The 144,179-nt window shown below is 42.3% G+C and overlaps 1 protein-coding gene and 1 pseudogene across 3 annotated transcripts; both read left to right on the forward strand.

Annotated features, from left to right (window-relative positions):
* Positions 1–14,000: 14,000 nt before the first annotated feature.
* On the forward strand, positions 14,001–42,911 carry TMEM168 (transmembrane protein 168). 3 transcript variants are annotated; one of them, XM_070946985.1, is made up of 6 exons: positions 14,001–14,046; positions 16,682–16,780; positions 23,182–23,245; positions 27,425–27,567; positions 29,729–30,003; positions 42,126–42,911. In XM_070946985.1, the coding sequence occupies exons 2-6, from the start codon at positions 16,752–16,754 to the stop codon at positions 42,671–42,673; spliced, it is 1,059 nt and encodes a 352-aa protein (XP_070803086.1). In that variant the 5' UTR covers positions 14,001–14,046; positions 16,682–16,751; the 3' UTR covers positions 42,674–42,911. The 3 variants fall into 3 exon arrangements, with proteins under 3 accessions (XP_070803086.1, XP_070803087.1, XP_070803085.1); XM_070946986.1 differs by lacking the exons at positions 16,682–16,780; positions 23,182–23,245 and adding an exon at positions 17,907–17,946 and having other exon boundaries at positions 14,040–14,046; XM_070946984.1 differs by lacking the exons at positions 14,001–14,046; positions 23,182–23,245 and having other exon boundaries at positions 16,737–17,946.
* A 23,941-nt stretch (positions 42,912–66,852) lies between these two features.
* LOC139319435 (large ribosomal subunit protein P1 pseudogene) lies at positions 66,853–67,333 on the forward strand (annotated as a pseudogene).
* The last annotated feature ends 76,846 nt before the right edge of the window (positions 67,334–144,179 follow it).

Below are 144,179 nucleotides of genomic sequence, written 5' to 3' on the forward strand. Positions count from 1 at the left end.
ATTGTTTATCACTTTTAAGCACCGGAATCATTTGAAACAAAAAAAGAAATCTTGGCAAAATGTTCATCTTAACTGCTGCTATTCTTCCAAGTAGAGACAGCTGCAGTTTTTTCCAAGTCTCCATGTCTTTCTGCACCTCTCGCCACAACACCTCATAGTTATTTTGAAACAATTTCATGTTTAATTCTGCAACCTGAACTCCTAGATATTTTACCTTAGGTACAGTCTCAAAACCTGCCCTCCTTTCAAGCTCATGTTTACGATCTTGTGTCATGTTTTTAGCTATCATTTTAGTCTTTTTTGGATTCAGTCTAAAACCTGAAACTTTACCATAGTCTTGTATAATGTCCTTCATCAGGATTATTGATTCCATTGGTTGTGATAGGGTAACAACCAGATCATCTGCAAATGCCTTTATTCTGTAATCCTCTTGCCTAATCATTATACCTTTCAAGATATTAGAGTCCCGTATTGTATTTAGCAAGACTTCTAGTGTTAGAATAAATAAAAGTGGGGACAACGGACATCAAGACAGGGATGTCAGACCTGTGTGTCTTTCATACCAACAGGATGGTGTTACGTTTGGACCCTTCTTTCCTACCGAAGGTTAACTCATGGTTTCACAGGGCCCAGGAGCTGGTGCTCCCAAATTTTTGTCCCACCCCAGTGAATGCGCTGGAACGTAAATGGTACACATTAGACATGTGGAGAACACTCCAGATTTATATAAAGCGGACTTCTTCCTTCAGGAAGATGGAGTCTTTCTTTGTTTCATTTCAGCCGGCGTCCTTAGGGGCCAGGGACTCTTCTTCGACCCTGGGCTGCTGGATTCGGGCGTGTATTGCCAAAACTTATGAAATGCAGGCCCTTCCAGTGCCCAAGAGTATGATTGCACACTCCACTAGGAGTGCGGCCACAAATGCGGCATCGGCTAAGCAGGCCTTCCTGGAGGAGGTTTGCCGTGCCGCTACCTGGGCCTCACCATCCCCTTTTATTAGGCACTATAAACTTGATGTCTATGCCTCTGCAGAGGCGTCCTTTGGGAGGCGAGTCCTCCAACGGGTGCACACTGATGAGGGGATCTAGGGCCGGGCTCCTGCCCACCTGTAAGGACAGCACCGCTTTGGTATGTCCCATTCCTGGATGCTGCCACCACTACAATGGAGAAGGAACGTTGGTCTTACCTGATACGATCCTTCTCGTTGAGTGGTGGCAGCATCCACCCCCACTCTGCTTAGGAGTCAGCCTCGGTCTGCTGGGGGGTGGTTGTATGTTGTTGCTTGACTGCTTGTTGATTTGTTCCTGACCATGACACGTTGAAGCTGTCACAGTTCCTTTGTCAGAAGCTGGGGACCGTTGGTGTAGGGGTGTCCTCACAGCTTTGACAGTCTCAGTCCTACTGGCTAGAAGACGAGGACAACCCATTCCTGGATGCTGCCACCACTCAACAAGAAGGATCATATCAGGTAAGACCAACGTTCCATCCCATCTGGGTTTTGAGCCAGAGGCCAATGCATGAAGTAGGCAATCATGGTAGGCAGCTCTGCCATGCATAGATTCCAGGTTACTAGTTAGAAGCTGTTGGAAGAAATATCCATCTGGATTCAGTTCCAAGTGGGGAGAAAAACACTGGAAACATGGAGGCTGATTGGAAAGATGGTTTATTGATGGACAGGACCACATGAGTTTGAGGTCCTGGGCAGCTGAACACATGGAGTTGAGAGAGAATGTATTTATATCCTCTCTTGGGCCTTGCTCTTGAGCTTCCTGTTCCTGTGGCAAGGACATGTATTTTATTGGTTGCTGTCAGACTCCCATGGGGCTATGCAGGGATTATAGCTAATTTTGTAAGTTTTCTGAGTCAAGCTTGGTTGAAACTTGGGCTGATGCAATTCCTATTGTAGCTGAATGGCTTTGCCCTGAAGGATAATCCCATCATCCTGGAGCTGAAGGCCTTTTGTCTTGTAGATAGGCTGGCCCAGTCCTGCTGGGCTATTAAGAAAGGTGGGGGCTGCTTTCCAAGGGAAAGCAGCCCCTATCTTTTTTAAGGAAATATAATATTCTGCCTTTTATATTATTTCGCAAAATATTTCATTCTTCTAGGAGAGGTGGGTGCTAACTTTCTACAAAGCTTTGTAGGGCATCTCTATTCCTACCACAACAAGAGCTCTATGGTTCGGTGTTCCAGGCAATCTATTTCATCCATTCACTTTCCTTGTGTTGGGGAATAAAAACAGCCTTAACCAAAAACCCTATTTGTTATTGTGCCCATTCTAGCGTGAATCAATTTTTTTCCAGTGAGGTGCCAATAGATTCCAGGCATGGATGACTCTTGTCTTATAGCTCTTTAGGCTGAGTTCAAACTGAAGACAAAGAAGCTGCTAGCTGGACTGTGATGATCGCAGCGTCGCTGGAGAGAGAGGTTTGGCTTCAGAGCGTAATAAAGGCTCCTCTTTGCAGTCAGTGCCATTTTGGGGTTGTTGGAAGCTGCGGCAGCTGTAATTTTTTTTTTATTGAAAAGTTTTATAAGAAATACAAACAATTTTCTCCCCCCACCCTTTCCCCTTCCCCACATAATAGAAATTGTACGTTTTCTTATACATAAGAAATCCTACATATACATGTTTCCCTTAAAGAAAGCATTAAAATAAGACATTTTAATTACATTCGGAGTTGCTCTTCTTCTCTTTCTCCCCTCATTCCACAACAAACCTTCTTCTTCTCCTCCTTTCTTTCCCTTCCCTCCCTCCTCTCCTACTTTCTCCTGCTTCTTCTCCCACCTCATCCTACTTCCTTTCCCTTTTCCCCTCTTCTCTCTTCTTTCCCCCCTTCTCGCCTTCACTCCTACTCCCGTCCCCTTCCCTTCCCTCTCTCCTTTCTTCCATTCCTCACCCTCCCTCTCCTCTTCCTACCCCCTCCTCCTCTCTCCTTTCTAACTTCTTTGCTGTGAAATATTTTCCTCCTTTAGTGTCTGAGCAACCTATATTCTACTCATAGAATATACTTTCTTCTGCTACATTTCTCTATTGACCACTTTCCCACCCCCATCCCTTATCCCACCCTCCCCACCCAACCCTGACTTCCCAGAGCAAAAACAGGGTATAGCATCTAACAAACATATGCTAAAATAAACTAACAAATTATAAAGTTCAAAACTCCCACATGTTCTTTAACTCCCTTGCTCCAATTCATCAACTTCCCTTTTATATATTCTAAATTAAGTTCATTCTTCCTACTTATAAAATTTTTTTTCCTTGATGTATAATCCAATACTTTAGCAGTCTTACAAACAGTAAAAATCATGAATAAATTCCATTTCTATACCCTCGAACATCATTCTTTTTAAACATTACTCCCTAGTGAAATTCTGAGTTTAACATTAATCCTCTTCCTTCAAAGAGAAAAAGAAAGAGAAAAAGAAAAAAAAAAAGAAAGAAAAATTTTTCATTTTAAAATCTTACACATTTTATCTCATATATCTTTTAAAATAATATAGTCTTATGTTAAGCATTTTAAAAATCTCTTGGTACCTTTGCAACACTTGTTTACCAAATATAAATTTCAGAATCTACAGGAGGATGTCTTTCAAATTTTCAATTAACCATCTTAATACCTCTAACTTTTTAGAGAGCAGCCCTTTACTATCCAAAACTAATTATCATTTTGCAATAAAATTCTGAATTTAACATTAATCCTCTTCGCTTCAAGGGATTAGGCATCTTAAAAGCTTATACAATTTATCTCATATATATTTTAAAATAATATAACCTTATGTTAAACATTTTATAAATCTCTTAATACCATTAAAACACATATTTGTCCGATGCCAATTTCAAAATCCACAGGAAGATTTCTTTCTTAATCTTCTGTTCTTCTCTTCTTTCTATATTTTTTCCAATCCTTTTTTTTTTATAAATTCTTTCAGCAGCACCCCCAATTTTATTTTTGAAACTTTTAAAATGGTGATTTGAGGTTGATGTTTCTGAAATACTCGCTCTCTTCTTGAGGTCGCGTTTTCTAACTTGAAGTCCCCAGTTCGTCTCTTCTTGCTTGTATAATCATTCAGTCCATTTCTTTGTCCATATAGCCAAAATTTGTTGCCATAAAGATTGTCAGCTTGCAATAAAGAAACTATTTGTTGCTTTTCTGTCATTTGAATGGAAACGTCCACCAAAATCTTTGTTTCAACTGTGCCAGCCAGTCTCTTAATCCTGTCCATCTCCTGATCTTCCAAAAACAAATTCTTCTGAATAATTTCCTGCTGTCCCTCTAACAACTGCTTATATTTTCCCAGGCTGTTTTTTTGAAAAAGCCCTTTCAATTGTATTCAACAGGGCTGAAGTAAAAGAGTCTAAAAGTTCTTGAAAAGCCTGGACTGTCACGGCTTGGGAATTTGCTGATTCACCAGCCCTGTTGTCAGCCATATTTCAGCCACTTTGTATTCATCCAGCTATCAGGACAACAATTCAACTCTTTTCCACACAGTATAAAAACCAGATTTTAGTTAAAGTCAGTACCAAATTCTTTTCCTCAATACCAAATTCTTTCCATGGACGCTTCCACTTTAAAACTTTCTCTTAGGGTGTAATCCAGTAGCTGTATCACTGTTGCAAACTTTAACAACCCTTAACAAGCACTTTCCCTGATAGTTTCCTCCTCCCGCCCTCAGGCGCCATTTTCTGCATTTTAAAATGGAGTTAAAGTGCAAGTTTTCCTTTTGTTTTCTCCTGATTTGCTCTGTCTGCAATCAAAGTAAAGATGTTAAAAGTCCCCCCGTTGATTTTCAGCAGATTTTGGTCACAGCTTCTAGCTCCGCTTTTGCGGAGTCGTCCCTGGTCTGGAGCAGCTTGACAGGCTTCTATAGGGAGCCCACACCCTTTGTGCCCCAGGATTTCTCCTAGCGCACTTGGGGGGCTCTACCTCCGCCTGTCGACTCTTCTCTCTCCCCTTTGCCCGGGAAGAGGGTTCCAAGCCTCCAGACAGCTGTTTTTCGGCTGTTCTGGGGCTTTTACGGAACCAGGGATCGGGCACTCGTAAAAGAGCGTCTTCAAAGCTTGTGGAGCCAAGCGGAAGTCCCGGCAGCTGTAATTTTTTGATGCAAAATCGGAAGAAGCCTAGGAGGCACCATTTTACTGTTGGAGTAGTGTGAAGAGCTACTTGGGTTCGAGCCTGCTACTCAGGAGGACTGCTCCAGTGGCAGAACAGTATTCTCAGGCCGCAGAGCTTAGCAGGAGCGCAGGGCACTTTGGTATAGTGCTTACCAGCTGGAAGCACACAGAAGAAGGGGCTCTCTCGGCTGCCTGCCCAGAAGGGAGTGCAGAGCTGGAGTAGCTGGTGGCCCAAACAACATGGAGAGTTTCTTAGGCTGCCTGCCCCGTTGGGAGGTAGACCGGGACCTCCCACTCCTAGTAGTACCTGTAGACTGGCTGGGAGCAATGGTCAACTGGAGTAGTAAGATAACTGAGCCTGCTGTGGCCATTGTTCTTTGTTTTTTATTTTTTAAAAAAGGAAGAGACTGCTGTGGGGAGACAAGCTAGTAGATCAGATCTTACGTCACTGTCTGCAGCTTTTCTCAGTGTGCACAGAGAGATGACTGAGAGAGCTCAGTCGAGCAGAGCTACCAGTCATGGCTCCAGATATGTATTCTCTAGATCCAAGAGTGGGAGCAAGGGAGCTGCAGCCAAGATAAAGGCCAAGGCTGTCACTAACAAGAAGCCATCTAAGGCTCAGAAGGCAGAACAAAGACTTCAGAGGGCCTTAGAGAAATAGGTGACAAAAGGAACAAAAGCAGAAAAGAGAATGCAGCTAAGCCCCCTAGTGGACAAGGACATTGTTGCAGGTCCTTCTTACAGCCAGATATCAGAGCCAGACAATGTCAGCGCAACAGGAGGCTCAAATGTCCAGGAAGAGCCGGGTTCAGTGCTGATGGCAGATCCTGGTCCATCAACAAGCGGCATGTGGCCTCCACAGTTCCTGTCACCTTTGCCACAAGAGAGGGCGATTGCAAGTCATAGAAGGCATCTGCCAGGGGCCACTTTCACTCCTTCCGCCAGGTGGGGGAGAGTGACACAGGAATGCCACATAGTCAGCAATGGATTTCTGAGGCAGTTAAGCAAGGATTTGAGGCTGGCAGGCAGCATTTTCAGCAACCAGGACTGGTGGAGCCCGAGCTGCAGGTGCAGGGGAGATCTTTTTTTAAAAATTTTTTTTATGACAAACAAATATTTAATACATCAGTCATCCCTTCCCTGTGACATCTCAGTGTTATTTTCCTCAGTTCTTCTTTTTCTTCTTCCAAAGGTTTCTTCTATCTTGATCTTCATCCAACCATTATAACAATTCATTAATAAACAATAATAATTATGAATGATGATACCACAGATCAATTTGGTATAACAAAAAGGGTTAGGCAGGGATGCCCACTCTCTCCACTATTGTATATTTTAACGTTGGAGATCCTTCTAAAAAAGGTCAGGGAAGACCAAGAAATTAAAGGGTTAAGGATAAGGAGAGAAGAATACAATGTTCAGGCCTTCGCTGATGACCTTCTTTTTATAGTAGAAGAACCATTAGAGTCAGCACCAAAACTGTTTTAAAAATTAGAAGAATTTGGAGGATTAAAAATAAATAAAAACAAATTGAAATTAATAACAAAAAATCTCACAAAGGAACAGGAAAAAGAATTGGAGAATATTATACAAATTCAAACAACTACAAAAATAAAATACCTAGGGATTTGGCTATCGGCAAGAAGTTCAGCAATAAAAGAAAATAATTACGATAAATTAATAATACAGATAAAGAAAGACTTAGACAACTGGAGAAATTTACAGATATCACTAATGGGAAGGATCTCCACCATTAAAATGAATATTTTACCAAAAAAAATATTTTTATTTCAGGTCATACCAATAAAATTGGAAAAAATATTTTTTGAAACATTGAATAAAATAACATCCAAATTTATATGGCAGGGGAAGCGCCCACAGATTAAACTTAAATTACTACAGGACACAAAAGACAGAGGAGGAACAGCACTCCCAGAATGGGAAATTTACTATCAAGCGGCTGGGTTATCCTGGGTAAAAGAATGGATGGAATTAAAAAATAATAGAATACTAACAATTGAAGGACACGAAATACAAGTGGGTTGGCACTCATTCCTCTGGGTATACAAAACACATACCTATTTCAAAAGACATACAATAAGGAACGCACTATTACAAATCTGGTTAAAAATTAAAAAACAGCATTACACAAAAATACTGATTTGGCTATCACCATTAGAAGCAATAAGACATCCAAATTTGACAGAACTTAAAAAGGTAATAAGATATAAAGATTTATGTCACATATAAATACCTGACCTCATGCCCAGGCCAGGAGACAGGGGGCTGGTGAGATCGATCCCCAGGGTCCACCCTAACCCATTGACCCCTCCTTACCTTAGCCCCGCCCCAGTGGGACAGTTTCATCACACAATTAGATAGTCTCAGCCTCGAAAGACTTACACTAGAGACACTAACCAACAAACTCATTGCTGAGGATAGTCTAAGGAAGGACCGTTCACTAAGCCGCAGGGAGCAGAGACCAACAAGAAGGGTGGAATTCCAGAGTAGGAGCCACAATACGACAGAATGTTTCCTGTGCGGTTCAAAAAATCACTATAAGAGGGATTGCCCTAGAAACGTGAGGGACAGGGATCGAACACATCGTAGGGATAGACCAGAGCACAAGGCAAGATTTCCTGACAGGCATTCACCCGACAACAGACACAGACATAGAGATTCCCCCAGTCCCAGAGATAGAAGAGGTTACAGGGATAGCTCCAGGGAGAGCCAAACTGGGTCACTGTATGGACTGGGGGACCAGGAACATCCCACTAATCAGAGCAAGAAAGAGGGCACGTGGCTATTAGATGCAGGGGCCACCAATCATACCACATACGACCAAAAATCATTAACCTCATTCACCAAGGAAATAATGTCCAAGTAACAGGAAAGGGAAACACGTACGTGCCAGGGATAGGAGTAATAGAGGGGGTACTACTCATACCAAATATACCCTATAACATACTCGCCACCTTAAAGCTGAGCAGGGACAACAACATTGAAGTAACATTCAAGAAAGGAGAAGTGCACATAACCAGAGGAGGCAAAAGTGTAGGAAGGACCGTAGTTAGGGGAGGCCTACCATATTTTCACCCAGACAGCGACACACACCCAAGAGTGAACACCAACCTCAAGGTCAAGTCAGACACCACAGATAGCGGAGACAAAGAAGGCAACAGTAAGGAAGTAGAGGGGGTTAGCCACGAACACACACACAATGACCCAAGTGATCACGAGTCACCTGACAAGAGGAAACCATCAATAGGGAAGCTAGTACATGACAATTGTGCACACTTATTGCATAGGCAGTTAGGACATATTAGCTTTCCAGTTATACAGAAAATGATGGAATGCTCCGAAGGCATAAAAATAAAAAACTGTGAAAACTACCTCGAGTGTTCTGTTTGCAAATGCAAAAAACTAAAAACAAAACCCAGGCCAAAGAAATCGGTATGCACCACTGATTCCATCTTTCAACTCATACACATGGACCTAGTGGGATCACTAAGGCCATCCATTAAGTACAAAAAAAGTTTTTTTCTAACCATAGTTGATGACTTCAGTCGTTATGGTTTTGTATACACCCTAAAACATAAAAATGAAGCATTCCAAAAATTCAAGGAATTCTATGCAAGGGTAGAAACGCAATACAACACTAAGATCAAGCAGATAATGACAGACCGCAGGTCTGAATTTCTGTCAAGCGACTTCTCACACTGGTTGAAAACACGTGGGGTATTACACTAAACTTCTCCAATCTCCGCCTTCCAGAATAGCGTCGCAGAATGAAAAAATGGAACACTGCAAACCATGATGAGGTGCGCACTAGAGGATGCGGGGTTAGGGCAACACTTCTGGTCAGAAGCACTCATATACTCAAATTACACATTAAACAGACTATGATCCAGCGTGTTAAACAAAACTCCATATGAGTTAATGTACCAGAGAAAGCCACAGGTAGCACACCTGCATGTATTCGGGGTTACGGCTGATGTACACATCCCCAGGTAATTACGACGCAAGGGCGACAAAGTATCTAGGAGATTGAGGTTTATGGGGTATGAACCAGGGTCAAAGGGATTCAGATTCATAGATAGTAACAACAAATTCGTAATATCCCGAACAGCTGTTTTCCATGAGAACGCCATCTGGTCTAAAATACACCTCAATGAGGTGTTCCCCAATAAGGAGAGACCCAAAGACAGCCTAGAGGGGGCAGAACACACTACAGAAGGGAACATAGAACAGGGAAAGGCCAAACCAAAGGGACAGGAGATACAAGTTAGAGAGTGGAAAGAAAACCACCCCAACATTAAGCTGGACTCACTCACAGAGAAGGAGGCCAGATACCTATATGACACTGAGACACCACCAGCCAGACCAATTAGGGCAAACGGGGTAAAGCACCAAAGAAACTAGAGGAGTCCTATCTATGCACACTAATCAACTAACCCCCAACACATACGATGATGTGTTAAGGTTACCAGAGGAGGAAAGGGCTAAATGGGAACAGGCCATGGAACGGGAGATGAATAGTCTAAGGGAGCTAAAGGTATACACCCCTTCCGAAGTCCCAAAGGATAAGACACCCATAGGCACCAGGTGGGTCTACAAAATTAAGACATTGGAGAATAACAAAATCTTATACAAGGCCAGACTAGTAGCGCAGGGGTTTGCTCAAAAGTACCCAGAAGACTACACAGAGACATATTCCCCCACAGTCAGGGCCAAGAGTGTAAAGTGTGCCCTGGTGATAGCATCTATACTAGGCCTAGAAGTCCATCAATTCGATGTACAAACCGCTTATCTACATGCTGAACTCGATAAGGAGATTTACGTAAGAGCTCCTCCCAGCAAAAACACAACAAAGGGAGAAACCTGGATTCTAAATAGAAGTTTGTATGGAATGAAACAGTCAGGGAAGCATTGGTACGAGTGCTTATCCAAAATCTTGAGGTCTATGGGATTCTCAGCCACCTCAGCGGACAATTGCTTCTTCATTAAGAAGGTAAATAATTCCATTGAATACGTTCTGGTATATCTGGTCGATATATTATACATCAGTGACCAGGCTAGCAAATGCAATAATTTTGCTGATGAGTTGGGGAAACATTTCTCACTAAAAATATTGGGAAAAGTTGACAAATACTTAGGGGTACAGATCACAAAAACTGACAAAGGCTTCCAGCTTTCACAAAAGGACAAAATAATCTTACAGAAATGCAATATGATTAATGCCAAAACTTGTGAGACACCAATGCAACCGGACTTTTTAAAGGATATGTATAATGAAGCGGAAGCATTCAAGGACAATACACTTTATAGATCCACCATAGGGTCACTACTGTACATTGCGAACTGGACAAGGCCTGACATCGCCTTGCCAGTTAACCTATTATCCCGACATGTAGGTAACCCCACCATGTACCATTGGGAGGCTATCAAAAGGGTACTGAGGTATCTGAAGCACAGTGCTGATGCTTGCCTATCTCTGGAACCAGAAGCATCCACAAAACCTACACTAACCTGCTACGCTGACGCTGATTGGGCTGGGGACATGAAAAGTAGGAAGAGCACATCAGGCTACGTGTTCTTCCTCAACAACAGCCCAGTACATTGATACACAGGTAAACAGAACCTGGTAGCCACCTCTATGACAGAAGCCGAATACATATGCCTATCCAAAGCCACCAATAACCTGGTCTGGTTTGACAACCTACTCACCAACGTTTGGGTCGAACCCACCTACCCAATCACTATCCACGAGGACAATAAAGCTGCCATTGAAATATCGAGAGCTGATGCAGTGGGCCAGAGGTCGAGGCACATCGACATCAAACACAAGCATGTCAAGCAATTTTCCAACATTGGGTTCATAGAAGTCATACACTGTGACACCGAAGAACAGACAGCCGACATACTAACAAAACCTTTACAAAATAAACAGCATGCATACCTAACATCCAAACTGGGCATTCTCTCATAGGTAACCCCTCGTGCGCACGTAACCCATAGCCAGTCAGGTCAGGCATTTAGAGGGGGTTTTGTCACATATAAATACCTAACCTCATGCCCAGGCCAGGAGACAGGGGGCTGGTGAGATCGATCCCCAGGGTCCACCCTAACCCATTGACCCCTCCTTACCTTAGCCCTGCCCCAGTGGTACTTAAGGTCCAACCATGTGGTCCAGAGCCAGTTCCAGTACAGCACCTGTAAGGAAGAGACATGTTATGAATAAAGACTTCTGATTAAATGAATACCTGTGTGATGGAGTTATTGGGCTCGATCCTTGAACACCTTTAACAGTTTAATAAAACAAGGAAAATTGAAACCAAAACAACAGTTGGAAATGGACCTGAATAGAGAAATCGATTGGTGGACCTACTCACAAATTCAATCTAAATATAAGGAACATATAAAGACACATGAAATTCAAAGAGAGAAACAAGAATTAGATAAAGTAATATTAGATTCAGAAGAAAAGCTAATTAGCAAAATTTATAAATTTTTATTACTATATAAAATGGAGGAGGAAACAGTAAAGAATACAATGATCAAATGGGCGCAGAATTTTAATTATACAATAGATCTGGAGAAGTGGAAAACAATGTGGCAAGTGAATGCAAAATTAACACTATCGGCAGCATATAAGGAAAATCAGTTGAAGATGTTTTACAGATGGCATCTGTCACCAACAAGACTGGCAAAGATACACCCGAATAACAGTGCAATTTGTTGGAAATGTAAGAAATCCCAAAGAACATATTACCATTTATGGTGGACGTGTCTGGCAGCAAAAAAAAAATTGGTCAAACATTTTTATTTTTTTATTTTTTGATTTATATGCCGCCCTTCTCCAGAGACTCAGGGCGGCTTACAATGCGTTAAGCAATAGCCTTCATACTTTTGTATATTCATACAAAGTCAGCTTATTGCCCCCACAAACTGGGTCCTCATTTAACCTACATTAGAAAGGATGGAAGGCTGAGTCAACCTTGAGCCTGGTATTCGAACCTGCAGTAATTGCAGGCAGCTGTGTTAATAACAGGGTGCTTTAGACCACTGTACTACCAAGGCTCATTAAGAAATGGATAGAACAAATAACAAAACAACAAATAGAAAGAAGCCAGAAACATTCTTGTTAGGAATTTTTACAAAATCATATTCCAAAGAAGTAAAATATTTGATGCTACACATCTTGACAGCAGTACGAATAACCTATGCAAAAAACTGGAAACAGGAAAGAACCCCAACAGAGGAAGAACTAATAGATATTAGAACGCGCCGAGATGGATAGATTAACAAAAGAAAAAGAAGAGACAGAATATTATAGAATATGGAATAAATGGTATAATTGGCTTAAGACCAACAATAAAGAACAATAACTATTAGGAGAGAAAAATAGAAGTACAAAATAGAGATGTATCATATGTGTGGAATGGTACAAAAATGTATATAATATGAAGATAGAAATGTATAATAGTAAAGAGATAACTAAAATGTACAGTTCTCTATAGGGGAAAAGGGGGGGGAAGAAGAGGGGGGGAAAAGAGGAAAAGGAGGGGAAGAAGACGGAATAATAGATTAAGATAAAGGGGAAGAAGATTAAAGTAATAACTGGAAGACCACTAAGAAATAATGCTTAAATATGATAAGTTATATGTTGTATGTTGTGTAAATGTCCAATATGTGTTCTAATAAAATTGCAAATTTAAAAAAAAAAAAAGAAAATACCCAATTTTTGGCATTTTTACAAAAAAGTCACCTTTACACTCAATTTGTGAACTATTGGAAAGCAGCAGTAGAATGAAATTTTATATTCAAAAACCTTATGTTGCTAAGTTATTATGCACAAAGTTTCACGTTTCTCATACCTTTCCTTCCAGAGATATAAAAAGCCAAACTTTACCCTTTTTTCGTGCTGCAGTCATTTTTGGCTAACTTTGCTTCAAATTATCTAGATGGAGATCACTCATGAGAATGTTTTTATTATTTTGTTTAATAGAGCACAAGAAGTTGTACAAGATGGCCAAGTTTTGTTTCTCTCAACAAAATATTGCCTGAGAAATTATGTCTCAAAGTTGCTGAAATCTCAGTCATACTGTCGAAGGCTGTGGTATGGGGGTCACACAAATGACTCTATCTCCACAAGTATTACATCGGTAAATGTAACACTTTACCAATGTTCATTGGGGACTTGTGTGCATGTTTACACCAAATTTCATCGAAATCCGTGGTGGTCAAGCTGGTTACTTTTCTGAAATCAGACCACTTGACATGGAATGACCCCAATATTAGTTTGATCACTATACTCCTTCAGTAATTTTGCTTGGTTTCATTTGAGGGTCTTAGAGGAACTTCGCCTCCTCATGTGTTTATCCCATAAATTCTGAATACAAGCTGAGTGTAACAAGATGCCATGTCACTCCACTTGCTACAAAAGGCATCATGATTGCCTTTAACCATTAACCAGTGGAACAACTTGCCTTCAGAAATCGTGGCCACTCCATCACTGGAGGTTTTTAAGAAGACAGTGACTTGTCTGAAATGGTATAGGTTCTCCTGCTTGAGGAGGGGGCTGGACTAGAAAACCTCCAAGGTCCCTTCCAGTTCTATTCCTATTCCTATTCCTATTCCTATTCCTATTCCTATTCCTATTCCCCCTTTGGAAGAATGAATGATGTCTCTGCATTGCTGTCAAGTCGTACGTCCCGGAGGAAAAAACTCCTGTTAAAGCACTACTCCTTCATTCTGCTGTTGCTGTTTTCGCCCTCCCGCTCAGCCATCCTGCTCTGGATTAGGAGCGTTGCCACGCGCTCAGGGGGCAGAGCGTTGCGCGATTTGAACCTTTGCTCTTCCTGTACCCATTCGAACACTTTTGAGGAAGTGCTAAAATGGCGACGGGAGGGGAAGTTTTGGGAGGAAGTGGCGGACGGTGAGTGCCGAGGAAACCGGGATATTAATCACACGGGTACCACAGTTTGATCTTCGATTAGGACAGAGGCGGGAGGTGAGCGGAGGCTGCTAAGAGACCACTGTCTCTTCCGGCTGCCATAGTTGGAATGTGCCTCGTATATGATGGGGGGAGGGGGGTGATTGCCCCACCTGGCGTTGGGAAAAAGGCCGTCGGTCTGCCCTCTCAGCCTCCTGCCTCATATAGCGATTGCGTACTCGCTGCTTTTCAAGGCTCTTAGTTTGCCGGTAGCAAATAGTCGGTCTACTGTCAAGCGGTGAACCCGGGTTTCCTGTGGGCGGCTAAAATAGGCATTCTGCCCACCCGCCACCCTACAGAGCCCACATTGCCTTAACCCCGTTTCACAAACTCTCTTAACTTAGTTAAGAAATCGAAGCTTTTCCCCTATTAGCATTAAATAGGAAACACGCTAATTCGTTCTCCTGAATACCTCGCGCTGCATGTTAAAGGTGGGATGAAACTGATATTTAAAACGGCCAAGGCTTTAACGTGAAATGCTGGATCATTTGTGTGCAGAAATAATTAGATTGGTTTCTTAAGTAAGAAAAATCATCATTTAGGGCTGCTGAGAGAAAGGAGCAGCAACAGCAGACTGTCAAGTTTTGAAAATAAAATATTATTGAGATCGCTTCTCTTTTTCTAATAAACCAAAGTGTATGGGTATCTACATTTTTGCATACTGTAGGAATAAGCATTTTGCTTATTATTACTATTAATAATTATTATTACTATTAATAATTATAATAATAATAATAATTATTACTCCTGTAAATACTATCGAGTTTAGTAGTTTGATCAGTACTGATAGGTTCTTTAAGAAATTTCAAACTAGCCAAACGATATAGTTTTTTCCAGATTATTTTAAAATAAATTCAACATAAATGTAACAGTATATTTCTAATATTTTAAGGATGATGATTTTCTGTAATTTTGCACACATTTTGGGCAGTTGACAGATTGTATGTTTTATTCTTCCTTTGTTTGCATAAAGAGCCATCTGTTTCTATATGCTGGAAAGATTAAAAAATAGTAAATAACATCATTTGAAACCATAGATAATAATCTTACAATGAATTTAGATATTCTTCAATAAATCTATCAGTTCCGATGGTTTGGTACTGCAGGCTAACTCACTGCTCACTCCAGGAGTTCTGAGTGGTTCAGTGTTGACTCAGCCTCATGCAATATGCTGACTCTGAGTCTAAACCGCTTAGAAAGGGCTGTAAAGCATTGTGAAGCAGTATATGTGCTATTGTTATTGCTATTAAAACAAAATTGAAAAATAGTAGAAAATTCAAATGATAGATAATAGTTATAAAATTGCATTTACTCAAGAGGAGTTTGCTTTCCTCTTAGGAAAAAAAATAAGTCCTATGTTCATGCTACAGCTTTCTTATCCTGCCAATCTGTAGTTGCCAATACCAACTAAAATGGAATCTGGTGACACCCCCTCCTCCCAATAAACTTGGATCTGGCATACTTGTACTGTGTAGAGCCATGCTCTAAAAAGAACAAGCCTGGGGCAGAAAATTAAATAATTATTATATATTAAAATTGTTTTGGCATAACAGGCACCTGCAATTCAGTGGTGGGTTTTACCTACCTTTGCTACTGGTTCACTCACACGCTTCTGTGCAGAGCGTATTTGATGACATCCGGGTGGGTGGGTGGAGCCTTCCCCCCCCCCACTACCAGTTCGCCCAAACCAGGGCAAACCAGTAGCAACCCACCACTGGTGCAACTTACAAAAGTCAGGACAGATTGATTTTTCCAGAGTTGATTTTTAAGGACTTAAAGCTATGAGATGAATTTACAGTACAGGACTTAAACCCAACATTGCCCCATAAATTTCTTCCAAACACTGCAAAAATGATTTTAAAAATGACCCTACATTTTTGGCTGTAACAATATTAAAAGGCCTGAGTGATGTAAAAATTATGCTGGTGAGCTATGATCTGTCTATATGATGCATATTTACATCTTGTATTTTGTAAAATGAATTAATATGTCATCAGTATACATACTAATCTTTTCTCATACATACAGAGTTATAAGTACAGAGATTTTTATTTTACAGTGCTGCTTGACTTTACACTTTTGCAAGTTGGGTGATCATATAAATACTTAAAATATATAAATAAATATCCCACACATTTTCTTTAGTGGAAATAAGACTAGGTTTGGGAAATGTATGACAACTTTCCCATTTCATATATGGAAGAGTTTTTAAAAGAATAACAAAATCAAAATAATGAGAGAAATGGCAAAATCAAAATGTGAGGGGGACAAAAAGTAGAAATGAATGGAATCTCCAAATGCCTAGGAAGGACTAGGACCTGGCTTTTCCTTCTTCTATTTCAACAACACTACCTCTCTTCTTCAGTAAGAAATGAAAGTTGACTAATGTAACATGTAATTTGCAGAGAACATGTAAAATGATTTCCCCTTTTGGATTCATATATTACTATATTAAGATTTTAATACTGTATTGCCTACATTATCTCTTGCTGAAAAACAATATGTAAGGATGCAGACTTACTGTATCTGTTTATGTGATATAATATATTATTAATGTGAAGTTATGTTTGTTTTTCAGATCTTCAGTAGTGACTGACAATTATAAATGAAACAATACTGCAAGACTGCTTGTGCATCATATTTCTTGGATGAAATTTAAACATTTATATTCTGTAAAGTGGGTATAATCCCTACCAGTCTGCTTACATGTGTAGATCATTGCGTTACTGTGTTAGCCATTGTCTGTATGCAGCAATGACAAGACTGGAAGAAGCAAATCGAGAAGTGAACATGCATTCCTCTGTCCGCTATCTTGGCTATTTAGCCAGAATGAATTTGTTGGCAGCAATATGTATGGGTCTTTATGTCAGGTGGGAAAAAACTGCAGATGCACTAATACTCATAATTTTTATCCTTGGTTTATTTGTTCTTGGAATTGCAAGTATACTTTATTACTATTTTTCAATGGAAGCAGCAAGTTTAAGTCTCTCTAATCTTTGGTTTGGATTTTTACTTGGCCTTCTTTGTTTCCTGGATAATAATTCTTTTAAAAATGATGTAAAGGAAGAAGCAACAAAATATTTACTTTTTTCCTCCATAATTATAAGAATATTGTATGCTTTGGTGCAGAGAATATGTGGCTGTGTTCATCATCGGCCTATTTTACTAACGATGGTTGAAGTACTTGAGCTGGTTGGATTTGCAATTGCCAGTACAACTATGCTGGTGGAGAAATCCATGAGTATTATTCTATTGATTGTGGCTTTAGCAATGCTGATTATTGATTTGAGGATGAAATCATTTTTGGCAATTCCAAATTTAGTAATTTTCGGACTCCTTGCCTCTTTGTTATTTTTTCCATCCTTACATATACCAACAAATCCATTTCCCTTGGGATGTTTTTTTAGTTGCTTAATAGCTGATCCCCTTCTTGATGTTTACTTCAGTGGACTTTCAGTTACTGAACGTTGGAAACCTTATTTATATCGTGGTCGAGTTTGCCGAAGATTCTCAGTCATTTTTGTTGGATTTATTGAACTGATTTATTTCATCCTTTCAGCACTTAAACTAGGTGATTTGGATCTCTGGTACTTTGTAATACCAGGCTTTTCCATTTTTGGCATTTTCTGGATCATCTGTCACATCATTTTTCTTATAACTCTCTGGGGATTTCATACAAAACTTAATGACTGTCACAAAATATATTACACACACAGAGCAGACAACAATAGCCTCGACAGAGTAATGGCATCTAAAGGAATGCGCCATTTTTGTTTAATTTCAGAACAACTTGTCTTTTTCAGCCTTCTTGCAACAGCAGTTTTGGGTACAGTATGTTGGCAGGTAGGTTTTAATGTGTTTATAGTCCTCTGTCGAACTGTCTTTAAAGTATGTGTAGCAAAAAAGAGATTTTAAAACAATTATGGTTAAGGCTTTTGACAAAAAATAAAAGAGGATAGAATATTATGCATTGAAATGGACCCACCATGCTCTGTTTATTTTATTTTTGTTTATTTTATTTTTAACCTTTATTACTTTATAGGTTAAATACTCCTTTCTCCTGGTTTTTCCCCACAAGAGCTATGTAAAAATTTCATTGGGTAAAAAAAAAGGACAACCCTTTTTATTGTGTGGGCTGCATTTTATCATTTGACTGATGGGCAAGCAACAGATTTGGTGACACATCATAAAAGTCAGTGCGGAAACTTTTCAGCTAATGGGAAGAATGTTTAGGGGATGGATATTTACTTTTTGCCATTTATTTTAATTTGTTCAGCTACATTTGTAGATGTACATTAGCATTATATTTGGTGCTTGTTAATTTTTTATTTTTTTTAAATTTGATTTATATGCCGCCCTTCTCCGGAGACTCAGGGCGGCTTACAATGTGTTAAGCAATAGCCTTCATACTTTTGTATATTTATACAAAGTCAGTTTATTGCCCCCACAAACTGGGTCCTCAATTTACCTACCTTAGAAAGGATGGAAGGCTGAGTCAACCTTGAGCCTGGTGAGATTCGAACTTACAGTAATTGCAGACAGCTGGTGTTAATCACAATGCTATCAGTCTCCTGAGCCACCAGGCCCATGGCTCAGCAGCGTGATTACATGTGAACAAATGTGATTAAATGTGATTTCTGTCAGGTTTTCAGGCCGTCTTCTCCTTCTTATGTCAGCACTAGGATAAATGAGTGGCATAGGAGGCTAATGCCTCCTAAGGCAGCATTTAACATCCAGCTGCCTGCAATTACTGCGAGTTCAATTCTCCCCAGGCTCAAGGTTGACTTAGCGTTCCATCATTTCTAAGGTGGGTAAATTGAGGACCCAGTTTGTGGGGGCAATAAGCTGACTTTGTATAAATATACAAAAGTATTGCTTAACTATTAAACTATTGCTTAACACATTGTAAGCCGCCTTGAGTCTCCGGAGAAGGGCGAAATATAAATCAAATTTTTTTAAAAAAGCATCTTGACGTGCTGACAATTACATTAATGACTACAATAAAGATTGAGATGAGTATTTAAGGTGTAAATAGATGTGTTTCATTTTCCATTTAAGTGGCATCATTAGTAGCTGCCATACTAAAAGTAATGAACATGGAGTTCATATATTCAGGTTTCACTATGACTTGTCTTACAAGTTCTTTTACAGAATGTAAAATAGAGTTGGAAGGGACCATAGAGGTCTTCTGGTCCAACCCCTTGCTTAAGCAGTAGCCTATACCCGTGATGACGAACCTATGGCACGCATGGCACATGGAGTCATATCTGTGGGCACGCCAGCATTGACCTAGCTCAGCTCCAGCATGCAAGCGCGTGCCAGCCACCTGATTTTCGGGCTTTTTGGGCCCACCAGAAGTCGGGAAACAGGCCATTTCCGGCCTCCAGAGGGCCTCTGGGGGGTGGGGGTGGGGAAGGCCGTTTTCGCCCTCCCCAGGCTCCAAGAAAGCCTCTGGAGCCTGGGGAGGGCAAAAAAACAGACCTACCGGGCCCACCAGTAACTTTTTTGCCATCACGTGCCAAAAGTGGGATGGGGCACAGGCATTGAATTATGGGTGTGGGCACATTGGTGCGCAACCCCCCCGTGCTCCCCCCCCCACTTCAGGCACACAATGGCAAAAAGGTTATAACTGGCCTATATCATTTTAGACAATTGGTTGTCCAATCCCTTCTTAAAAGCTTCCAGTGTTTCTGAAGGCATGCTGTTCCACTGGTTGATTGTTCTGTCAGGAAATTTATCCTTATTACTCTGTTGCTTCTCTCTTTGCTCATTTTCCATCCATTGCTTCTTGTCTTGCTTTCTGGTGCTATGGAAAATAAATTGACCTCTGTTCTTTGTGGCAGTCCCTGAAATATTGGGGGGGGGGGAGAAAGTGGTAGTAGAGGGTAAGTTATTCCTCTCTGAAGAGCTATATCTACAAAAGGGGTGTCAAACTCAAGGCCCGGGAGGTGGATCTGGCAAACAGGATGCTTAGATGTGGCCCGTGGGGCCGCCGTGTAAACAGGGAAGGACTGTCCTGCAGTGCCTCTGCCAGCAAAAACAGAACTCCATTTTTGCTGGCAGAGAGTTGCAGGAAGCTGTCAGAGCTGAAAATGGAGCTCGAGAGCCGGTTTTCACTGGCAGAGTGCTCGGGCCACTGCAGATGCCCCAGAATGAGTGACGTCGAGCTGGCCATGCCCACCCTGGCCCCCTGAGGTCAAACCCTGATGCGACCTTCAATGAAATCAAGTTTGACACCCTTGGTCTACAAAATCTTCATACTTAATTACAAAATGATCCTTTAGCTTGTCACAAGATATAACCAAAGTGTCTCTTCTTTTTTTAAAGTAAGCTAGTTCATTTATTTTCCTTTTGTTTATAGAAACCACCTGTGAATGCCACCTCTCTTCTCTTACCACTTTTATTTCCTTCTAACAAGACAGGAAATATCTTTTTTTTTATTGAAAAGTTTTATAAGAAATACAAACATTTTCTCCCCCTCGCCCTTCCCCCCTCAGCCCTTCCCTCCCCCCTTGCCCTCCCACCCATCCCCCCTCAGCCTTCCCCCCACCCCTCTCCCTTGACTTCCCAGAACAAGCACAGGGTATAGCATCCACAAACATAAAACTAAAATATGCTAACAAATTGTTGACTTCAAATTCTTTCTAGGTCTTTAACTCCTTATAACTCAAAACACTATAAACATAAGCTAAAAGTTAAAAATGTTTCACTCATAAGCTATATGAATCTTCTTAGTCTGATACTTGTTTTGAATATAGTCAATCCATCTTCTCCATTCCGTTATGTATCTTTCGTTTGAATGGTCTTTAAGATATGCTGAAATTTTTGCCATCTCTGCCAAATGCACGACTTTTAGTGTCCATTCCTCAATAGTAGGTGGATCTTCCTTCTTCCAATACTGTGCCACCAGTAACCTGGCAGCTGTTATTAAATTCAAAACCAACTTAGTTTCTATTACAGTACAATCCGTAACTATTCCCAACAAAAAAAAACTGTGGTGTAAATTTAATCTTTTTCTTTAAAATATTTTGCATAATCCACCATATTTTTATCCAAAATGCCTTAATTTTTTTACATGTCCACCATATATGAAAATACGTAGCATCTTCACATCCACATCGCCAACACTTAGGTTGTAAGTTTGGATACATACAGGCTAGTTTTTTTGGATCTAAATGCCATCTATAAAACATTTTATAAAAGTTCTCTCTTAAGTTTTAAGTTTGTGTAAATCTTACATTTCTAACCCATATCTTTTCCCATGTTTCCATCATTATTGGTTCTCCTACATTTTGTGCCCATTTTATCATACAGTCCTTGACTAGTTCTGTTTCTGAATCTATTTCCACGAACACATTATACAACCTTTTTATATGCATTTGACTTTTGTCTCTTATTTGTTTTATCAAATTCTCATCCTGTTGCGAAATACCAATTTTTTGATCTTTTTTTTTTTTTTTAATTTGATTTATATGCCGCCCTTCTCCGGAGACTCAGGGCGGCTTACAATGCGCTAAGCAATAGCCTTCATTCTTTTGTATATTTATACAAAGTCAGCTTATTGCCCCCATAACTGGGTCCTCAATTTACCTACCTTAGAAAGGATGGAAGGCTGAGTCAGCCTTGAGCCTTGGCGAGATTCGAACCTGCAGTAATTGCAGGCAGCTGGTCTTAATAACCAGCTTAATAACAGGGTGCCTTAGACCACTGTGCTACCAAGGCTCTTGGATCTTCTCTCCATCTGGCCTGCAGCTGCCCATATTGAAACCAAGTTCTAATTATTCCTTCTTCTCTTAATTGCTCCATAGGTTTTAATTGTCGTTTGACTCCTTTATAAAGGAGTTCTTTGTATGTAGTCTTATCTTGCTTTTGCTTCAAATTTATATTTTCTATCGCGTGTCTGTGTACTGTCCATATTGGTAACTTATCATTTAATTTATATTGATACTTTTTCCAGACACGTAATAGAGCATTTCTTAATATATGACTTTTAAAAGTCTTATCTACTTTCTTATCATACAATAAATAAGCATGCCAGCCATAGACCAGACCATATCCTTCAATATTTAATATCCTTTCCTCCGTTAAATTTATCCAATCAGTAATTGCTGAGAGGGCAGCGGCTTTGTAGTACAATCTTAAATTGGGCATTTTAAGACCTCCTCTTTCTCGTGTATCTTGCATTATCTTTTTATTTACTCGCGGTTTTTTCCCTGCCCAAACAAATTTATTTATGCCCTTCTGCCATTCCTTCAAATTTTCATCTTTTTTAAGTATAGGTATCATTTAAAAAAGAAATAAAAACCTTGGTAAAATATCCTTCCCAGCAATGACAGTTGTAGTTTTTTCCAATTTTCTATCTCTTTCTGTATTTTTTGCCATAATGGTTCATAGTTGTGCTGATATAATTTCGTATTTGTGGTCGTAATATAAACCCCTAAATATTTAACCACCTTAACTATCTCAAATCCTGTTACCCTTTCTATCTCTTCTTTTTGGCTTCTAGTCATATTTTTAGCTATTATCTTTGTTTTAGCAGTATTTATTTTAAAACCAGATACTTGTCCATATAAGTTAATTATATCCATCAAGGCTGTAATCGATTGTACTGGTTGGGCTAAGGTAACAACTAGATCATCCGCAAATGCCCGTAGCTTATACTCATGCTGTCTAATTTTAATTCCCTTTATTGTATCCGTCCCACATATTTTACTCAGTAAGATTTCCAGCGTCAAAATAAACAATAATGGAGACGGGACAACCTTGCCTTGTTCCTTTTTCTATATTAAAAATATCTGTTAAACCACCATTGATTATTATTTGCGCTGTTTGTTTTTGATATATTGCCTTAATAGATTGTATAAAATGTTCTCCAAGTTGCATCCTTTCTATTAATTTTAATAAAAAATGCCTTGCCTTGTTCCTTTTTCTATATTAAAAATATCTGTTAAACCACCATTGATTATTATTTGCGCTGTTTGTTTTTGATATATTGCCTTAATAGATTGTATAAAATGTTCTCCAAGTTGCATCCTTTCTATTAATTTTAATAAAAAATGCCAATTCAATCTATCAAAGGCTTTCTCAGCATCAAAAAATACTAGCACTGCGGGGACCTGGTTGTTCCTTCCCAAATACTCTAGTAAGTTAACAACTTGCCTTACATTATTTTTCATTTGTCTACCATTTATAAAACCAGTTTGATCATGATGAATCATTTGCTGCATAATTGTCATTAATCTATTTGCTAATATTTTAGCAAAAATCTTATAATCTGTATTTAAAAGTGAAATCGGCCTATAGTTTTTTGGATCTGTATGATCCTGACCCTCTTGGGATCAAAGAAATGAAAGCTGTCTTCCAAGTTGGAGGTACCTCTCCTCCCTGTTGTATATTATTGAATAATTCCTTCAATGGTTCCACCATTTCCTCCTGTAAGCTTTTATAATAAACAGCTGTCAAACCATCCGTCCCAGGAGCTTTACCCACTTTCAACTGCTTAATTGCAAACAAAATTTGTTTGTAAGTTAGTTGCCACTTGATCTGCTATTAACATATTAAATTGACCTTTCAGTAAATTAATTGCCTCTTTAATTTTCTTATCTGTTGGATTAGCTATCAAAGCTCGTTCCTGTTTTCTAATATCTTCTAATTCTTTTCTTTTTTCCCCCTGTTTTTTTCTATATTTATTATTCAAATATATCAAAATGCCTCGCATATATGCTTTACTTGCATCCCATACCATTTCCATAGATGTACCCTTTTGCATATTCATAACAAAAATTTCCTTCATAAATTTTTTACACTCTTTTACATTTTCTTCATATCTAAACAGACTATCATTTAACCTCCAGGACTTCCTAGGCCCTTTTCCATACTCCAGTTCCAACCAAACTGGACTATGGTCTGTCAGTGTTCTTGAACAAATCTTCGTATTCTTCACCCTAGAAAAAAGATCATTAGTAATTAGTATAAAATAAATCCTTGAAAAGGATTGGTGTCTATCCAAAAAGAAAGTAAAATCTTTTTCTTCTGGGTTTCTTTCACGCCAAATATCCCTCAACTCCCAATCGTCCATCATCTCCAAAAACGACTTGGGCAATCTTGCTCTTGTTAAAACATTTTGCTTAGGTCCCTTCTTATCCTTTTTTATGTCCAAAACACCATTCCAGTCACCCAATAGGATACAAGTCTTGTATCCCCATTGTATCAATTTTGAATGTAGAAGATTATAAAATTTTTCCTGTTGTTGGTTCAGGGCATATACTCCAATTACCAGTAATTTTTCTCCTTTTATTAAAAGTTCAATCGCTAAAAATCTTCCTTGATCATCTGCTTCAATTAATTTGGCAATTAAGTCTCTCTTCAAATATATGACTATACCGTTTTTCTTCTCTGGTGCTGCTGCTACATAATGTGTACCTAATCTTGTATTTGTCAAATATTTTTGATCTTGTATCCTAATATGAGTCTCTTGTAAACAAATTACATCATTCTTAAATTGTTTAAGATAGTGAAATATTTTCCTCCTCTTTTGTGGCGAATTCAAACCGTTGACATTCCAGGTTAAAAATCTAGTTCCCATCTCTGGGCCTCTGAAGCATCTGGAGCACTTTCTGATGTTCTTGCCTCATTTGACCTTTAGGTCTGGCTCCTCCCACTGCTTCTGTTTTGGTAGTTTCTTGAGTTGCCATCTGAAGTTGTTGCTGTCTTAATTCTTCCCTGCGTTTAGCTGTTGCTGCTCTAGTCTGTCTTTGATCCTTTGGTTCTTCTGATATATCAATTAAATCCAAATCTTGAACAGCAATCTATAACAATTCTTCTTGACTCATTGAAACTCCCCCCGGACTACTGTCATCAGCTCTTCTCTCTCTCCTTCCATTATTTCCTTCTTTCTTTTTCCTTCTGGTGATTTGGATGTCCCAGCCTTTAACACATTGACGTAAAAATCTCTTGCTTTCCATATTGTATTAAGGCGATATCTCTCTCCCGAATATGTCACCACTAGGCCGGCTGGCACTTCCCATCTATACTGTATCTCATGCTTTTTCAGTTCATCCACCACAAAGGCATAATCCCTTCTAGCTCTCAACATTTTGGGAGGAATTTCTTTCATTGTCATCACCTCCTGGCCTTCCACCTGAAGCTTGTTTTTGAAGGTAGCCTGTAAAATTTCATTGCGTAATCTCCTTGTAGTAAAATATATTACAATGTCTCTTGGTAGATGTTTCTGTCTGGCCACCCACAAATTGACAATATATCTTGTCAATCTGCCAGCCTAACTCCACTTTCTTCTCCCCTAACATCTGTGCCAATGCTTCTGACATCATTTCTTTCAAATTCTCTTTTTTGTTTTCCTTCACCCCTCTTATTCTTAAAGCAAATTCCATATCCCTGTATTGAATCATGATTACATCAGCTTCAGCCCTTTCAAATTTATTCTGAGTCTCTACAACTTTATTATTCAAAATTTCTGGAGATTGCTTAATTTCTTCAACTTTGTCATCCAATATTTCAATATTGCCTGCCAGACCTTTAAATGCCAGTAATATATCTTCCCTAATTTCCTGATTCTGAATTGAAATGTCCTCTGAAACAGCCTGTATTTTTTCATTAGTTTCATTAATTTTTTCGTTAATCACAGTGGCAAGTTTAGTCTGTGTAGCTATTAGGGCTTCTTGTATCATTTCAATCGTTAAAGTCTGTGGGTCTGTTGGGGATGCAGAGGTTTGCATTTTAAAAGTGTGAGCTGGGGAACTTCCAGCACTCCCAGTTCCTTTAGTGGAAACAGTCTTTACAGGTTTTGAGGCCATTCTCAGTTTAGGTTAAATTAATCTTTATATTTTAGTCAGAAGCCAAAAGGAAAAGTTCATCAAAGTCAGAAGTTTTTCCCAATCTTAAATTGACGTCTTAAAACCCTCCTTCTCTCATTACAAAAGCTCTTTTCAGGCAAGAGGCTTCCAGCTAAACGAAACTTTCCTTTAACTTTCACTTTCCACGCCCTTTTCAAGCTTCAATCGCCATTTTGATGCAAATTTACTAAATTGTTACTTCTGAAGGAGGCAATAAACATTGGAGTTAAGTTGAATACTTGCAGTCTGATTTCTCCTGGCTTGTTCTGCCTGCAGCAATTCAGGATGTTGTAGTTCCCCTCATTTGTATTTAGCAGAGTTGATTGCGGCTTCTTGCTCCGCTAATTAGCAGAGTCAACCCAGGTCCGGAGCGGATTGACAGGCTTCTAGGGAGCTCTCGCCCTTCGCGCCCCAGAATTTCTCCTAGGGCACTTGAGGGGCTCTACCTCCGCCTGTCGGCTCTCCTCTCTCCCCTTTGCCCAGGGAGAGGGTTTCCAGCCTCCAGACAACTGTTTTTTTGCTGTTCTGGAGGCTTTTACAGTGCCGGGGATCGAGCGCTCACGGAGGAGCGTCTCAAAGCGTGCCAAAAGCCAACCAGAAGTCCAAGACAGGAAATATCTTTTAGTTCTATCAGCTGTTTGTCTAACTGGGATGGTTAAAGTTACACTAATTTTAGTTTCTCCTTGAAAGATAGAAGATCTGTAAACCAAGTTGCTTTCAGAGCAAACCTGATAGTTAATTCTTTCTCTAATTTAGGAAGTAGCTCCTTAGGTTTCTCTGTGTTCTTTTCATCAACCCCTGGTCCCCCTCAACTTGCTTTTAGCCACAAAATCATCATAATTAAAACCATTTAACAATAGTTTCTATTAATTTCCTTATTTTTAGTATTACTTCATTATATTTGTAAGCACTAAGACAGATGACAAACCAATAGTTTTCAACTAGGGAGAATTGTTATATAGATGTATTGCAACTGCCTCCTAAGCCACCAAGAAAGAGGACAGGTGTCAGTTAACTGGATGACAGGGGAAAAAAAGACTGTATACTTCTTTCCACTGCAGTGGAATTGTTCATTAATTAAGTATATGCACAGACTCAGCCAAATATTTACGTTTTTCTTATATAAATATGCATTTTCTTGAAAAGCATATTTATATAAGAAATATTAATATTTTTAAAAATCAGAAATACAAATATAGACCTTCTACTGTAAATATTTGGCTTAGTCTGTGCATATACTTAATAAGCTTTTTCAGCTATATTTTTGTTAAAAGTTGTAGTGCATACTATTGAACCTTTTGGGAGGTGAGGTTAGGACCAAACTGAGAATTAGCATTGTTAAGATTACGCTATTGCATTTGAATCATGTTTAAAATATTGTGATTTTAAATGTTATGTATTTTCATTTGCAAACTGATAAAACTGTAATTGTATGCATTCAATTCTTACAACAAATTCATTTGTTGTAGAAATCCAATGGAATCTTCATGAGTGTTTTTTTGATTGTCTTGCCCCTTGAATCTATGGCTCATGGGTTATTTCATGAACTAGGAAGTTGTTTGGGAGGCACATGTGTTGGCTATGCAGTTGTGATCCCTACCAATTTTTGTAGGTAAGTGTTAATGCAAATACATGTTATTTAATACACGGTATTGCAGTCATCTAATTATGCTAATTTCTCTACTAGATTTGCATTTTTCTCCTTTACATATCCTAAAATTGCGAAGTTTAAGGAATCCATGGGAATGTGTTGATTTGTTATTAAAACTGACATAATGATCACTTTAAACTTTAAGAAAGAAAACAGTGATAATCTTAATTGCTTTTTGTTCTGAATGGAATCATTCCTAACAGCAAGTTCAAGTCATATTTTTTATAAAAGAAACAGCATTCCAAATGAAGTTCTATCACTATTATTTCTTTTCCTTGGAAAACACCTTCTGTTCACACTGATTTGGCTGTTTGCCTATTTTCTATAATAGTTTTGGATTTGGAACTTTGTATCTGTAACTGTCTATCAATGCTTTATGTGACATCTGTTTGGGAGGTGAACGGGTTGGAGAGAAGTAATGAATGAGATTAGATATGCAGAAAAGATTCTAATAACCCCTTGAATGCTCTGTCAACTAAAACTGATAGAAAAATGAGGGGGAGCATTCTTCTAGGTCATAGAACAATTGGTGCCAATGTATGTCTGCTGATTACAGCTAGGTTTTCTTGAAATGGCTATTAATGTCTGAGCAAAACCATTCACATTTGCATTTTCAGCTAAAGTCTGCTTCTATAAATACCTTGTTTTCCCCGAAAATACGACCTGCCCCAAAAACAAGCCACAGCCCGATTTTCACGCCTATGCCTGATATAAGCCCTACCCCAAAAATAAGCCCTAATTAAGCTCTGCCCACCATCTGGTTGTATAAGATGGGGCGAGGCGCAAGCTAGGGTGAGATGGGTAGAGCTGCCCCATGTGCCCCACACCCATTTACCTTAGGACTACCACACCTCCCATGCTCCGACACCTATCATGTCCAGTGGTGAAGTCCACTTACCTTCACTACTGGTTCGGGAACGGGAGCATGTGGAACTGCACACACACTATGTATGTGCACGCCTCTTCTGCGCATGCACAGAGAGTAAAAAATAGGACATAATAATGTCCCGGTGGGTGGGCGGATCCTCCTGCCGCCGGCACTACCAATTCACACGAACTGGATAGATCTGGCCGGATTTTACTGCTGGTCATGCTGTTGCCTAACTTCTGTGGCTGTTAGCAACCAGATGCCATGAGGCTCGTAGCACCAGTGCCACTGCTGGCAGCAGGTTGCCACATGGCTCATCGTGCCGGTGTTGCCACTTGTGACAGGATGTTGGGTGGCTCGTCGCGCTGTTACCACCACTCGTGGCAGGATGCCGCATGGTTCATTGCATCAGCACCACTCATAGCAGGACACTACATGGCTTGTGCTGCTGCCACCTCTTGTGACAATGCTGCAAGGCTCGTAGCACTGGTGCCACTGCTCGCCCCTCAATGGCACAACACACCATGTGGTGTCCTATGAGCGGCAGCACCAATGTGACAAGCCTTGGGATGTCCTGCCATGAGCAGCACCACCAGCACGAGCCATGCGGCCTCCTGCCCAGAGCAGCACCACCAATGTGATGAGCCATGTGGCATCTTGCCATGAGTGGTGGCACCGGCATGATGAGCCACGTGGTGTCCTCTCGCAAGTGGTGGCACCAGTGCGATGAGCCACACGGCGTCCTGCCATAAGCGGCAGCACCAATGCTACGAGCTGCGCGGTGTCCTGCCACAATTGGCGGTACCGGTGCTACAAGCCTCACGGCCGTAAGCAGCCACAGAAATTGAGCAGCAGCGCAACAGGTGGTGTGGGAGATGTGGCTGTGGTGGTCCTAAGGGTAAAACATCCCCCCAAAATAAGACCTAGTGCTAATTTTGGGGCCAAAAAGAAAATAAGACCGGGGTCTTATTTTCGGGGAAACAAAGTATCAGAAAGCAAATAGATATTCATAATTAACGTATCATTGAAAAATAGGACTATATTAAAAACTATGTCCATTGCATATGCTATCAGTGAGACATAGAACTTTTCCATGATGGCTGCTAATTTAAGCCATTTGTAACTGAACATTTCTGTTTTAAAATGTATGCAATTATAAGTGGTGAATTATTTCATAATACAACATTAGATGGTAAAGCAACATAATAAGTTGTATTCATTGCAGTGTTTCAATTTTTCTTCTATTTCCTTCAGTTCCGATGGGCAACCAACATTGCTTCCACCTGAGGATGTGCAAAAGCTAAATTTGAGGTCAACAGCCATGCTTAATGCTATCCAAAGGTTTTTTGCATATCATATGATTGAGACTTACGGCTGTGATTATTCCACAAGCGGACTTTCATTTGACACATTACATTCTAAACTAAAGTCATTTCTTGAACTTCGGACATCAGATGGACCTAGGCATGATAGTTATATATTATACTACAGTGGTCATTCTCACAGCTCTGGGGAGTGGGCACTAGCAGGTAAGTACTAATATTTATAAATTGCTCATCACTATTTAAGTTTACAATTAAAAAAAACTATAAAACCCCTAAAATCCCAACAAAAATAGATGAAGTTAAAAAGATGGAGAGAACTCACTCAATCCACCACCACCCCTGAGGTTGTGTGCCACTTTTGGATCCCCGTGCCAGTTGACAGAGTCAGGTCTTAACATTCATTGACAGAGCGAGGTCTTAATACTGTGTTTCTTTCATTTATATATGTTTAAAGCTCATTTAGCCTATCCTTTTCAAGGACAATTTTAATAATCTGTAGTAAGGCTAAACTATTTTTTAAAAATGCAGTATGCTGGAATATTAACAGAGCAACTGTTTCCAAATTGGTAAAGCAACCATGTTTTTGCCAGGGTTCCACAGATTGTTTTGAAAGTCACCCCTGCCACTCTCTGCAGGTATGTGCATGACATTCACTTGGGAACTTAAAAGTTACTTATAAAGTAGTTCACATATATTTGGAAACTGCTGGCAGCAGTTTTAAAAACAGCCATGTGAAATATGGCAAAAGATGCAGTGGTTTTAATGATTCAAAGGATGGTGCTTCATTTGTACTTTCATCATTGCAAAGCCTCTATTCTTGGCAAAATATTTTGAAAGTGATTTGCCATTGTCTTCTTAGAACTGAGAGTCACCCAACTGGTTTCATGCCTAAGGCAGGATTACAACTCATTGTCACCTGGTTACTAGTCTTATGCCTTAACCATTACACCAAACTGGTTTTTACCTATATAAAACTAAGTGAAGCAGATTTTTTTTTCTCAGAATCATGTGGTTGCTCTCCATTGTTATTGCACAATCTTTGAAAAAGGCAAATATTTTCCTCAAACTTCACAATATTTTTATTATTTATTTATTACTTAATATGTAAAACACAAAGAAAAGTAGAAATAAGAAATTAGGGGAAGGAAAAAGAGAGGGGGAAAAAGAAAGTGTGAGATACAAGGGGGGGAAAAAAGGAAAAAAAGGCACAGTACAAGATAAAAACACGCCAGCCTCAACTTTTTGCTTTAATACATTAGTATATAACTCTTCATTTCTATAATGACAAATCTAATTGACAAAACCAAAGTCAAAATTTCATTTTTTTTTTCATCACAAGCACAAAATCCAGAACTGATATGCAAATGAAAAAATACTTAAATATATTCTCCTCTTTGAATAAAATGATCAATTCCTGCTTTATCTTCCTTGCTATGGAAATAGTATATATTTCTATTTGCATCTAATAATCTTCATGAACTATCACCATTTTTATTAAAAAGGTTCACTGTATTCTTTCAGATTCTTTGACCTTACAGGGAAAAATATTCATTTTCTTCATCTTTTTTAAAATGCTAAACTTTTCTTTAAACACATTTCTAAAACCAAAACTTTCTAATACATCTTTTTCCTTAAATTCTTAATACACAGGCTTTGAACTTCAGTATTAAATTTAGATCCCTCTCTCCAAACTACCACTATCGAATAATATTTTTTTTATAGACATCCTTTTTAAAACTCAGTTTTTGTTTTTAAAATATTACATTTTCTTTAATGTTCTATTAACACAGAAACTCTCAAATACACTTTCAATAACATTTTGCATACTTTAAGAATTACTTAAGCTTTGTATATACTGTACATAATAATTGCATTTACAAATTTTGGATTAAGACTTTTTTTCACTTACAAATATCAAACAAATAAAAATTCATCCTAGATCCAGTTAACTCATTAAGTTTAAGTCAGTCCTTCCAGCTTGTCTTCATGGAGTAAAATCTTCTCTGGAAAGTTTATCCAGTAGTTAGTTATAAGCCTACCTTTTTATCAAAGATTTCTTGACCTTGTTAATGTTCCTAAAGAAAAAGTCCCAAACTTGTCTTTTTAAAAGTTGCTGATTTTCTTGAAGCTCTTCTTTCAGTTTTGTGGAGAGATTTATATTTAAACCATCATAATAGTCAAGTGTCAGGTTTATATTCCAAAATTACAGTTAACTCCTCCGCATTTTCAGTTACTTGTAAAGTTGCCTCAGTAGTTTGGTAACTTTCTACAGATTTGCATCTCTAAAGTAGTGTGAGAGGTTTTATCATCACCCTTGGAGCACATCTGATCAACAAACTGGTGGATTTTATTTAGAGAAATTTCAAATATATCTCTAATAATTTGTCCTCCATTTTTACTCCCTCTTTGGTCAAAGAATAGCTTTTTAGTAACTCACTTAGGAATTGCTAGCCATTCAGGAATCATAAAAAATCAGAAAGTTTTCGCCACCCACAGCAAAGCAGACCAATATACAAGTTACTACAATAATAAACTAAAGCCACAGCTTTCAGTCTTTATGTTTCTCCATCAGCTTTTTTCCCCTCCAGAAATCTGCAAAATGGTGCAGGTCCTCAAAAAGGCATAGCAGGCTGTGACTAAAGAGAGTCTCTTTTAACTTAACTTAGATTAATAGTCCTTAATAGATTAATAGTCCTTAAGAATAGATTAATAGTCCTTAAAAGTGATTAAGAAATGAAAGGCACAACTTACTGTCCATTTGAAAGGTAAATTTCAAAAACGGTAGCTTCTTCAACACAAACATATTGCAGCCCCTCCTCCCAGCTTTGGCACGCAGTTCCTGAAGTTGTTTACAGATCTCAGCTCTAAGAGGCCTGAGACCATGTAGCATAGAATCTGAAGAATACAGCCACAATCCCTCTGATAGATGATTGGCCAGCCCTGCTCAATATTGCCAGCATAAGAATCCCTCGTTGCCCAACTTCCCTTTAATATTGATATGAAAACCTTTTCTTTTGAGCCATAGAAAGCAGTGCTCTGTTTCATAATAGTTTATAATACTTTTTTTCTAGGCCAAATTTCATTGTCTTATTTCATCCTAATCTTTATTCCTTTGGGTGTTCAGATAATCAATATCTTTTGAGCCTGAATATAGTTTCCAAATGGAGCTTTGCATATAATACAGTAGATTGCTTCATTTGACTTTATATCTTTTGATTTACTAGTAATAATGCTTAAACTGTGGCACTGCTATCTTATATTTATTTATTTATTTGATAATATTTATATGCTGCCCTTCTCCCGAAGGACTCAGTGTGGCTCACAGCAATAAAACAAGACAATAAATAATGTTAAAAATCCAATTTAAAATCCCCAAATTAAAACTATAGCTCCCAAACAAATCAGAAGATTTGCTGAAAAAGCCATGTCTTCAGGTCACTGCGGAAAGAGCGGAGGTCAGGGGCTGTCCGGAGCCCAGTGGGTAACTCATTCCAGAGAGTCGGTGCTGCCACAGATAACGCCCTCATCCTGGGTGCCACCAGCTGACATTGTCTGGCTGATGGCACCCGGAGGAGGGCAGTCCTATGTGAGCACACTGGGCAGTGGGAGGCCAGTAGAAAGTGGTCCTGCAAGTACCCTGGACCCATGCCATGAAGGGCTTTATAAGTAAGCACCAGCACCTTGAAGCGGATCTGAAGGACCACCGGCAGCCAGTGCAGTTCGCGCAGGAGAGGTGTAACTCGGGATTAACGGGAAGCTCCCATAACAACCCGCACGGCTGCATTCTGGACCAGTTGGAGCCTCTGGGTGCACCCCAAGGGCAGCCCCATGTAGATGGCATTGCAGTAGTCCAGACGAGAGAAAACGAGCATGAGTGACTGTATGGAGGGCATCTCTATCTAGGAAAGGCTGCAACTGGCGCACCAGGCAAACCTGTGCAAAAGCCCCCCTGGTCATGGCCGTCAGATGGTCAACTAAGGACTGCTGCGAATCCAGGAGGACGCCAAGATTGAGAACCCTTTCAGGGGGAGTAAGCAACTCCCCTCCCATCAAAAACGATGGGGCCACTAGATCATGGAATGCCGGCATCCACAGCCACTCCGTCTTGGAGGGGTTGAGTTTGAGCCTGTTCCTATCCATCCAGACCCGCACCGCCTCCAGGCACTTAGACATCACGGAAAGGGCATCCCTGGGTTGGTCCGGGGTGGAGATGTAAAGCTGAGTATCATCAGCATACTGATGACAACTCACCCCGAAACTGTGAATGATCTCACCCAATGGCTTCATATAGATGTTGAAGAGCAAGAAGGAGAGAACCAAACCCTGAGGCACCCCACAAATGAGGGGCCTCGAGTAGGATCTCTGACCCCCTGCCCAGACAAACTGTGTATGACCCGAGAGGTAGGAGGAGAATCACTGTAAAACAGTGCCCCCCACCCCAAGCCCCCCGAGTCGTCGCAGTAGGATACCATGGTCGATGGTATCAAAAGCCGCTGAGAGGTCAAGTAGGACTAGGACAGAGGAATAACCCCTGTCCCGGGCCCGCCAGAGATAATTCACCAGGGTGACCAATGCTGTTTCCGTGCTGTGTCTGCGCCTGAAGCCCGATTGGTACTAGTCTAGGTAGTCCATTTCCTCCAGGAATTGTGGGAGTTGGTATGCCACCACGGACTCAACAACCTTCGCTATAAAGCGAAGGTTGGAGACGGGACGAAAGTTGTTTAGGGAGGCCGGATCCAGGGCAGGCTTCTTGAGGAGGGGTCGAACCACCGCCTCCTTAAGGGTGGTGGGGAAGACCCCATCCCTCAATGAAGCGTTAGCAATTGCCTGGATCCAGTCTCCAGTCACTTCTCTGGTTGCCGCACAAGCCAGGAGGGACACGGGTCCAGTAAACACGTCGAGGCCCCCAATCTTCCAACAATCCTGTCCACTTCATCTATGGAAACAGAGTCAAAGTCAACCCAAATGTTACCTTCAAGACTTGCTCCCATCTCCTCGTCAGACCCTGCCCAGTCAGAGTCTAAACCCGTCTGGATCTGAGCGATTTTATCATGCAGGAATTGAACAAAATCTTCAGCACTGCCCTGCAAGGGGTCCTCCCTCGCTCCCTGATTAAGGAGAGAGCGGGTCACCCAGAACAAGGCTGCTGGGCGATTCTCTGCAGACGCAATGAGAGCAGCAAAATAATCACGTTTCGCTGCTTCCATCGCCACAAGATAAGATCTAATATAGGTTCTTAACTGTGTTTGATCAGATTCGGAACGGGAAGATCTCCAACAGCCCTCTAGGCGTCCCTTCCGATGCTTCATCTCCCTGAGCTCCTCGGTAAACCATGGAGTTACCCGGAATCCCTGTCGGAGGAGAGGCCGCAAAGGGGCAATTCAATCCAGTGCCCCGGCGGCAGCCCATTCCCAGGCGTCAACCCGGGCCTCTGGTGAATCGCGGGATAGGGATGTGGGAAATGTCCCAAGTTCCGTCAGGAACCTATCAGAGTCCATCAGGCGCCTGGGGCGGAACCAACGAGTCGGTTCTGCCTCCCAGCGGTGAGTGTTGGCAGATGGAAAGTCTAGCTTAAGAAGGGAATGATCGGTCCATGACGGGTTGAATAGATAGTACCCCCTTACCCCGAGCATTAATCCACTGCCCAGAGAAAAAAATCAGGTCAAGTGTGTGTCCACCATTGTGAGTTGGGCCCTGTACAACTTGAGTCAGGTCCATGGTCGTCATGGAGGCCATGAATCTCCCGAACCAGCTCAGATGTCTCGCCGGCTGACGGGAGATTAAAATCTCCCACAGCTATCAGGTTGGGGAGCTCAGTTCGGCAATGACTTCGAGCAGTGCGGGCATGGCCAAAGATAAGCAGCTGGGAGACAGGTACGTAATCAACAAACCCGACTGTACTCCAGGGTTCCGTTTCAACAATAGGGATTCACATCCGCCTATCTGAGGGACAGTAACCTCCTTAGGACTGAGGCTTTCCCTAATAACAACCGCCACTCCCCCACCCCTTCCATGGAGTTGTGGCTGGTGTAGCACACGGAAACCTGGCGGGCATAAATCGGAGGGACCCCTCCCTCCCTTCCCAACCAGGTCTCCGTAATGCAAGCCAGGTCCGCGCCCCCCTCATCAATAAGTTCTCGCATGAGGGGGGCCTTGTTCACAACGGATCTGGCATTAACCTACACCAGTCGGAGTCTCAGATTCCACACACCCAACCCCCCCTCCAGGGAGCAGGAAGAGCTAAAAGGGCTGGAGCACGCCACCGCCTGTAAATAGCGGGGGCACGTCCCTCTGATGCCATAAGGCCCTCTGCACCCACTACCTCTACCCCTCCCAACCACCACGGTGACAAGATGACCCTCGCCCCCCTGTACCCCATTGGGCCCCCCTCCTCGTCCACCCCGCCACGACCTTCCGACAGGCTGACTTGTTGATCTGTAAGGACCCCCCATAGGTCCATTCACATGGTCACCCCCCTCCCTCCCAGAACCCCTTAAAATTTTAACAGACAATTTAACTAAAAAAACGCTCAACTTGTTCTTCGCTGCATTCCACCTCACCTTATTTAGCTTTATAATGCATTACAATTCCTATTTTTTTCACATGTTCTCAGTAGTGGGATTCAAATTTTTCCACTACCGGTTCTGTGGGTGAGGCCTGGCGAGGGGGTCATGTGACTGAGTGGGCATGGCCAACTTGATGTCACTCGTGGCCACGGCCATTCAGTCACATGACCCCCCCCCCCCACAAAGCCACGCCCACAGAACCCAGTAAGAAAAAAATTTCCCAGGCTGCCGAAAATTACCGGAGGTCTCGAACGCACCGAAAAAGATGCTGCAGTGCCGTCGCCATCCTGTTGATGAACAGGGCGGTGACATAAGCGGGTTTTTCAGCGCGTTCGAGACCTCTGGTAGTTTTTGGCACAAGAAGCCTCCAGCCAGCCGCCGCAGCTGGCTCAGTTCCGGATGGCAAAGAGGCAGCGGTTGGGAGAAGAACGAAAAAAAAGATGTGGTGACTGCAGGCTTCTTCCAGCAAAAATTACTGACCTCTGACTCAGCTCCTCAAATGCACCACCGACGCCCTGTTGTATGCGTTTGGCCAGGAAAGTCCGAGCGGAGTGGCACAGCAGGCAATGGGTGTGCGCAGGCAGCCGGCACATAGAACAGGGCGCTGGTAGTATGTTGGAGAAACAGAGCCGGAGGTTGGTAATTTTTGCTGCAGCCCCTGCACTGCTCCTGCAAGCGGGCAGTGGCTCCGGGGCAAGGCTGGAACTGGGGAATCGCACCTTCCCTGGCCAAGGCAGGTGGCAGGTCTGGGGCCTTGAGGAATGGCATGTCCCTGCGGCCCCGGCCCCTGACCCAAGGCGAAGGGTGAGTGGGCGACATGCATTACTTCCCTTTGGTGAGCTGAGCGGACGTTGGCAGGGCGATTAGCTGGGCCGGGTGGTGAAGGCATCATATATATGGCAAGGGTGGGAGGGGCAAGCGTTGAGCGGCCAGAATGGGCGAATGAGTATCAAGCAGTCGGAAGGGGTGAGCAAGCAGTGGGTGGGGCGAGCAAGCAGCAACCGGATGGGGGGGCGTGGCCAGCCAGAAGTTCCTACTGGTTTGGTGACCCAGGCCAAGTTGCTGCTACCGGTTCGCCCGAATTGGTGCGAACCAGCTGAATACCACCTTTGTATAGTACCAAGGTAAACGTTTCTGGACCAAGCTAAACATTTTCCTTTCTATAGCAATATATTTTAATCTTCTATGTTTTTTTTTTTAATTTGATTTATATGCCGCCCTTCTCCGGAGACTCAGGGCGGCTTACAATGTGCTCAGCAATAGCCTTCATCCTTTTGTATATTTATATAAAGTCAGCTTATTGCCCCCACAACTGGGTCCTCAATTTACCTACCTTAGAAAGGATGGAAGGCTGAGTCAATCTTGAGCCTTGGCGAGATTCGAACCTGCAGTAATTGCAGGCAGCTGGTCTTAATAACCAGCTTAATAACAGGGTGCCTTAGACCACTGTACTACCAATAGCCAAAGCTATTTTGTTAGCTTTGGCTTATATTCCAATATGTGAAGAACTTTTGAAACTTGATTTTACTCCCCCTTTAAGGTTTATTAGGATTACCCAAGTCACTTATTAAAACATTAAACCAGAGTCCTCTGTTCAAGAACATTTTGCAACATCATGTTTGACCAATTAGAGAACACCTATTAGATATCTCTGTCATTCAGCTGTAGATTTTGTCTGTCATGTTGTTTTCATGATCTATCAGTTTAGTACTGTTACCAAAAATAAAGTTCTACCATGGCTTAGTCTTGATAAATTTATGTTGGTTCTTAACATTTAATAATATTTTCTGTAAATTTATCCAGCTTTGACCTCAGCCTGGTCTTCTTACAGGTTTTGGCTATTCTGTTTCATAACTCTTTGGTTATATATCCCTTATTCTGATTCCTGCCTTCATCCCATTAAGGCCTTAGCTTGTTAGAAAATTTCCATACAGCCTAGTTTTCACGTTTTCCATTCTCATGTGGAAAATTTGTCAATGTCCTTCAGCATTTAATTTACTTGTATTCTTCCCAAAATTAAGGTAGATCCCTTCTGAAATTTTTCTCCACCACCATTCCCACTCTCAGATACAGATTTCTTTTATCAGACTATTGTCTAGGCTGTAGCTCTTCGTCCTGTCTCCCAAGGTCATTCCCATATACCATTACATCCTTCCTATCCTTCAATTGTTGTTTTCATGTCATGAGTTTTATCCTACATTAAAAGAGCATTGTGAATTTGCACTCCCAACATATTGAAATTAAACTTACACTCGTATGTCTACATATTATATAGGCAGGTGTGACTAAGAGTGTTCTAACCTCCAAGTTTCCCATTATATTTACCTATATTTTACTGGGCATTAATTCATTGTCTTACTTTCTCCTTGACTATAACCATTCTTGATTAGGGATAAGAATGGTTATAGTCAAGGAGAAAGTAAGACAATCCCTAATCCCTTAGTAATTAGCTGTGGAGTTTTTCTCTTCTGTGGAGAAAATACCAATAAGATATAACAGTGAAAATCTAAGTCTAGTTAGCATTCAAAATAATTGCACCAGAGGATTGCTGTGTAGTGGACAAAATTGCATTTTTAAGAGCAGTGTACTGTATTTGAGTAGTTTAATAATGTTGTTTCCCTGTGGTAGATTGGTAGATGCACAGTAATATGAAAAAAAAAAAATACCTAAGCAGTCATGCATAAGCCATGAGCTGCAACGTGGTTTGAAAAGTTGAGCTTATTAGTTTAGATCACAAAGTTTTTTGGCATTATTAGAACTGGGTGCTGAACTCTTCATGAATTTGCATACATAAAAAGATTGATGTCCTCGGATGGATAAAATGAAAGAAGCAAATAGAAACGTTCTTATCTTCAAATAAACCACATTCATAGTGCTTTATAGCGAAGTTAATAAAACATATTTTCAAACTTGAGAAGATATTATATTCTGATTCTGTTAGCCCCATTTGCCACAGTGTGTCAACCATTCCTTTGGCATAGGCAGCAAAAGAAACTCCTGGGACATTATTTTACCAAGAGTATAACTTTACTGATAGATCCATACAGGCGCAGAAGCAGCTAAACTAGCGCGGAGGTTTTCCGCGAAAAACAGCATAGTTAATTGCCCCTTTTCCCCATTTGGACCACTCATTGCCCAAGCAATCCAACACATTCTTTTTATTTTCGGAAAACAGTCTGCGCCTTCACAAGGTTCCCATCACTGAGCCTTGAAGTGTCAGGATTTTCTCACATAAATTCCTCATTCCTCTCAATACATCCCAAGCATTCCCCACCCCCCTGTCTGCATTTCTGTTGTCAGGTTGCGAGTAGAGGTGCTTTACTAGTCAGCGTTACTTGATAGAGTGAAAATATTACTGTGCTAATTATGAGATATCATTTGATTGCAAGTTAATGACTGAACTCCTTAACTTTGTAAATGTATCTTCTAGAAATTTGTAAGAAATATTTTATTTCATAATCAAAAATTTTCACAACAGTTCAACATATCTCATTGTAAAAGAATTGATGGAGGTTTTAAAACTAATTTCTCATCTAATTAAAAGTACCTTGAATGGTACTTCCTGGGTTGCATAACTGCTCTAGTTAATTCTGATTACATAACATGTTGCTTCTTTTAGGGTTGTAATGGGAATTGGTTAACAAGAACAGGAAAGCCCCATAGGTCTATCATTATTTTGCCTTCTTTAATGCATTGACTGTTGATTCAGGGAAAACATTTTTTAATTTTTTGCAAGAGCTGATAGTTCCAAAGTATGTTTACATCTGTCCTGATTCATAAACAGAATGTGTAACTTTAATCTATATATAATCAGGTCTTGTTTTTCTTAAAGTATCTTAGCTCTGGTCCATTGTGTTATTTGAATCTTAATGAATAACTTGTACTTAAGAAACCATTATTGCAGAATTGTTTTACACCGTTCTGGTTTTATTTCACATTTTAGGCCCAGAATTAGAGATACAAAAGTCATGAGTCTTGTATTATTAACGCATACTATATACCATATAGCCAAAGTTTGGCTGTGATTTGGTTTTTCATCTTCTGTGCATTTGTGCGCTAATAATATTAACTCATGGTTAACATTGTTATACTTTTCATTTCCATTTTAAGAGCATTTTGTTAGACAGACGATAGCATACTTTAATTGTTCCAAGTATGACCAATGCTTTAAGAAAAAGATGGAAAAGATCGTAACCCGAAAATTTGTGGGAGTGAATCTTGTACCTTGTACGTGATCACTCCCTCCTTTCGCCCACGCATTTGCTAATCGTATGCAAGGCTTGTTAAGTGCAAACGAGGTATTTCGGGGTGGGGAAGTGATGCCTAGTGATGGAACAGGTCACCTGCTTCAGGCCTCCCCCGATCCACTGAAATACCTTATGCTCCCCACAATTGCTTCTCCCCCCCCCCCCCTCAACCTACCACACTGGGTCACTTACCTTGTGAAGATCTGTCTCCTCTCTAACATCTCTATTTCTTTGCCTGTGAGTGGCGAGAGCAGAGGAAGAGTAGGATGAGCACACCCTGCTTGGCTTCTCTGATCACCGAGCCTGCCTGTCGTTTCCGGAGCGGCAGGCAGCCTCAGTGAGTCTTCTCCAAAAGCTTCCAGGCTCCATGCGGAAAAGTGTTTGCACAAAGTAAGGCTTTGGGGCAGTGAACTCACATTGCTCCAAGCCTCTCATTAGCGTGCAGCCACTTTTCCTGCGGAGACTGGAACCTTCTGGTCGCCCTGATCTGGTGGGATGTCAGGCTCCCATTCTCTGCAAAAGCGGACCGGTGCCTCAACTCACGCAAGACCATGCACCTCAAGTTTCTGGGTGAAAAGTGTTTGAAGAACCTTGGGAGGGTTGGAAACAGAGAAATTTGCTCCATTTCCAACTACCCCAGAGTTGTTCAAATATTTGGTGCCCTGATGGAGATGGAAGACTTTGTCTGCATGGAAATAAGACACTTGAAAATGGAACTTCTCTTCAGCAGAGTCCTTGAGGAAAGGCCTTTCCTGGCAAAAATGGAGTTCCGGAGCGACGCACGCTCCCTCCGGGAGTTCCGTTCTAGGCAGCAAAGGCTTTTTGCAAAGATGGCAAAAGGCTTTGCAAACAGAGGGAAAGCTTCAGTGTTTCAAGCCTTCCCTCCATTTGCAAAGTCTTTTGCTGCAGCTGTCATCCAGGACCAGAGGCCTAAAGTACCGTGAGATCATGCAAGATCAGTAGCATGAGTTCTCGCACTACTGATCTAGCGTGATCTTGCGGTACTTTAGGCCTCCATTCTTTGCATACACACCAAAGACCAAGAAAGCGAAGGCTCTCTAATCTTTGCAAGGTGAGTATCCACAGGCCTAGTGCCTATGGAGACCTGGCGCAGAGGGAGGGAGGGCGGAATAGGCAGGGCGAATGTTGCAGAGCCTCTGCAATCATTTGTAAGAGTAAATCTCTGCTGTGGTTCATAATTTTGGGACTTGTTCATAAACACTAGGGGCACTTATCGTGTAACTTTGAATGTTCGCTAAGGGAACTCTTGTAACACTGGAATTACATGTATTGACTACATGGAGCTTTAGTAGTGCAATTTTTCATGGATAGGATTCCTGTAATCAACTTGATCTGAACAAAACTATGTTGAAGGCATTCTTACAGGACATACTTATTTTTCTAGTATTACTTAAAATACTAGAAATACTACTACATGACAAAACATGATGAGACTGGTATAAAGTAGGAATGGTTCTTTTTTGTAATTATTGCATTTCTGGCTCCCTCACAGGTGGAGATTCATTACAGCTTGACACGCTTTTAGACTGGTGGAGAGAGAAGAATGGTTCCTTTTGTTCACGGCTTATTATAGTCTTAGACTGTGAGAATGCTCAGCCTTGGGTTAAAGAAGTCAGAAAAGTCAGTGACATGTATATCGCAGTACAAGGAACAGAACTGGCTAAAGTAGTAGACATAGAAGAATCAGAGCCTCCCCACATTGGTGATTTCACCCGAGATTGGGTTGAATACAATTGTAATTCCAATCACAATATCAGCTGGTTTGAAAAGGGACGTACTGTGAAAGCTGTGTATGGAGTGTCAAAAGGGTGGAGTGATTACACTTTACATTTGCCAACTGAAAGTGATGTTGCCAAACACTGGATGATGTATTTTCCCCGCATCACATACCCATTGGTTCATCTTGCAAACTGGTTCTGTGGACTTAATCTCTTCTGGATTTGCAAAACTTGTTTTAGGTGCTTAAAACGATTAAAAATGAGTTGGTTTCTTCCTACAGTATTGGATACAGGACAAGGCTTTAAACTCGTCAGATCTTAACTAAGAATCAGAAGTGAGAGTTCCTACAACTTGAAACAGGATTGACTTATATATTTTTTTATTTACTTTTTAAAGAAATATTGTTACTTGTGTAGCTATATTCCTTTTTGTATTTTCTTGAGCAAATGCAAGACTTCAGAAAAATAAGAACTCCATTTGAAAACAAAAACAACATAGATATTGTAACCAAATTGGATTTGAATTCCATAAGAGCCATTAAATGTGACCATGGACTTGAGAGACAGCTTTGTGTGCTTCTTTGCATTGTAGCTGTCTGATATAAATTTGTCAAATTTCACACTTACTAAACACTCTGTTCTAAATACTACATAGGGCAAATATATCCATTTCAGTCTTAGGTCGTTGGAAGAGAGACTACTGAATCATGGTCATCATTTGTTTTGAAGGGTTTCAAAAAGTAAAGCAACAAAGAACTAAAATAAATCAAGTTATGCCAGATAGATAGCTGTAAAGCAGGGGTGTCAAACTTGCGGTCCGTGGTCCGGATGCATCATGCAGTGGCCACACCCACACCTGGTTTAGTGAAGGGGAAGTTGCTATACGTCACATGGTGACGCCATGATGACACAAGTTTGACACCCCTGCTGTAAAGCTATTGGCACTTTTAATTCATGTTGAAATGAACTAAAGTGACTGTTACATTTTTCCATGGAACATAGGAGTCTTATATCCTTATCCTAAACAAACATATATGGGAGTAAGTATTACTGATGTCAGTGGAACTTATTGCCCAGTATTCTTAGGTTTGGAAGCATAATGATTCGTCTTGGAAATAATGCTGAAATTAATTTTTGAATATTTCAAGCCTTAATTAATACAGCTGTCATAAATCATAAATAAGTTCAGCAAAGCTAAACCCAGCAAGGTTAAACTGATATTTTTCTCTGGTTTTCAATGGAGAAAGCAAAGCAATTTTTATTATATTTTTTCTTCACATTGAAACACATTGATTTTAGTTTTAAAAAATACATTCTTAAACTGCAGAATCTGTTTCTTTGTAGAGCTAGAAAATAATTGAGTAGTAACTAAAATGCATACATGAAAAAACATTTTCAGTTCATTTGAAAAAAAATATTCACTGAATACTAATTATTTATGCAACAATTTTAGAACTATAAAATTAAGATAAAGTATCCCCACAAACCCATTTAATGTTTCTAATTATGGGAGTTAAATGGCTTGTTTTCCCCTTCTCTTACCTTATACAGCACAATGAAAGCATATAGACAAACATAAAGCTGGCAATATCTGGAGATAATACAACATAATCTGCATTCTTACTTTAATTTTTTAAATGGAAATCTGTTTTCTAATTATTGATTATAGTATTTTACTTCATACTTTTGTTAAAGCATTATAAAATAGATTCACAATGCATTAAGTGCCATTCCTATATTTATTCAAATTACTATCAGTTACTACAGAATTTTAATTTAAAATGTGCATTAATAGTAATGATACAGATGAAACTTACTAATTGTACTTTTCCTACTTAAGCCACTTTTCTGTTTAACAGTTCATAGTTCAACAGATTCAGGAACTGGGGGAAATTCTCTTGCATTCCCTATTCCATTCAACAGCTATGGTCTGCAAAGTCCAATGCCCCTAAAGAAACCACTTGCTAAAAGACAACACTCAAGTTATAAGTAAGATCAACTGCATGTTTTTCAGCCAATAACAAATGAAGCATTCTGTGATGATCGAATCAAGATGGGACTAAAAACGAAAAATCAGGACATATTTCTCATACAAGTTCTGTGCATTCTTTGCCAAGAGATGCCAGAATGAAAATAACTTACTTATTAAATAAGTCAAGGTTTATAAATAATAAGAGAGATTAATTACGCCTAAATGAGATCAGACTACTTTTGTCCTAAAGTGCAGTTTCAGGCAAAAAAATAAATAAATCAGTTTTAATTTCAAATTATCAGGACTCGTTAAACACTAGGTAAAGCAGGGAGAAAAAAATTCCTTGAAAGTGGTTTCTGAAACTAGCTATTATTTAAAATACTGTTTTAGAATTTAGTATTCTTGTGCTTAATGAGTTAATTATCTTAACTTATTACATTTGATTTGTTCTTTTTATGCACAATTCCTATAACATGCAAGTACTGATACATCCAAGTAATTTGGATCTAAGTAGAAAGTATATTAATTATATCTACGAAAGAATTAAGTCATTTTGTTGATTGTATAGCTGCATTCTTTTCTCAGCATTCTTTTACGTGGATTATTTGAGGTTTTGGTATGCTAAAAGTGATTTAAGAATTTAAGCCTGAATGTACTGTCAGCAATGAGTAACACTTTTCTTGAAAAAAATCCTTATCAGTTTTTTTTAATTGAATTTATACTATAAAAGTATTATTTATATATGCATGACTCATTTGTATATTTTTTACATTTTTGTCTCATTCTATATTTAACCATTTAATTTTGTTGTTATTTTTCATTAAACTTAATTGGATTGTATAGAAGTGACACAAATTAATTTTCTCCACTTTTCAGGGAGTATGCAACTAGGCAAAGAGAGATGTAATAATTTCTTGGTTATTTTCTTTTAATGGGATGTTGCCCTTTCCTTTGACAAAGTTTTCTTTCGCAAAACAACACCCATAGTTAAGAATTGTTCTAACATCTAGTCAAAGCTGCTTCCCTGTCAGTGGATTCAAGTTTATCATTTGGGATGAGAAAACCTATATAAAATTAATAACTGAATTTTTGAAATTAATTGAGCTGATTTTGTACCCACCTTTAATTTATCTGTATTTCCTAATGTAACACCTAACCACATGGAAAATATTTTTAAATCAGCCAGTGAATAATCATTTTTTCTTAAAACAGCTGGGTTTTGAATACAAACTTTATTTAGTCATTATTATATTCATTAAATTCAGAATTGCAATTAAGCATCTTAATATATATGTTTATACAGTTTCAATCAATAACATTTAGTGCAAGATTCAGCATATTCAGAATACCTAGAATAAGAATAAAACAACAGAATATTTCAATGTTCAAGGCATTAATAATGTTTTTGCAAAATATAATTTTCTCACCATGAATTTGACAATTTTTTTTAGTGGAAATGCAATAAATTAATTGTAGAGTGTCTTAATTTTAGAACAAATTCTCTTTCTTGTTTTTAAGTATCTCTTCCGTTAAGAATCATGAGAAACTTATTCCTATATTGGAAAATATCAAATAAGGAATTGCAATATGCTGCAACAAGTTTTAATAGGTGGAACTGTTTTGAACTATACTGTACAAGATAGAAAGCAGCTAACTGAATAGATACTGGTGCTGGAGAAATATTATTCCTATTTTGGTTATAAACAGAAAAAACTAGGTACTGGAAAGGGGCGTTGGCGATACCTGATACACACCTTCTTGTTGGGTGGAGACAGCAGCCAGGAATGGGTGTTCTCGCCTGTTCAGCTTGAAGGACTGAGACTGTTGCAAAATTAAGCTCCTCCCTCGTTGCTAGGGATCTCCAGCTTTTTACGAAGACGAACAACAGACTCGATGTCTCGTGAGAAAGAAAGAAAGGTTAAGAAGATCAGACATGCCAAGGGTCGGGCTGGCTGCTGTCTCTATCCAACAAGAAGGTGGTATCAGGTATAACCAACGCCCCTTCTCCATTGAGGGTGGAGACAGCAGCCAGGAATGGGACATACCAAAGCTTAGTGTCCCAACTACGGGCAGGCCCCAGTCTGGTCCTAAGTCCCTGCATCTGAGTGAACCCGCTACAGAACCCTGCGGCCAAATGCCACTTTCACCGATGCAAACTGGTCCAGCTTATACTGTCTAACAAAGGATGAAGAAGATGTCCATGTCGCCGCCCTGCAGATCTCGTTCAAGGATGCCTGCGTGGCCTAGGCCGCAGAAGTAGTCGCACTGTGCGTGGAATGCGCTGTTAGATGTGATGGTCGTGGCAAGGAACTCAGTTCGTATGCCTTGGTGATCGTCTGCCGAATCCATCTGCCAATGGTGGAGGAAGAGATCTTGGAACCTAAAGATACTGGAATAAAAGAAACAAACAAGGATTCTGTCCTGCGGACGTCTGCAGTCCTCCTGAGATAAATACGAAGGGCCCTCCGCACATCCAACATATGCCAGCGCCGTTCTAAAGGGTGAGTGGGATGCGGACAAAAATTTGGAAGAACCAGGACAGAAACCCCCATACGGCTACACCAATCACAAAATGCCCACCAAGTGGCCAAATAAATGCGGTCTGTGAATGGTCTCCGAGACGCTTGGATGGTCCGGATAACCCTGAAGGGAATGTTGTCCTTACTCAAAGCGCACCACTCAAGCGCCAGGCAGTCAATTGGAGCCACCGAAGGTCCGGGTGGAGTAACGCTCCCTGGCTGAGCAAGTCCACAAGCTGAGGGACCCTCCAGGGAGGGGCACCGACAATGATTTCAAGTCGGCGAACTAAGACCGCCGGGGCCAGTGTGGCGCTAGAAGTATGACCTCCGCCCGCTCCTCCAGTATCTTCTGTACCACTTGTGGAATGGCAGCGGGGGAAAGGCGTAAAGAAGCCCTTTTGGCCAATGACTGTGAAGGGCGTCCACTCCCTCTGCCCCAGGAGCTGGAAAGCAAGCATAGAAGCGGGGGAGCTGAGCATTCTCCGAAGAGATCCACTTCTGGAAGGCCAAAGAGGTTCGACAGGTTCTGGAAGATTGAGGGATGCAGACACCACTCTGCGTGGTCGATAGTCTGGCGGCTAAGCCAGTTCACTTGTACGTTGGCCGTCCCCGAGATGTGTTCCACCGTCAGGGAACGCAGGTGACACTCCGCCCATAGACCCAGTATGGAAGCCTCCAACATCAGAGCCGTGGATCTGGTGTCCCCCTGGCGGTTTATGTGGGCCTTCATGGCCACATTGTAGGTAAGGACCAACACATGTTGGTTCGTCACCAGTCGGCTGAACTGTCTCAGGGCCAAATAGACTGCACGCAGCTCTAGCCAATTGATGTTCCTGTGTTGATCGCGGGCTGACCATAATCCCTGAGCGACCTGCGTCTGAAGATGGGCCCCTCAACCGGAAAGGCTGGTGTCCGTCGTCAATACGAGATGGCGAGGCTCGTGGAAGAGCCACCCTTTGGAAATGGCTGGAGACCTCCACCAGGTTAGGGACCTTCTGACCCTGAGGGAACCCGGACCCTGGCTTGAGAATTGCCTTTGCCCGCCTTCTGAAAGGGCAAGAGAAACCATTGAAGGTTCCTCGCATGAAGGCGAGCCCACGGGGTAATGTGGATGGCTGAAACCATCTTATCCAGTAAGATCCACTCTACCCTCTAGGGAATCTATTACTGCCCCCAAATGCAGAATACGCATCAACGGGACTATTTGACTTTTTGCTATATTAATAGAGAAGCCGTGGTCTCGGAGACAATGCACAGTTACTTGGAGATCCTCTAAGGAAAGATGTTCAGAAGAGGACTGAATTAATTGCAGATTGATTGTCTTCGTAAATTATAAACAGACCATTCACATTTAATCCTATATCAATTAACAATTGTTTATAATATATTAATTCAGTGCATATCAAGGATAAACATGAAACTTCCGTATTAGTTGATTAATATGCTTTTGCCTAATTGATTTCCATCCTATCAAAACATTACCCAACATTACCACGATACCTGATGTTGATTTACGAGTAGGTAGATCAGATGCAAAACTTGCATCAGCATATGCCATTAAAAATAAATCACTACTAGGCTCCAAATATAACGAATAATAAATTGTTTGCTTCAGATACCTAAGTATTCGCTTAGCAGCTTTTCAGTGCCTTTCAGTAGGTTCAGCATTATATCTAGCCAGTTGGTTTATGTTATATCTGATCTAGAACAATTACTCAAATATGATAGACTGCCTATTAAGAATTGATATATTTCCTTATCGAATACAGGACTTTGAATATTACTATGTTTAAAATCCTGACTCATTGGTGTTTTAGCAGACTTACAGAGTTCCATATTGTAACGTTTCAGTAATTGGCTAACTTTCTTGGCTTGCGAAATTTTGTAACCTGAAATGTATTGGCTGGATCAAGGACGATGGACAATGCGAAGATCATGTAATTAACTGTTTATTAACAACAGCTGGGCTAACTGCCACAGCTATAACTGAAACTGCTTGGAACTCTGCCTGACAGCTCTTATATTGCCAGCTGTCAGGCGGCTTAACCAATCAACGAACAGAATGTTACTTCCTACTTCAGCAGACTTAATACATTGCACCCCTTTCCACCTGGATGGCACATGTGTAGTCCTGGAGGTATGCCGGTCGGCGCCAGCTTCTGATCGAACGTCTTAACCCTGCCTCACTCAGATCTTGCGAGGAATTACTTTCCCCAGCAGTTCTAATAACTACAGGTATGTTACTGCTTTCGACCTGTGTTTCAATTTCTCCCTCGGGGTTTGTATTGTCCGAAGTAATCTGTCGGCTCAAAATCTCCTGCTCATCGTCTGGTAGCTTCTCAGCTTCTGGTATGCCCCTTAACCCTTGGCTGAAACTTTCTCCTGCCTGGTTCTCTCTTTCTGTTATATTGTGTTGAGTACCCCATCTGATCCGTAGCTGGTCTTGGTGATGTCTCCAAACCTTGCCTTGTCCCATATCAACCTTATATGAGCATGGACCTGTAATATTTATTTATTTATTTATTTATTCAATTTATATCCCGCCCTTCTCCAAGTGGACTCAGGGCGGTGCACAGCCAGAACTAAAACACATATCAATACAAAATTTAAAATTATTAAAAGAATTAAATAACTGTGGCCCAAAAATTTAAAACATTAAAAACTAAAACCCATTTGACAATTTAAAAAGCTAAAAAGACTAAAAATGGGGGGGGTTGTTTCATGCCAGCCCTGCTTGATGGAAAAGAAAAGTTTTTAGGGCACGGCGAAAAACCCAGAGATCCGATATTCTTCGTATCTCCGGGGGCAAATCGTTCCAGAGGGCAGGAGCTGCCACAGAGAAGGCCCTCCCACTGGGGGTCGCCAGCCGACATTGCCTGGCTGACAGCACCCTGAGGAGTCCTTCTCTGTGGGAGGTACTGGTCGGTGGGAGGCTATCGGCAGCAGAAGGTGGTCCCGCAAATACCCAGGTCCCATGCCCTGGTAACCACCTTACCACCACCTTACCTGGTAACCATAACGGCTGACCCCCATAATTCCTTTATCACCCACACCAAAAGGTTTAGATGTCCTACTTGAATCCAAAGGCTTGGCAGGGGCGTAACAGTGGTGTAACCTATCCAAAATTGTATGCAGCCAGTGACCCATCAGTAATTCTGCCGGACTCTGATTGGTAACCTGACAAGGGGTGGTGTGTTGCACTAACATATACTCCGCTATACGGTCATGCCATTTCCCTGGTCCCATGTGGCCTAATGCCTCCTTTGCGGAACTCACAGCCCTTTCTGCAAGGCCATTACTGGCCGGGTGGCAAGAAGAGATAAGGGCATGCCTGATACCTAATTGGGCAAGGAACAACTCAAATGTGGTAGTAGTTAATTGGGGCCCATTATCTGACACCAATAGGTCGGGCAACCCGTGGGTTGAGAATAGTGTACGAAGGGCCTTTATGATGGCCTCTGAGGATGTTGAATGCATAAGTATCAGTTCAATCCTTTTAGAGTACGTGTCAACCACCAAAATTTGACCATGAAATGGCCCCGCAAAGTCTATATGAAGGCGGGACCACGGGCCAGCTGGGTCTTCCCATTCCCTGGGCTTACCCTTAGGGGGCATTGGCCGGGACTCTTGACAAGGCCGGCAAGTGGCCACCCAATCGGTGATACATTGATCAAGAGTAGGCCACCAGAGATAGGCTCTAGCTAGAGCTTTCATTTGGACTATTCCTGTATGTCCAGAATGCAATGATTTTAACACAGAATCCCGTAAAGATTTTGGAATCACCACCCTGTGTCCCCACAGTAAACAACCCCCCATGGTAGATAATTCCGTTTTACAGATAGTGTACGGTTTCCACTTCATGTCCACGGGCCCTTGCGGCCACCCCCTTAGCACCCAGTCCATGACTGTAGAGATCTCTGGATCGCGGGATGAAACTCGAGCGATGTCAGCCGCCGTCAAAACGAAAGGTGAGTCTTCAATCATCAGGACCGATGAGGCGGGAGCTGGGTCAGAGAGCAACGTTGGCATGGGGCACCGGCTGAGGGCATCAGCATGGGCCAGATTCTTGCCTGGCATGTACAGGAGAGTGTAGTCGTAGGCTGATAAAAACACAGACCACCTGGTGAATCTCTGGGATAGGAATTGCGGAGTTTGACAGTCAGCTGCTACTAGACCAAGCAGAGGCTTATGATCCGTCACTAGTGTAAAAGGTCGACCATATAGGTAATGATGAAACCGCTTGACTCCAGCTACCAATGCTAGAGCCTCCTTGTTTAGCTGTGAATAATTTTGCTCCGCTGAAGCCAAAGTCCGGGAGAAAAATGCAACTGGGGCTTCACGGCCATCAGGGAAACGGTGATTTAAGGCTGCTCCCACACCATAAGGAGAAGCATCACATGCTAGCACGAGGGGTAGGGACTCGCAGTAGTGAGCGAGGACAGAGTTTGAAACGAGTATATGTTTGACATTAGTAAATGCAGCTGCTGCAGTTGAATCCCAGTTCCAACATGTCCCCTGGTTCAGCAAACGATGCAAAGGTTCTGCAATAGATGCTTTGTGTGGTATGAAAATTGCATAAAAGTTTAAAAGGCCTAAGAAGGCTTGAAGTTCGGCCTTGGTGGGAGCAGGGGCATGTAAAATAGCGTTTGTCTTAGACTCTGTAGGGTGTATACCCTTACCATCAATTGGGAAACCCAAGAACTCGATTTTGGAAGCAGCTACAATACATTTGCTTCGCTTAACTTTGAGCCCCCCTCTCTGGAATTCGGTTAGAACCGATCTGAGTCTTTTAAGGAGTTCGGTGGTGCTGGTGGCCGATACTAATATGTCGTCAAAGTACGGTACAACCCCGGGAATTCCATTAAGTAAACGCTCCATCATGCTCTGGAAGATTCCCGGGGCGACTGAAACCCCAAATTGGAGGCGGCAACGGAAAGCACCCCGGTGTGTCGTTATAGTTTGTGTGTCTTCTGTTTGGTCATCCCCAGGCAGTTGTTGATATGCCTGTGCTAAATCTAATTTAGCAAATACGGAGCCACTACCCAAGGAGTGCAACAAATGTTACACAATAGGAACAGGCTATGCATGCGCCTGTAATTGTTGCTTGGTAATCTGCGCAGATGCACATTGAACTATCCGCCTTCATGGCAATAACAATGGGGGTCTCCCATGGTGCATGCTCAACAGGCTCCAGGATACATTGTGCTATTAATTTGTCAAGTTTAGCATCCACCTTTGGGTGCAATGCAAACGGTACTCTTCGTGGCTTAAGGCAGCGAGGCTGCACTTGAGGGTCGAGACTGAACGAAACCAGTTGTCCGGTGTATTTTCCTAATTCCTCAGAGAAAACTGAGGGGAATTCATTACATAACATGTCCAGTTCAGATGATGAGATGGCATTAACCCCTTGTATAGTTAGACCTAATGCATCGAACCAATTAAGGCCCAACAGGCTGGGGAATTTTCCTTCCACAATGACTAGTGATAATAATCCACTAAACTTCTTAAATTGTACTCGGAATGTGCCACTTCCGATAATCGGAATGTTGGCTCCTTGGCAATCTTTTAGCAGGAGATGGCAGGGGTCTAGTCATTTAGCCAGTTCAGAACTAGTCATTTAATTGTACTCCATGACACCAAGGATGTAGCAGAGTCGGAATCAACTTCCATGATGCACGGTTTCCGTTCAATGAATACTGTAAGACAAATCTTCTGCTGGCTCACCATATTTGGTGGTGTTACTAAATTCACATCAGAAGAAGATCGTTGGTTACTATTATGAACTTTAGATGGATTAGGATGATATTGTTGGCCCCCATCCTGCGGCACACGTGATTCGAACTGTGGCTGAGGGGCTCTGTATACACTGGTGAGATGACCTTTGCGACTGCAGCGGCGGCACTCTGCGTTTTTAAAACGGCAATTAGCGCGCAGGTGATTTCCTCCGCAGCTGAAACATGCGTTCGGTCCCCTTGACATGCTAGTTGGGCCAGAGTTTTGTTTTCTAGACTCTTGAAGACGGCACACTTCAAAGTCACCATCAGAATCTGACAGATTCTCATTTGTCTCATTTACAGACGATGAGTCTTTTTCCGTCTTAGGTGTAGTATATCCATGGGGCAACTTGGCTAGTGACAATGCTGCCAGTTCTGCAGCACATGCCTCATCCAATGCCATTTGAAATGTGAGGTCGTGATTCGCAATCAGACGCCTTTTAAGACTTTGGTCCCTGACCCCACTGACAAGTCTATCTAGGAGATAATCTTCTTTTTTTTTATTAAAAAGTTTTATAAGAAATACAAACATTTTCTTCCCCCACCCTCTCCCCCTCCCCCCTTCCCCTCCCCCCCCCTCCCTAGACTTCCCAGAACAGGCACAGGGTATAGCATTCACAAACATAAAGCTAAGATATGCTAACAAATAATTGCATCTTCTAAATCAAAGAATTCACAATGCCTGGCCGCCCTCCCCAGAGCCGCAACTATTGATTAATAGTCTCTCCAGGGGCCTGATCACGATGGTAAAAGTGTTGGCGGCAGGCTATTCTTGAGGGGGCTGGTGTATAATGTTTTTTTAATTTTTTTATAAAGTCTTCCCATGTTCCCGAATGTACAGATTGTGGGGCCATTAATGTCATTGCAGTATCAAACATTTCAGTACTGCAGAAACTTAGGAAATAAGCCCGTTTGCGCTCAGGCGTCAGCTTTGTATAATCATTTGCAATTAAGAAACATTCAAAACATGCCAAATAAGCCTCCCATGTCTCTGCACTGGGATTGAAATGAGGAAAGGTCTGTGCAGACGCCATTCCTCTTCCTCTTTTTTTTTTTTTCCTAACTGACTCACGTTTTGCTTCTTCAGTTTAAATCTCTCTTGTTTCCTTATTACTATGACCGGTAGATTGACCAGTTGATCCTCGTCGCCAGTTGAAATGTATTGGCTGGATCAAGGACGATGGACAATGCGAAGATCATGTAATTAACCATTTATTAACAACAGCTGGGCTAACTGCCACAGCTATAACTGAAACTGCTTGGAACTCTGCCTGACAGCTCTTATATTGCCAGCTGTCAGGCGGCTTAACCAATCAACGAACAGAACGTTACTTTAACCAATCAACGAACAGAATGTTACTTCCTACTTCAGCAGACTTAATACCTTGCATAACCTTTACTAGTTTTAACTATATCAAGACCCAGATAATGCTTAATTTCTCCCAAATTCCTAATTCTGAACTTCTTTTGCAACATAGAAACAATTTCGGTTGCTTCATTTTCAGATTTTGTAATAAGTGCTATATCGTCAGTAAATAGCAATAATAGGGAAACTAAATCATCTCTCTCTTTCTTGAACAAACATGGATCAGCTATACTAGCTCCAAAACCCATAGCAACTAACTCATTAACAATACATTTATTCCACTCATAATCTGACTGCTTTAAGCCATAAAGACTTTTCTTCAGTCTCCAACAATCAGTCTTCCCATCAGTATTCAAACCTAGTGGCTTCTTCATATAGATCATATGTTGTAATGGCTCATGCAGATATGCAGTTTCAAGATCTATATGGTTTATCCTGTATTTATTCTTAGCTGCCCAAACTAATGCTGCTCATAAAGTAGTCGCCCTCAGACTAGGTGCAAACACTTCATCATTGTTGTGGCTCCGTTACCTGAACCTGTGTCATCGGCAGGAGAGGACTCTGAGAGTGAAGGAGAGGAGTTGGCAAGGCCTCCCTCTCCAGGACCCTCCTCTCTGGCAATGCCTTCGGTGTCCGCCGAAGGGCAAGAGATAGGGCCGGGGCCAAGCACGTCCACGCAGCCACAAATGGACAGTGATGAGGGTAATGAATCTTGGCTGGATCCATGCCAGCGTCGCAGAGATAAGCGCGCACAACAGAAGAAAAGGCGTGCCCAAGATTATGTTGAGTCACTGGACCACACTGAGCCAGGCTAGGATTCGATATTGGGATAAAACTTAAATATTAGAAATCCAAATCTTTGGTCAAGGCAGAAGTGCCTCTTCCGTGCCAAGGTGCTGAATTGATACAAGGTATTTGACGTAGGTACAGCATTGTAAAAGGGCAAACTGACCCTAAACAGATACATCCTGTTGTTTACTGTTTATTACACCTCAAATGTCATGTATATCCTAGAGAAGAAAAACTGCTTCCCTTACTGTCCTTTTTACTGCTCTTGAGGCGCCTTTGAGCCCCTTATCTCCTCTTTTATTATGTCTTGAGCTCCGGAGCTGAGAACCTGAGCCTGTGGGAATCAGGCTGTTATGTCTTTCCTAGAGATAGATTAAAGGGTAACTTCTACGTGCGAAATGTTGCACTCTTCGTAATAACTTTGTCTTTATACTGTATAAATATCTGGTTGAAATCAGTCATCACTGTTCAGACTTTTGTTTCGTGGTCCTCGGACTGTTTGAACCTTTGCGCAAATAAAAACTCTTTCCTGCACTGAAGAGCTTGTCCTAGTCCGTTATTTTTCCTACAACAGCTGGCACCCCAGATGGGACTAGGTGCAAGGCGATATTTCGCTGAGGACCGTTTCGACCCCTCGGGACCATCGGGAGGTCGCTCCTGAACATTCTCCAGGCGCCACGGAGATACGTCTCCGGGAGACAGCCGCGATAACCCCATGGCCCCAACGGTGCTCTGATCGAGTCCAAGAACCCTGCGGTGCAGGAAAGGTGGTCTGAACAAATTCCTGGCCAGGAATCTACGGAGTGGGAGCGTTTTTTAAGTGAGTATATTGTAAAAGAATTGTACCTGTCTCATTTGAAGGCAGAAGAAGGGATTTGATCACTCCCTTGGACTCGGGGTAGGCTACCCTAACGAAGTCCGTGTCAGGTTGTGTGGGTGGTTAAGTCGTCGTATTTCTCGCTAGCGGCCGTGAGTTTCCGGGGCTACGAGTCGACGGCAGTGTGATAAGATGGGGGGGGCTCAGAGCGTGCCAAATACTCCTTTGGCATGCATGCTAAAAGGTTTTGACAAGTATTTTAGCAACCCTTCCTATCCGAAAGGATCAAAGGAGCGATTAAAATTTTTATGTAAGCATGTGTGGCCATTATTGGGGACAGGGTGGCCCCCGCAGGGATCATTAAGGGAGGAAACGGTGGATAAGTTGTGGGGGGTGATCGTAGTGAATCAGGATAAATATCCTGATCAATTTCAATACATTGATCAATGGGCGAGAGCCCTAACAGAAAAAGCTGAGGATTTGCTGCAATGTCAGGCTGAAATGGTCAGGCTGTGTGTATCCAGATCTGGCGGAAAGAGTAAAGGGGGGAGAGAAGGGGGGAGAAGTGAGCAAGAAAAAACCCAGGCAAAAAGAGGAGAGGAATATTCAAGGAGGAGAAAAGTATTGACAGAAGATGAGGAGGAGTTAGTTAGACCCCCACCGTATGCTCCATTGTGGCAGCAGCAGCCCCCAGTGCAGCAGCAGCCCCCAGTGCAGCAGCAGCCCCCAGCGCAGCCCCTAGACCAACAGCAGCAGTTGCCGGGAGCTGTAGGAGGAGAGGGAGGTGGAAATCAGAGACGCATGAGCGATCCTGGGGCGAGACCGAAAATAAGGAAAAGTCCCCCGGTGGAAGAAGGTAGTCGGAGTGAAGGAGAAGATCGGGATGATAAGGGGTTGAAGGAAGCAACAGGAGGAGAGCAAGTGGGGGTGCAAACTCGCGCGGTAACAGCGAAGCTGAAGGCTAGCAAGCAAGAAGTTACAGCGCCTTTGCGCCAGGTGGATCAGATAATAGTAAACCAGCAGGGGCAGGTGGAACGTCAGCCCCTTTTTCAATACGTGCCGTTTACTACTACTGATCTTTTAAATTGGAAGCAACATTATGGGCCGCTGACTACTAAGCCCACTGAGATGGCGGACCTGTTTCAAACTATTATGTTAACACATAACCCAACGTGGCAGGATGTACAACAGTTGTTGCGCACTCTGTTAACTCCGGAAGAACGAGAAAAGTGGAAAGCGGCAGTTAGGCAGTGTGTGAAAGAGATGTTGCCAAATGATGCGGATGTGCAGCCGGAGGTGTTGGTCCGGGCGCCCGAAATAGATCCGGGCTGGGACCCTAAGGAAGAACAGGACCGGACACGCTTGAGGGAATATCAGAATTTGGTGGTGCAAAGTCTTAGAAGAGCAGGGAAGCCCCCAGTAAATATGTCCAAGCCATCTCTAGTGATGCAGGGTGCGGATGAAAGCCCGGAGAGTTTCCTGCAAAGATTGATTGAAGCGTATGAGTTATATACACAGGTGGATCCAAGGCAGGGGGATAATGTGCGGATGTTGAATGAAAGGTTTATAGCTCAAAGTTATGAGGATATACGGCGAAAATTGCAGCGGGTAGAAGGAGCATTAGGGAAGAACACGACGGAATTGTTGGAATTGGCACGGAAGGTGTATGTCAATAGGGATAAGGTGGAAAAGAAGGAGAGAGATGCCAGAATGCAAAAGAAGGCTGAGTTATTGGCAGTAGCACTACAGGGAGGAATGAGCTTCGACCCCAACCCGGGGACACCCCTGGGTCCTAACCAATGTGCCTATTGTAAAGGAGAAGGCCATTGGCAAAGAGAATGCCCCAGACGGATGATGAGAGGTAGAGGGATGATGAGAAGACCTGAATTTGGAGCAGGAATGAGGGGGCAGTTTGCAGGAAGAAGGGGAGAACGAGGAATGAGAGGGGGCTTGAATAGAGGATTTGGACAAAGAGGCTTGGGACGAGGCTTTGGTAGAGGAGCGAGAGGGGGCGCCGGACCAAGAGAAGCAGAAAGTATTGGATTGGCAGATATGGTGTGGTCAGATTGACGGGGACCAGGCTTGGAAGAACCCCCGCCTGAGCCGTTGGTTACAATGAGGATAGGGGGCCAGCAGACAACATTTTTAGTGGATACAGGAGCAGGTAGATCAGTTGTAAATAAGCAAATTGCAGCCCCTGGATCACGTAAAATCCAGGTTCAGGGGGTATCAGGACAGATTATGGGACGGCAGGTCCTAAAGCCTGTGATGTGTGATTTTAAAGGAGCTGAAATCCAACATGAATTTTTGTATATCCCTGAGTGCCCTATTCCATTGCTAGGCAGGGATCTGCTGAGCAAATTAGGGGCAACAATTTCTTTTGATGAAGGCAGTCAGAAAATGACCATAAGGCATTCTCCGGAGGAAATTTGGAGGTTGATGATAGGGAGACAGGTCGGTGAGAAGGAAAAGGAGGAAAAGTGGAGGATGTTTGGCGTGCCGGGTTTGTGGGCGGAGGACAATCCACCAGGTTTTGCAGCACACCACCCTCCAGTGGTGGTCGAGCTAAAACCGGGAGCAATGCCAGTCAGAATAAGGCAACGGCCCGTTTCATGGGAAGCGATCTATGCTATTTATGAGAGTATACAGAAATATTTGGAAGCGGGTGTTTTGGTGCCTACTCAATCCCCATGGAATACCCCAATTATCCCGATTAAAAAGGCAGATGGGTCTTTTCGCCCGGCCCAGGATTTGAGATTTGTGAATAGCCGAACAGTTACCTTACACCCGGCCGTGTCTAATCCATATACTTTGTTAAGTTTGATCCCACCCCAGGCGGGGTGGTTTTCTGTAGTTGATTTGAAGGATGCCTTCTTTACAATTCCTATTCATCCATCAAGCCAGCCGCTGTTCGCTTTTGAGTGGGAGAACCCTCATACGGGCACAAAAATGCAATACACATGGACTAGGTTGCCACAGGGGTTTAAAAATTCCCCGACATTGTTTGGAACAGCGCTGGCTAGGGATTTGCAGTACTACATGCCTCAGCAACCGGGGGATACAATTTTACAATATGTTGATGATGTTTTAGTGACTGGACAGACAGAGGATTTATGCTGGGACAATACTAAAATGTTATTAGACTTGTTGCTCGAGTGTGGGTATCGGGTATCAAGGAAGAAAGCTCAACTGGTGAAAGAGAGGGTGAGGTACTTGGGTTATGATATTGAGAAAGGACACAGGGCTTTAGGACCGGAGCGGAAACAGGCAGTTTTGATGCTGGCCGAACCTAGAACGAAGAGACAACTGAGAAGCTTTTTAGGGTTGGCTGGCTTTTGTCGTATTTGGATCCCCAACTTTGCTTTGATGGCAGCACCCTTGTATGCAGCCACCAGGGGCGCTAATACAGAACCCCTTGAGTGGGGGGGAGAACAGAAAAAAGCCTTTAAAGATATAAAACTTGCGCTGACTCAGGCGCCGGCGTTAGCCTTACCGAATTTGCAGAAGCCTTTTAATTTGTATGTAGATACAAGCAGAAATATTGCAGTGGGGGTGCTTACTCAACCGTTGGGAAGTTGGCAACAACCAGTAGCATACTTATCAAAACAGTTGGATGGAGTGGCGCGAGGCTGGCCGCATTGTTTAAAAGTGTTGGCTGCAATTGCAGAATTAATTCAGGATTGTAATAAACTTACTTTTTCCTGTCCAATAAATGTGCACTCTCCCCATGCGGTACAGTCCGTCTTGGATGCTAAAGGACACTTATGGATTAGTGGACAGAGATTGGCAAAGTATCAGGCAATCATGATTGAGAACCCCCAGGTGCGTTTGGTAATGTCTAATAGGTTGAATCCGGCTACGTTATTGCCAACGGAAGTAGATACCCAACACAATTGTTTACAGGTATTAGACAAAGTTTATTCCACCCGCCCTGATTTAACGGATATCCCATTACCCAATGCACAGTTCAATTGGTATACGGACGGATCCAGTTATATTGTAGATGGATATCGGGTGTCTGGATATGCCATTGTAGATGATGAAGGAGTGGTGGAAAGCGGACCTTTAGGAAGTGGACATAGTGCACAGGTGGCTGAGTTGTGGGCATTGATACGTGCCTTAGAAAGGGCTGAGGGAGAAACATTGAATGTGTGGACTGATAGTAAATATGCATTCCTTACTTTACATGCACATGGGGCTGTTTATAAGGAACGAGGGTTTAGAGATTCAGCAGGGAAAAGTATTTTGCATGGACATCTTATTAGCCGCCTGATTGAAGCTGTAAATAAACCAAAGAAAGTAGCAGTGATGCATTGTAAAGGACATCAAAGAGGAGATGATAAGGTAGCTATAGGGAATAGAGCAGCGGATGTGGAGGCAAGGGAAGCGGCGAAGCAAGAGGGGCCTTTGCCCGACTTATCTGTCTGTGTAGCAATGGATTTAGGGGTTATTCCCCCTGAAATTAAACCAACATATACGCAACAGGAAAGTGTGAAAGCAGTGACAGACTTGAAAGCCCAGGTTGAGGATGGGTGGTATGTATTACCAGACAGGAGGATTTTCGTACCAGCCTCAATGGCATGGACACTAGGACGCCTAGCCCATGAAACAACACACATGGGAAAAACGGCTTTAGAATTGGCATTAGGAAGAGACTATTACATCAATGGGCTGGCCGGAGTCGCTGCTGGAACTGTTGCAAAGTGTGTTACATGTGCTAAGGTTAACCCAAGACAAGGGCCATTACTGCCCCCTGGTGCCATACCCCGGTCATACATCCCCATGGATTATATTATGATAGACTTTACTGATATGCCTAGATGTGGATTGTTTAGAGCTCTGTTAGTTATGGTGGATATGTATACAGGGTGGCCGGAGGCTTTTCCAACAAAGACCAAACAGGCGCGGGAAGTGGCAAGATTATTATTGAAAGAGATCATTCCCAGATTTGGAATCCCCAGTTATATCTCCTCAGATAATGGTCCCGAGTTTGTCCATCATATTAACCAGGCAGTTGCAAAGGCGGTAGGAATAAAGTGGCGGTTTCACAGTTCATTTCGGCCAGAAGCAGGTGGATGTGTGGAACGCTTGAATAGGACTCTGAAGGAAAGGATTACTAAGATTTGTACAGACAGTCATTTAAAATGGCCAGATGCTCTACCACTAGCCTTGTATGCCATTCGAAGCTCACCAAGGGGCCAGCACAAGTTGTCGCCATATGAGTTAATGTATGGACGACCGCCAGGGTTGTTAAGAAGAAATTTGGCAGGGTGGCCAGATTTGGGGCATAAAGGGGGGGTCTGGAATATGGAAATGGTACAAGAACTTAATAAGCAAGTTGAGAGGCTTCAGCGATACGTGATGGAACAAGTGCCCCCCCGGTTAATAACCCATTGTCATCCGTTCAAACCAGGGGATCAAGTGTGGGTTAAACATTGGAAGAAAGAGCCACTGCAAGGACGGTGGAAGGGACCTTTTACTGTTATTATGACTTCTCCCCTTGCTATTAAGATTGCAGAATCAAAGTCATGGATCCACTGGACACGAGTCAAGGCGGCGGCAGAAACTGGATGGAAAGTGATCGTGGATAAACAAAACCCTACTAAGTTAACATTCAAGCGTGCTCAAAAATAGTTTTTTTCTCTATTTTATATAGGATACTTGGAAGTGTGGTCGATTGTGGGGATCCTCAACGGATCATAGGAGTGAACTACATACCCGGGTTGTCGTATTTCTTTTGGAAACTGATTAACGACAAGTGGCTGAAGAACAAAGGATCCATGTGGGAGGAGAATTGGATGTGGGTGTGTTGGGGATTGGGGGTATTGGGTCTGTTGATTATTGTGTTTTACAGGTATAAACAGTGGTTTTGTGGACGACCAAGGCACATCACGGCACCAGCTACTCCAATTCCTAACTGCCCGGATCTGCTCCTGAACACCCACTCAGTATAAACTGTTTGGTTATTAAAGAAATCTTGATTGTAATAAGCAAAGGGGCGATTTTTGAATGTATTAAGATTTTTTTTCCAATGTGTTGGTTCTGTAATTGTGGATGTGAGTGCTGTTGTTGCACTCATTGTATAGACTGTGTTTTATGTACAGGGTGTTTGATTGAGTGTGACATAAAAATCATAGAAGAAGTACTAGAATACTATTTGGTGATAGGGTTAACGACACCTTCTTACACACTTAAGGTTACCCCCACCGTTGAGAGAGCATTAAGGGATCTGAACAAAAAGGACCGGGAGGATGCAGAATATGGTAATCATTGGACTGGGATTATGGATGAGCGGATGGGTAATGAGACTACGAAGTGAGCTAGACATTCCCATAACAGAAGCGGTGAGTGAGGAGAACTGTGACGCATGCATACGCACAACATTGCAGGGAACACGGGTTTCTAAAACTTTGATCTATCACACTCAGAAGCCTGACGGTTGTGGGGAGTATAAACCCCAAACCTGTCAGGTAAATAATACCATATATCACATGTGTGTGTTGAAGGATAAGGTACAATGTTACAACCCGGCAGAAGCTAAGCAAATCACTACTTATGAGATGTCAATATACACAACTGAATGTGGGAGAGAGGAACTTTTAAATAAGACGGAGTTTAGACAATTAGGAAAGTCAGTAGAGATAACATTTGATGCCTGTTTAGCTATCAATCGTAACTGTGATGTGTGGAAGTCAACATGTGGGACATTAGAATGGGAAAGAAGTTATATGTTGGACAAAAAATATATGTGCCGAAAGCAGGGAGAATGTAGTGATCGGGACACATATAGTTATTGTCCATACTGGACTTGTGCAGTTATGTGGACGGGAGATCAGCCAGGGGGCTCTCAAAGATGTAAGCTGGAAAACGGGGTAGCTAGTAGTAACTGTCAACGAAACCAATGTAACCCTATAAAGATTACATGTACCCCGACAAAATTATGGAAGGAGGACTATGGATTAGGAATCTATGCAAAGGGAAAAGACCCTCTTGTAACCCTTCGATGGTATGTCACTAAAGTTACCAGGGCGACACAGGATACGAAAGGATTGTTCTGGTCATATTATTTGGAAATGGAAAAGTTGAATGTACCTGAAATTCCTAGTTATGTAACAAATACCTTTGTCAAATTAGCCGAAGATATAGCCCATACCCTGAATGTATCAAATTGTTTTGTTTGTGGAGGAACTAACATGGGAGAAAAATGGCCATGGGAAGCCCAGGAATTAAATTATTCCAAAGTCTTAGAAATGGATTATAAGGGTAATTTGTCATACAATAAGGGTAAGGATGGAGACTGGACCTTGACTACTAGTTTGGTAGGGAATGTTTGTTTTCAGAGAAAGATTGTGCCAGGCTGTTATCAGGTGGGAAACCTCATATGTACAGGAAAATGGGAAAGTAAGGTATGGTGGTCAGGAGCAAATGCCACAGAGGGACCTGATGAAATGGCCTTGTTTAAAGTAAACGGGTTATCCTTTTTAAAGGATCCAGATAATCAGACCCTTGAATGGCTGGCTCCTGATGGGCTATACTGGATATGTGGTAAGATGGCATATGGGGTTCTACCTAAATCCTGGTGTGGTGCCTGTGTCTTGGGATTAATTAGGCCTGGATTCTTTTTGCTTCCCCTTAAAACCCGACAGGTGTTAGGTGTCCCGGTATATGATGAGGTGGGAAATTTAAGACAAAGAAGGCATGTAGATACATCGGCAATAGGAAAGGTTAAGGTTGGAGGTAACCAACGTAGTTGGGGGAGTGAAGAATGGCCCGCAGAGCGAATTATTGAGGTTTATGGACCAGCTACATGGGCGGAAGATGGCATGTATGGCTATCGGACCCCTATATACATTCTGAACCGTTTAATTCGTCTGCAAGCGGTGGTTGAAATCATTACCAATGAAACTGTGAAAGGTCTTACTCAATTAGCTAGGGAAAGTGTCAAATCAAGGACATATATTATGCAGAATAGATTAGCTTTAGATTATTTGTTAGCTAAGGAAGGAGGGGTATGTGGAAAGTTTAATTTGACTAATTGCTGTATAGAAGTTGATGAAAGTGGAAAAGTTATTAAGGAAATAACAGATAAAATGGTTAAAATAGCTCATGTGCCAGTCCAGACATGGAAAGGCCTTAATTTACAGGATATGTTTTCAGGATGGTGGCCAAAGTTACCTGGCCTGCAGGCCATTTTTGGCCTGGTAGGACTAATAGCTGCAGGGTGTATTTTTCTCCCATGTATTTTACCTCTGTTTGTTAAAACTATCTCTAAAAGTCTATCCTTGCTGGTGGAACGTAAGACTACTGCTCAGGTGATGGCTATGTGGGATTATAAAAGGCTCCAGCAGGAAGAGGACTTAGAGGTGTGACTCGTCTGGTTATCTCAGATGAGTCACAAAGGGGGGTATGAGCCAGGCTAGGATTCGATATTGGGATAAAACTTAAATATTAGAAATCCAAATCTTTGGTCAAGGCAGAAGTGCCTCTTCCGTGCCAAGGTGCTGAATTGATACAAGGTATTTGACGTAGGTACAGCATTGTAAAAGGGCAAACTGACCCTAAACAGATACATCCTGTTGTTTACTGTTTATTACACCTCAAATGTCATGTATATCCTAGAGAAGAAAAACTGCTTCCCTTACTGTCCTTTTTACTGCTCTTGAGGCGCCTTTGAGCCCCTTATCTCCTCTTTTATTATGTCTTGAGCTCCGGAGCTGAGAACCTGAGCCTGTGGGAATCAGGCTGTTATGTCTTTCCTAGAGATAGATTAAAGGGTAACTTCTACGTGCGAAATGTTGCACTCTTCGTAATAACTTTGTCTTTATACTGTATAAATATCTGGTTGAAATCAGTCATCACTGTTCAGACTTTTGTTTCGTGGTCCTCGGACTGTTTGAACCTTTGCGCAAATAAAAACTCTTTCCTGCACTGAAGAGCTTGTCCTAGTCCGTTATTTTTCCTACAACAACACCCCACAGGATATAAAAGGGAGCATGGTGGCCAGTCAAACCTTGTGACGAACAAAGCTGAAAGCTTCCACGCCATTCTGCATTGCCGGACTTTTGCTATAGACTTTGCTGGATTATCTCTGGACTTGATTGACTCCGTAATTATTGAGCTGTTTCTTTTGATGTACCAGGAGTGGGGAGAAGTTGTCTCTCCTCTTCGTAAATAATAAACTCTTGGTGACTTCCGGTTGGCTCCGCAGGACTTCGCTGACACTCCTCTGTGGGCGCCCGATCCCCGGTTCCGTAAAAGCCCCAGAACAGCCGAAAAACAGCTGTCTGGGGCTTGAAAACCCTCTCCCTGGGCAAAGGGGAGAGAGAAGAGCTGGCAGGCGAAGGTAGAGCCCCCCAAGTGCCCCAGGACAAATCCTGGGGCGCAAAGGGTGAGGGCTCCCTAGAAGTCTGCCAATCTGCTCCGGACCTAGGAAGACTCCGCTATTTAGCGGGGCTAGAAGCCGCAACCATCTCTGCTGACAACAAATGAGGGATTTTTAACACCTTTAATTGCTGCAGGCAGAACAAGCCAGGAGAAGTCAGACTGCAAGTATTTACACTTAACTCCAAAGTTTATAGCCTCCTTTGGAAGTAACAAGTTAGCAATTTGCATCAAAATGGCAATTGAAACCTGAAAGGGAGGGGTGGAGAAAGGGAAAGTTACAGAAAGTTTCGTTTACCTGGCAGCCTCTTGCCTGGAAAGAACTGTTGGGCTGAGAGAAGGAGGATTTTAAATGTTAATTTACGATTGGGAAAATTCTTTGACTTTGATGAACTTTTCTTTTTGGCTTCTGAATAAAATACGATCAATTTAAACTGAAAATGGCCTCAAAATCTGTAAAGACCATTCCTATTAAATGAACTGGGAGCGCTGGAAACTCCCCAGCTCATACCCCTAGATTGCAAGCCTCTGCCCCTCTAACAGACCCACAGATTTTAACGTTTGAGATGATACAAGAAGCCCTACAAGCCACACGAAATAAAATTGCTACTGTGATTAATGAAAAAATTAATGAAACCAAGGAAAAAATTAATGAAACTTATGAAAAAATACAGGCTGTTTCAGATGAGATTTTAATTCGGAACCAGCAGATCAGAGATGATATACTATTGGCATTTAAATGTTTGGCAGGTGATATTGAAATGGTGGATGATAAAGTTGAAGAAATTAAGCAATCTACGGAAATTTTGGACAAAAAATTGGGAGAGACTCACAGCAGACTTGAGACAGCTGAAGATGATGTAACGATGTTACAATATCAAGATATGGAATTTGCTTTAAGATTCAGAGGGGTGAAGGAGAATAAACAAGAGAACTTGAAAGAAATGATGTCAGAGGCATTGGCACAGTTGCTGGGGGAGACGAAAACTGAGCTGGGCTGGCAGGTTGACAAGGCATATCGTGTTAACTCTTGGGTGGCCAGACAGAAACACTTACCAAGAGACATTGTAATATATTTTACTACAAGGAGAGTACGCAATGAAATTTTACAGGCTACTTTTAAAAACAAGCTTCAGGTTGAAGGCCAGGAGGTGATGACAATGAAAGAACCCCCCCCCCCCGCCAAGATGTTGAGAGCGAGAAGGGAGTATGCTTTTCTGGTGGATGAGCTGAAAAAACGTCAATTACAGTACAGATGGGAGGTCCCAGCCGGTTTAGTGGTGACGTATTCTGGAGAGAGATATCGGCTTAATACAATATGGAAAGCAAGAGATTTTTACATCAATGTATTAAAGGCTGGGACACCCAAATCACCAGAAGGAAAAAGAAAGAAGGAAGTACTGGAAGGAGAGAGAGAAGAGCTACTGACAGTGGTCCAGGGGGAACTTTTGACTGGTCAAGAAGAACCACTACAAATTCAGATGGCTGTTCAAGATGTGGATTTAATTGATATATTTGCAGAACCGAAGGATCAAAGACAGACCAGAGCAGCAACAGCTAAGCGTAAGGAAGAATTTAGACAGCAACAACAACAACAACAACAACTGCAGATAGCAACTCAAGAAACTACCAAAACAGAAGCTGTGGGAAGAGCAAGACCTAAAGGTCAAATGAGGCAAGACCATCAGAAATTGCTCCAAGTGCTTCAGAGGCCCAGAGATGGGAACTAGATTTTTGACCTGGAATGTCAATGGTTTGAATTCTCCGCAGAAGAGAAGGAAAATATTTCACTATCTTAAACAATTTAAGAATGAAGTAACTTGTTTACAAGATATTAGGATACAAGATCAAAAATATTTGACAAATGTCTCAGTCCTGCTCTCTCGTGGCGTGGAAGGTGCTGCGTTCTTCAGCCGAAGCTAAGGCCGCGTTTCCCCAGCGACTGGCACCGCACGCCCCCAATTCCTAGCCATGGCCTCCGTCTCCAAGCTTGCCTGCATCTACTCCACCATCATCCTGCACGACGACGAAGTTACCGTCACGGAGGATAAAATCAACGCCCTCATCAAAACAGCGGGAGTGAACGTGGAGCCTTTCTGGCCGGGCCTCTTTGCAAAGGCTCTAACCAACATTGACATCGGAAGCCTCATCTGCAACATGGGAGTTGGTGGGGTGCTCCAGCCGCATCAGCCCCTGCCGGAGGAGGGGCGCCTGCCAGTGGTGCTGCTTCTGCTGAAGAGAAGAAAGAGGAAGAAAAGAAAGAAGAGTCGGAAGAATCTGACGACGACATGGGCTTCGGTCTTTTTGACTAAGCTGCATTTTTTTCTACTCTTTATAATAAAGAGAAAAACAACTTAAAAAAAATGTTTGACAAATGCAAGATTAGGTACACATTACGTTGCAGCAGCATCAGAGAAGAAAAATGGTATAGTTATATATGTGAAAAGAGACTTAATTGCAAAATTAGTTGAAGCGGATGATCAAGGAAGATTTTTAGCGATTGAACTTTTAATAAAAGGAGAAAAAACACTTGTAATTGGAGTATATGCCCCAAACCAACAACAAGAAAAATTTTATAACTTACTACACTCAAAGTTGACACAATGGAGATATAAAACTTGTATCCTATTGGGAGATTGGAATGGTGTTTTGGATGTAAAAAAAGATAAGAAGGGACCTAAACAAAATGTTTTAACAAGAGCAAAATTGCCCAAACCTTCTGGGAGATGATGGACGACTGGGAGTTGAGGGATATTTGGCGTGAAAGAAACCCAGAAGAAAAAGATTTTACTTTTTTCTCGGATAGACATCAATCTTTTTCAAGGATTGATTTTATATTAATTACTAATGATTTATTATCTAGGGTGAAGAACACGAAGATCTGTTCAAGAACATTGACAGACCATAGTCCAGTCTGGATGGAATTGGAGTATGGGAAAGGGCCTAGGAGGTCCTGGAGGTTAAATGATAATTTGTTTAGATACGAAGAAAATGTAAAAGAATGTAAAAAAATTATGAAAGAGTTTTTTGCTATGAATATGCAAAAGGGTATATCTATGGAAATGGTATGGGATGCAAGTAAAGCCTACATGCGAGGAATTTTGATATATTTGAATAATAAATATAGAAAGAAACGGGGCAAAAAGAAAAGAATTAGAAGAGGAGATTAATAAACAGGAACGAGCTTTAATAGCCAACCCAACAGATAAGAAAATTAAAGAGGCAATTAATTTACTGAAGGGTCAGTTTAATATGTTAATAGCAGATCAAGTGGCAACCAATTTACAATATGCAAAACATAATACTTTTTGTAACGCCAATAAACCACATAGGTGGTTGGCATATTTGTTAAGGAAAAAGCAGAAAGCAAGGACAATAGAGAAAATGAAATACAAGGGTAAGGAGGTTTATGAGCAAGAATTGATTAAAAAAGCCTTTTTAGAGTTTTATTCAATGCTGTATACGTGATAAAATTCAAGATATAGATATAGATAGATATCTGCAAAAAGAGAATATTTGTATAACTTCAAAAGAGCAGAGGGATAGCTTAAATCAATTGATAACTTCCGAGGAAATTATGTTTGCAATTAAGCAGTTGAAAGTGAGTAAAGCTCCTGGAACGGATGGCTTGACAGCTATTTATTATAAAAGTTTACAGGAGGAAATGGTGGAACCACTGAAGGAATTATTCAATAATATACAACAGGGAGGAGAGGTACCTCCAACTTGGAAGACAGCATTTATATCGCTGATCCCAAAAGATGGGCAAGACTATACAGACCCTAAAAACTATAGGCCGATTTCACTTTTATATATAGGCTATAAGATTTTTGCTAAAAATTTTAGCAAACAGATTAATGACAGTTATGCAGCAAATGATTCATCATGATCAAACTGGTTTTATAAATGGAAGACAAATGAAAAGTAATGTAAGGCAAATTGTTAACTTATTAGAGTATTTGGGAAGGAACAACCAGGTACCCGCAGTGCTAGTTTTTCTGAATGCTGAAAAAGCTTTTGACAGATTGAACTCGCAATTCTTATTAAAACTAATAGAAAGGATGCAATTTGGAGAACATTTTATACAATCTATTAAGGCAATATATCAAAAACAAAGCGCAAATAATAATCAATGGTGGTTTAACAGATAATTTTAATATAGAAAAAGGAACAAGGCAAGGCTGTCCCTTGTCTCCGTTATTGTTTATTTTGACGCTGGAAATTTTATTAAATAAAATATGTGGGACTGATATAATAAAGGGAATCAGAATTAGATGGCATGAATATAAGTTACGAGCATTTGCAGATGACCTGGTGGTTACCTTAGCCCAACCGGTACAATCGATTACAGCCTTGATGGATATAATCTGCTCTTATGGACAAGTATCTGGTTTTAAAATAAATACAGCTAAAACAAAGATAATAGCTAAAAATATGGACAGAAGCCAGAAAGAAGAGATAGAAAGGTTAGCAGGATTCGAAATAGTTAAGAAGGTTAAATATTTAGGGGTTTATATTATGACTGCAAATATGAAATTATATCAACATAATTATGAACCGTTATGGCAAAAAATACAGAAAGAGATGGAAAATTGGAAGAAATTGCAACTGTCTTTGCTGGGTAGGATAGCCGCTGTAAAAAATGAATATCTTACCAAGATTTTTATTTCTTTTTCAAATGATACCTATACTTAAAAAAGATGAAAATTTGAAGGAATGGCAGAAGGGCATAAACAAGTTTGTGTGGGCAGGGAAGAAACCACGAGTTAATCAAAAGATAATGCAAGACACCCGAGAAAGAGGTGGTCTTAAAATGCCCAATTTAAGACTGTATTATGAAGCTGCTACCCTCTCAGCAATTACAGATTGGATAAATTTAACCGAGGAAGAGATACTGAATATTGAAGGATATGGTCTGGTCTACGGCTGGCATGCTTATCTATTGTATGACAAGAAAGTAGATAAGACTTTTAAAAGTCATATATTAAGAAATGCTCTACTGCGTGTCTGGAAAAAGTATAAATATAAACTAAAGGATAAGTTACCAATATGGACAGTACCCAGACACGCGATAGAGAATATAAATTTGGAGCAAAAGCAAGATAAGTTTACATATAAGGAACTCCTTTATAAGGGAGGAGTTAGATTACAATTAAAATCTATGGAGCAATTAAGAGAAGAAGGAATTATTAAGACTTGGTTTCAGTATGGTCAGCTGCAGGCCAGATGGAGAGAGGATAAAAAAACTGGTATTTTGCAGCAGGATGAGAATTTGATAAAGCAAATAAGAGATAAAGGTCAAATGCATATTAAAAGGTTGTATAATGTATTAGTGGAAATAGATTCGGAAACAGAGCTAGTCAAGGATTGTATGATAAAATGGGTAGGTGAACCAATAATGTTGGATACATGGGAAAAGATATGGGTTAGAAATGTAAGATTCACACAAGCTCAAAACTTAAGAGAGAACTTTTACAAAATGTTTTCATATATGGTGGACATGTAAAAAAATTAAGGCTTTTTGGATTAAAATATGGTGGATTATTCAAAATATTTTAAGGAAAAAAATTAAATTTACACCACAGTTGTTTTTTTTTTGTTGGGAATAGTCACGGATTGTACTGTAATAGAGACTAAGTTGGTTTTGAATTTAATAACAGCTGCCAGGTTACTGGTGGCACAGTACTGGAAGAAGGAAGATCCACCTACCATTGCGGAATGGACATTAAAAGTTGTGCATCTGGCTGAGATGGCAAAAATTTCATCATATCTTAAAGATCATTCAAATGAAAGATACATATCAGAATGGAGAAGATGGATTGACTATATGCAAAAAAAAGTATCCGAACAAGAAGATTCATATAGCTTATGAATGAAATATTTTTAAGTAGTTTATGTTTATAGTTCTTGAGTTATAAGGAGTTAAAGATTTAGGGAGAATATGAATGCAATAATTTGTTAGCATATTTTATGTTTTGTATAGCTTTATGTTTGTGAATGCTATACGCTGTGCCTGTTCTGGGAAGTCTAGGGAGGGGGGTGGGGGGGGAAGGGGGAGGGGGAAAGGGTGGGGGGGAGAAAATGTTTGTATTTCTTATAAAACTTTTTAATAAAAAAAAACTCTTGGCAGGCAGCCACTAGGTTGTTGCCAAGTTCCGTTATTATAAGGAAAAGGATTTTGCCGACTGGTTTGGTCTTTAACTCTTGAACGTCTGTTGGTGTGTGTGCATGTGGTTGGGGACAGAACAATCATAGTCCTTATCTGACTGAGCAAATCCTTGAGCAACTAACCTTGCCTTATGGGTAACAGTCCCATCCACACCAGTTTTTAGTTTATAAACCCACTTGCAACCAATTGCATGCTCACCTGGTGGTAACCTTACATTCTCATACACATCTAATTTCTTCAATGATGTCAGCTCTTTGTCCATCGCTTTCTTCCAAGCTATCTGATCCTTTTCAGGATACAGTTTGATTTCATTAAAGTTGGAAGCTCAATGTTCACCTGACATACAATACTTGCTTGATACCTATCAGGTGGACGTGTCTCTCTAGTTGAATGTCTCGGTACCTCAGGTCTCGGTACAGGTAATTTCTCTTCTACCTCCCCTATAACCTCTTCCTCCTTTACAGTAATAGAAGGTTCTTCAACTATCTCATTATCAGGGTTATCATCAAACAATGGAGTATCCACTATAACACCATCATCTACCTTGTAGGATTCCTGCTCAAGCTTACTCCAACCAACATGGTCCAGGAACTTAGGACTAGCACTGCAGTACACACTAGTGGTATCTGGCGCCCAAAATCTATATGACCTGTGGTTGGATTCATAACCAACAAAAAACAGCTTCTTTGCTTTATGTTGCCCCTTTCGCCTCAATTGCGAAGGAATATGAACCCATGCTGGGGATCCAAATGTATGCAAATAACAATTCTGATTTTCTACCATGCCAATGTGTGAATGGTAATTCACCAGTTGTTGAATTGACTACGCTACTCAAGACATGGTTAGCATACATTATTGCCTCACACCAAAGTGTCTCAGGCAAACCAGAATCAGATAACATGATTTGAGCCATAGCCTGCAAAGTTTGCCCTCTATGTTCAATATACGCATTATGTTGCAGTCTGTAAGGGGCAGAATGCTTGTGTTCAATGCCAGCTTTCTGTAACATAGTTACAAACTTGTTATTGGTAAACTCAGTACCATTGTCAGTTACCAAGCAAAGAACCTTGCGTTTCTTTTTCCTCTCAGCAAACCTCAGCCAGTTTGAAAAATGCTGGAATGTTTCTGCTTTGGTTTTCATAAGGTAACAGAAACCATAATGAGAAAAATGGTCTATTATGCTCAATATATAACAGGCTCCTCCTAAACTAGGTTTTTTAGGACCAATGATATCTGCAAACTCTACCTCTAAAGGTTCTTTGTAGTAAACCCATAACTCTGTTTGCAGGAGTTACCTTGCTTTTTTCTTGGTTACAAGCATTGCAGTTTAAATATTTTTTACAAGGTTTTAATTTTATCCCATCTGATAATTCCACAGTTTAACATTTTAAAGTTTACATGTCCCAAACGCCTATGAAGCAAGTGAATGCATTCATCATGTGGCTTCGTGTTATCGTAAACTGAGTTAGCATTAGCCATGATTAATGGATCATCATTCAGAACAAACAAATCATTCTCTAACTTTGCAGTAACAGTTGTACCATCTTTTTCTATCAGACATTTATCTCCCTTAAATGTTACTACAAACCCAGCTTTTAACAATGCTTTCACAGATAGCAGGTTAAATTTTAGTTTAGGTACATACAACATAGGTAAATGCTCATTTATACATGAACAATATGCAGTACCAGTATATAATGAAAGTATATACTTTCATTTTCCATCCATTTGCTAATGATACATGTTGTTTACTCTTAGTCATTTTAACAAACCTCTACTATTAGTTATAGACTGCGATGCTGCACTGTCAACTACCCACAAATCATGGTTTACAGTTGTAGTTGAGCTGGATATAGCTAAACTAACATCCTTTTTAGCTCTCTGTTGACTACCAGTATTCAGCTTCTTGCCCTTTTTACAGTATTTAGCTATATGACCCTTAGCCGCACAAGAAAAACATTTTCTAACAATATAGGCAGTTGAAGATAGTTTTTCTTCCTGTGGTTGTCTCTTTCTCAGTTGGTCTTTATCTTGCCTTCTTCTGGACTCTTCTAACAATCTCTCAGTTATGCCAGTCAATGTCAGTTCATCTCTGGTCAGGACTTCCAGTGAAGATACATAATCATTATAACCTTCATCCAAAGAGGAAAGAATGATATAAACCTGATGAAGCTCTGAGAAAATCAGCTCCTTTTCATATAGCTCTTGTAAAGTTCCCTTCATAAACTCCAAATGAGCTAATATATCTCCACCTTTCAGAAGATGAGCTCTAAACAGTTTACATGTAAGGTGCACCCACACTATCACGAACATAAATCCTCTTCAGAGCGTCCCAACACTTGGCAGCAGACTCCTCATCACGAATATAGACTGCTGCTGGTCACTTAGTGTCAGTCTGATTATACAAAGAGCCCTTTCATTATCCCAGTTAAATTTGGCTATTTTCTTTGCATCTTCATCATCTGCTGAATTCCAAGCAGTTACCGTATTTTCCGGCGTATAAGACGACTGGGCGTATAAGACGACCCCCAACTTTTCCTGTTAAAATATAGGGTTTGGGCTATACTCGCCATATAAGACTGCCCCTCTTCCAATGCACACCAAATAAAAATTAAAAAACATCAACTGGCTCACCTACAATGTAAAAGCAGCTGTGCTAGACCCAAAATGGCCCCTGTAACAAGCAGGAACCTCACACAGCCACAAAAAGCCCCCCCAAAAAACTTTCACACTCTAAACACACACAACACAACACAACTGGCTCACCCACAATGTAAAAGCAGCTGTGCTAGACCCAAAATGGCCCCTGCAACAAGCAGGAACCTCACACAGCCACAAAAAGTCCAAAAAACCAACTTTCACACTTTACACACACAAAATTCCACATACAGCTTTGTGAGATTTTGTGTGTTTGTGTAGTTGGAGTGAAACACTACAGAAACACACTAAATCTCAGAAAGCTGCACAAATATTGTTTTATTTTATTTTATTTTTATTTTTATATGAAAGCTAAATTTAAAACTTCCTAAACTTCCTAGGTCTAAAAAAGAACAACTAAAAAAACCTCAATTGACTATTTTTTTTAAAGCTCCCAAAGGGGAAAAAAACTTACCCAATAGAACAGGGGTCTCCAACCTTGGCAACTTTAAGATTTGTAGACTTCAACTCCCAGAATTCCTCAGCCAGCTTTGCTTTGCTGGCTGAGGAATTCTGGGAGTTGAAGTCCACAACTAACTCCTTGCTTGATTGCAGGCAGGGAGTTGCTTGCTTGCCTGAATAGATTCAGGCAAGCAAAGCAAGGCAAGCGTTGGGACTAGCAGCTGAGGTAAGCAAGCTGGAGGGGGAAAACTTTTTCCCTTTTACATGGCTCTGGCCATCCCAGCTGAGTTGCAGGGAACTCAGCTGGGATGGGATGGACCGTCAGAACTGGGACCGTCAGAGCCATGGTTCTGGCGATCCCAGCTGAGTTGCAGGGAACTCAGCTGGGATCGTCAGAGCTGGGATCCTCAGAGTAAAAGGTAAAAAACTTTTTTCCTTTTACGTGGTTTCTGGCGATCCCAGCTGAGTTGCAGGGAACTCAGCTGGGATCGTCAGAGCTGGGATCCTCAGAGTAAAAGGTAAAAAACTTTTTTCCTTTTACGTGGTTTCTGGCGATCCCAGCTGAGTTGCAGGGAACTCAGCTGGGATCGTCAGAGCTGGGATGGTCAGAGTAAAAGGGAAAAAACTTTTTTTCTTTTACGCGGTTTCTGGCGATCCCAGCTGAGTTGCAGGGAACTCAGCTGGGATCGTCAGAGCTGGGATCGTCAGAGTAAAAGGGAAAAAACTTTTTTCCTTTTACGTGGTTTCTGGCGATCCCAGCTGAGTTGCCTGATTAGCAGGCAAAGCTGGGATCGTCAGAGCTGGGATCGCCAGAGCCATTTAAGGCTCGTCAGAGCCTTTCGGGCTGGTCTGCCTGGTTACAGGAGAACGACACCCGGCGTATAAGACGACCCCCGACTTTTGAGAAGATTTTCATGTGTTAAAAAGTCGTCTTATACGCCGGAAAATACGGTACATCGGGTGGATCATGAACTACAGCCCATAGTCCTTCCTTACACAAAAGTAGCACTTCATAGACCAGGAAACATAGTTTGTTCCATCCAACCAGCTTATCAGGGATATGCTAGTTGACTGTTCTTGTGCCATCTTCACTTGAACAATAAACCACAAAAACAGCTGTCTGAATATGGTACTGTGTATTCACACTAACTCTCAGTGTCCTGGGCCCATAACCAATGTTAAGGAATTCGCAGAGCAACCCTAGAGTAGCAAGGGTGTGCACATGAAAGCGATTGAGAATAGTTATAATAAACACACCAACACAGAGATACACTGAGTTGTGTTTACTTTCAGGAAATAGTAAGGCACAGTCCAATAAACAGTCAAGGTCATACACGTATAAAGTAGTAGATAGTAAAACAATAGTCCAGGGATAATCCAATAACAAAGTCTTTTTACCAGTCGTTGTAGTCATACACATTAACAGTTGCAAACAGTAGCAAACACAGCAAAGAGCAGTAATGATCAGCAAAAAGGCAGTAAAGAGAAACAAACCAGGTTTCTAGCTCCCTCTTAAGGACATTGGCTACAGAGCTAACCAATCATGACACAGTATGATCCAATACAGCAATACAGCAGTCTTAAAGCTATATTTTATATATATAGCTATATATATAGCTATATATGCGGCCCACAGAGAGAGCCCGCAACTTGGGTGTCCTCCTGGATTCACGGCTATCTTTAGAAGATCATTTGACAGCCGTGGCCAGGGGTGCATTTTATCAGGTTCGCCTGATCCGCCAGTTGCGTCCCTTTCTGGATCGGGATGCCTTGCGCACGGTCACTCATGCCCTAGTTACCTCCCGTATGGACTACTGTAATGCTCTCTACATGGGGCTCCCCTTGAAAAGCACCCGGAGGCTCCAACTGGTCCAGAATGTAGCCGCACGGGTGATTATGGGCGCAGCTCGTTACACCCATGTAACACCTCTCCTACGCGAGCTGCACTGGCTCCCGGTGGTCTTCCGGGTGCGATTCAAGGTGTTAGTTATCACCTTTAAAGCGCTCCATGGCTTAGGACCTGGGTACCTACGAGACCGTCTTTTCCCACCAATAGCCTCCCACCGACCAGTTCGTTCTCACAGGGAGGGACTACTCAGGGTACCGTCAGTCAAATTATGCCGACTGGCAACTCCCAGGGGGAGGGCCTTCTCTGTGAGGGCTCCAACCCTTTGGAATGAACTGCCCCCTGAGATACGAAATATCCCTGATCTCCGTGCTTTCCGCCGTGCCCTCAAGACCCTGATGTTCCAACAGGCGGGGCTAAACATATGAACATGTGAATGATTTTTTAAAATGTTATCTAATTCTGGGTTTTATTTAATTGACCAAACTAAGTAATAATTTTAATTAGCAATTTTATGATGTTTGTGTATCTATATTTTTCTTGACTGTACACCGCCTTGAGTCCTATGGGAGAAAGGCGGTATAGAAATATAATAAATAAACAAACAAACAAACAAACAAACAAACAAACAAACAAATAAATAAATAAATATTTATGGTTTATATATTGCCATCCCAACAAGTTAGGTAAAATCATTTCCTAACAAAAATGTCATCCAAGTAACATTGGACCCGGACAGGGATGGCCTGAAGATGAGCCGCCAAGGCGGCTAGTACCTTAGTAAAGGCACAGGGGGCAGAGGACAATCCAAATGATAAAGCATAATGCGTACCGGCATAATAAAACCGCAGATATTTGTGATGTGGGGAAAAAGTCAGGATATTTGTGATGTGGGGAAAAAGTGGGGATATGTAAATAAGCCTCAGTGAGGTCAATAGAAGTGAGGAAGTCGCCGATCCTGATGCCAGCCAAAATAGATTGAGGAGACTGCATTTTGAACCGCTTATAAACCACATAGCGGTTCAGTTTTTTAAGGTTCAGAATAGGTCTCCACTCACCCGAGGATTTGGGGACCAGAAAGAGCAGGGAATAAAACCCTTGGCTCACCTGATCTTCTGGCACCTGCTGGATGGCATGAATGTCCAGTAGGTGTTTCACGGCCAAATCCATGAGGGTCTTTTTGTGCCCATCTCTAGAAACGGGACAGCGAATAAAGAAACTCGGAGGGGTGGAGAGAAATTCAAGTGATAGACCAGATCTTACTGTATCCCTGACCCAAGAATCCAATGTAAGAATGTCCCATCGGTCAGCAAATAAGGCTAGCCTGCTGCCGATGGGACTGTCAGACATACAGCTATCGTTGGCGGCGGAAAAGATGGCTTCCTCCCCCTCGAAAGGGCCACTTGCCAGGGAGCGTTCTACCTCTGTATGGCCTGTCTTGGGTCCCCCACTGTCTAGGTACGAAGGACCCCTGAGAACAGGAAGTTCCAGCACCCCAGTTGGATTCCCTCACAGGAGGCCTGCGAAAAAGGGAGAGAATCGAATGTCAGATTTACTTTGCGAAAAGGTAATATTTTGTGTTTGTCTTTCGACTCTATGAGGAACGGGTCCTAAGAAGAGCCAACTAAATTGCCCCCGTAAAGAGGGAAGACGCCAGACACCACTTGTGACGGGCATCTGCCTGCCAATGTTGAAGCCAAACAAGTCGGCATGCCGCCACCATTGAAACTATAGACTTCGAAACAAAGCGGTCAGAGTTGAGGGTGGCGTCTCCCAAAAACTGGACTGCTGCGATGATTTTATTTAGGTCTTGCTGCAGCCTGGAGTCCACAGGAGGCAATTTACTTTGGAGTTGATTCAACCATAGCAATGTCGCCCTGTTAAAGAAGGAGGCTGTGGTGGCAGATTTAATGCCCAAGCAGCTCCTAAATGAGCCCGTTGGAGAGTCTGATCGGAGCGGCATTCCTCAGGGCGAAGACCTTCGTCATATTTGCCTGGGATGGCAGTGTGAGGTAGTAATGCTGCAATAGGGGCATCAATTCCAAGGGGAATTTGGAGCAGAGAGGCTATCTCAGGAGCTACATTAAAGAAGCATTTGTCCAGGGAAGAAAGAGCCAGAGCAGATCCAGGTGATGTCCACTGGCGCTGAATAACGTCCAGGAAAAGTGGAGGAGCTGGAATAGAATCGACAGGTTTAGTTGGCTCAGAAAAAAGGGGGTTAAATGACTTTTGGGGCATTTGGGAACCCTTTCCAGTAGCGGGTGGGCCCAATTGCGCCGCTTGAGTGCTTTAAAGAGTAATGATTTAAAAACTGCCGGAGGGAAAAGACCGGTAAAGGCCAGCTGTTCCGGCTTGAGGCCCTTGTCCTCAGACAGATCGGGTTCCGGCTGATCGAACTCGTCAAGGTTAGCAGGGCGAGATGTGTGTGAAAAAGGCGACAACACCAACTCTGGACAGGAAAATTGATCATCCTGGATGTCTCGCTCAGGAGAGGCAGAAGCCCCCGACCTCACATAAAGATCTTCACCCAGCTGAAGATAGCCAGCTTCTAACGACATCTGTAGAGCCCTGGAAAAAATCTGTTGTAGATGATCAGGGAGCAAAGCTTCTCTATTATGTCTTAGAGGGGGTTCAGGAAATCCAGGGGTGTGCCCTGGGTCGGACACCATGCCCCCTCAAGAGGGGGAGGAGGAGGAGTAGAGGCTGAGGACTCAGAAGATCCCCACAATGCAGAAGTGGAGACCGAAATGGGGCAGTCCCGCAGAGAGATCTGGTCAGATGCCACCATGGGAAGGAACTTGGGGAAGCTCCTGTAAGGAAGGGGGCCTATGTTTGCTGGCCTTATTGCAGATTTTCTGCAAGGCCTGGTCTCTGTGCCTCTCATCCCTAGTAGCAGTAGACCTGATGCTGTGAGAAGCATGATGAGACTGAGAGGACTTTCCCTTGGAGGGAGTGCCCATGACAGAAGTAGATTGTAAAGGTCCTGATTCTGTACTCAAGGGCACCCTATCAGCCTGGCCAGTAGATCCAGCCTTTCGGCCATGCTTGGATTTGGAGAGTGCCTTAGGCATCCTGATGGTAAGTAGGAGGGGCAATACAGAGTTAGGGACAGGGCCTGATGAAGGTAATCACAAGGAGGTACACTAAAATGGCCGCCAGTCAGACAGCAATTGCAAATGGCTGCCTCAATTTGAACGGCAATCTCAGAGCAGTAGGTTCCAGAGACAATGAGAGGGAATATCCTCCCAATCACCATGAAGGAGTAGAAACAAAGCTCCTCTGGCCCAAGTCCGAGGACAGCTGCCAAATTTAGAAGAAAAATGAGCACCAAACCCAAGTGCAACCCTGAAAGGCATAAAATGGCGCCAAACTGCCAGTCAATGGAGCACGAAGCTCCCGGGCATCCAAAATGGCGTCCAACAGTCCAGCAGCTGAGCTCTAAGCCCCACAGAGCAAAATGGTACTTCCCCCAGCAATCTATGGAGCGTGAAGCTCCTGCGCCTCCAAACGGCCATCTGGAACGGACAATGGAGCGCGAAGCTCCTGATGAAAGGTGGCCGCTAGTCACCAGCAATGGAGTGTGAAGCTCCTGAATTTAAAGACTGCAGCCGCTAAACATGGAGCGCAAAGCTCCTGATGCGGCAGAAAAAACTCCTCTTGAAAGTCAGTCAAATCGGCCGATACCCTGTAGATATTGCAGGCGGGCGAAACGCGAGCGGAAGCTCCACCTGCAGCTCCACAAGACGGGCGGTGTTCAGTTGGATGTAGCAATCAATGCCGCCCGACCAGCCATCAATGAAGCCCCAGGCTTCTCACCACAAGGCTGAACGCTGGGAGCATGAAGCTCCACTCAGCGCTGAAGCGCACCCCCCCCTGGAAGCCAAACAAAACAAGCCTCTCCGAAACGCCTGCAAATTCAACGGAGGAATTCTAGCTAGCTAGTTGGGGGTGGGGGGAAATGACTTCTCCCCAGCAGGCAAGCCTGCAGGGAACAGGAACCAAGTCCACTGAAGAACAAAGTCCTCAGTAACTCACAGTTTGTAGAAATTCAAATTGGTTAAAGTCCAAAAAGGCAAGGATAGCAACCAGGAAGGGTAAAAGGAAGGTAGTGAAGAGACACAGAGCCCGAGACGTTTGTCCAGGCTGAAGGACTGAGAAAAAAGCTGGAGATCCCTAGCAACGAGAGGAGCTTAATTTTGCAACAGTCTCAGTCCTTCAAGCTGAACAAGCTAAAACACCCATTCCTGGCTGCTGTCTCCACCCTCAATGGAGACTAAGCTTTTTAAAAAGAAAATCATAGCATGATTTTTAAAAAATCTATTCGATGCAGTAGTTATTGGAAGTCTTATACTTAGAAAATACGTCATATAGACTACAACTGCAAATTACAAACCTCCATCAGCATAACTTATTACATTAATTAAAAGAAATCTGGTAGCACCTTTTCCAACTAATACATTTTATTAAAAAGCAAATCTGCAGCCTCTTAAAAAATATGTTAGTCAAAAAAAGGGCCAGCAGACTTTTCCTGATTTTTTTGCCACCATAGACTACCACATCTCTCCTACAATCCCTACATGAATAGTAAGGAGGAGTGGTATTTTGCAGTCATATAGAATGTTTGGAGACACTCCTTTTTGCTAGTAGGAAGTTACCATAGGAGGAATTTGAGACTGTGAAAAACTGGTGAGTATAAATGACACTCAGTATTGTGCTGAGAACCTTCACACTGTATTAATCCAGCAGGAGCTTCAAAGCCAAAAAGGTAGGCAGGAAATGTGTAAAGCAATAGTAGCAATGCCTGAGATAAGGGACTACGTTAATTAATTAATTAATTAATTAATTAATTAATTAATTGGTTCGATTTATATGCCGCCCTTCTCCGGAGACTCAGGGCGGCTTACAAGACTAATGCGTTAAGCAATAGCCTTCATACTTTTAAATATATCCGGCTTAGTAGGGCTTCCCCCCCCCTCCAAAGTGGTGTTCTTTTTTATACAAAGTCAGCTTATTGCCCCCACAATCCGGGTCCTCATTTTACGCCACCAATTCTCCCTAAGCAGTGCTTTTAAAATGTGTTAGCTGTCAGACCTAAATAAATAAATTATATTATTGCTTAATGCAGTATGTGAATATAACAACGTGAACATACAGCTGAAAACTATATTTTGCTTTAGAAAGGAACATAATTATATGATTATCTCTATTCAAGATTGTATGATTGATCCATGTAATGTATTTAGAATGACTTTCCCTAAATTGGGCAAAATGGGCATTGGTCTTACCTTAAATGCCAGATTTCTTGATGGGGGTGACATTGTTCAGATGACAGGTTGTATCGGTCGGATCTGACACTGGCTGAGTCATAATTTTTGACCATGCCCCTTGCTCCTCCCTTTCAGGCTCAGTTTCGACGAAGAAAGGCCACAAGAAGGATCTCCAACAGGAACCATCATCATCAGGTATAGAAACCAGTCCAATAGGACAACTGGAAATAAACTTGAACAAGAACAATTAATTGTACAGGGACTGAGACAGAGGGAGGGGCTGGACAATGTCACCCCCATCAAGAAATCTGGCATTTGAGGTAAGACTAATTTCCCAATTTCCTTGATCAGGGTGTGACATTGTCCAGATGAGGGACATACCAAAGTTTTGGCAGTCTCAAGGGCGGGATGTCAAAGGGCCTGGAGAGACCCCTGCATGGTGCACCTGCTGCAAAACCCTCCTGCCAAATGACGCTTCAGCAGAAGCAAAAACATCTATCTTGTAGTGACATATGAACGGCGAGGGGGTAGACCAGATGGCCGCCCTCCAGACCTCCTCAAGGTAGGCCTGGGTCGCCCAAGCTGCTGAAGTGGCAGCACTCTGAGTGGAGTGGGCAGTAATGCGACTGGGAACAGGGATCGCCTGGGCCTGATATGCCGAAGCGATGCAAGCTCTGATCCAGCGACCAATTGTTGCAGAAGAGACCTTGTACCCCAGGGAACTTGGTAAGAAGGAAACGAATAAGGCCTCAGATTTTCTGAAAGGGGCAGTTCTTTTGATGTAAATTTTTAGGGCCCTCCGTATATCTAAGGTATGCCACCTTCGCTCCAAGGTATGAGAGGGCCGTGGACAGAAATTGGGTAGAATAACCTCCTGAGCCCTGTGAAAGAGGGAATTAACTTTAGGTTTAAATGAGAGGTCCAATCTCAAAATAACTGTGTCCGGCCAGAAAATACAGAGATCCTCCCTAACCGAGAGGGCTGCCAGCTCTGATATGCGCCTGGCTGACATTATGGCTATGAGGAAGGCTACTTTAAGGGTGAGGAAACGAAGGTGGACTGTGCGGAGGGGTTCGAAGGGAGCCTCAGTTAATGCGTTAAGGACCTTGGGCAAATCCCAAGTAGGATACCTATGAATTGAGGAGGGATGTAAGAGCCTGGCTCCTTGCAGGAACTTTTTTATCACAGGGTGCTGAGTGAGTGGCTGTCCAGATGGACTGGATAAGGCTGTAGACAGAGCCGCCACATGTCTCCGAAGGGTGCTATGGGCCAGGCCATGGTCAAATCCATCCTGGAGGAACTCTAGGATCTGGGAAGGTGAGGCTGAAACAAGGTCTATCCGTCAGGATTGACACCACCTATAAAAGGCTAGCCAGGTGATATTGTAGAGTCTGACTGTGGATCTACGTCTACAGGCTTGAACAATGTGGATCACCCTATCCGAATAATTGTCCCGCCTTAGATGGGCCCCTTCAAGTGCCATGCAGTCAGTTGGAGCCACTGAGGGTCCGGATGAAGCAGGGTTCCCTGACGCAGCACAATCTGGTCTGGTGGAATCTTCCAAGGGTGAGATATGGAGAGACTGACTAGGTCTGCGAACCACGGACGGCATGGCCAGTGTGGAGCCACAAGGATAATTTCTGCCCTGTCGGTGATGACCTTCCGAATCAGAGCCGGAATCAGAGGCAACGGTGGGAAGGCGTAGTGAAGACCCGGTGGCCAGGTGAGACGAAGAGCGTTGACCCCTTCCGCCCCTGGTGTCGGGAACCTTGAGAAGAAGCAAGAAAGCTGGGTGTTCAGGTTTGTTGCGAAGAGATCTATGGTTGGAATGCCGAACCTGTTGCACATCTGCTGGAATATGTCAGGATGGATCTGCCATTCGCCATTGTCCACCTCGGTCCTGCTGAGGAAATCTGCTTGTGTGTTCTCCGTCCCCGCTATGTGGTCCGCTCTGATGGAGAGGAGATGTTGCTCTGCCCATTTGCCTAGGCAAAATGATTCCTCCATGAGACGCTTTGAGTGGGTACCCCCGATGGTTGACATGTGCCTTCGCCACCATGTTGTCTGTCAACACCAGAACATGACGGTTTTGCACAAACCGTTGAAATTGTGTGAGTGCTAGATGAATGGCCTTCAGCTCTAGCCAGTTGATAGGGTTGGTGAGGTCGGAGGCAGACCAACGGCCTTGAGCTACGTGCAATGCGAGATGAGCTCCCCATCCATGTAGGCTGGCATCTGTAGTGAGTATAAGCCGGTCGTGATTCATGAAGAGGCACCCCTTGTCTATAGAAGACTATGTCCACCAATATAGCGATCGCCTGACTGAGAGTGGAACTCTGACGGTCGACATGGTGTGAGCCTGGCGTTTCTGTTGAAAGGGAAGCAGGAACCACTGCAAGTGGCGGGCGTGAAGGTGCGCCCAAGGAACGATCTGAATGCAGGAAACCATCTTGCCTAGGAGCTTGGATAAAGTGGCCAATGGAACTGACAGGTTTTTGCGAATATGAGTCACCAGGTCCCTGATGTCTGACCTCCGTTCCAAGGACAGGTAGACGGTCTCTTGACCTGTGTCGATGATGGCGCCAAGATGGGTGATCCTGGTGACCGGTACTAACTGACTCTTTTTGTAGTTGACCAGGAACCCATGATCGTTCAAGGTTCGGATCATGAGGTTCAAGTCGTGTAAGGCTTGGTCTCAAGAGTGAGCCTGGATCAGAATATCGTCCAGGTAAGCCTGGAGCCTTACCGGTTTTTGTCTCAGGTGAGCTGCCATGACCGCTAGGACCTTTGTGAATACCCTTGGTGCAGATGCCAGGCCGAAGGGAAGAGCCCAGTATTGGAAATGCTTACCTGCATAGCTGAGTCAGAGATGTCGATGATTTGGTAGGATGGGGATGTGAAGGTAAGCCTCCATGAGGCCTATGGAAACTAAACTTGGTTCTCCGAGGAGCTGAGGGAGATGAAGCGCCGGAAAAGACGCCTAGAGAGTGGTTGGAGGGCTAGTCGCTCCGAATCCGACCGAACACTAGTTAGGTCTCATATTAAGACCTATCTAGTGGCGATAAAAGCGGCAAAGCGTAACCACTTTTCCGCTCTTATTGCATCGGCAGATAACCGCCCAGCCGCCTTGTTTAGGGTGACCCGCTCCCTCCTATATCAGGGAGTGCGGGAAGACCCCTTGCAAGGGCAGGCTGAGGATTTTGCACAGTATCTGCACGATAAAATCGCTCAGATTCGGGAAGGCTTGGACTCTGACTGGGTAGATCCCGGCGGGGTGACTGAGGCTGGTCTTGAGTATGTTACCTGGGATGAGTTCGACCCTGTGACTCCTGAGGACGTGGACAGGATCCTGGGGAGGTTAAACGCAACCACATGTTTACTGGACCCGTGCCCCTCCTGGCTGGTACTGGCCACCCGGGAGGTAACACGAGGCTGGCTCCAGAGGATTATAAATGCTTCTCTGAGAGAGGGTTTCTTGCCTCCCGCCTTGAAAGAGGCGGTGGTGAGGCCCCTCCTCAAGAAGCCTTCTCTGGACCCGGCCGTTTTGGCAAACTATCGTCCGGTCTCCAACCTTCGCTTTGTTGCGAAGGTTGTGGAGAGTGTGGTTGCGCGACAGCTCCCACAGTTCCTGGATGAAACCGTCTATCTAGATCCGTGCCAGTCCGGCTTCAGGCCTGGGTACAGCACGGAGACGGCATTGGTCGCATTGGTGGATGATCTCTGGAGGGCTCGGGACAGGGGTTGTTCCTCTGTTCTGGTCCTGTTAGACCTCTCAGCGGCTTTTGATACCATCGACCATGGTATCATGCTGCGCCGGCTGGAGGGACTGGGGGTGGGAGGCACCGTGTTGCGGTGGTTCTCCTCCTATCTCTCTGACCGGTCGCAGTCTGTGTTGGCAGGGGGGCAGAGGTCGACCTCGAGGTTCCTGACTTGTGGGGTGCCGCAGGGATGTTCTCTCACCCCTTCTGTTTAACATTTATGTGAAGCCGCTGGGTGAGATCATCCGTGGTTTTGGGGTGCGAAGCCATCTGTACGCTGATGACACTCAGCTGTACATTTCCACCCCAGACCACCCCAATGATGCCCTCGAAGTGATGTCCCAGTGTCTGGAGGCCGTGCGGGTCTGGATGGGGAGGAACAGGCTTCGGCTTAACCCTTCCAAGACCGAGTGGCTGTGGATGCCGGCGTCCCGGTATAGCCAGCTGGTGCCATCTCTGGCTATTGGGGGCGAGTCACTGACCCCCACAGAGGGGGCTCGCAACTTGGGCGTCCTCCTGGACACACGGCTGTCTTTAGAAGAGCATATGACGGCCGTGGCCAGGGGGGCTTTTTATCAGGTTCGCCTGATACGCCAGTTGCGCCCCTTTCTGGATCGGGACTCCTTGTGCACAGTCACTCATGCCTTGGTTACGTCACGCCTGGACTACTGTAACGCTCTCTACATGGGGCTCCCCCTGAGGAGCACCCGGAGGCTCCAGCTGGTGCAGAATGCGGCCGCGCGGGTGATTATGGGAGCGACGTGGCGCTCCCACGTAACACCTCTCCTGCGCGAGCTGCATTGGCTCCCGGTGGTCTTCCGGGTGCGCTTTAAGGTGTTGGTTCTCATCTTTAAAGCGCTCCATGGCTTAGGGCCAGGGTATTTGCGAGACCGCCTGCTGCTACCGATAACCTCCCACCGGCCAATACGCTCTCATAGAGAGGGCCTCCTCGGGGTGCCGTCGGTCAGGCAATGTCGGCTGGCGGCCCCCAGGGGGCGAGCCTTCTCTCTGGGGGCACCCGCCCTGTGGAATGAGCTGCCTCCTGGAATACGATTGATCCCGGACCTCCGGACCTTCCGTAAAGCCCTGAAGACGTTTTTATTTCATCAAGCCGGCCTAGCCTAAATGGTTTTTAATTGGGATTTTAAATTTTATGGATTTGGGGTTTTAAATTTGGGTAGCCAATGATTTAATTCTTTTAATTATCTTAACTTTTGCATTTGTATGTTTTTTTAATTTTGGCTGTTCACCGCCCTGAGTCCCTTCTGGGAGAAGGGCGGTATACAAATTAAATTAATAAATAAATAAATAAATAAAAAATTGTTGGGACGAATCCCTTGAAGAATAGAGGTTAGTGAACACATTTTGAATCTGCGATACACTATGTGGGAGTTGAGATTTTTAAAATCCAGAATGGCTCTCCACCCCTCCGACCGCTTCGGAACTACGAACAGGATGGAGTAATCCATCCTGTTTCCACTGTTCGTGGGGGACCTCCTCTATGGCGTGTATCTGCAGGAGGTGCTGAACAGCCTGGTTCATCAATTGACGTCTGGATTCGCTTTTGGAAGGTGGACATTGAAGGAAGCGGGTCGGAGGTTTGGAGAGGAATTCCAGGGGGAGGCTGAATTTCACTACTGAAAGGACCCAGAGGTCTGGTGTTGACCTTTCCCACCTGTCTGCAAAGAGGGATAGGCGACCCCCTATTGGAGGATTTGGCGGTGAGTCACTTACGACTGCGGGACTGGCGGTAGCCAGAGCCGCGAAAGGTCTGCTTGGACTGGAATTGCCTGTTCCTATCCCGAAAGTATTGACAGTCCAAAGACCTATAAGATCCCTGAAGATATTCCTGTCTGGAGAGACTTCCCTGGGAGTAGGAACGAAAGGAAGCTCTCCTGTAATATGGAGAGGACCTTCTGTCAGACCGTTTGTACGTTGAAGGCAAAATCTTTCACTTGTCCCGGGTCTCTACAAGAAGAGGGTCAAGCGACTTCCCAAATAATTTATCTGCAGAATATGGAGCTGCAGCTAAGCACCAATTGGCCTTAAGATCAGTAGGCCATTGGCAAAGCCAGAGCATTCTGCGAGCAGAAATTGTAGAGGCTAAGGCTCTGGATGCAAATTTGGCCGAATTCAAGGTTGCATCAACTGAAAATTGAGTGGCAGCAATGATTTTATTAATATCCTGATGGAGGCGAACCTCACTGGGGGGCACCCTTGCCTGTAGCTGTTGAAGCCAAAGGATGGTAGTTCTGTTAAAAAATGAGGCTGATGAAGCTGATTGAATTGCCCATGCTGCAGCCTGATGGTTCTTTTTAAAAAGAAATTCCAATTTTTTGTCCTCGGGCCGTAGACCTTCAGAGTTATCCCCTGCCACATATGAAGATGAAGAGGAAAGGGCTGCTACAGGGCTGTCCACTGGGGGAACTTGTAAGAGTTGAGCAAACTTTGGAGCAACCGCATATTTCTTATCTGAACCATGTGCAGAGGCCATGGTTGCAGGCCCAGCCCACTGTTTCTTTACCACATCTATGAACAGCTGTGGAGTTGGAACATAACACTGCTCGGGGGGGGGGGGGAGGTGTCAGAAAAAAGTCCCTGTAATCCACCCTGCTGGGCCTCCTGCATCTCTTTAGGATATTCATCTTCCTTTAAGGTGGCCATTAAGTGAGCCTTATGCAATAAAGACTTGAATTTATTAGGGGGAAATAAACCTGTAAAGGCAGGTTGATCTTGAATTACCCCTTCATCATCAGATAGATCAGAATGATGCTCTTCCTCAAACACAAAGGCTTCACTAGCTCTGGAGGCTGCAGGAGAATGAGAACCAGTAAGGCTGACTGCAGGGGAATCTCTAATTTGAGCAGATCGCTCTGAAATAACAGAGCCAGAGTGGTGACCATGAATGGTAGCTGCCACTGGTAGCTGTCTATAGGTAGATGGGTTATATAAAATAATGTTTTCAGTATATTGGAATTGTTGTGGATTTAATAAGACAAACACAACTTTTAGATTAATCAGAGACAGATTTTATATATTGCGCAATAGGTTCAAGGTTCTGTACATGAAGCGTTGAACAAAGACAGGAATTAGGTACAATGGTTTTATACCCTTCTAGACAAAGGATTCTGTTAACTCAGCAATTCATATGGTCATATACATTTATCATTTTTAATTGACATTTCCTTATTACAGAGTTTCTTTGCAAAACAGTCATAATTCTTTTTGTAGATTACTGAAGCATAGATTCAAATCATCTTTTGACGATGGACAACTTTTAACTCATGTGGATCCCCTTGACCTAACCAACCTTTAAGCTATATGTCATTAGAATGTTCCTTTCTTCTGACAACTTAGAGGCCTCCTAGAGGAACCAAAAGGATTTTGGCTGAGTTATACTTTTTCCAACCAGATGCATTGCTTTTTAGAATAGAGTGAATAGAAAGTTATCCAGTGGTCATCTATCAGAGCCCGCTTCATTACATTAGAATCTTTTTATTTTTATTTTGTCATGCAGTATATGAATTAGTTTTTGTATATGATTATAATGAAAAATATAAAAACATTGATAAAAACTAGAACTGCTAAAAATATGTTCCATTAACGTCAATGAATGTTATTTTACTTCCAATTTCATTTTGGGAGAGAAACTGAGTCATTATGTTAGAATGTCTTACAGATTTGTGGACCGCCCTGCATTTCCTGAGAACCTGTAGTATTTTTCCCAATGCTGTCATTGTGGACCAACTTTCTGAGATGGGAAACTGTATCATAGAGCAGTGGTGACTTACCCATAAAACTGAGATTGCTGCTGTTCTCTATAATATGTGTTCTGTAAGTTTTTCAGGGATTTCTCTTAGGGCTACTTAACATCATTCCCAACAATTGTTAAAACTCATTCACAACTTGAGTGTACTGTATTTTCTTTCATTCATACACACATACAAACACACACACACACACACACACACACACAGTACTTACATACATACACATACAGGTAGTCCTCAATTTAAACCCATTTGTTTAATAATTGATGTTACAATAGTATTGAAAAAGTATGATCGTTTTTCACCCTTATGACCATTGCAGGATCTCCACAGTCATATGATCAGAATTCAGGTGCTTGGCAATTGGCATATATTTATGACAGTTGCACTGTCTCAAGGTCAGGTGATCACCATTTGTAACCTTCACTGGCTTCCAAACAGCAAAGTCAATGGGAGAAACCAGATTTGCTTAATGACTGCAGTGATTCACTGAACATGTATGGCAAAAAAGGTCATAAAATGTGGCACACCTCATTTAACAACTGCTCTGTTTAGCAGGATAAATTTTGGGCTCAATTGTGGTTGTAGGTCAAGGACTCTATGTGTATGTTTGTGTGTAATTGCTATTCAATGGTGCCACAAATAGATAAATAGAAAATAAAGGTGATTGTCAGGTTGCCCTCACCATTGCTTGTGCTGCACCCTACTACAATCCTGAGAGGGAGAGGGGTGGGGAGTAAAGGGAGCCTGTTGTAAAAGAGGAGAGATGGAGGGAAACAAGCATGGACAGGAAGCAGAGGTGTGAATCAGTCCTATCTTGTTCACTTCAAGGACTTAAGGGTGTCCAGGACCTGGGAATGGAGCGTTAACTGCTTCTCAAAGTGTCCTGTTCTCAAAACATCCAGCTACCATCCTATTGGGCACTGACAAACTTGTCAAAGGGGGGGAGGGCTAAGGGTTTGAAACAGTGTAGCAATGTGTGTGGGTTTACATCAGATCTGGGCTTGCTTTCACTGCATCCAGTTGTCTCTAGTAAAAGAGCCTTGTAATCTTCTGATGAGAGTCAAGGGTCTTTCTTTCCTAGAGAGCCAGCTGGGCAGGGCTGACATTAGGCCAGATCTGCAAAACCAGTCACCTCTGAATCACCAAGCTACCATGGGAACCGCACAACCAATGTCTCACCATGAGGAGGCTGACATCCAGGGAGAGGTAGCTGCCAGAACCATGGCCAGGCAGATCCCCCCTGGAGTGGGCAGGAGAGGTGGAAGTTAGAGATGAACAACCAAGACCCAGGTGATCAATGGGCATCATCTGGAAAAAAGAATGGGATTAAGGATTCTCAAGAGTAACCATCACTCGGGGAGGCAGAGGAACCCACCAAAGAGAATTGGGCATGGAGCTCAAAGTATGAGCCTTGATAGTACAGTGGTTTAGTACACCCTGTTATTAACACAGCTGCCTGCAATTTCTGCTGGTTCGAATCTCTCCAAGGCTCAAGGTTGACTCAGCCTTCTATCCTTTCTAAGGTAGGTGAAATGAGGACCCTGTTTGTGGGGGCAATAAGCTGACTTTGTATAAAATATACAAAAAAGAATGAAGGCTATTGCTTAACGCATTGTAAGCTGCCCTGAGTCTCCGGAGAAGGGCGGCATATAAATCAAATTAAAAAAAAAAAAAAAGTAGAACCAGGCCCCAGCAACTCAGACCATGATGGCACACTGATCAAGCAAGCCATGGAAGCATTGAGGGGAGCCATGGACAATCTGCAAGCACAAGAAGCCCTGGCCCGCATGGGCCTGCAGGCTGCTCCAGTGCAGAGAGATCAAGCGGGATAGAGCAATGGCGGCTGCTGCTGTGACAGGGGCCCCCTCCAGGAACCCAAACCAAAGTTCCTGGTTTGAAGCACCAATCAGGTGCTCCAGCGGCCACAGCCCCCCTGCCAGTGGGGCCCAGTCAACCCACATGGCGGAACGGCTGAACCTTAACCCTGGGGGTGAAATTCAACTGAGACCTGGGGGACCTGGCATTTTTCATCACCCACATCTGGACTTACATGCAGCAATATGGGGCTGACATAGCAACCAAAGGGCCAAAGTGAAGTGGTAAAGCTGGCACTAGACAGCGCCACAGCAAAGTGGGGTGTCTGGGGTGCTGGGAGGGAAAATCAGGCAACCATGGCCGAAGATGGGCTATCTGAAGAGAGCCTAATTGCAGCCAGAGTGCAGCCTCCCTGAGACATCAAAGCTGAGATGCCTGCTCCAGGGGCGGAAGCAAGAAAAGATGAGTATTGGTGGGAGTTAATCCCTAAAGCAGCTGAGGTCGAGTTGCCCCACCCCAATACCTGGGAAAAGGGGAAGACCCTGAGCGAGCTGGGAAGAGTGGAATGGAGGTTGGACTGGAAACAAGCCAGGCTCCCAAAGCCTCTGGGGAGTTCAAAAGACCAGGCCACCCTTCCCGATGAGGGGCCGTCATGCAGGCCAAAGGAGAGGGGAGGAGCAGTGGATCCCTTTGAAGTGAGGAGAAGCAGACAGGAGCACAGCCCCCCTTCTCCACCCATCAGAAGGAGGCTGCAACCAGTGTCTTTTCCATGCGGCAGGCAGGCTGCCCAGGGCAGACAAACCCTTCTCTCCCTCCAAACGAGAGCTGAGGAAGAGGGCCAGCTACATCAAATACAAGCATACAGAGGCCAACAGGAGGAGAGAGGAGCAGTGCTGAATGAACTGCCCCAGTTCAGAGGAACTGGGGCAGTTCAGAGGAACTTTGATGGGGACTCAGACCAGCTAGCTCTATTCCTTGAATCAGCTGAGATCCACCTAGAATGTTATGGACACCTCTACTCATCCCCCAGAGCCATGGTGAATACCATCGCAGAGGGGCTAGAGGGGGAAGCAAGGGAATGGCTAGCAGCCCTCCACAAGAGGAGAGCCCCCCAACTGCAAGACGTAGATGACTTCCTATGACTGCTAGAGGCCAGATTTGAGGAGGCAGAGAAAGACCTGTATGCAGAGGATGAGCTCAACTATCTAAAGCAGAGGGGCTGTCCCATTAAAGAGCACATCCGCGAATTTAGGAGAGTCATTGGGAGGCTATCCCCTTTGCCAGAGCAGTTGCTAGTGCACTTTTTCAGAACAAGCCTGAACAATCAAATTGGCCAGGTAACCGCTTACTTAGACATCCCAAACCAGCTCTCTGAGTGGTTCCGAGTAGTAATAAAAGTTGACAGTGGATTGCATGCCAACAACATGAGAGAGCGACCAAACACGAAAGAGTGGGGGCAACCCGACCTGAAACCGCCCAGCCAATGGGGAACCACAGCACCACGGCAGACCCCAAAACCAGCCCTCCCTCAAAGCCTGCTGAAGTGCTACAGATGTCGGGGGAGGGACCAAATGGCATCTGCATGCATGACCCCAGCCCCGAGGCCTAGGCCAGAGCCACCACCCAGGGCACAGCTGGAACAAGGCCCCAAACGAGCCACCAACACATCCTGGAGGTCCCTCCAGGCTGAAGAGGTCCCTTCCCACCCAGCTGAAAGGGGGGAACACCAGGCAACGATGACCAGTTGCCAGAATCCTCTAATAGCGAGGACGAGGGCAAAAACGACCCAATGGTGAGGGGACCAGTCCACCCTTTCGTTTTCCCCAATATGCCTCACAGCCCCAAAAACGGGGACCCAGGGGGCCTTTCAAGCCCTGATAGACTCAGGGTGCACTAGATGCTTGATCAACCTAACCACAGTCCTGAAACTGGGGATTAGAGCAAAAAGACTGACCCACCCAATCCGGTTCGAACAGGTTGATGGGTCCCTAATGGGGGGAGTCTATGCCACTCACCTGACCGAACCAGTGAGGCTAGAGCTAGCGGATCACTGGGAAGTAATTCGATTCGTAATAGCCCCCAAAATGACAGATCCAGTCATACTGGGACTCTCCTGGCTAGACAAGTGTGGACCAACCATCTGGTGGCAAGAGGGTACCCGCAGACTGAGAATAGCAAGGGGCCCCAACCCCTCCCACACCAGCGAGCAGAAATACTGCCCATGCAGGGAACCCTCCAAAAGAGCACACCAGAACTGGCAGCCACATCTGACAAAACCCCAGAGACCAAACAGATCCCGAGGGAATATCAAGACCTTGCAGAAGTATTCAGCGAGGCTGAGTGCAACGTCCTGCCTCCCCACCGCGAGGCAGATTGCGCCATCGAAATCATCCCTGGGGCAAAACTACCCAAGTCCAAACTGTATGCCATGACACCTTGGGAAATGCAAGAAATGCGCAACTACATAGACAAAAACTAGAAAGGGGGTTCATCGAGCCAGCCAAACCACGGGTCGCGGCACCAGTCCTCTTCAAAGAAAAAAAAGATGGGACTATGAGATTGTGTGTCGACTTTCGAGACATTAATGCAGTGTGTGTACACAACCTATATCCCCTCCCCCTCATGAAGGACATGCTATCTCACCTGGCCAAAGGAAAAGTCTTCATCAAACTAGACCTCAGAGAAGCATACTACCGAGTATGCATCAGGGAGGGAGACAAGTGGAAAACAGCGTTCAACTGCCCCTAGGGAGCTTCCAATTCAAGGTGATGCCTTTCGGACTGCAGGGAGCCCCAGCGGTGTTCATGCAATTAATAAATGAGGTGCTGCATGAGCACCTCTACAAGGGGGTTCTCGTCTACCTAGATGATATCCTCATTTACACTGAGACCATGGACGACCACAAACCCCTTGTCCGCCAGGTACTGGAAAAACTTCTGGCAGCCAACCTGTATGTCAAACTGTCAAAATGCGAGTTACACCATGCACGGCTAGATTACCTGGGTTATCGAGTGTCAAATGAGGGAATAGAGATGGATCCAACCAAAGTGCAAGCAGTCCTAGGCTGGCAACCCCCTCGCACCCGTAGACAGCTACAAAGCTTCCTAGGGTTCATGAACTTCTACAGGCAATTCATCCCCTCCTTTGCGAAGATTGCTAAACCTATGACGGACCTCCTAAAGACAGGGAGCCCAGGAACAAAACCCCACCCGGGACAACCTCTGCAGTGGGACCTAACCTGCCAAGAGGCATTTGAAACACTAAAAGAAATGTTTGCAAAGGAACCAGTGTTGAAGCATCCTGAACCCGAACAACCCTTCGTCATCCAAGCAGATGCCAGTGACGTGGCAGTTGGAGCAGTGCTACTTCAAAGAAATAGTCAAGGAAATCTACAATCCTGCGCCTACACCTCCTGCAAGCGGGAGACGATGGGCAGCATGGGAAAAGGAGGCATTCGCAGTGAGATGGGCACTGCTAACCTGGCTATACCTGCTGGAAGGGGGCCAGAAACCGTTCGAAGTCTGGACTGACCACAAAAACCTGAAGGCCCTGAGGACCCCGCGAAAACTATCGCCCAAACAAGTCCGTTGGGCTCAATACTTCAACTACTTAAACTTCGTGCTAAAGCACGTTCCAGGGGGGAGGAACTTTCTAGCCAATGCCCTCTCCCGCATGCCCCAGTACAAATGTGAGCGGGAGCAGGTAGTGGACGCCATCGTTCCTCTTACCCAAATAGTGGGCCAAGTAACCACCAGACGACAACGCCACGACCGGCACAACCAACCAACAAGTGAGCTAACGGCAAAACTCAAAACTGAATTGCTGGCAGACCCCTGGTTCTGAGACAATCAACACATCCTGACAAAAAGGGATAACCTCACATGGAAGGGGAAAAAGCTCTATATCCCGGAATCCTTACGCACCCTGATCGTCCAGAGGAGCCACAACGCTAAACCGGCAGGCACTTCAGATTCCTAAAGACTTTACACTTAGCACGAAGGCAGTTCTGGTGGCCCAGCACAAAGAAAGACGTGGACAGTTATGTGAAAAGTTGCACCATCTGCGCCATGATGAAGAAGCAACCAGGAAAACCACCCAGACTACTACAATCAGTAGCAGAGCCTACAAGACCATAGGAGGAGATTGCAATGGACTTTAAAGTGGAGTTGCCAAAAAGTGGGGAAAACACGGTGATCTGGACTGTAATAGATTTATTTTCCAAACAGGCACACTTCATACCCTGCAGCAGATTACCCTCAGACCACCAGTTGGCCAAACTGTTCCTGAAACACATCTACTGCCTCCATGGAGTACAAGAAGAATTATCTCTGACAGAGGAGTCCAGTTCACAGCAAAGTTCTGGAGGGAGTTCCTATGGTCCATTGGGTCATCCCAGGGCCTTAGCTCAGCCTTTCATCCAAGCACCAATGGGGGGGCAGAGAGACTGAATGCCATGGTAGAGCAGTACCTGAGGTGCTACGTGAACAATCAGCAGTCCAATTGGGCGGACCTCCTGTCTTTCGCTGAGGTTGCGTATAATAATGCTGTTCACAGTAGCACGGGGCTAACCCCGTTCAAGGTAGTGAGCGGCATGGACTTTGTCCCAATGCCTGAGTACCCAAGGGAGCCCCCCTCCTCAGTCAGCTTGACCGATTGGATGGCAACACTGAAAGCAACCTGGGAGAATGTCAAGAAAGCGCTAACTAAAGCAGCACAAACTTATAAGAAACAGGCAGACAAACACCGAGCTCCCCAAAGGCCAATTCAATTGGGGGAGAAAGTTTCCCTCTCCACAAAATATTTGAGGTTAAAACTCCCTAGCAAGAAATTGGGGCCAAAGTTTATGGGACCATTCCCCATAGTAAAGATAATCAACCAGGTTACGGTGCAATTGAAGTTGCCCCGACTGCTAGGGAAGATACACCCGGTATTCCATAGTAGCCTCTTAAAACCCGTGGTCAGATTGACCCTGAGGCCACTACCCCATGAGTCCCCAGACCCCATGGTCATAGGAGGGCAGACCCATTATGAAGTGCAGCAAATCCTCAATTCAAGGTGGCACAGGAGACAACTCCAATATTTAATCAAGTGGAAGGGCTACCGCTTATCAAAGGCATCTTGGGTAAAGAGTCGAAACATCCAGGCTGATCGCCTTATAGCCAAATTTCATGCAGAAAATCCAAACAAGCCAGTTGGGGGATCATGTCCCTAAACTCTACATCTGTAGTCAAATTGTTTTGCTTTGTGCAGGTTGTCCTTGGGAAGTGAGGGGAGCCGAATGCCAACTTGCAAAGCTTTCAAGTTGCCATGAGTGGGAGGGAGGGAGAACTGATAGAGCTGATTGATTTACCTAACTGGAGTTACATTCCATACATGCTTCCTTACCGCAATCAGAAGGAGGGTGTTGATTTTCACAGCCAGCTAAAGTGGTTAATTGGAGAATGTGATTTATGACATGGCCAGGGAAGAGGGGAGAGACAGGGTCATAGGGGAACGTAAATCTACATGGGATTAGTTCTAACTGCATCCGAATAATGCCGAAATGGTGCTCCTAATAAATGACTGTATTTCTTTTGAAGTTTGGCTCATGACTCATGAATTAATTAGGGCATCTTTCGGAAACTTCACACCTGCAATTCAAGCCCCCCCCCTGTAATCGACCTGGCCCACTCTCCCCGCCTTTCCTGGCAGAGAGGAGAGGTGGCCTGAAACGGGGGGGGGGGGTGTTGAGAAGACCACGAAGACACTCCACTGCTGTCTGTTTCAAGGGTGGGAAGGAGGGCCATCAGGCTGTAGATTGCCACGCACCCCACTCGATCCCAAAGAACACCCCAGTGCCAACTAAAAAGCTGGGCTCCCCGTGGGCTCACGAAATGGTATTAAAGGGAGCAGAGGTCATTGAGTTCCCCTGGTGATGAGCCTGGAGTTGTTTTGTTTTGTTTTCAGTTGTGATTTGGTATAAAGAAAGACAAGAGTCCAGGCATTTACCTCAATAAGCTTTAAACGTTTATTCAGCTGAATAAAGATGGGCCTACCTTAGCAAGGGAGAACCCTGAACACATTTGAAACTTATATTTATATATTTGCTACATTGTCCACTTCTCCACCCAGAAGCACTGGCACACTTCATCCAGACAAGCTGGCACACTTTAGATAAGTACAGAAATAGCCATCCACTGCCCTTGGGAGATCCTCCAAAGACATTGTGTGTCATCTCAGGGACTTTGGGTGTTTCCTGATGAACTTTCCATGACCTTGAAGGCCTGCAGGGGCAATGGGGACATTGGCACATATGCTCCCTCAAGACTTTCAATAGAAACATTAGATTCCTGGTCAACAGAGCTCTGACCAAGGCCCCATGGAACCTGACTGTGAGTACACTGACAATAATGAAGACCCCTTGGTAACTTGGGATGCTCCCCCCATAACCATCCCCATAGAACTTGAGGTGCCCTTCGTGCAGAATAAACAGGATTTGACTGCTCTTTTGGACTCGGGCTGTACCAGATGCCTGGTCAGCCCTAGAGTGGGGAAAAAGTGGGACTGTGCCTTAGAGAATTTATTTATTTATTTAATTTGTATACCGCCCTTCTCCCAAAGGGGACTCAGGGCGGTGAACAGCCAAAATTAAAAAACATACAAATACAAAAGTTAAGATTATTAAAAAGAATTAAATCATTAGCTTCCCAATTTAAAACTCCCAAGTCCATAAAATTTAAAATCCCAATTAAGAACCATTTAGGCTAGGCTGGCTTGGTGGAATAAAAACGTCTTCAGGGCTTTATGGAAGGTCCGGAGGTCCGGGATCAGTCGTATTCCAGGAGGTAGCTCATTCCACAGGGCAGGTGCCCCCACAGAGAAGGCTCTCCCCCCGGGGGCCGCCAGCTGACATTGCCTGACCGATGGCACCCTGAGGAGGCCCTCTCTGTGAGAGCGTATTGGCCGGTGGGAGGTTATCGGTAGCAGCAGGCGGTCTCGCAAATATCCTGGCCCTAAGCTATGGAGCGCTTTAAAGATGAGAATCAACACCTTAAAGCGCACCCGGAAGACCACCGGGAGCCAATGCAGCTCGCGCAGGAGAGTTGTTACATGGGAGTGCCACGTCGCTCCCATAATCACCCGCGCGGCCGCATTCTGCGCCAGCTGGAGCCTCTGGGTGCTCCTCAAGGGGAGCCCCATGTAGAGAGCATTGCAGTAGTCCAGGCGTGACGTGACGAGGGCATGAGTGACTGTGCACAAGGAGTCCCGATCCAGAAAGGGGCGCAACTGGCATATCAAGCAGACCTGATGTAAGAGAATGTAAGATACCTGTAGCTTTCTGCCAACTAGATGGAACTATGGCAGGAGGAGCCCCTACAACATTTGTCACTGAACCAGTGGAGAATGTGGCACACCGAGACTTTATGTTTTATCATGACCCTGGCAATAGAGAGACCACTAATCCTAGGCATGGCTTGGCTTTTAAAGTAGAACCCTTATGTGAATTGGAGGAAGCGGATTCTAAACTTCAGGCGGCGAGACTGTGGGGAGTCCCCAAAAGGGGTCCTGGCTGACCCCACGCTGCCTATTCCCATCCCAGACCTGGAAGCAGCTTAAACGTTTCTTGGGGTTTGCAAACTTCTATTGCCAGTTCATGCCTTCTTTTCCCAAAATAGCCCTCCCCATTACAAACTTGTTAAAAATGAAAGGGGAGAGTAAGCCTAAACCCAGCCAACCTTTAAAATGGTCTATGGCGTGTGCCAGGCTGCTTTTGAGAAATTATGACAGCTGTTCACTGCCAAAGTGGTGCTGAAGCACCCAGACCCAAATGCCTCTTGTCATTCAAGCAGATGCCAGCGATACAGCAGGGGGGCTGTATTACCACAGGAAAATGAACAGGGGGCTTTACAACCCCATGTGTACACTTCAAGGAAACTCTCAGAAACAGAGCGGTGATGGGCAGTATGAGAAAAAGAAGTTTACATGGGACAATGGACACTCCTGGCCTGGGTACATAAATTTTTCCTAGAAGGAAGCAAAATCCCCTTTGAAGTTTGGATGGACCATAAAAATTGGGACACCCTTAAAACCCCTAGGAAATTGTCCCCCAAACAGGTCCACTGGGCACAGTTCTTTAACTGGTTCAACTTCATTTTATGCCGGGGTGTCAAACTCAATCCCATTGCGGGCCACATCAGGATTTTGTTTGCCCGCGGTGGGGGGCATGGCCTGGTCATCACAGCTGACTGAGTCGGTGTGACCAGGGTGGGCCAGGGCAGCACAGGCCGGTCCCTCACCAGGACAGCCCCACAGGACAACTCGGAGCCTATTGCGGGCTGGATCCAGCCCATGGGCTGCATGTTTGATATGTCTGCCTTATGCTATATCACGGGGGGTCGTAATTTTTTAGCGGATGCTTTATCTTGAGTGCCACAAAACAATAGTGTTAAGCTGCAGCTCATCCAGCCAGTTATCCCTTCAAAACAAATAGTAGCTCCAGTTATCATAAGAGTTCGAGCAAAGCAGCCAAAAATCACACCTAACAAAGTAATTGAAACACTGAAAATAGCCCTAAAAGATGACAACTAGTTTAAAAATCATAAAAATGAATATGTGAGGGCTTTGCATAGGTTGGAGGGAAACTACATTCCTAAGAGCTAATGAGCTTTAGTCCTGGAGAAAAGCCATGTTTCAAAAACAGCAGGGCATTTTGGGTTTCATACAGTTTCCCTCCAACCTATGCAAGGTTGCTACAAGGGAAGAATTCATTGCCATGCCAGAACTGCCCCAAAGCACGCCAGAGACTGTCTCATTGGCTGACTTGATCACCCAACTACAACACACCTGGCCCGTGGTCCATAAAGCACTAGATGACTTCAATCTAGACAGAAGTCCAAAATACTGGGGCCCAAATATATTGGCCCTTTTCCCATTTGTAAAATCATCAATCCTGTCACAGTACAGCTAAGACTTCCCAAAAATCTCAGACAAATCCATCCAGTATTTCATCGCAGCCTGTTGAAGCTGGAACTAACTCGTTCATTACGGCCGGAGCCAGGAACCCCCACCCTGATCGAAGGGGAACAGCATTTTGAAGTTAAAGACAGTTTTGACTCCTTGCAAGCACAGGGAAAAAATCCAATACCTCTTTGCCTGGAAACATTTCCCCCCTTCTGAAACCGATTGGGTGGATGCGCGGCATGTGCATGCACCTAAACTACTCCAGAGATTCCATAACCAATAAACCATGGAATACTAACTAATCTCTATCTCTTTCCAGGGCTAATGTCCCTGTGAAGGAGGGCAGCATATCAGGTTGCCCTCCCCATCACTTGTGCTGCAGCCTGCCACAATCCTGAGAGAGAGGAGGATGGGGAGGAAAGGGGGTCTGTTGTAAAGTGGGAAAGGGTGGGGGAGACCAGTATGGATAGGAAGCAGAGTTGTGAACCAGTATCATCTGGTTCAATTTTAAGGACTTTGGAGAGCTTAGGACCTGGGAATGGATTGTTAAATGCTTCTCAAAACATTCAGCTACCATCCTATTGGGCACAGATGAACTGGTCAAAAGGGGGAGGGCTAAGGGTTTGGAACAGTGTAGCAATTTGTGCGGGTTTTCTTTGGATCTGGCCTCGCTTTCTGTCAGGTCCCATAGATTCCTATAGGGACATTTTTGTCATTCTGGTGGGGGGGGGGAAGCTTGGGTGGGGGTCTCTGTATGGGATTTGTTTCTTTTCCTTGCTGTAACTTTCGGGACCTTGGCAGGCGGGAAAGAAATGTGCCTTGAGCCAGCTGCCTTATCTCATCTCTGGAGAAGAGCAGCAGTGTTGCCTTGGAGACCGGCATTTATCACCTCAGCCTGAGTTTCCCAAAACATCTTCACACCTCGGGATTGGCTCAATGATGAATTGGACTTTGAGAGGGGATCTGTCTGCAATGGTTTAATCTAACGTTTTGAATGGGAAAACTTTGTTTCTGCCAGTGGTGGGATTCAAATTTTACTACCGGTTCTGTGGGCGTGGCTTGGTGGGTGTGGCTTCATGGTCATGTGGGTGGGTGGCCATGGCTGGGTGGGCGTGGCTTGGTGGGCATGTGACGGCCATGGCCAGCTTGATGTCACTCGTGTCAAGAGGCGCCTTGCCTGGCCTCTCCTCGCCTCAATGACATACAATTCCCCTGTCTTATTTATTTACTGCTACTGAACATCCAAAATACACTATTTAATTCTATGTATATATGCCATATGTGTACATACATATTACATAGTATAGTGTGTGTCTAGGCACACAAAAAGATATATTATCTATTATATATACTGTATGTGTATGCACACACACACACACACAAACATTCAACCTCACTTACTGCATTTGGAAAAACATCCCCAAAGTCCACTTTCTGCCACACATTTAACTATAATTTCTGTACATTAGAACATTACACACGCCTTCAGATGTTCTTCCAAAGCCTGCACATGACTGTTAGAGGCAGGAGATGTCATGGATTGAGTAAAATGTGGTGAAACTCACTTAACAATGCTCTTACTTAGCAACCAAAATTTTGGGCTCAATTGTGGTCATAAGTCAAGGACCGTCCTCTGCATGGCAGCCTTGTCCTAGTAAACTCCTTCTCCTTTCTGGCAATTTTCCTCTCTGTTAGAGGCACCAAAATAATCCAGACGATAAAAGGTTTCTTGCTGGAGCAGAGGGTTGGACTAGATGGCCTCCAAGGTCCCCTTCTAACCCTGCTATTCTTTGATTCTGTAAGGAACTCCTGCTGGAGCAGGGGGTTAGACTAGATAACCTCCGAGATCCCTTCCAGCCCTAGATTGCTGTGTTGTTTCGAAGCTTTTTCTAAAGCCACATCTAATGCCAGGGTTTGTGGTCCTTCCTTCCTCTCCTTTTTTTCTCTCTGTCTCCCTCCCTCCCTCCCTTCATGTATCTATCTATCCATCCATCTATCCATCCCTCCATGCAAGTATGTCATTCACTTTCCCCTCCCCGCTCCCTGTCTTTCTCTTTCTTTTTTCCTTTCTTTTTCTTTATTTGTGTCTCTTTCTCTTTCTTTCTTTTCTATCACTTTTCTCTCTCTCTCTCTCTCTCTCTCTCTCTCTCTCTCTCTCTCTCTCTCTCTCTCTTTCTCTGCCTTCCCTTTCTCCTTCCCTCTCTCCTTCTAAGGCTAGGATACCCACCCGAAACAAAAACTCCTTTGGATGAAGCCATTGCCATCCTGCTTATTCAACCCAATACACACGTGCGCACACACATGCACTCAAACAAACTTCTGTGATGGTAAGCTGCAAAGTGCAAACTAACAAAAACTTTTTTTTTTTTGCAATGCTTGTTTTTCTCAGCCCCAGCCCCCAAGGGTTTCCCAATATTTTCCTCTCCTTCCTCACAGCCCAGGGCTGCAAAGGGGGAAACCTTAGGTGCTATCAAAGAGGATCCTGGGTGCTGCACTCTAGGGAAATGAGAAAGGGAGCTGCTGGCAGGAGGGAAAGGCAGGCAAAGAGAAAAGGGGGTTTCCTTCCCTCATGCTGGCTGCTCTGTTTCTCCTCCCCATTAAAGAGGATCCTGGGCGCTGCGCTCAATGGGGAAATGAGAAAGTCACTCCCTCACCCAGGCAGATCAGGGCAGCTCAGCTGGGCCACTTGGATACAGCCGAAGGCAGGCAAGCTGGCTGGCCCTCAGAGACCTTGTGGTCGAGGCAAGTGAGGAAGCCAGACGGAGAGCAGCAGAAGCTATGGCGGGCAAGCAGAGTAGATAAGAAGTGACTGGGCAAGGTGGGCAGGGCCAGCCAGAATTTTTACTACCGGTTTGCCTGAACCACCCAGAAACAGTTGAATTCCACCACTGATTTCTGCCTACATCTCTTGCTATCATAATCTTCCAATAAAAGTTGCTTTTGAGATGGTTTTTGTTTCAAGAGTTCTGCTTTCTTGAGAAGATTGGCGAGGCAGGACCTTACAATTTCACTGCCTCCAGTTGTCTGTAGTAAAAGAACCTTGTAATCTGATGGAATCAAGCATCTTTCTTTCCTAGAGAGCCAGCTATGGCAGGGCTGACAGTGATTCTTGACATTTTCCTACATTTCTCAAGATTACCATAAAACTCAATGTATCTCATTATTAGCAGTTACATAAAAGTAGAGAAATCTATAGTTACCATAATTATTAGTTATTATTATTAGTTCAATTTATATGCTGCCTTTCTCTGGAGACTCAGGGCGGCTAATAAACTTAAAGCTATCTCATGAATCATTTCATATTAATAGAGTTTGATATCTGTATCTTGAAACAAAAAGAGTTGTCTTCAGAAATGCCTGTCCTGAAAGGCTACATATATGTTCCATTCATTATTGTTTATTAAATATGTTCTTTAAAAAAAAAGATACATATAACAATGGTAGACAATATCTGCTTCATTACATAGCTTTTCTGCTAAGCAGATATGTACTGTAAATGTAATTTTCTCCTGAGCTTTGTGTTAGATGTCTATAGCATTGGTACCGATATGCATTCTATAAAATGTACAGTATATGAAAGAAATAGTATCAATTCAAGAAACAAGAATTAAACCACTAATTTTCATTATCATTTCAAAAAAGAAGTCTTGAAATAATTAGAAATGTCTCAGATCTATTCTTCCATGCAGTGATTTATTTCAGTTCATGATTATATAACTTCTTGTGTCTTGTTGCATTGTGACAAGTAATAAGATGCACATGATGTAAATATACTATTATAAAAAGGTTTGCTGTCAACACAGATTGCATTCTGTTTCTGTTCTAATATAATTGATCAAATACTTGATGATGCTGATTGTTCCTTTTCTTATAAACAAGTTTCCTTTGTGCCCACAAACAGCTGTGTTTATCCTCTATGAATTTATACTTTTATTATGTTGTCATCACATTGTGAAACAGCACTGCACAAATCCTAAGAATTCTTCTTAACATCTGGCAAAAAGAAAACATATTTTTAGGAACAAAATTATAATCCTAATATATTTTGAAACTGTCAAAGGAGTTTTATTAGATTTGCTTTTTTAGGATTTCATCTATTCTTTTTAAACTTCACTAAAATACTAGAAAAAAGGTCTATTACCTTGATAAAATTAAAACAAGTCATTGTATCTGCAAGATTCAAGGCATATTTATAAGTACATCACTATTCTTAATTAAAAAAGGTATGAGAAACAAGCATAGAAGGATGTCTAGGATTGATTGATTGATTTGCCATCCATCTTTCCAATAAGACATCATAATATAAAGCGGCTCACAATTTTAATTATTAAAAGGTGAAATGAATTAAAAAGGGAACAAGCTATTTACAAATTTCAGTTAAAAATGTACAGGTGATATACACAACATTCTGTTCATGTTTTAAACTATTAGGAATTCTCACTGTTATATCGAATTTGTATCTGCATACTTTAAGCATACTTTTTTAAACTGCACTTTTGTCACCCCTTTTCAGAACTTCTACAAATGTCACATTTCAGTTGGAAAATAGGCTGCTTTGAGCATTTCAGGACTGCTTGGCACTCAGAATATTTCCAAAATGCTCAAACCAACAGAATTCATGCATGAAAACAGGGTTTGAAATTCAGAAGAGTTCTTGTTAAAAATATTTGGACATCTTTAGCTGCAACTATGAACCAGATTAGAAATCAAATTAATAACTAATAATCATGCTAGTTTTTTTACTACCCTGTAATCCCTTAATTCGGGATAAAGTCAGGGTGACTGAATAGAGCTGAGCCGGATGCCCTTCCTGATGCAGAGTTTGCAGCAGATATTTTCTCTTTGCATCCTGAGAAAGAAACATCTGTGGCTGTTTAGGATTGAACTCTCAACCTTATGAGTGGGAAGCAAGCATTTTCATCACTAGGCCACCATGCCAGTCAATAATCTTGCTAGTAATTGATCGAATTTTATTTTGAAAAACAAATTGCAGAATCTTTCAGTACTATTTTTGGCTTCATAAATAATCATCTTCACAGCTCTATGCCTCCTCGGGGTGTGGTAGGCCTACCTTGTCGGGGTGTTGTAGGCCTACCTCGTCGGGGTGTTGTAAGCCTACCTCATCAGGCTGGTTTCCTTCCGCCTCCCTCCACCTTTTCCGGAGCTGGTCGATGTGACGTTTACAGACCTGTCCATCTTCCAGCTCCACTCTATAAGACTTCTGGCCAGTTGTGCTCTCAATTCTTCCTTTCAGCCATTTCGGAAACCCGTGGAAATTGAGCACGAAGACCGGGTCTCCTATGGCAAAGGCGGGGTGGGGGAGCGGCTGGCATCTGATGGCATCTCCGGGTTGTACAGGGGGTGTAGCCGGTCCAGATGTGACCTCAGTCTTCTGCCCATCAGCAGTTCGGCCGGGCTCTTGTGCGTCGTTGAGTGCGGCGTGATATGTTGAGTGAGGAGGAATTGGTCGATCCTCTCTTGCCAGTCGCCGGTGCCCATCTTGATGAGAGCTTCTTTGGTGAGCCTCACCATCCTTTCAGCTTGCCCATTTCCGGCCGGTCTGTAGGGGGCAATCAGGGCATGGCGGATGCCCAGCCCTGCCCAGGAACGTTTCCATGGGCTTGGATGTGAGCTGTGGCCCATTATCGGAAACGAGGACATCCGGTAGCCCGTGCGTGGCAAATAGTCTCCGGAGCGCCTTGGTGGTGGCTTCTGTTGTTGTGGATGCCATGGGCACGACCTCCAGCCACTTCGAGAAGGCATCCACGACGATGAGGAGGTGTCTTCCGCTCATCGGACCTGCAAAGTCTATGTGGATTCTCGACCATGGACTGCTGGGAGCCTCCCACTCTGTAGACTGGGCACGGGATGGCGCTGGGCGTACTTCCTGGCACGGGTCACATCTGGCCACCCAGGTCTCTATATCCTTGTCCAGGGTTGGCCACCACACGTAGCTTCGTGCCAGCCCCTTCATGCGAATGATGCCTGGGTGCCCCCTATACAGAGTCTCTAGAGTCTTATGTTGGAGTGATCTGGGAATCACGACTCTGTCGCCCCACAGGAGGCAGCCTTTCATAGTGGCTAGTTCTTGCTGCTTTCTGGCAAATGGGACGAATTCTTCTGCCATCTTCCCCATGGGTCACCCGCGCAGAACTCAAGACAGTACCTGTTTGGGCGTTCAGTCTTTCTGGGTCTGTGATGCCACGTCTGCGGAGGTGACTGGGCAAGCAAGGTCATTGTCAATGTGGAATAGTCCGAGTGTGGGGGCTGGGTCTTCCACCGACTCCTGGGATGGGCATCTGCTCAGGGCATTGGCGTTTCCGATGGTCTTGCCGGGTCTGTGGGTTAGAGTATATGAGTACCCGGCAAGGAAGATTGCCCAGCGTGTCATCCTGGGCGACATGTAGCTTGGTGTGGGTTTGTCGCCCGCAAATAGTCCCAACAGTGGCTTATGGTCTGTGATAACTGTAAGCTGTAAAAATGGACCAGCGTTGGTCCATTCAGTACTTTTATTTCAGCTCTGAATGAAGGCGGACGGCTATGCTGCCGGAGCTCTTTTATATGCTTCGGTAGACTCAGCCGTCCAATGACAGCTGTTTGAATTTCCCGCCGGTGGATTAGCCAATCCCCGGCGGATGTCCTTATAAGGACATAACAATACTATATTTTTCTTTACCCCAAGTGACCGTCTTACCATGAAACGTGATTCGTTCTTCACAAAACCCAGTCTACTGGCTTTGATGGTTTCTTTGAATATTTCCTGGTTCCATTTGCTTCATAACTCTTTGATTCTTCATCTTCTACAGAGAAGGGACATTTGGTCTAGTCAGCACATTTTTATATCTAAGCATCCTTTGAACCAATCAAAATCAGTTGATTTCTATATTTATTTCAAAATAAGTGTTCTTATATGCTGGATTAACTGCACATAAGTGGCTAATATGAGATTTCTTCAAATTTCTGACGAGGAAAAGCAATTTGTCTTTTGATATATAGATTCCCACCTTGTGTGGATCTGGCTTGCCTGTAATATATGATGTATAATCTATGTATAATAAATGTGGAGCACATTCTTGTGTTTCCCTCTGCAAAGTCTAATTGGTTAATATTATAAGACAAATTCTGCAAATTATTTTAAAGTTGATGATCATGACAACAGGAAGAGAAGAAGAAGAAAGAGCCAAAGAAACAATCATAACATGATTTTTTTTACAAAAAGTTATTAAGAAAAAATAATTACCAAATCCCCATGTTAATGATGAACTCAAGTCTTTCTTCCCTAAGGACAGATTTAGATATAAAAAAAGAGTAAATGTTAGGATATATTAGCAATGCAATGACAAATAAAATAACAACTATATACTTATTTATGAAATAACTTTATATATTACACCCTTCCATTTAGCATGTGCTCAGGAAAATACAATTTAAAAATATATTAAAAACATCTTATAAAATAAAAAGGAAAAATTTTTATTTAGGAAAATTTGGAAGTGGCACTCAAACTGAGGAACAGTAAAATATATAAAATAGTATAGTCTTTCTTCCCTTCTAAAACAATATAGGGAATTAATCCCTCATTTCTGGGGAGGAAATTCCACAATTAGTATGCTAATTCTCCAAATTAATATATAATTAAATATATATGTAGTCCTCAATTTACAACAGTTCATTTAGTGGCCATTCAAAGTTACAAAGGCACTGGAAAAGTGACTTATGACCATTTTTCATACTTATGACCATTGCAGCATCCCCATGGTTACATGATCAAAATCCAGACACTTGGCAACTGACTCATATTTATGATGGTTGCAGCATCCTGGGATCATGTGATCACCTCCTGACAAGCAAAGTCAATGGGGAAGTCAGATTCACTTAACAACCATGTTACTAACTTAATAATTGCACTGATTCACTTAACAACTGTGTCAAGAAAAGTAATAAAATGGGGCAAAACTCATTTAACAAATATCTTACTTAGCAAGAGAAATTTTTGGCTCAATTGTGGTTGTAAATTGAGGACCTGTAAAATATGTGTATGTGTGCGTCTGTGTATGTGTGTAAATGTGTTATGAATATGAATGAATATATGTGTGTGTATATGTATGTATGTATATGTGTGTATGTATGTACATGTATATATATGTATGTATGTATGAGAATTGGTTCATAACATATTAATGAAACAGAGATGGGCATTGCCACCTAGAGTCAGACACAACTGGGCAGAAGAAACCTTTACCTTTATAATGTTTAATTAGATAAAACAGATCTAAATCAACTAAATATATATATGATCATTTGCATATTTCTTAGGATTCATTTCATAGTATAATTAATTCATTTCATATATATTTAATATATATATTAAATTCATTTCATATATATTTAATATATATATATTTAATAGTAATAGCATTTAGACTTATGTACTGCTTCACAGTGCTTTACAGCCCTCTCTAAGCGGTTTATAGAGTCAGCATATTGCCCCCAACAATCTGGGTCCTCACTTTACCAACCTCGGAAGGATGGAAGGCTGAGTCAAATGAATAAGTACAAAAACTCTAGGTTTCCCATTTTAGATTAATTTCCCCCGCCCTACTCTTACATACATCTGAGATAATGCTTACCGTAAACCATAAATGAATTATTTAAGCGATGCATTCATTATAGTCTTCAAAATGTGATGAATTCAATAGAACTTCAAACCATGCAATAATCCAGTCAAATGTATGCAAAACTGTAGCCTTTATGCTGTGTATTGGGATTGATTAAACTACAAGTAGGTCTTGATTTACATGGATCACTTAGCAAGCATTTGAAGTTATGATAGACCTACCAAAAACTACTTACAACCAGAGTCCACAATTCCAATAGCTTGGCTGGATATTATGTGGTCATGTGACCACACTTTGGGCACTAGGCAATTGTCTCACATTTATGGCCATTTGCAGTTTCCTGCAATCACATCGCCAACTTTTATGACATTTTTGCCAGAAACTTCCAGTTTTCAGCAAAAGCTGTCATAGTGAACAATGGGTTTATTTAATGACCATAGTATTTGCTTTATGACTGTGCCAGTCGCTCAAAAACTGTGGCAGAAATTTAACAAATGCCACAAATAAAGGTCATAAAATCAGGTTAGTCATGTCATGATCTGCTTTCTGGCCCTCATGAAGGGGTGAAATGCTCCCGGTTCACCTGAACCGGTAGTAAAAAGGCTACAGGTTCGCTGAACCAGTAGTAAAAACTGTAAAAAAAAAAAAAAGTTCCAAAGATCAGCTGAGCGATGTGCGATCGTCGGAACTTTTTGTTTTTTTACATTGTTAGCATTTTTTTATTACCGGTTCTCTGGAACAGGTAGTTAAAAATGCTTTTAAAAGTAAAAAAAAGGCTCTGATGATCAAGTGCCACAGCTGTGAAAGTCAGAACCTTTTTTTAACCTTTTAAAAGCATTTTTAACAACCTATTCGTGCTTCGCATTTAGTCCGTGGTGGGCACTGCGCATGTGCGCATGCAGCGCGCATTTGGCATGCAGCATGCGTGTGCAGCCAGTGAATCAGTTCAGATTTCACCATTGCCCTCATGACTTTGACCGTAGTTGCCAGGCTCGATTACAGTTATAAATGGAGGAAAGCCTATATGCATTATGTGGGAATTCAGCATGTTCTCAGGTTTCTTTTCTAAGCTTCTGTTAAATCTTTCAAATATGTTGAATATGTTAAGGTTTTCATATGCTAAATTTGAAGGATTATCATAACTAACAAAATTAGTCACTAACAAAAACAGTATTATTAATAATAATGGTAATAATTACCAGATCCCCGTGTTATTGATGAAAATGAACTTGAGTCTTTCTTCACTAGAATACCAGGCCAGGGTTCAAGCATATTTTAAAAAGACAGAGCAATAGGTAGGGGAAAAAAGAATGAATAATCTATCTTGTATAATCTTTCTGCTGCATTGAATAAGCATGATTACATTGGGATAGCTGAATAATTATTTAAAGCCATAAAGCTGCTTCATGCAATTTGAATAAATATGTGACCTAATATAAGCAGAAAGGACACAGAATCAATTGGAATACTATTGCACATTCCATCTTCCTGGATACATTAGAACTTTGAGAACATCTGTGGCCCTAAAGAGCTTTGCTCTTCCATAAAATAGCTGACATTTAGGCCACTGCTGAACTATTTGTATCTAAACATGACATAAAAGAAATGGTAATTTTGATATGCCCAGGGGCTTCAGACTATGGACTTTAATTTCTGTGAAATCAGAGAAAGCCTATATATAATGCATATTTGAGTTATCTTTGATCTTAATTAAAGTTGATTTATTGGTTCAATTTATATGCTGCCCTTTTCCGGAGACTCAGGGTGGCTTACAATGCGTTAAGCAATAGCCTTCATACTTTTGTTTATATCTGCGTAGTAGGGCTTTCGGGGGGCCCCTAAGCGGTGTTCTTTTGATTTGATTTGATTCTTCTATTATTCTAATAGTTTCTGTAATTGGCAAGTTACAAATATATCACAGTTCAGTAAGCAATAGAAAATTCACAGTAAAATAGTAAAATAGGGCAAGATTGTGAGAAATTAAGTGTCCCTGTAGCAGTGATGCTTGCTATAAATCATCATTATCAAATGGCCCTTTGACAAAGACAGCCTGGAAGTCTACAATCAAAGTCTACATTATTATATAGTACAGGAAAATGGTATCTAGAAAAAAGATTATGCCCTCTTACTCTTATTCTGTTCAAAAACCTTTGCAGTATTTACCATTAAGTCCTATACTTGATTGCCTGACTGCTTCTGTGTATACTTTTCTTCTTTCTAAGGATGTATTGTCGGAATATGTTGCAAGAGATCCACATCTAAATGATTTCTTTGATTGTCCCACATCTCTAGTTATGTTTGCTGCCAATTCAGGAATACAACAAACAAAATGCATTAAAGAGTTAAACAATTAAAGAACAAAAAATTAGCCAATTCCTTGTAAAAAAAAAAAGAAATAAATCTTATATGAACAGCTTCAACTGTTAAACTGACACCCCTGTACTTTATACACTTTTCTATATCAAATCAAGTAAGTGCAAAATCCAACATTCACAAAATAGTGAAGCAAACAAAGTAAAATCTACAAAACTCGTCTATGCCAAGGAAAAATAATGTGTATTAATTTTTTTGGAGACTAAAACTATTAATCAGGGTTATATAATCAAGGATATGCTGAATAACACAACTAAAGTAAAAGACACTAACAAAAGGAAGTAAAGTAGCATTATATACATTCACTCATTCTTACAATTGGCTGCATATGTAGCTCCATCAAAGAGGTTGATTTCTGTTATGGTGTGAAAAGCATTTAGAGACCACAAGAATCTGTAAAATAATTACTATAGCTTTATTATCTTTTTACACTTTATATATATAAACTTTAAAGGGTCATACAATCTGAAACAGATAAAGTTCTGATAAAGAAAACAGTTTGCATCTGCAAATAAGTGATACATGTAGATGATATTATTCTGCACATGTAAAGGGAGCTTGCAAACACACTCACATACGAGACATGGTGAGTTGGGCACTCCACTTCCCTCAAGAGAGGGGGGTGTCTTGAAGCCCATCCTTCACAATCTATACTACACATTCCATACTTCCAGGGCAACTATTCAGTAAATATTGCCTCTAACAACTTTTTCTGCAGAAATCCTCTATCATGTTGAATTACTCAGAAGCAAGCAAAGTGGCAATCTCTTCTCATTCATTTCATTTTATCATAATTTCCTTGTGCTAAGATTAATTATTATCTTTCTTTTGTATGTATGTATATTAATTAAAGGGGGACTGAGAAAACAAGAGATGGGGGGAAATGAACTGCTTCCACTCATGGCTGAAATGCACACACACATACACACACATACACACACAAACCAAGCTCCATGGATACATTCTAATGTATATCTGATTTAAATTAGTTTATTATTGCATTTTTCCTTATTCTCAATCCCACTGCCAAGTCAGGGCTCTTCTTACATGCCGAGTGAGTCAACTGTTCTTCTCTTAAAGGAAAAACACCAAAGACAAAACAGGAATTGTCTTCTTTTTGGAAGCCACTTAAGAAAACAATATTCCTGTTCCTTGTTGACACTAGCATTTGATCTCCCTGGGCACTGAATTTCTCCATCAACTATCTGGATTGACAAGTTTAGGTTTGATTGGCAGGTCAGATTAAAATTTTTCTTTAACTCTTTCATGTATGAAACTCTTCGGATGGGAAGTCTCCCTATTCACTATGTATATAACAGTGATTTCCCTGAAGCTTATAGTTATACTCACTTATCATAGAAAGAGAGCATTTTAGGATGATAAAAGTCTTCCACATCACAGAAATCCTTACTGTCCCAAGAGAGAACCAAGGCCTAATGGAAAACAAATACATATTTCATACCTGGATAATTACAGTGCTATTTGAAAAATATAATTAGACATTTGAAATGTAAGATTTGAGAAATTCTCATTGAAGTTGAGCTTGATTTCTGAAGTCTTCATTCACATAGTTGTCTTGGCCGCAGTTCAGAACTTGTCTGTTACTAGTTTCTTCCAGGATGTAGTTTTGATTTCCTAATCTACCCTACACTCTTAATAACTTCTGGTGATTTCCTGTTAAATAGCTATCAAAGTCTGATCCTGTTTAGCTGTGCAAGATCAGTTAAAGTTGGCTAGGTGCAGCCACGGGGCAGGATTTAAAAATCTGTACTAGATTTTAGAAGTGTAAAATGTTGTCTCTTTATTAAAGGTAAAGATTTCTCTTTAAAGGTAAAAAGTTAAAAGAGAAGTTCCCCGAGGATGGACTCGAGCATGAATCAGAAAGCTTGGAAGACAAAACCTCTGGTCCTGGTGGCCGACCCAGGTTGGATCCTGTAACGTTATTCTTGGACACACCTTCATTCGTAAAGATTTCCCCTGTCCAATCATGTCAACTCTAAGAGCAGAGCTCATCTCTGTTTCCTAGCTGAGGGAACCAGTTTGTCTGAATATATACCAATGCTTTTACCTTCTCACCAAATTGGACCATATTTATCTACTTGGATTTGCATGCTTTTGAACTGACAGGTTGATAGGAGCTAGCTAGGGCAAGAACGGAAGCTCACCTCATCACATGTTACTTGGATCTTGAATTGCCAACCTTTCAGTTGCTGAGCCCAAAGGCTTAACCACGAGGCCACAGTAGAGAATCACATTTTGGTAACAGGGTAAAGAATCTTGGTCAGGTTTTCCCAATCTGGTGTCCTCCAGGTAGTTCGACTTCAATACTGAGAAACAATAGCCAATACAAAGAACTACATTATGCAAAGGCTTAGCTGTCTGGAAAAGGTTTTAATGTAGAGAAAGGTGGAAGGAAAGAGAAGACCAGCAGCAAGGTCAGTCAGTTATAATGATGATGACTGCACCAACTGCCAACTACTGATTCCATGTGGATGTAATAGTTTATTTGCGGTTTCTGAAATGTTTTTGATGTATGCCAGTGTTATTTTTTTTTACAGCTTGTCTTGGTTGTGCTGTATTGGGTTGAGTGGTCAGGCACTTTTTAATGCATGCATATCCATTTTGTTGGAAGATGTTGTCTAGATGCTCTGTTTCCTTTTTCTGCTGTCCAGGGTTGCTGCAGTAGCAGGTTGGGTTGTTGCTTTAGTAGTGAAACACTTGATTGGTGTGGGTGTTTTTTCAGTACACTTGTGTTTCTTCTAGTTTGCCCTTGTGGTCTCTGCTGATCAGGATGTCTAGGAAGGGTAGTGAGTTGTTTGTTCCTCTCTGGTAAACTGGATTTCTTTGAGGAAGTTGTTGATGATTTTATGGATGTTCTCTAATTTGTCTTTTTTTATTATGGTGAAGGTGTCATCTTTATATCTGATCCATATTTTGGGTTGTATTTGTGGAAGTGCTATCAATTTCAGACATTGCATTACGATCTCTGCTAAAAGTCCTGAAAGCGGTGATCCCATAGGTGTTATAGTGGTTAAAATGCTGGGTTCATCGACCGAAAAGTCAGTAGTTCAATCCCAAGCACTGTGTGACAGGGTAAGTTTCCATTCCTGCCCCAGCTTCTGCCACCTAGCAGTTCAAAAGCAAGCAAAAGTAGATAAATAGGTACCACATTGGTGGAACCGTAATAGTATTCCATGCGCCTCGGCATATAGTCATGCCAGCCACATGATCACAGAAGCATCTTTAGACAACGCTGGCTGCCCAGCTAGGAATCAGAGATGAACACCACCCCCAAGAGTCAGATACAACTAGAAAGGGGAAACTTACCTAAATTTTTATAACACAACACTAATTTTTAGAAATGTTCAGTGTACGAATCTCACTGCTGTCTCAGATTACAAAAACATTACTGAAAAGCTGATTGACTATTGAGAAAATTCAGACATTTTGGTGATTTCTGCTACCATTACTGCATCACTGCCCTAATAGGCATTATTGGTGTTATTCTTGGTTACAGGTTCAAAATGCTTTAATATTCCATGAGTGGTCCAAGCTTTATTTCATTAATATACTTTATTTTATAAGATATCATCACGTCTGTTTTCCTAGGTAAACTTAGAAATCTCTTTTTTAAAAGCAACTATAAAGCTGAAACCAGATGTTTTCTTTTTAAGGACTGCTGGACAAAGAGCCTGAAAAAATATTTGGAACTTTGTTATTATATATGTTGACTGTAGAAGAATCCTGTATGCATAAAAATGGAAAGAAAGACATGTCAATTCCCACAGTGAAATGGATGGAAAAGTGATGAAGTTGGTGCAGATGGCAAAGCTGATTGTTTTAATTAGAGAAGAGTTTACCAGGTTTTGTTTTCACTTCGAAACTAGTTTTGGACTTCATGCTTAAAACAAAAAAAATATGAAATTTTGATCTTAGGTTTTGATGACTAGATCAACTTTGCTGTTGTAGAAACGGCTTGTATCTACAGTACTAGAAATGTAAAGCAAAAAGTTGACTGTATTTTGTATTCTACTGCATCGTAAAGAGTTGGAAGTCACTGCTTTCTTTTTCTTTCTTTTTCTTTTTTCATTACACTCCTTTTCCCTTTCTAATCTTTATTATATTTGTATTTTATATTACAAACTTTAATACAAAAATTTTTAAAATGAAAAATTATTTTCTTTACTGGAATTAAGAGCAAGTGGAATGTAAATAATTGTTTGTAGCATTGTCAGTAGTTGTGTCCATAAATATGAGAGTAAACCATACCTCATACTAACAAAAACAATATATGCCATATTTCTATTATTCTGTCACTAATTTGCAGTTTTAAAAAAAATACTCAAACCATTATGAGATAAACATATTAAACAATAGGTTCTAGGAGAACAGGATTACCTTTTCATGATCTTTATTTTTCTCTGAAGGCAGGCTACCCAAAGAGCTTAAAATAGCTCCCCTTAATATCAAAGTACAAATATGAGATGAATTCAGTTTGAAACTAGCATTCAAATCAACCAGGGCTCTCCTTTTTTCTTTTGCTGAGCTCCATACAAGAGCTCTGATACAGTATACATCCTAGAAAATAGAAAACATAATTTCAGCTCAAACTAAAAATACCCAATTTTAACAGTATTTTAACAGGAGTACTAGTTGAATTAGGACAAGAAAAATCTGAGTTAAATCCCCAGCCAGCCCTGGAATTTAATTTGTCCCAATTAATAGCTCTCAGGCCACTATACTTCACCCATTGTAAATAACCCACCCTCTGCAGGATAAAAACTTAGAAAGTATTGCTTTATTTCTTGAGCAGTATTATGTGTATGTCATGAAAGCACATAGCAAAACAGCAAAAAAATGGATTTAATAAACCAAGTTTTTAAAAGCATTTAAAAGTGCATAGCAACCTTATTTTAAGTACATGATGATAGGGGATTGCAGACCTATCCAAGGAAGATATTTGCAAATAGTGTTCTTGTGCTCCCTTGAGGGACAACATTCACTGATCATAATTTACACGTTCAATTTGATGGTATCAGGTGCCAGAATAAAGTCAGAAAAATTAAGTCTGTGGGATATCAGCTAATTAGAGTGAGAGCCAACATCACTCTTTGTTTCCTCCCAGCTTCACCCCCAAACAGTTATGAAACTAATCAAAATTAGTGGGTAGGATTTAAGGGGACAGGATCTTTTATATACTTTGACTCTAGCCCAGGGGTGCCCAATCTTGGCAACTTTAAGGCTTGTGGACTTCAACTCCCAGAAGCTGAAGTCCACAAATTTTACAGTTACCCAGGTTGGACATTCCTGTCCCAGACTATTTCATTCAGCACCTTAAACTACATCAGGAAATCAATTTGAAGCTGATGGAGCACTTTCAATACAATATTCAATAAAGATAATATACAAATTGCAGTGGGTTCTTGTCTGTTGCATTTTGAACTAGCAAGAATTAGTGCTTTTCAAAATATAGTAATAAATAAAATTATTGCCATTATCATGAAGTCACAGTGACCTCTTTGACACATTTTGAATAAAACGAAGTATAATTTACCACAATGTCTCAATCAAGCTATCTTTTATTCTAAGATCTGAATGGAAAAAAAAAAACCCAACTGACATTTTATAGTCAGCTTTAAGAGGGACGGTGCTCCTAATTCTAACTGCTGAATAGACAAAGAATGACAGAAGTCTGTATGTATGGGAGATATCAATTTTTAATAACTGAACAAATAAACTTTTTCTTTCCTACAAAATTATAAAAGAAAATGGCATGATTGGTGTCCTACTCCTTGCATACAATGAAAGAAAGACCATGTATATAATACATGCACCAGAGCCAATAATTAATTAATGTAAACCCCTATCTTATTGGCTCTGGTGCATGCATTAATTAATTAATTAATTAATTAATTAATTAATTAATTTGAATCCCTATCTTATTGGCTCTAGTGCATGCATTATATACATGGTCTTTCTTTCATTGTATGCAAGGAGTAGGACATCCATCATGCCATTTTCTTTTATAATTAATAGTTAATAATAGTTAATAAATTAATGTGAACTCCTATCTTGTTGGCTCTTCTTCTCAAGCCTGCCAGCTAAAATTCATTAGCAGATGGGGGTTTCAGTAAGCCCCTTCCATTGGAGCAAGTGGAATAGGCTAATCCCACTGGGGTGAAATAGCTTCTCAGATGTTATGGCATAATGCCATCTTACTTCTATTGACCTACCCTCCTGCTGCAGACATTACTGGATATCGGAATCTAATGACTTGAGGGACACTTTCCATATATTATAAATTACACTTTTAATCTGATAATATCAACTGCTTGAATGCAGGTAGAGCAATTAATTCTATGGCACCTCATCTAATTTGAGAACCAATGTTTCCTGAGATGCCTTTCATTTAAGCAAATGAAACAAATTGTTGTCAATCCTAATGCTTCACTAATTTTTTTTTAATGCATAGCTCCAAGTTCGGTTTACTATTTCTTTTGTTTCTTTAGAGAGGGTTTCTATAAGAAGTTTTCATTCTTTGGTTTATCCAAAAGATACCTTTACCTTTCTTGTTTCTATGAGAAGAGAACATCTAAAAAATGCCACAGAAATAAAATTCTATAATTCTTTGTTTCTTTACTAAATATTTCTTCATCATTTTATATAAACCTATCTATTCACAGCAAGTGAGAGGAACAATCCATTTGAGAAGACCTTCAATCACTGTAGGAAACATATAGCTAGATAGAAAATTTCTTCATTATTACTCACAGGATTTGAAGAATCTAAATTAACAGCTCTTGTGGAATCACGTATAGCTTCTTTAATCTTGCCTGGAAATAGAAACAGTAGAGAGACACATAGTGGCTTTAGTGGTAGAAAAAGGAGGCTTACAATTTTTACCTCACACACTTTTTGTCAAATCAGCAAAAGGACCTAAATTTTTGGGCCTCCAATATATAAATAACAACTACTAGGCCTGGTTCATACGCAACGTCAAGAATCATACAGACTAAAACTGAACCTTGGTTAAGTCTCTGTCTCTACAATATAGGAGAGAGAAATGGAAAGCACAGGTCAGAGGTTTGACGAGAACTCATCAATGCAGCATTCAGCTACTGTATTATTTTGAGTAAGCTGTGAACAATTTCTTCCAAAACTGCCTATGTTCAGCAGTGGAATATAAAAGATACATAGAAAGGATAAAAACAAAATAAACCAAAAGGACCAAAAAAGATTTCAAAATAAATATATATAGAGAAACAGGCTAGACCAAAATCAAAAATAGTTACATTGCACTTTAAGTACAAATCCTATATACAGTAATCTGATTGCAAATCAATCCAAAAGCATCATATAACCCATTCAGGTTTTATTTCATTTTGAGTCCTCAACATGTGTGCACACTGGATATATTCCACCTATACACAATAGGTATAGTTATACAGAAATGGGTTTTTGTCCTATAGTTATACTGAATGAAACATAGACTTTCTTCCTACAGTTAATTAAATAATTTCTAACAGAATAATAGAGTTGGAAGGGATTTTGAAGACCTTCTAGTGCAGGGATGTCAAACCCGCGATGACACGTTGTCATCATGTGATGTATCGCAACTTTTTTCCCCTTCGCTAAAATGGGGATGGGCATGACCAGCATGTGACGCACCCAGTCCACGGACTGCAAGTTTGACACCCGTTCTAGTCCAACCCTTTGCTCAAGCAGGAGACCCTGTATCATTCCAGACAAGTGACTGTCCATTCTCTTCTTAAAAGCCTCCAGTGATGGAGCACCTACAACTTCTGTAGGCAAGCCATTCCACTGGTTAATTATTCTCACTGTTAAGAAATTTCTCCTTAGTTCTAGGTTTCTTCTCTCCTTGATTGTTTCTTCTATCCATTGTTTCTTTTCTTGCCTTCTGGTGTTTTGGAAAATAGGTTGACCCCATTTTCTTGGTGGCAGCCTTCAAAAATTTGAAACACTGCTATCATGTCACCCCTAGTCCTTCTTTTCACTAGACTGGACATACTCAATTCTTGCAACCATTCTTCGTAAGTTTTAGCCTCCAGCCCTCTAATCCTCTATGTTGCTCTTTTCTGCACTCTTTCAAGAGTCTCAACATCTTTTTGTATAATATGGTGACCAAAACTTGTTACAGTATTCTAAGTGTGGTCTTACTAAGGCTTTATAAAGTGGTCCTAATACTTCATGTGATCTTGATTTTATCCCTCCATTAATGCAGTCTAGGATTGCACTGGCTTTTTTGGTTGCTGCCACACACTACTGGCTCATATTTAAGTGATTGTCCACTAGGATTCCAAAATTCCTCTCACAGTTACTGCTACTGAGCCAGGTTTCACCTAATCTGTACCTGAACATTTGGCTTTCCTTGCCTAAGTGTAAAATCTTATTTTTCTCTACACTGAATTTCATTTTGTTAGAACTTATGTCCCATTCTGGCAGGCAGTAGCACACAAGCAAAGATTTTTCATCTTGGGATTTTCCACATGCCTAGCCTTTATGTTCTTGTGCCACTCCTGCAAAATGTAAACATTCTTACTACATAGAAAGGAAATGTAAGTTTATTGCCCACCACATCTAATATCCATCCAATGGTTTGAACAGAGCCAAATATATACATATTGTTCAAATATAGGATATATTCAGACCTTCAGTTAAATGCTCAGAAATTGTGAGTGTGGATGTCAGTCCACATTCTTTGTGTTGATTTTCACTGAATTTCAAATCAGAACTTTGTAAGATTTAAAATCATAACAAGGTTGTTATTTATTTCCTATTCTTATTCTTCTACAGTGCCAATTCAACTATATCTATATTAATGTTATAGTTTATCTTGCTACAAAAACAAGAGTTGAGTTGAAGTACAACTCTTTTTTTAAAACATACCACATTTTACATATGAATAAGCTCTCCTTGCTAGAACAGGTATCTGATAGAAAGACCCAGAAGCACAACCAACTTGACAGACGTTCTGGCAAAAAGAAAACATCATGTGAACTGAAATAGGTAATGAAGTTTTCAGTACCCAGTGCACTGTTATACCATTATATACATTGTCACTGTGAAGCTAATGGAATTTTTGAGTTGTTTGCATTAGTCCCACTGTTCTTTTGTTTATTTCACATTACAGATTTATTTTTTTAATTTTTTTAATTTTAATTTTTATTTATATGCCGCCCTTCTCCGGAGACTCAGGGCGGCTTACAAGGCGTTAAGCAATAGCCTTCATACTTTTGTATATTTTTATACAAAATCAGCTTATTGCCCCCACAAACCGGGTCCTCATTTTACCTACCTTAGAAAGAATGGAAGGCTGAGTCAACCTTGAGCCTAGTGAGAATTGAACTCGCAATAATTGCAGGCAGCTGGAAGCTAAATACTACCTTTAACAGTAGCATTAGTCTGCTGCGCCACTCAGGCTCCTTATTTGCACCAGCAAGGTTCTATCAGATTATTCCCTAAAGTGTTCAGAATCCTATGGGGATGATTCATATCATCACTCAAGAGTAATGTTTACATAATTATATCAACTTTGAACCCAAGAGATTAAACAAGCAACAGTACAATAACACCAAGAACCTTGGTGGCGCAGTGGACTAAAGTGCTGTTAAGTAGCATTTAGCTGCCAGCTGCCTGCAATTACTGCGAGTTCAAATCTCACCAGGCTCAAGGTTGACTCAGCCTTCCATCCTTCCAAGGTAGGTAAAATGAGGACCCGGATTGTGGGGGCAATAAGCTGACTTTGAATATAAAAGAACACGCTTAGGGGGGGCTGAAAGCCCTACTAAGCAGGTATATACAAAAGTATGAAGGCTATTGCTTAACACATTGTAAGCCGCCCTGAGTCTCCAGAGAAGGGCGGCATATAAATCGAACCAATAAATTATATATATTCTCATATACTGTATTCTTTTTCATTCTTTCAAAAGACAATGGAGAAAGGGTTTAATTACATTATATTGGAGCTATAAAAGACAATACAACACTTACAATAATTTCTGTTTCCTCTGTAATATAAACAGATCACAAGAATACACACACATGCAAAACATCATGTTATTTCCTATTGGGGAAAACATTATTATGAAAAATGCATAAATAGTACAGAACATAAAGTCGTGATATAAGGGGGGGAGGAAATATATGTAAATCCACTTTTCATGAATTCCATTCACTATATCCCTCAATACTTTTATAGTTTTGCAAACAAGCATTACTTGTTATCTCCATATGTTGTTTTAAATACTGACTTCTGTTCTTCCCACTTTTCTTTTGAAGATCTCATCAATTCTATCTTATCATAATTTTCTAAGATTACCCCTTCCACTCTTCTATATACACTTGTTTTAGAATTTGACACTATTCTCTCCACTCATCTATTCTTAACCCCACCTATTCTTCTTTTTAAAATAACAATACTTCTTAAGTCAGTCATTTTTACTTTATTCATTTCTACTATTTATTTTATTTTTTTGAGTCTAAGTGACTCAAGTTTCAGGTTTCTCCCATCATATCTAACTCATGTAACAAAGTGAACAGAATCACACTTCCATACACAGCCATTTTTACTTCTTTTATTACATACTTAACAGATTAACAAAGTTGGAAGGGACCTTGCAGGTCAAGTCCAACCCCATACCCAAGCAGGAGACCCTGCCTACACCATTTCTGACAGATGGCAGTCATCTCTTCTTGAAAGCTTCCAGTGATGAAGCTCCCACAACTTCTGAAAGGTGCTTTGGAAAATAAGTTGACCCCCTCCTCTCTGTGGCAGTCCCTCAAATATTGGAACACTGCTATCATGCTCCCCTGGTCCTTCTCTTCTCTTCTCTTCTCTTCACTAGACTAGCCATGCCCAGTTCCTGCAAACGTTCATCATGTTTTAGCCTCCAGTCCCCTAATCATCTTGGTTGCTCTTCTCTGCACTCTTTCTAGAGTCTCAACATCTTTTTTATACTGTGATCAAAACTGGATGCAGTATTCTAGGTGTGGTCTTACTAAGGCTTTATAGAGTGGTATTAGTACCTCACTAGATCTTGATTGTATCTCTGTTAATGCAATTTAGGATTGCATTGGCTTTTTTGGCTGCTGCCACACACTGTTGGCTCATATTTAATTGGTTGTCCACAAACACTCCCAAATCCCTCTGAGAGTTTCTGCTATTAAGCCTGGTTTCACCCAGTCTTTTGGTTTTTCTTGCCTAAGTGTAAGACCTTACTTTATTCTACATTGAATTTCATTTTGTTAGATCAGGCCCAGTGTTCAAGTCTGTCAAGATCAACCTTCCTAATGCCGCGACCCTTTAATACAGTTCCTCATGTTGTGGTGACCCCCAACCAGGGGTGGATTCTAAATTTTTTTACTACCGGTTCTGTGGGTGTGGCTTATTTTGTGGGCGTGGCTTGGAGATCATGTGACTGGGTGGGCATGGCTAGCTGGTCATGTGACCGGGTGGCAATGGCTATGTGTATAGGGACTACTCAGAGGGCTGAAAAAAGTCATTTCTGACAGGTCCTCGCACTTTTGACTGGTCCTCACACTTATGACCATCCTCACATTTATGCCCGTGCAGCATTCTTAACAACCATGTTACTCATTTCACAACTGTTTCTTTTCACCATGGTGATAAGATAGGGCAAAAAATGTAAAATGTGAGGACAGTTGTAAATTCGAGAACTGGTCAAAAGTGCAAGGACCAGTCAAAAATAACTCTTTCAGCCCTCTGAGTAGTCCATGTGCACAAAAGGACTACCCAGAAGGCTGAAAAAAGTTATTTTTGACAGGTCCTCGCACTTTTGACCGATCTTCGCACTTATGACTGGTCATCATTTATGCCCATTGTAGCATTCTTAACAACCGTGTCACTCATTTCACAACTGCTTCTCTTCACCATGGTGACAAGATAGGGCAAAAACGTAAAATGTGAGGACAGTCGTAAGTTCGAGGACTGGTCAAAAGTGCGAGGACCAGTCAAAAGTGCGAGGACCAGACAAAATAACTTTTTCAGCCCTCTGAGTAGTCCATATGCATAAAAGGATACAGCAATAGAGAGGGATGAAGGAAGGGAAGGGAAATTAAGAGTAGGACTGAGGGTAAGAGAGGGAGGAAGAGAGGAGGAGAAGGAGAAAGGAAGAGGAAGTAGGGAGGAGAAGAGGGGGGGAAGAGAAAGTAAGAAGGAAAGAAAAGAGAGAGGTGGTAGGTTTGAGGAGAAAGATTGCTGTACAGTAAAAAAGATGAAAGGGAAGAAAACCAACCCCAAACAAATATGAAGATATTAAGATAAAGAATGAATTGTTTAACTTTAAAGAAAAAAAGAGAACAAATATGAATAAATAGCAATAATTAGAAACACACATACAAACATACAATGTATTTTCTTTGAACAGAGTATTTGGCCGGTTCACAAATTCAAACAATGTTTAGTCATTTCAATTAAATTTACAATTTCTTTATTTCCTTTTTGCCATATTTATTCCTCATCTATTTTTTTAAAAAAACCAATATTACCCTTCATCCTCATCTCTAATCTTAATCAAATTCAATTTTTCCCTTCTATTCTATATTATACCCCTTCGCATTGTCATCTATTTTTATATCCATCCTCACATTGGTTAATTATGTAATTATTAATACAGTTGTTTAATACAAATTCAACATTTTAATATAAATCAATTAGTTATATAACTATCTTTGTTGTATATTAATCAATATGAACATGAATATTCCAATTATTTCCATGCAATCCAATTTCTTACAAATCAATTAATTATATTTACCAATAATAATAAACCAAATAATTTCCCCCATATATTCCTCCAAACCACAACTTAACCATTTCTGCTTTCAACACAATATTTATTTTATTTATTTTTATTTTATTTTGAATTTGTATACCGCCGTTCTCCCTGAGGACTCAGGGCGGTGAACAGCCAAGTAAAAACATCAAATACAAATATTAAAATACAGTTAAAATATATATATAAATTTGGCCCCATTAATTAAAACGATAAACAAAACAATTAAAAACACTTAAAAAGAATTAGGCCAGCCCGGCTTGTTGGAAAAGGAAGGTTTTAAGGGCACGGCGGAAGGCACTGAGGTCATGGATTCTCCTTATCTCTGGGGGCAACTGATTCCAGAGGGTAGGTGCCCCCACAGAGAAGGCCCTCCCCCTGGGGGTCACCAGCCTGCATTGTTTGGCTGATGGCACCCCGAGGAGGCCCTCTCTGTGGGAGCGCACGGGTCGATGGGAGGTTGTCGGTGGCAGCAGGCGGTCTCGAAGATAGCTAGGCCCTATGCCATGGAGCGCTTTAAAGGTGATAACCAACACCTTGAAGCGCACCTGGAAGACCACCGGGAGCCAGTGCAGCTCACGCAGGAGCGGTGTTACATGGGAGCGCCACGCTGCTCCCGTCACTACCCGTGCTGCTGCGTTCTGGACCAGTTGGAGCTTCCGGGTGCTCTTCAAGGGGAGCCCCATGTAGAGAGCGTTGCAGTAATCAAGGCGAGAGGTTACGAGGGCATGAGTGACTGTGCACAGGGAATCCCGATCAAGAAAGGGCCGCAACTGGCGAATCAGGCAAACCTGACAAAAGGTCCCCCTGGTTACAGCCGTCAGATGTTCCTCCAAGGACAGCTGCGTATCCAGGAGGACTCCCAGATTGCGAGCCCTCTCTGTGGGGGCCAAAGACTCGCCCCCAATAGTCAGTGATGGAGTCAACTGACTATATCGGGATGCCGGGAACCACAGCCACTCAGTCTTGGAAGGGTTGAGCTTGAGCCTGTTCCTCCCCATCCAGATCCGTACAGCCTCCAGGGACTAGGACATCACTTCAATATACAATTAATAGTATCTCAATTATTACAATTCCCTAGTTAAATAGAGCTTTTTTTCTTTTGTGTTTTAAAATCTTGAACCTCCTTTTTTGCCCTAAATTTCCCATTGTTTGCAGTTTTGCACCTACCTTTTTTTGGTGAGGAAAAAGAAAAAGAAATCTCTCTCTGCCTCATTTTGTCACATTGCAGCAAAGACCCTGCTTTACTTTCAGTTTTGTTTTTTCAGCATAGCTAGGGGAAAAAAAAATCTGCTCGAGATTTTTTTGCAGCTAGCAACAGAGCCCTCCGCAAAACAGCTAAGAGCAAATCAGCAGAGAGTTGAGGCTGATCTAATCAACTTGTGCTAATTAACCTATCCTGAAGCTGAAAGGGGCTGTTTTTTCTATTTTTGCAGGCACCGGTCTACTCATTTGTTTTCTTTTAAAACTGATCAGCTGTAGGGTGGCCCTTTGAAGCCCTGTGGCAAGAATTTAAACAGTTTTTTTTCCCTCTAGCCATCAGCTGGGACTCAGGAGGCAGCAATAGATTGGGAGTGGGTGGGGTAAGCGAACGGCCGGCGATCCAACAGAGGCAGAGAGTGAGGGTGAGTGAAGGTGTGGGGGGGGGGGCGAGAGAGGACTTTGGCGACCCCTGTGAAATGGCCGTTCGACCCCCAAAGGGGTCGCGACCCCCAGGTTGAGAACCGCTGATCTAGGGTGTTGGCTATTCCTGCCAATTTAGTATCATCTGCAAATTTGGTAAGTTCCCCTTCTATTCCCTCATCTAAGTCGTTTATGAAGATATTGAAGAGTATTGGGCCTAAGAGGAATCTTGTGGTACCCAACTGCTTACTTCCCTCCATGTAGACATAGTACCATTAAGGACTACTCGTTGAGTATGATTTGTCAGCCAGTTACGAATCCATCTGATGGTGATGCTATCTATCCCACTTTTTTCTACCTTACCAAGCTTGTGGTCTACTTTGCTGAATGCCTTGCTGAAATCTAAGTATATTATGTCCACAGTATTTATTTATTTATTTATTTATTTATTTATTTATTTATTTATTATTTATTTATTATTTATTTATATGCCGCCCTTCTCCTGAGACTCAGGGTGGCTTACAGTGCGTTAAGCAATAGCCTTCATACTTTTGTACATTTATACAAAGTCAGCTTATTGCCGCCACAATCCGGGTCCTCATTTTACCTACCTTAGAAAGGATGGAAGGCTGAGTCAACCTTGAGCCTGGTGAGATTTGAACTTGCACTAATTGCAGGCAGCTGATGTTAATAACAGTGCTTTAGTCTGCTGCGCCACCAGGCTCTGGTCTAGTAATTTAGCCACTTGTGTTGAAGAATGAAATAAGATTGGTTTGGCATGATCTGTTTTTAACAAACCTGTGCTGACTTCTAATTATTACTTTACTCATTTCTAGATGTTGGCAGATCTGGTTTTTTAAATTATCTTTTCCAATATCTTCTCAGGTATTGATGTTAGCCTGATTGGTCTATAGTTTCCTCGGTCTGTTTTTTTCCCTTTTTTGAAGATGGGAACCACATCAGCTCTTTTCCAGTCCTCTGGTAGTTCCCCAGTGCACCAGGATTTTTGAAAGATGTGGTACAGTGGTTCTGAGATGACATCTGCCAGCTTCTTTAGAACTGTGGGATGTAATCCATCTGGTTCCGGTGATTTGTATTCATCAAGATCAGACAGGTGTTCTCTTTCCATTTTTTTCTTAACTTTTATTTCTAGTCTGTCTTTTACAGTTATGTTTTTGCTAAGTTGGACTATTGGGGGTTTTTTTGTGTGAAGACCGATGCAAAGAATGAATTAAGCAGCTCTGCTTTCTCTCTGCTGCCTGTTACTTCCTTGCCATATTCTCTCTTTAGTGGACCAACTGTTTCCTTGATTTTTGTTGCAAGTTTTTGTTCATTCTGAGTCTTTGCTTTCCTGACTTCGTCTTTGCAGATTCTGGCTATCCGCTGATATTCTGCCTTAGTTATGTGTCCTTCTTTCCACTTTTTGTACTTGTCCTTTTTGTCTTTCAATTTGTCAGAGAGATCTTTGTGCAGCCATGCTGGTTTCTTCTTGGATTTATTTTTCTTTTTCAGTGGTATTGTGCTGGACTGGGCTTTTACGATCATATTTTTCAGAGTTTCCAAAAATTCTTGAGTTGTTTTCCCCTTTAGGATTTTCATCCAAGGAATTTTTCCCAAGTTCTCTCTGAGTTTATTAAAATCAATTCTTTTAAAATCTTGGATTCTGGTATCATTATGCTCTATTGCTTATGTTTGCATTATGTTGAATTCTAGTATGACATGGTCACTCTCATCCAAGGTTCCTGCGATTTCAACCCCCTCTATCACTTCTTTTCTGCTTGTAAGAATTAAGTCCAGTATGGTTGTCCCTCTAGTTCCCTCCTCTACCTTTGGGACAACAAAGTTGTCAACTAGGTTGGTCAGGAACAGTGGTGGGTTTCTACCGGTTTGCCCCAGTTCAGGCGAACCGGTAGTGGCGGCAGCGGGAGGCTCCACCCACCCTCCTGGACATCATCACGGACGCTCTGCACATGCACAGAAGTGCCACGTGTGAGCGAAGCAAGTGCGTGAGCATGCTCACAGTTCCGAACCAATAGTGAAGGTAAGTGGAATCTACTACTGGTCAGGAACCTATTCGGTTTCTCACTTGGTGAGGAATTAGTCTTCCAATTGATGTCAGGGTAATTGAAGTCCCCCATTACTATTGTAGTGTGTTTCCTACATATATTTGTTAGTTGGTTGGCAAAAAGTACATCTATTTTTTCTGCTTGGTTGGGTGGCCTGTAGTATACATCTATGGCAATGTCATTCTTTTTTTCTTTTATATTGACCCATATGCATTCTAGGTGGTTTTCATCTTTGGTTTTGTGCATTTTTGTAGCAATGTAGTGGTCCTTTACATACAATGCAACTCCAACATACCCATTCCTTACAACGTACTACTTTTTTCTATCAATTTTTATATACCTTCAAATTTCTCCGTGAATTTTCCTACTTTTAGAAATCATTCTACTTGGGTACACAAATTCATATATTTGCTCTGATTTTTTAACTGGTTTTGCATCACTTGCTATCATTCACTCCATTTTTCCTTTCAAATACAGCTAGCTGGAGTGTTCACGGATATTTTCAATCTAGCCCTGTTGCAATGCTCTATCCCTACCTGCCTGAAGACATCTATTATAGTGCCAGTCCCTAAGCAGACAGTAGTGGTATCCCTTAATGATTATAGACCAGTAGCTTTAACATCTGTTGTCATGAAATGTTTTGAGAGGCTGGTGTTGAACTATATTAAGGCTAGTCTTCCATCTACTTTGGACCCATGCCAATTTGCATATAGGGGTAATAGATCAACTGACAATGCTATGTCTCTTGTTGTCCATACTGTATTGAATCATTTGGAACAACAGGGGACATATGCGAAGCTGTTATTTGTGGATTATAGCTCTGCCTTTAACACCATTTTACCCAACAGGTTTTTTAAAATGCCCAATTTGGATATAACTCAAGAGGATTTGTTTGTGGATAAGGGATTTTCTGACAGATAGGCCACAGTCAGTAAGGATGGGATCTCACCATTCCTCTACTCTGATACTAAGCACAGGAGCCCCCCAGGGTTGTGTGCTAAGCCCTTTCCTTGACTCCTTGTACACATATGACTGCACCCCATTGTATAACACCAACACAATTATTAAATTTGTGGATGACACAACAGTGGTGGGGCTCATTAAGAAGAACAATGAGTCTGCTTACAGGAAGGAAGTACAAGGGCTGACATTGTGATGTAATGAAAATAATCTCACACTTAACACCACAAAAACTGAAGAACTGATAATTGACTTCAGGAGGAAGAGAGATGTATATTTACCATTGTACATAAATGGTGAGGAGGTGGAGAGGGTGGGTACTTTTAAATTTCTGGGCATTTATATCTCGGAGGACCTCTCATGGACTATGAATGCTAACATGCTTGTGAAGAAGGCACAGAAGAGGCTGTACTTCCTGAGAATGCTCAGGAAGATAAATCTATCTCAGCATCTACTTCTGTCCTACTATTGCAGCACCATTGAGAGTGTCCTGACATATGGCATTCTTATATGGTATGTGAGCAGCTCTGTAGCGGACAAAAAAGCTCTACAGAGAATCATAAAACTGCCCAGAATATCATCGGACTCCAGCTACCAGCCCTGGACGACATCTTCAAATCTCGCTGTTTAAGAAAGTTGCATAACATTCTCAGAGACTCTTCCCATCCTGCTTATAATCTTTTTGGACTGTTGCCTTCTTGCAGAAGCTACAGATCAATTAAAACTCAATTAAAATGCCCCCCAAACCCGCAATCCCCTCCCCGATTCCAAACATGGGTTTGTGCAGAGACAAAAAAAAGTGTACCATGTTTCAGGCGGCGGATCTGGCCAGGAGGAAAGAGAAGTTGCGTCTGCTGAAAAGGAGGACGGGGACGCGCGGCTCTGCAATGTGCAGAAAAACACTTTTAGGCATCAGTGCTACAATCTCCTCCCTGAATCCAAAGCACTTCCCAGTTCCCCGCTGCACATTGCAGGGGAACTGGCCGCCACCTGAAGCGCGACTCTTGAGGTTTGCATTTTGGAATCCGGGCAGCGATGGCTGGAAAGGAGGAACGTTTCCCTTTAGGGGCTCTCATTCAGCTCGGCTTGGCTCCTGGGCGCAGAGAGGGTTAGGCAGCGGCGGCTCCTCACATTGCTGGGGAGTGAAGTCAGCGCGGCCAGAGGGGTGACCAGCCGCAAATCGTGGTACCCGCCTTGTTCCCCAAGGCTGCTGGGCAGATTTCCCCCCCCACACACACACACTGTCCTGAAGAGGGAGGGTTGTTCCTCAGGCTGTGCCCCGACCCAGATCCCCGCCACCTGGAACTGGCAGAAAATGGCCAAAGGTGGGGGCCGGCGGGTGGGCGGGGCTACATTCGGCGTATAAGACGCACCCAGATTTTCACCCCCTTTTTTGGGATAAAAAGGTGCGTCTTATACACCGAAAAATACGGTATTTCAGTGTGAACATATTTCAAAAGGCTGTGCTGTCTCTGTCCTTGCCCACACCCTGCTGTCCTGTAGAAAACCTCTATACATCCAGCTTTTCAATTTGTTTGTCAGATGCCTAAAAGTGATACTGCCATTCAAGTGGAGGAAGTGGGGACTTGGATTCAATTTACTAGCATGATCTGTGTCATCAGATATTTTACAACCTATATCCTGGCGCCAAGGAAGCCTGAGATTCCCTTTACCTGCAGGAATTTATATGACACCCATGTGGGTTGTCTCACTTTAAAGGGTAGTGGTGGGAATGCATGTTTCTTTGGGTTCTCAAAGGAAATAGTAAAGAAAACATCTTCACACTTGTGTATTGGCTAAAATCTGCATTCTGACTTAAAGGGAGGGGTCTCTACCACTTTAATCCTACTGCTTTGCCTAAGGGTATTCAGATTGTGCTTTAGCTGGATGGCTTTCACTTCTGCTTAATAAAAGAATCCTTTTGAACAACTACGTTTCAAGAGTTCGTACTTTCTTAAGTTGGAAGGAGAGGCAATCTTTACAGAAAGCACAATCTGCAAAATGGTCAACCCAGAGAAGCAATCTTCGCTCTACTGAGAGGACCTTGCAAACCATGTCTGAACAAAGCAGAGAGCTGGGAGAAACCGATTGCTGGGGAGAGACAGCAATTGCCACCCAGTCAGATGCCTGTCTCATGCAACCCATCAGAGAGGATGAGGTAACCCTGGAGAATCTGGTTGATTGGCATCGGGAAGAAAGATGGCTGGGATGAGAGAACCAGAGGAGTCACCCTCAACCGTGGCAATCGAAAACCGGGGTGGAAACTGGAACTAGAAGCCCTTACTGACCAGGGGGGACTGACCAAAGCACCCCTGAGGGAGGACTATCTGAAGAGGCATATAACCCAAGTGGTGATGGAAACTTTGGAAAATCTCAACATCCGAAGGGAGTCAGGACAACAACCAAAGAGCACTGAAAGGGCAGCAGTCGTGGATGATGCCAGGGGAGGCACACACCCCCTTCGCAGCCCGCTTATCAAGCAGATGGTGCAGCAGCAGTGGGAGAAGACCCAGCAAACCCTCCCCCACAGGCAGCACGCACACCGGCACCCATTCCCAACCAACCCCGGGCTCCTCAACTGGAAAGAGAAACTCCCCCCCTTGGGGTGAAGTTTGATGGGAATCCGCAACAATTAGGATTCTTTGTGGCACATGTGCTAATCTACATGCAAGAGTATGGGCGTGATTTCCAAACCCAAGGCTCCCGAGTGCGAGTTGTGACCCTAGCCCTCGAGGGTGCCGCAGCCAGATGGACGGTGACACTACATAATGCCAACGCACCAGAACTGCGGGATTTTGACCATTTCATGATGGCCCTGCAACGTCGGTTCAAGGACCCACTGGCAGATCGCAAAGCACGCGACCACATTAAGGTGGTGAAGCAGGTGCGACGGCCAGTAGCAGAGTATACTGAAGTTCCGGGACCCCGCATGTCGTGTGCACTGGCCGGAAGATATTTTGGTGAGCTGTTTCAAGGATGGGCTGAGTGATGATCTATACAATGCCTGCGTGGCCTGAGGGGCACCGAATGACTTACATGAATGGTATGTCACCGCCGAAGAAGCTGAGATCGAGTGGGGCGAGCATGGAAGCAAGAACCCCTCAAACCACAAACCGCATTCTCTCCGAGATCTTCAGCCTGTTTCAAGTGTGGAAAAGAGGGGCACCGAGCTGCACCGAGCTGCAGAGTGTCGTTCGCAAACACCCACCCGGAACCACCCACTAGATCCTGCAAAACCGAGTCGGCGTGGGAAGGAGACTGCAGGGAGACCATAGAAGTCCCATCCCCTCCCCTTTTTGGGGAGGAAACCCTGGCATCTGAACAGGAGGAATCACACTCATTTGGAAGCGATCCAGATGATGAACCATTGATAAGCAAATCAATTAAACCGCTTACCCTCCCCTTAAGACTATTTATCCCAAACCAGGACAGGGAGATAAGTATCCCCACCCTAGTGGATTCAGGGTGTACCCATTGTTTGATCAGCCCAACATTAGTAGGGAAGTTAGGGATTAACGTAGGAAAGCTGAAAACCCCCATTGCTTTCTGCCAACTAGATGGGTCAATAGCAGAAGGGGAGCCAGCTTCTCTGGCCACCAAGCCTCTACATATTGGCATCGGAAGCCACGAGGAAAGGCTTACATTTATAGTGGCACCTGGCATGGAATAGCCATTGGTTCTGGGCCTTGCGTGGCTAAAAAAATGGAACCCACAAATCAATTGGAAACAAGGCATCATAAAATTTCAGAAGAAGGTGGCTTTTGCTGAGTATCCACATAAGGGAATTGAGGGGGCAGAGAATCGAGAAACAGCCATGCCTGGTCACGCCACACCAACTGAGGGCATACCCATAGAATACAAGGATTTAGCTGAGGTTTTTAGCGAAAAAGCCTCAGATGAGCTCCCCCCCCCCCCACCGCGCCACTGACTGTACAATAGAAATCTTACCCGGCGCGAAACTCCCTAAACCCAAGATGTACAGCATGTCACCGAGGGAGTTGGAAGAGCTGAGAACATTCATTGACAAAAACCTAGCAAGGGGTTTCATCGAGCCAGCCTGACCAAAAATTGCAGCTCCTGTGCTCTTTAGAGAGAAAAAGGATGGCTCAAAATGCCTATGTGTTGATTTTCATATCCTTAATGCGGTCAGTGTGCAGAACATGTATCCTCTCCCCATTATGAAAGATATGTTAGCACACCTCGCTAAAGGGAAATTTTTTTTCAAAGCTGGACTTAAGGGAGGTTTACTACCGTGTCAGAATTAAGGAAGGGGATGAGTGGAAAACAGCATTTAACACCCCCCTCGGCTGCTACCAATTCAAGATGCTCCCCTTTGGGTTGCAAGGAGCTCCTGCAGTGTTTATGCAGTTAATAAATGAAGTGCTGCATCAGCGTTTATATAAGGGGGTTCTGGCCTATTTGGACGACATTTTAATTTATACCGAGACCAAAGCAGAACATGTAAAACTAGTCAGGGCAGTTTTAAACAAACTCCGCGCTGCCAAACTTTATGCCAAACTTTCCAAATGTGAATTCCACCAAGAGAAGATTGACTATTTGGGATACCGCATTTCGCACCAGGGGGTTGAGATGGATCCTCTAAAAGTGCAGACTGTACTTGATTGGGACCCTCCACGCATACGTAAACAGTTACAGAGCTTCCTTGGGTTTGCCGACTTTTACCGCCAGTTTATCCCTGCGTTCGCTCAGATTGCCCTCCCCATCACCAAGCTCTTAAAAACAAAGGGGGAGGACAACCCTAAACCGAAGCAGCCATTGAACTGGACAATGGAATGCCAGGCGGCTTTTGAAAAACTTAAACGGCTGTTCTCAGCAGAACCAATTCTAAAACACCCAGACACGGAGAAACCATTTGTCATACAAGCAGATGCCAGCGATGTGGCAATAGGAGCAGTTCTACTTCAGAAGAATGAGCAAGACCAACTACAACCCTGTGCTTACATATCCAAAAAGTTGAATGAGACTGAGCAAAGGTGGGCTATTTGGGAGAAAGAGGCTTATGCAGTTCGTTGGGCATTGTTAACCTGACGGCACTTCCTAGAAGGCAGTAAGACCCCTTTTGAAGTCTGGACTGATCATAAAAATCTAGAAGCCCTAAAGACCCCAAGGAAACTCTCCCCAAAACAAGTATGATGGGCTCAGTACTTTAAACAGTTTGATTTTACTCTAAAATACCTCCCGGGGGGGGGGGACTTTCTGGCGGATGCGCTATCCAGAAAACCGCAATACAACAGTGCAAAGTCAGATGTAATCAAACCTATAGTACAAAACAATCAACTAGCCGCTAAAGTAGTCACCAGATCCCAGGCAAAACAAGAAACATTGACGGACAATGACACCATCCAAACTTTTAAACAAGCATTGGCCACTGATGAATGGTTTTTGAACAACAAATCCAGCTGTCTGACGAAAGAAGACTTGGCTTGGGTGGGGGGGAAGTTGTATGTCCCTGCAAGCCAAAGACTATGCTTAATGGTACAGTGCCATGACTCCAAATTAGCTGGACATTTTGGGTTTGTGAAAACTTTACACATTAAAAGACAATTTTGGTGGCCATCACTAAAAAAGGACATAGAAAGCTATGGAGCTAGCTGCCCCATTTGTACAGCAGCAAAAAGACGCCAGGGAAAATCCCCCGGTCTATTGCAGAAGGTAGCTGAACCTTCAGCGCCTTGGAGAGAGATCGCTATGGATTTCATTGTGGAATTGCCAGTGAGGGAAATACTGTTATTTGGGTTGTGACAGACCTATTTTCAAAACAGGCACATTTTATACCCTGCCAAAAGATCCCAACTGCTAAAAGTTTAGCCAAATTATTCCTAATACACATTTATCGACTTCATGGGGCTCCACAAAGGATCATCTCCGACAGAGGGGCTCAATTCACCTCCAACTTTTGGAGGGCGTTTTTGGGCTTACTTGGTACTGGCCAGAGGTTGAGCACATCCTTTCATCCTTGTACTAATGGTAATTCTGAAATTTTGAACTTGGTGCTAGAACAATATTTAAAATGTTTCATTAATTTTCAACAGGATAACTGGACCGAACTTTTGCCTTTTGCTGAAGTTGCGTTTAATAATGCTGTACATTCAAGCACTGGTTTTACCCCTTTTAGAGTAGCAACAGGGTAGATTTCAGCCCCATGCCTATAGAGCAGTGATGGCTAACCTTTTCCGGACCAAGTGCCCAAAGCGTGCATGTGTTTGAATGAGCACCTGAACCCCCAAAATGCAATGTGTGCATGGCCCATGCACATGCAGCCCGCCCCGCGCATGCGTTTGACCCCCACATGCAGCCTGCCCCTGCCCATGTCCCATGTATGCCCCCGCATGCACGTGCACTCCCCGCTTCCCCCATGCACTCCATCCCCTTGCATGCGCGCGCCCTGTGCACCCCGCAACCCCTACGCATGCATGGCAAAGACCCGAAGACTAGCTGGCCGTGACGGTTGAGCTGGGGTGACGGTTTGCGTGCCCACAGAGAGGGTGCTGAGTGCCACCTCAGGCATACGTGCCATAGGTTCACCATCATGACTTTAGAGGATGAATAATTGGCTTTTTCCAATTTTCCAAGAGTATTTTTCATTAACATGCTATCGTGTTTTCCCGAAAATAAGACCCTGTCTTATATTTTTTGAACCCTGAAATAAGAGCTTGGCCTTATTTTCGGGGGGAGGTGTCTTATTATTTCAGGGGTGCAGGAGGCCCTGGGCGGCCTGCGCACTCACAGCCGGGAGTCCGGCAGAGAGAGACTCTTCAGCCAGGCCACCCATGCCACCCCCCCCTCTCCAGGGCCATCCAAACCCTCAGCCCCCATATCCCTTCACTAACCTGCATTCCAGCTCTGTTCTCCGCTGCACGTTCAGGACAAGTAAAGTAGTCTATGGTAAAAAATAATACCAGTAGTTCAGACCTTTCAAATTCTCATATAAAAAAAAAATCTCGCGATGTTGGAAGGTTTTTTTACCATAGTCCCACAGACTACTTTTCTTGCCCTGCATGTGATGGTGGAGAACGGAGCTGAAAAGAAGGTTACTGAAGGAATATGGCTGCCTTGGAAGGGTTGTCAGGGGGTGGGGGTGAGGGACCTGTGTGTGTGAGAGAAGAGGGGGGGGACAAAGAGAACATTGGTACCAGCCCTGGATAACTCTCCGAGGTTGGATCGGATCTCTCTCTCTCTCTCTTTTTCTTTCTCTCTCTGTGTCACACACACACACACTGTTCTTTGGGATTGCAGCACAAATGCCCCTCCCAGGATTGCAAGGCTAAAGGCTTCGGCTGGAGCATTTTGGGATGTGTGTCTGTGCTGCGATCCCAAGTAAAGAACGATCGGTAGGAAAAGGGGGAGGAGGCCAGCAGCTGTGGAGGTGCTCTGGAGATCTGGGCCGAGTTGCACAGCCCTCACTGGCTCAGCTGATCAGCGGGCAGCAATTAAGGAGCTGAACCTCCATGAGGTGACCAGGGAAGGGAAGGGCTGCCTCCTGTGCTGGCCACGCCCACCCCTTCACTAGGGCTTATTTTTGGGGGGGCATATATTTAGGCGTCACATGCAGTCACTAATTTAAAAGATCTCTAAGAAGTTATCATTCGCTAACTATCTACTTAGGTCAACATTTTCTCAAAGGAAGCCCTCTAGAAATATTGTTAAAATTCTTGTTTTAGCCCATATCTAGAAGGCATCAATTTAGGAAAAATTCATTTTGATAGATATACTCAACCCATGTAGTAATTATTGCACTAACCCTTTATGTCAACCATTTGAAGATCAATGTAAAATAATAAATTCAAATTTATGAAGAGCAGCATTTCTAATTGCATGGTCCTTTGATTCAACAGGTTCCAAAATATAGGCATTCAATTTACCATTACAGATCATGAATGCAACATGACTATTTCTCCATTTGACAAAATTGTATTTTAATGCACTGTGCACACAGGCATAAATTTTAATTCCATACCTTGGGAATATGTGCAGTTTCTAATGCAAAAGAAAACTCTTCCAAAGCTTCTTGATGGTTATGCATACTTTGGAAAGCTACACCTATATGATAATATGTTTCAAATACCTGGAACGAAAGAATTAGGGTATCAAATTACTTAATAACTCTTTCCAACTTTATTTTAACAGGTTCTAAATTTCAAATATTAAAACTGTGATTACCTCCCATTATTAATGATGAAATTTCCACACATGTTCTAAAAATACAGTGAACACTAGAATCAATATTCTAATATTGAATAATATGGATTCTAATTGCATTTTTTAAAAAAACAAATAATGAACCAAATACAGTATTCTCAAGGAACAGGGTACTGAACAGCCTGTATTCAATACAGTAACCTTGGGTGCTGCAATTTTGCAGTTTATGAGGGAAATCCAATTTTATTTCCTTAACCTTCTTATTCTCGTAACAGTATTGTTAGTGCACAATCTATGCTAACATGTTCTTTCTTTATCTGATTATCTGATTTTCTTTAGCATCCTTTGTAACAAACAATTTAGAAAGTTCCAAAACTTGCTTATAATTTCATTGCATTTGGTTAGGATTAATAATTTTCCATGTTACCTTCTGATCTTCTTCTAGAAAGACAGACCACTTGAACAGATGGGTCAGAAATATATGAACTCCCCGATACCATGTTCAGCAGTTGTGCAAGGAAACTCTCCAGACAACTACACTGATTTATAAATGTCTAGGTAATAGGCCAGATTATAAATGGATTACATAATAAACCAGGGATGAGACCAAGAGTACAATTCATCCTTTATAGGAATGGAGCTGAGGTAGAACCCCTTTCAATAAAAATTTAAAGTAAAAAAGAATAGCATTTTCTGCAGGGATTTAAAAAGCATTTAAAATATCCATGGTTTAAGAATTAACAGGTATATCACAGTGTACATCTTGTGGATTAAACCCCATTCGAAATTATGGAAAATTAAATCTGTCTGTTGGAATAAAACTGACAGAATTTTGTTGCACCTTAAAGACCACCACTTCTTCCACTCTGAAATGTAGTCCTTGTTACAGACTATACAATATCAGAAGATAAATAAAAGTTTGTTGGAGGCAGGTGCACATAATGGAACCAATGTGTTAGAACAGGGGTGTCAAACTCAAGGTCCGCAGTCTGGATCTGGCCCACGGGGTACTTAAATCCGGCCCACAGGGCTGACCTGGAAATATCAAAGGACTGGCCCACAGTGCCTGTGGTGGCTAAAACAGGCCGCGTGTGGCAACCCTGCGCCTCGTTTTCACCCTCCATGGCCTCCTGCAGCACACTGCTGGCTGAAAACGGGATGGAAAACAGGCTGAAAACAGGCCATGTGGCTCGTTTTTGGCCGGCAGAGTGCTGCAGGAGGCCATGGAGGGCGAAAACAAGGTGCGGGGAGGGGGGTGCTTGCAGCCCCCCATGCCCCATTTTGGCCAGCAGGGTGTTGTAGGAGGCATCTATTGTTGTCCCCTGTCCCCTCCGCCGGCCCGCAGAGGAGAACTACAATGCTGATCCAGCCCTTGAAGAAATCCAGTTTGACACCCCTGTGTTAGAATGCAACTTCCTACACTGCATGTCTAATCTAAGAAAGAGAGAGAGAGAGAGAGAGAGAGAGAGAGAGAGAGAGGGAACATTTGCACAAGGAAGCGGAATACAGGTAGTCCTCAAGTTACGACCACAATTGAGCCCAACATTTCTGTTAAGTGAAACATTTATTAAGTGAGTTTTGCCCTATTTTATGACTTTTCTTGCCACAGTTAAATGAATCATTTAAGTTGTTAAGTTAGTAACATGGTTGTTAAGTGAACCTGGCTTCCCCATTGAGTTTGCTTGTCAGAAGATCACAGAAGGTGATCATGTGACCCCAAGACACTGCAACAGTCATAAATATGAGTCAGTTCCCAAGCATCTGAATTTTGATCACATGACCATGGGGATGCTGCAACAGTCATAACTCTGAAAAATGGTCATAAGTCACTTTTTTCAATCCTGTTGTAACTAAATGAACTGTTTTAAGTTCGAGGACTACCTGTACAAGGAGTTAAAAGAAAGGAACAGTGAGTTTGTCTTGAGTCTAAGTACAGTATCTAAATTTAGTGTCTAAAGTTAGACTGCTTCCATTGACACTTCATAACCAAATCAGCAAGGATTTCAAGTTAATATTCTATATAGAAATTTTTCAGATTTCAATTACCAACAATTTACAGGTAGGACCAGGAACATATTGTATAGGAAAATTCCTTTGACTCAAGCAGCTTAGCAGTCTTCTATAATACTCTATTGCCTGAAAACAATTTTTTTTAAAAAAAAGTATGAGAACTGAGACCAAATTTAAGAATCTCTGTATTTGTGAAGGAATGTAGACCTGGCCTTGGGAATGGGTAAGGAATGGTGGCTCAGCAGACTAAAATAAATATATATATAAAAGCAGGGATTCAGAAAAGATTAGTCAATCCTGAGAAAGAGAAAAGTGTGAGAAAGAAATTCAAACTAAGCTCAACTTGATTCTGTTCAGTGTAAGGTAAGGCATAAATATGAACTGGAACAGATGGTCAAGATTTTGTTATTCTATCCTGCAATATTTAATTTAATTTATCGCATTTCTATGCCGCCCAACTCCCGAGGGACTCTGGGCGGCTTACAACAAAAATAATGCGAACATAGAAAAATTGTTTAAAAACATTGTAATAATAAATAAATAAAAAGCATATCTGGAATTGCTGCCATGCCTACCTTAGAGTGCCAGCAACAATATTAAAAGCCTGTCCAAGTTTCTCTCTATCAAACAAGGCTATTTTGACTTTTTCTCACTCTTTCCCTTTTCTTTGGGACTAAGTAATTCCGAAAGTCACCTAATAGTTCACCCATTCTCTCTTCCATTCCCAAATCTAGTCCTTCACAATATGGCAAGAAGTAATTTTTTTTTACTTCAACTCAAGAAAAACAAAACAGTAGACAAATCAGTCCCTGCCCCTCCCCCACTTTCTGCAAATACATGTTTTCTGTGATCTCATAAACATTATGATTTGCTAACTATAGAACCAAGTCCACCACTCCTTGGAATGCTGTGTGTATCAAGCCATAATACGTGAAGTCATAATATGCTTTGTGTAGCATATTATATAAATAACCCAGAAGGGACGGGACTTTAGTTTAGCATGTATGCAGAATATAGCCAAATATTCACTATACAAGCAATAGTTTATTTTAAAAAAAACCAAAGAGGCAGAAACTAAAAAGAAATGCCAATGCCAAAGACATAAAAGGAAGAATTCTGAAACGTAAAAGTAATTCAGAATTCCATGTATTTGCATACTAGCATTTTAAGAAAGTCCTGGTTATTTATCTAGGGAACAGAAAAGAAACCCCACACCAAAACAGAGTGGCTAATCGCTTGGAATCAGGATTTCCATTTCTACTCTTCCAAAAGACTTTACGTCTGTCTGTATGGTGGACAGGTTCTCCACCAGGATAGTGACATCTAAGGAAAACGAAACTTCACTCAAGGGTCACAAAACCCTTAAAAGCACAGACATTTCTGCTCTGGATAGAGGAAAAAAACAGTTTGAAGTAAAAGCCAGTGCCTCGCTCGTTTGCTCGTTTGAAGTTACCCTCCGCGGAAGCAGTTTTTCAAACTTGTTTTGAACCGCAACTCTCCAAAGGCCAGGCTAGTTTGCAGTTTTGGAATTTGCAACGAAGGCAGGTCTGCGGGCATCAACAACCAGCCTCATTACCGCCTAAGGCGGTGCAATTACGCCCGGGGTGGAAATCCATTTAGAATTCGCCCGCTACGCGGGCCGCTCCGCAAGCCCAGATGGGGCGCCTGTTACCTTAGGCCAGAGCTTAGCTCGCTCGCTGGCTATAGCGGCTCGCAAGAGCGCCTGCGATCGCGCTTGAATCTGCGCGACCGCCGTCATGAACATGGGGGGAATGGTGGAATTCCCTTCTCTGGCTGGCGATGGGGAACTAGCGAAGGAGATCTGCCCGCTATGGCTGCTGGCCAGGGAAGGGGGCAGCCGCGCGTCCTTCTGGTCCGACCCAGCCAGACGGCGCGAGGTGACGCTCTGCGGAGCCGCCATCCGCGGTGTTCATCCTGTCCCTGCTGAGGGATAAAAGCCATTGCCATGGTAGCGGGAGAACCAAGGCCCGCGCCCCCGCGCTCCTGCACCTGGAGCTACGGCAACCCTAGGCATACAAGTCCTGGCCGCGCTTCCCCTCCGAGTCTCTCGCTTCGATTTCGGAGCTCCGTTTTCACTCGTCTAAACTCACCCGATGCTGCGCGGTCACCGGGATAACTTTCAGTTAAGTTCTGGCTCTCTGGTTCTGGTAAACGAGAATAGAAGTAGCCACACATACATACCTGGACTTTTGTGTTCCTTTGAACGGAGATCTTTGCTTTCCAGGTTCTTTCCAGGTTTTTAGAACCCAACCGGAGACCCGCAGCCAAATTGTTTCCACGATGAGCCGAGAAACAAAGTGTTGGGCCAGTCTGGTTCTCTCGCCTCTGGTTTTTGGGACCCAGCTTCAAGATTCCCTTTCAAGATCGCTGATGGGAGATCTGGCAGCTGCCCTGACAAGGTCTTGAGGGCATCCAGTAAGTGAAGTGGGGTGTTCTAAGGTTGCTTTAGATGAATGTTCAGGACATTATTGTTTTGCATATTAATGAATTCTAACATATTATAGTATTCCACTCTAGGTGGCCCCAAATCACTATCTTGGTTTTAAAAGGTTTCAAGGTTTCAAAAGCCTTCATAAGGAGAAGGAAATAGCCTAGAAAGCAGTCCCTGTGTTGCTAGCCATGATTCTGAGTCAGCAATTGACCCTACCATTTATTCCCTGAATTCTCACAATTCTGATCCCACTCAGGCCCAATAGGACTACTAAGGACACACCTGATTAAAGAAGCTGGAACTGCCCTCAGGAGGGCTCAAGGCTATTTGGATGTGGAAGCTACTTGGGTTCAGTTTGAAAATCACAGTAGCACTGATCTGTAAGTATCAGGGTTCCACCGATTCATTTTCATCATTTTAGGAAATTGCAGTATTGCAAACTCTTGAGAACTGGCTTTAGGCAAACAATAATCTTTGTCAAAAAGAAAAGGTGTGAAAAAGAAAATAGAACTGAAATGAGTACCTTTCGAAGTAATCAGAATTGACATTCAGACTTAAGAGAGAAGAAAGAATATATGACAAACTATTCTCATGAATAGGGAAGGAACAAGACTGGAGAATTAGTAAACCCAAAAACAGATAAAATCTATTCATGGAATTTTAAGATGCAATCTTAATTGTTCTAAATGGGTCTTTAAAGAAAATCAATAAACTATACAGATTAATTTAGACTCATTTTATTGTGTGCAAAATAATTTTTCCTGTAACTAGATAATCAATTGTTATAGTACTACAGTAAAAGGTTTGATCTTGGCTTATGTACAAAATGACAAGAATAACTGAAATCAATGGGCTTAAAGCAGAGGTGTCAAACACGTGGCCTGTGGGACAGATGCGTAACGCCCACCCCTGTTTTAGCGAAAGGAGAAAAAGTCATGATACGTCACGTGACGACAAAGTGACTACACAAGTTTGATACCCCCGGCCTAAAGGAATCATGATTATCTTAAATTTAGATTACAAGGAGACTATCCTAGTAAATTAATTATGGATCTATTTTATTTACTCAAAAGCAAGTCCCATTGTCCACATGAGACTTGTTGCATTACTGTGTACTTATAGTGTCCATCTTTTGTGAACAATTAATTTTTATCATTCTATTGCCACCACTAAATCTTCTAAAATACTTCTGTGCAGAGAAATTTCAAACAATGAGTCATTCAACTCATTGGGTCTTGACTTTGTTTATTAGCTGACATGAGGTCATTGTCCTTTGAATATCATGATCACAGAGTTAGAAATGAATCCCTGCACTGAGACTTAGGGAATGAATGTATGTACGTATGTAAATCAAGTCCCTTCATTTCTTCTAAAACAAACATAACAGTTAAATAATTTGCATTTATGTCAAAATTAAGAATAATTTTATGGACTCTTCAGTAGTCAGGTTAATTTTTATTGATAGATACAGGTAGTCCTTGACTTACAGTCATTCATTCAGTGACCAGTTGAAGTTGCAGCAACACTAAAAAAAGTGTCTTATGACCATTTTTCACACGACCATTGCACCATTCCCCAGTCATGTGTTCCAAATTTGGATGCTTGCTGACTGGCTTGTATTTATGCAGTTTTCTGCAGTAATGTTAATCCTTTTACAACCTTCTGACAAGCAAAGTCAAGGGGGAAATCAGATTCTAACTTAATAACTGCTTAAGTGCAGTGATTCACTTAACGGTGGCAAGGAAGGTCATAAAATGGGACAAAACTCACTCGCCAACTGCCTCACATAGCAACAGAATTTTTGGGCTCAGTTGTCATAAATCAAGGACTACCTGTACTAAACTAATATTGAAGCTCCTGGAGAAAATCTATATGTATTTTTGGAGAAAAGTATAGTATTTATGTCATCACTAAGAGTTGATGCTGACTTGATGGCACATAATATTGATTTTATTCACCTATCTTTCATAATAAAATAAATTTCTACCACCTAGTAGATAAACACTGAGATTTATGAAATTTAAATTCTCTTTTAGAGCTGCTTAGTACATAATTAGACCATGTAATCCAATAGACTTGAAATATCTTCCTGTAAATTCCATAAGATAAGGACATGGAATCACCACAAATAAAATTATTTAAGGAAAAACTAAGAGAAAAAAGGCTTACTGACTATTTTGTTAGATTAACATCAATCTGAGAGGACAGTTTAAAGAGCATAAATAGAGAGTCATTCTTTAAAAAAAAGACTTGGGGAATAGAATTTTTTAAAAAGTAAATATAACTATTAAATATGCAGGAGTAGCTATTATAGTATCAAACATATAATATGTTAGTTAGTCTACATATTTGGAAACTGCAGTTTCTTGAAAATATATAGATCTGAGTAATCTCATTGTTGATTCTTGTTTCTTTTTTTAATTTTTTTTATTTATTTAAAAATACAGACAAAACAACAAATAACAACAAAACATACAAAACATGTAAACATGTAAACAAGAATTCAAATATACATCTTATCCAATTTGTCGCAACTGTACTGTCTGTTCTTATTTGTGCTTTTGACTCCTCCTTGTTGGTCTGTCTCTTATATCTATCTTTGTAATTCACTGTTAACCTGCATTAGTAGTGTATGTTCCTTTTTTTATATTAGGTCACTCCACTTACTTCCTAATCTTTTTTCCTTTTTCTATCTTCCAACCATGTGTACCACTTTTCCCATACTAGATAGTAGTCATGTTCCTCTCTGTTTTGTAATTCCTTTGTGAGTCTGTCCATTTCTGCGCATTCCATGATTTTACTAATTACTCTATCTTCTATTGGTATGTCACTACTCTTCCAATTTTCTGCAAAAATTATTCGTGCTGCTGTTGTTATATAAATGATTAAATATTTAATTTCCTTTTCATATTGCCCATTTATTATGCCTAGTAGAAAGGTTTCTGGCCTCATTTCTATTCTTTGTTGTGTAATTTCTTCTATTTGTGTTCTGATCGTTTGCCAGTATTGTTTTGTCTTTGGGCAGGTACCTTTGTGAAGTTTACATTTCCAGCATGTTGGAGGAGTATTGGGGAACATTCTTGCCAGTCTGGCCGGTGGGAGGTGCCACCTATAAAACATTTTGTACAGATTTTCTTTATAGGGTACAGACATTGTTAATTTATAATTTATTGTCCATAATTTTTCCCAATTGTCTAATTCAATATTGTAGCCAAAATTCTTTGCCCAAATTATCATGTTTTCTTTAACCACCTCTTCTTCTAATTTATATCCTCGTAAATAATTATAAACTTTTTAAATCAATTTGTCCTGTGATCCTTGTAAAATTTTATCTAATTCGTATTGCCCTTTTTGGAATCCAAATTAAGCCAAATCTTTTTTATACTTTGATTTTATTTGTAGGTATGGCCACCAGTCAATGTCTGTACCCATCTCCTTCAATTCTTGTCTCGTTCTTAGTTCCCCT

Source organism: Pituophis catenifer, unplaced genomic scaffold, assembly GCF_029215685.1.
Source record: "Pituophis catenifer annectens isolate HBS135680 unplaced genomic scaffold, rPitCat1.0.hap2 SCAF_7, whole genome shotgun sequence".
Taxonomy (NCBI): domain Eukaryota; kingdom Metazoa; phylum Chordata; class Lepidosauria; order Squamata; family Colubridae; genus Pituophis; species Pituophis catenifer.

Bases quoted from the DNA above. Each gene is read 5' to 3' on its own strand.
- TMEM168 (XM_070946984.1), top strand. From the start codon at position 16,810: ATGTGTAGATCATTGCGTTACTGTGTTAGCCATTGTCTGTATGCAGCA. The intron at 27,568-29,728 runs GTAAGTGTTAAT...TATTTCCTTCAG, and splicing joins ATCCCTACCAATTTTTGTAG to TTCCGATGGGCAACCAACAT. The intron at 30,004-42,125 runs GTAAGTACTAAT...GCTCCCTCACAG, and splicing joins TGGGGAGTGGGCACTAGCAG to GTGGAGATTCATTACAGCTT.